Raw genomic sequence first — 142,857 nt, 5'->3', positions numbered from 1 at the left:
ACTAATTTTCAGAAAGGCCCAGGATAATCTTTTTGTTTTGGATCCCACATCTGTAGAATACACATCCATTCAGATTCCGATGAAAAAACAGATGCATCCAAGAGTTAAACAGAAGATAATGGTGGAAAATAGATACTGATAAGAGGTCAAAATGATTTTAAGCACTTTAGAAACATTTGGCAAACCAATTAACATAGTCATTTTTACCTCTTAATCCCCTACCTGTATGTTGCCCCTCCCCTTTCCCTCTCTCCACTGGTAACCACTAGCTTGTTCTCTATATCTGTTGAGTCTCTTTTTTTGGTTGTCATCTTCAGTAGTTTTTTTTTTTTTAATTTTTTGATCCACATATAAGTGATATACAGTATTCGCCTTTCTCTGTCTGACTTACTTTACTAAACATAATACTCTACAAGTCCATTCATTTCACTGCAATGGCAAAATTTCATTCTTTTTTATGGCTGAGTAGTATTCCATGCATGTGTATATATCACATCTTCCTTACCACTCACCAGTCGATGGACACTTAAGTTGTTTCTATGTCTTGGCTATTGTAAATAATGATACTATGAACATTGGGGTGCATGTATCTTTTTGAATTAACATTTTTGGTTTTTTTTTTATATATGCCCAAGAGTGGAATTGCTGGATTATGTGGTAGTTCTATTTTTTGTTTTTGACAAACCTCCACACTGTTTTCCACAGTGGCTGCACCAATTTACATTCTCATCAACAACGTACAAGAGTTCTCTTTTCCCCACATCCTCAACAACATTTGTTCTTTCTGGTCTTTTTCACCATAGCCATTCTGGAAGGTGTGAGGTGATTTCTCACTGTAGTTTTGATCTGCATTTTTCTTATGATTAGTGATGTTGAGCATCTTTTCATGTGCATATTGACCATCTGGATGTCTTCTTTGGAAAAATGTCTATACAGGTCTCCTGCCCATTTTAATAGGGTTGTTTTGTTTTGTTTTGTTTTGTTTTTGATGTTGAGTTGTATGAGCTGTTTATATATTTTGGATATTTAACACCTTATTGGTTATATTATTTGCAAATATTTTCTCCCATTCAGTAGGTTGTCTTTTCATTTTGTTTTCATTTCCTTTGCTGTGCAAAAGCTTTTAAGTTTAATGAGGTCCCATTTGCTTATTTTCGCTTTTGTTTCCTTTGCCTTAAAAGACAAATCCAAGCAAATATTGGTACAATTTATGTCAAAGAGTGTTCTGTCTACGTTTTCTTCTAGGAGTTTTATGGTTTTTGGTTAAGAACAGAAACTGTGAGCTGTGAATTTGGCATATATGGCCTTTATTATTTTGAGATATGTTCCCTCTGTACCCAGTTCCTGGAGAGTTTTTATTTTAAATCATAAATGCATGTTGAATTTTGTCAAAAGCTTTTTCTGAATCTATTGAGATGATCATATGATTTTAATCCTTCAGTTTGTTAATGTGGTATATCACATTGATTGATTTGCAGATACTGAAAAATCTTTGCATCCCTGGGATAAATTCCACTTGATCAAGGTGTATGATCATTTAGATGTATTGTTGGAGTTGGTTTGCCAAGATTTTGTTGAGGACCTTTGCATCTATATTCATCAATGATATTAGCCTGTAATTTTCTTTTTTTGTGTGATATCTTTGTCTGGTTTTGGTATCAGGGTGATGTTGGCCTCATAGAATGAGTTTGGAAGTGTTCCTTCCTCTACAATTTTTGAGATTAGTTTCAGAAGCATGGGTGTTAACTATTGTCATATCTTCTTGGATTGATCCCTTGATCACTATGTATTGTCCTTCTTTGCTTCTTGTATTAGTCTTTACTTTAAAGCATGTTTCGTCACATATAAACATTTCTACTCCAGCTTTATTTTGATTTCCATTTGCATAGAATACCTTTTCCCATCCCCTCACTTTCAGTCTGTATGCGTCTCTAGCTCTGAAGTGGGTCTCTTGTAGATAGCATATACATAGGTCTTACTTTTTGTATCCATTCAGCCAGTCCATGTCTTTTGGTTGGAGCATTTAATCCATTTACATTTAAGGTAATTATTGATATGTATGCTTTTATTGCCACTTTGTTAATCGTTTTGAGTTTGTTTTTGTAGATCTTTGCTCCCCCTTTCTTCTTTTGCTACCTTGTTGTTTGATGATTATCTTAGTGTTATGTTTGAATTCTTATTTCTTTTCTGTGTGTGTATCTATTATAGATCGTTGGTTTGCATTTACCATGAAGTTTTGGTATAGAAGTGTCTCTCTCTCTATATGGTTATTTTAAGTTGCTGATCTCTTAATTTTAAAGCAGATTAAATACCCTGCATTCATACTGTCTTCCCCTAACGATGACTGGTTTTGATATCATATTTTACGTCTAATAGTTTTGTGCATCCTTTAACTGCTTATTGTGGATACAGAGGATTTTACTATTTCCTTTTTTACCTTCTCTGTTAGTTTCCTACCTTTATTGTATGTTTGCCTTTACTGGTGAGCTTTTCCGTTTAGTAATTTTCTTGTTTCTAGTTGTGGTGTTTTCTTTTCCACCTAGAGAAATTTTTTTAGTATTTGTTATAAAGCTGGTTTGGTGGTGCTGAATTCTTCCAGCTTTTGCTTGTCTGTAAAGTTTTTGACTTCTCTGTCAAATCTGAACTAGAGCCTTGATGGATAGAGTATTCTTAGTGGTAGATTTTTCTCTTTCATCACTTTAAATATATTGTGCCACTCCCTTCTGGCCTGAAGGGTTTCAGCTGAAAAATCAGCTGATAACCTTATGGGAGTTCCCTTGTGTGTTATTTGTTGCTTTTCTCTTGTTGCTTTTAATGTTTTCTCCTTATCTTTAATTTTTGTCAATTTGATTACTAGATGCCTCACAGTGCTTCTCTTTGGGTTAATCCTGTATGGGAGTCCATGTGCTTTTTGGACTTGGGTGACTGTTTCCTTTCTCATGTTGGGAAAGTTTTCAGCTATTATCTGTCCAAATACTTTGTCAGCCCATTCTCTTTCTCTTCTCCCTCTGGGACTCCCATAACGTGAATGCTGGTGCACTTGGTATTGTCCCAGAGGTTTCTTAAACTGTCCTCATTTCTCTTCATTCCTTTTTCCCTTTGCTGTTCTGCGACAGTGATTTCCACTACTCTATCTTCAGACTCACTGATCTGATCTTCTGCCTCATTTATTTTACTACTGATTCCTTCTAGTGTATTTTTCATTTCTGTTATTGTAGTCTTCAACTCTGTTGAGTAATTCTTTATGTTTTCTAATTCATTGTTAAAAACTTCTAATTTCTTGCTCTGTGCATCCATTCTTCTCCCAAGTTCTTGGATCATCTTCACCATCATTACCCTGAACACTTCCTCGGGTAGCTTGCCTATCCCCACATCACTTGTTCTGGGCTGTATCTTGCTCTTTCATCTGGAACATATCCCTCTGCCGCCTCATTTTGTCTAAATTTCTATTTGTATTTTTATTATGTGGTGGGTTAGTTATGTTTCTTGACCTTGGAGAAGTGGCCCTCTGTAGGGAATGTCCTATGTGTCTCAACAGTGCACTCCCCTCTCATCACCCAAGTGCCAGGAACTGGCTGGTCCCAGAGTAGAAGTCTGGCCTGCATTTGCGGATTCAGTTCTGCAGGCTGTGGAGTCATATCTTATACCTGCCCCCTGGTGGGGGAGGCTGGTCTGGAGGCTTGTGCCGTCTTCCTGGTGGGAGGGGTCAGTGCCTTCCTACTGATGGGCGGGATTGGGTCCTGGTGGCTTCTGGTGGCCAGGGTTGTGTCTAGGTTCATGTCTAGAGGAAGCTGTGGGCCCAGGATGTCCTTAGGTGGCCTGTCTGCTGATGGGAGGGGCTGTGTCTCCACCCAGTTAGTTGTTTGTCCTGAGGTGTCCCAGCGCTTATGCCTAAAGTCTGTTAGGTTGGACCAGGTCTTGGTGCTAATGACCCAAGCAAGGTGTCAGTCTCCAGAGTTTACATAGATGGGTACTCCAGGCTATGTCCTGTCACCAGCTTTTATGTCCCCAGGGTGAGCCACAGCTGTCCCCCACCTCCCCAGAAGATTCTCCAAGATCAGCAGGCAGGCCTGTTCCAGGCTCCGATGAAATCACTGCTTTGACCCTTGGTCTCTGTGTGCATGAGATGTTGTGTGTGCTCTTTAAGAGCAAGGCCTCTGCTTCCCCACATCCTGTGGAGCTCCTGCAATGAAGCCCCTCTGACCTTGTAAACCAACTGCTCAGGGGCTCCTCCTCCGAATGCCGGACTCCCTGGCTGGTGCACCTGACATGTGGCTCAGAACTCTCACCTCATGGGAAAACCTCCACCATATAATTATTCTCCATAAGCCCGCAAGTGGGGATATGGGATCCGATTATATTGTGAGTGTGCCCCTCCTACTGTCTCGCTGTTTTTCCCTCTTTATGTCTCCAGTGGTAGAAGATCTTTTTTGGTAGGTTCCTGCCTTTTTTATCCATGGTTGTTCAGCAGTCAGTTGTGGCTTTGTTCTGTTTGTGAGGGGTCACAAGCTCAAGGTCCTGCTGCTCTGCCATGTCCTCCACTGCTTCTGACAGGAGAAATCAGCGGTCATTTGAATCACTGTTGCCCTCTTTGTATTATGATGCTTTTCTCTGTGTGCTTTCAAGATTTTCTCTCTTTTTAAAAAAATTTTATTTTTTTGCATTATAGTCAGTTTACAATGTTGTGTCAATTTCCAGTGTGGAGCACAATTTTTCAGTCATACATGAACATACATATATTCATTGTCACATTCTTTTTCACCATGAGCTACCACAAGATCTTGTATACATTTCCCTGTGCTACACAGTATAATCTTGTTTATCTATTCTGCATATGCCTGTCAGTATCTACAAATTTTGAGCTCCCAGTCTGTCCCTCCCCCCCCCCCGGAAACCACAAGTTTGTATTCTATGTCTATGAGTCTGTTTCTGTTTTATATTTAAGTTCATTTGTCTTCTTCTTCTTTCCTTTCTTTTTAAGACTCCACATATGAATGATCTCATATGTTCTTTTTCTTTCTCTTTCTGGCTTACTTCACTTAGAATGACATTCTCCTGGGACATCCATGTTGCTGCAAATGGCATTATGTTGTCGTTTTTAATGGCTGAATAGTATTCCATTGTATAAATATACCACAACTTCTTTATCCAGTCATCTGTCAATGGACATTTAGGCTGTTTCCATGTCTTGGCCATTATAAATAGTGCTGCTATGAACACTAGGGAGCAGGTGTCTCTTTGAAGTAGGGTTCCTTTTGGATATATGCCCAGGAGCGGGATTAGTGGGTCATATCTCTTTATCACTGACTTTCAGCAGTTTGACTCTGATGTGCCTAGGCATGGTTTTTTGTTTTGTTTTGTTTTTAAAAATTTAACCTGCTTGAGTTTTACTAAAATTCTTAGGTGTATAAATTTATGCCTTTCACCAAATCTGGGGATTTTTTGGCCATTATTTCTTCAAATATTCTTTTCTACCCTGTTTTGTTTCTCCTGTTCTAGTAGGACTCCAATTGCACGTATGTTAGGCCTTTTGATATTATTCTTCTGGCTCTATCATTTTTCTCTTTATTCTTCATTTGGGATATTTTATATTGATCTCTCTTTAGACTCACTATTTCCTCTATTTTCTCCATTCTGCTGATAAGCCCTTTCAAATAATTCTTTTTAAATTTTAGATATTGCATTCTTCAGTTATAGAATTTCCATTGATTCTTTTTTTTAAAAGTAGTTTTTATTTATCTACTGAGGCTTACTATATTTTCATCATTGAGCATAGTAAAACTTGCTGCTTTAGAATCATTTTCTGAGAATTTCAACATCTGCTTTAAGATTGGTTTTTGTTGATTATCTTTTCTCTTGAGAATGGGTCATGTTTTCCTGTTTCTTCATATGTCAAGAGATTTTGGGTTGTGCCCCAGTTATTGTGGTTGCTATGCTGTGACTGGATTTATTGTACTCCCAAAGAGTTAACATTTTTTGCTTTAGCAAATAATTAAATTGGTTGGACTCTAACTGCAAAGTCTACTTTTTGGGGTGACATCTCAAATCTCAGTTCCATTATCTTATCCTTGGTTGGGGTGCTTAAAAATCTGTCCAAAATACAAACTGTTGACTAGCATCAGGCAGAAATTTGGGCAGAATTTGCACATGAAAGTTCAAACTTCCAGCCTCTGTTTCTCTCCTTTCTAGGATTCCTCCTCACTTTCCAGCAGCTATGGTTGCCACAAACTCTGTTCCCTCTTTCTTCAGATCAGAAAGACTGTTTTTTTTTTTTTAACCAGTTTCATCTAGCTCTCAGGATATTGATTGCAGCTTGCTTTCAGGCTAAGTCATAAAAACATGAGACTCACCTCATGTGATTCCCTTCTTTCAAGTGTCACTTGCCCTCTAGAATCTGCCTGCTTTTGTATATTCTCCAGGGCCTTCAGGTAGGTTTTTGGGTTTTGCTTTTTTGTTTTTGTTGTTCACAATTGATCATTGTTATCTTCAGTAATGTCACTACAGTAAGTGCTTATTCATCCTACCAGAAGTGGAACTCAGCCCCGAAATTGAATTCTTAACCATTGAGATTTATTGACTGTCAATTCGTTAAGTGCTATTCTGGCCTCATCCAACATTCTATAAGGGTCATTGCTCTGAGAAATATCTCGAATGGTGAGTTTTCAAACACATTACAAGGCTTATGATATCTTTTGGAGAGGAGACATTTTTGTCAATGCTTTTCAAATTGCAATGCCTAGTTCACCTATAGATAAGAGCTTTTTTTTTTTTCCTCCTGAAGAGAAAGCAATGACCATGTAAGCAAACAGGAGATACTAACTCATCATGGCTGAACTATCCCCTGAGAGTGTCTCATCATGCCTTAAGAGACTAGGGGAAATGGCCAAGTGGACAGGCTATCTGCTAATGCTTGGATCTGACTTGACTAGATATAGAGCAAACTTATTCTGATTTGGGAAAGCTATGAACGTGATTTTCCAGGTCATTAGGACATGGAATGACTTCTGTTCACTTTTATTTACCATCAAGAAGGCATGAGATCCTAGGATGTGATAAGAAATGAGCAAACAAATGTCATTGTACTAAGTCATTTAGTCATGCTGAGGGCGATGGGAGGGGAGGGGAGGGGAGTTTTCAGGATCAAGTAGGGAGAGGTTAGAAGCATTGGGAACTACTGGGCCCTGCTTAGTCACCTCCTCTCCCTTCCTTGGAAAAACAAATAAGGTGGGTTGCATGTTTCGGAGTTCACTTTTATTTACCATCAAGAGGGCATGAGATCTTAGGATGTGATTAGAAATGAGCAAACAGTGTAATTGTACTAAGTCATTCAGTCATGCAAAGGGGATGGGATGGGAGGGGAGAGGAGTTGCCAGGACCATGTAGGTTAGACGCATCAGGAACTCCTGGGCCTTGTGTAGTCACCTCCTCTCCCTTCCTTGGGAAAACAAATGGGGTGGGGTTGCATGTTTGGGACCAGCTGGGAAGGACCTGGTTCTCAGAGAGCAGTGCCATCATTTGTTATAGTTTTGGTTCTCTGTGATTCCTTTTTCTCCTCTATAAAATCATGGATTAGATGTCCTTAAAGGACCCTTCTGTTTCCATGAATCACCTGGGAAAGTCCTCTCCTCTTTATGGGCCCTCACCAGAGTGGGAATTATGGAACAGAAGTCAAGACAGGAGAGGTTGGGAATAGGAAGTTTGGACACTGGAGGGTGAGGTGCCAGGGCCAAAGGCATCCTCATCTTTCTGTTACCAAGTCCAAACTTGTTCTGCTCACTGCATGACAGGCCAATAAGGGGTAAGGAATAACGACTATTTGGAAATCCAGCAGACCAAGAAGATGGAAGACTAATGTCCTGGAGAACCACCTTCTCCAAGTCAGAATTCAGGCTCCTTTTATACTAAAAAGGCGGGGGGGGGGGTTGGTTAGTTGTTACAAACTTCTTGATGTTAGAATCCTTTGTTCTTGCAGCTGTCTCCATAGGTCAGGTCATGGTGTCCCTGCAAACCTCCAACAAGACAAATGTTATTTTCTATTCTGCACTTTTTATCTTTATATGAATGGGAAAGTATTATAATCTTAAAGATCAGGGCTTTGAGAATAGGCTCTCCCGTATATTTCAGGCTATAGGCAACATCCTTTTATAAACGGTGCAGAACCAGCAAGACTAAACACCGGAAACAGAGCATGGGGCATATGGTTAGAGCTAAAGGGACAGATCTAATATGGGGTCAGATTTGTTCTACTTTATTGCATTTCCATTAACTCTTCCTCTGGAGTCACCTAGAGCTGAGGGTGAGAGTGGGCAGGACCCAGAACCCCACAATGAGGGTGAGAAAGCTCAGGTCTCTCTGCTGTGGGCACTACCCTCACCTCCCAGGAGAGCTTTGATGGGCATGGGTGACAAAGTCCTCCTTCCTCTGGTAATCAAATCTGAAAAACCACCAGCTGGGCTTCCTTTTGCAACCAAGCAGGACCCTACTGTCATCAGTGACCATCTGATATCTGCAATGTTGTTTGTAACTGCTTAACTGTTTGATGGTTTAGAGGGTTTTTTTCTCATGCTCTTGCTGTCCAGGGTTAGGCTGAAGAGGAGGGAGGCTTGGGTGGTCTGTCCAACCCTCTGGTGGTGCTGCTTGAGGGGATCATGCTCAGAGCTCTGCTTTTGCTTCCAGTTCCCTTTTCTTGACCCAGACACCTCAGAAACGGCAGTTGGGTGTTTTGTGCATCTTGTTGCTCAGAACTCACCCCAACTCATCTGCAGTTGTTTTTAGCCCCTTGTGGTTCCCTTGTATCCTGTTGCTTGAGCTGCAGGCCTCAGCCTGCAGCAGGAGGTCCCAGGCCTCAGTCTGCTTAAAAAGCTAAAAGCATTTACTAACCTGACTTTAAATTGCATAAATTTTTCTCTAGAACTTTTTTCCATGGAAACCCTTCCTATGCACCCTTTGTTCTAGGAACAAGAATATTAAGAGAGTCCCAAAGCTGGAGGTAAACATCACACCTAGCAGAAACAAGGGGACCATTGCATCTGCAAAAATAAGAACAACTTAGCAATAATTTGTTACCCTGTATGCGATTTCTATGGAAACTACCTCCACCCCTTGAACTCTTGAACTTTTACTGTAAAAGCCCCTGCTTTCTCTCCTCAACAGGCTCCACAGTGTTAGAAACATTAGCCCATTGTGACCTCCTTTGTCTTGCAAAGAAATAAAGCTGTTTTTTCTGCTTCATCCAAAACTCTGTTTTCGAGTCTCAATTCAGTAAGCAGGTATGGAGGCTGCATTTCAGCAACACTTTTACTGGGCTAAGCTCTGCTTCAGCTGCCAATAGTGACCTTGGGAGGAGACACACGTGGTCCTCCTCACTACCTCATCTCTCCTGGGGTTGGGACTTCAGGTGTATTAAAACGGTCGGAGAAGGGGAGATGTGAGGGTGTTAAAGTAGAGGGGTAAAACTGAAAGGAAAGGTAAGTGGATGTGTAACCAAATGTCACAAGTTCTAAGTGGCAGATTTCACTCCTCTCAGAGGCCCCCTTTCCCTCACATCTCCCCCTCCTCACACTTGGGCAGGTCCTCTGCTTGCAGTCTTCTGTCATTAACTGTCAAGGTTTTACTCACCAGCACCCTCCATCAAACTTAAAAAAGCTGGAGGAGGATGCTTTGGAGTTGATTCACTCTTTTAAAATTTTCACCTATCTCATTCCCCCACAACCTACTTCCCCTCCTTCTAAACAGTGATCAACACTTTCCCCCTCTGAGAGGCTCTCCCGGATCAGAGCAGGGAACTCCAAGTTCTCTGAAAGTGTTTGGTCTCAGCTGGCCACTGCTACTGTCCACAGCCCAAGACCTCCCTGCTCTGGGATGTGAGGGGGCCCTGCCTGATTCCTGGATGGCATGAGGGTCCCCTCTTTCTCCCAGGCAGTTTGGGAGGGTGAAGCACCACGATCGAGGGTGAGGGACTTGCACGTTTGTCAAGAGGACCTCCAATGACAAAGCTGTAACTACCACTAAGTGAAATGTCTGACCACCTTTTGTTTTCATCTTTAAATTTGAGTTTTCCCTCCCCAGTCATCTGGGTGTGGCATGCCCACTGTTGAAATTTTGAAAAGTAGAAAAAATGATAAAGAGATTGAAGAAAATCATTCATAAACTTACAACCCACTGGGAATATTCTGGTGCGTTCTCTTCCAGGTCTCTCTTTTTACATCCATTTTTTCTTTATATAGTTGAGATCAAATAGTATATATATATATATTTTTTCTTTGCTACACTGCTTTAAAAACTTAAGCCTATACCACTAGAATGTTCCTATGACATGAAAATTCTGGAAGCATCATTTTACATGGCTGCATAACATCCTGTCAAAAGTATATGCTTAAAATGCCTATTTTACTTAACAAATGGAACTGTTTTTTGGATATTTGCAGTGTTTCCACTTCTAAGTTACTATAAATAAATCTGAAATGAACATGTTGTTGCACAACTCCTTTGGGACAGACTCCTAGGAGCGAGATGACCAGAAGGACTGGTTTCCCTTAATCCCAGGCTGAGCCTTTCCCAGCCTCCAATCCTTCTGCCCCAGCACAACCTTCAGGGCCATTCTTGAGTCATTTACTATATTGTACCTCATTACTTTCCCAGAGTTCATGCCAGGTCACACTTCTGCCAGTACTTGACTCCAGATTGTTTGGCGAGGCCATCTGCAAGCTGGAAAAACCCTTATGTGTCTTTGATCATAAGGAAACTTGCATATCCTGAACCACCCATCATGGCCCATCCCCACATGAAGACAATACTATCAAAAGAGACTCAACAGCTCTTTAGTAAGTGCCAATTTTGTTCTGAGTGTTTCGTATTCATAATCAAATTCTCACAACAACCCTGAGAGATAACAACATGCCCATTTTACAGGTAAAGACTCAGGGGCTCAGAGGAGATAAGGAATGTGCCCAGTCATTTCAGGTAGTGAGAGGCAGAGAGAGGTGTGGAACTCGGCCATCTGGCCCCTAACACCCATGCTCTTTCCACGCACTACAGGGCATCAAAGAAAAGGGGAGAGATCTTGCACTTGAATGCTGAGGCCGGGCTTTCTAAGGGTTTGGGAGTCGGGGTGAGCATGGGGTGATCCTCCTGGCTGGTGCCCGCAGGGCCTCCCAAGCCCGAGCATCCTTCCCGAGCGCGGTGTGGAGTTCTCGGGAGCGTTACAGTCTGCAGCACGGCTGGCGCGTCTGCCCGGATCTCTGCAGTCTACATCAGGCTGAATGACAGCAGCTAATATTACTAGTTATATTATAAACAAATGGCAGAACGATGTTGTTCTCTTTAATCAAAAATTATTTATCGTGTGTCTGCCCTTTACCTCGTCCTTTGCCAGACATTGTGGACCAGTCAGATGCAATCCGCAGTGTGTGTAGGAAGAAAAGGGCACCTAAGTGGTCAGCAGAGGCTTCAGAGAGGTGGGGCTTGAGGAAGACTTCGGAGGAGCAGGTAGCCATTAGCAGGGTGGACGGAAGGACCGTGATCTTCCCAGGTTGGGACGGGACGGGGAGAGGAGTGTGATGAATCCCCGTATGACCAAGGTGGGGTGTGGGGGATCTTACACAGGTAGGAGGTGGGTGCTGGCCTGTGAAATCTCCTCTCTTTCATCAGATACAGTCCTGCCTTTATATTTCAGGTGACCTTGGGAGGGCCAAAGGATATGACACCTGAGACCTAGGACAAAGGTGGTGGCTTTTCTGCCTCCCTCAGAGCTATTGGGGAAATGGCACATGCCCTGACTGGGTACATGAGGTCCAAACTGGGAAGCTGGGAGCTGTCTGGGGTCTGGTGGGCAGCTACATAATAGGAGGGTGACATTCATCTTCCAGGGTGGTCTTTTTTATTAAGAAGGCTTGTTTAGATACCATTAACGGCTTATTCAAATCCCAGTTAGGCAGGGCTGAAGGGAATCTCAGTTTCAGTGGGTTCGTAATTATTAATCAGAACAGGGCTGGAAGATGGAGGATTCTGAGAGGCTCAGAGAGATACTTATATGAACACTAATGTTTTATTTATCCTAACAGACTTTTTCTCCCTGAAAAGCACACCCTAACTTCAAATGAAGGGAAGTGTCAAGTCGCGTTTAGAGTTAGAAGGTGGGAAGTACTAATGAGCACTTGCTGCTGGGGGAGCGGGTGGCGGTAGGTGTCTTCTCGCATCTGGTGTGAAACTGATGGTCTTTTTCTAGTTCATGTAGGAGGTTGCAGGCAGAGACACACCAAGGAGGATGCGGAATGCCCAGGCTCTCTCCTCCCAAGCCTCCCCAAAGATGCTGTTTTAATTTCTCTCTTTCTGGTCTGCACCTTGGCGTTTCTTTGCAGTTACCAAATTCTTCCTTTCAAGTGCCAACACCTGGGACACTCCTCAATGGAGAGAGGGGAAGTATGACGGGAGAGTGGGGCAGGGAGCCAGGAGGGATGGGGGACAAGAAGGGTTCCGAGGTGTGGGGCATCTTGGAAGAGGGAGTCTGGGACGGTGTCTGCAGGCAGGCACGTGGGTTGGCAGGTCCTTGAAGAGCACTGCGTGTTGGGAAGGGGCACAGACGAGGAGCTGTGAGGGCATTAGACACCAACTGCGCCTGATGTGCAGTCAGCGATTATAATACAAAAAAGCCTTACGTGCCAACGATGAGGAGGAGGCTGTTTCAGCCCTAGTGAGGGTGCCCCAGCTTTCTGTTGCTGCCTAACAATCTGCTCCGAAACGTAGTGGAACAAATCCACAACCATTTTATTACATCTAATGATTCTGTGGGTCAGCAATGAAGGTGGGGCCCTGCCGGATGGTTCTGCTCCCTGTGGAGTCAGCGAAGGTCGCTTGATGGTACTTTGCTGCCATTTTAAGAGGAAGAAGAAGACAGCCAGCCAAGGAACGTGTATTGAGCACAGACTCTGGCATGAGAATGATGTCATCTCTTCCCACCCACATTGTCTCGCGAGAATCACTTAGCATCTCTAAGTACCGTTGTCACATCTGCAGATGGGAAAACCTCCCCATGGTTATTATAGGTTCAAATGAGAGCACATGCGAGCGCTCGATAAAATCTGAGCTGTGTTGTCGTTGTTTCTTTGGAAAGGCATCTTGCTCCACGTGTGGGGGCACAAAGGTGTAAGCAGACACTGTGCTACTTCTCAAGCAGCTTAGTGAGACAAGCCCTGAACCACAGGTGGATAACGTGGCAACGCATGGCAGCTGTGCCAAGTGCCAAGTGCCAGTTGCAATCCTGGAGGGCTCCGTGGAAGTGAGCATGTTTGAAATAAATGCGTTAGAGGAATGAGGACATTCCAGGCTGCAGGGGAGACAGATGTGATGAGAGGGGAAGGCTGAAGGGATGGAGAGGGGGTCCGGAGTAAAGTTCTTGTGGGGCAGCAGGGTTAGCTGAGCTTGGAAGGTGAGTGGGACAGACTGGAATTTCTGGGACTCCATCCTCAGCTCTTTATCTTGTTTGCCAGTTGTTTTTCAGAGTCTTCTGAAGTATTCTAAGCAGGAGCTGGTTGGAGTCCAAAGCGGCAACTGTAAGCCAGACATTTCAGGTTTTATCTCAGAAATTTGTGTGATTTTTGTGTTCTACTTAACATTTTCTCTGCTTTCATTTTTATTTATTTTTTTTGAAGGGGAGGTAGTTTTTAAAAAATTAATTAGTTAATTAAATAATTTTTAATGGAGGTACTTGGGATTGAACCCAGGACCTCATGCATGCTAAACTTACACTCTACCACGGAGCTATTACCCTCCCTCATTCTCTGTTTTTATTTTCAATATAAAAATGATCTTTTTAATACAAAATTTGTTATTACATGTCGGATCCTATTCAAAGCACTTTACGTATATTAAGTCATGGTCCCTGGGACATTATATCTAGAAACTTATCAGCCATCACTTTGGTGTAATAATAAAGTTGATGTTAATTGAGTGCCTACTTTGAACAGGCACTGTTCTAAGCACACAATTACAATATTAACTCATCTAAGCCTAACACCCTAAAAACGATCTTTTAAATGACTTCATATTTCCTAAGAGGGAAGGCGTGTTCCCCTCCATCGTCCCCTCGTCCTGGTCCGTCATCTAACGGTGCTGCAGGACCACGTGGGTTTGAGGGGGCACGGACCAGTGAAAGCAGGGCTCATATGGTGGGCTGGGAGGTCAGGTGGCAGCTGCTGGAGGAGAGCCCTGGGGACCTGCGGTGAAGGGCTCGCTGCAGGTGATGAGAACACTACTGGTCAACCTTCAAAGAGCAAGTTCAATTCCAGGTGCTGTCACTCACTGGCTGCATGACCCGGTGAACATGGAACCTTTCTCAGCCTCAGGGTCCTTCCTTGCAGGTACCATGAAACTATTAACAGTGCCCACCGCCGAGGGTTGGTGGGATTTGATTAAAGGGGATAAAGTACATAAAGTGTCTCACAGTTCCTGCCTCTCACGGAGATTTCAGGAGTGTGAATCTTCCCGCTCCTCCTCTTCTCCTGCCGTCGCTCCGCACTTCCCTGCCTTGGCTTCCAGCATAACGTGGCAGCAGCATTTCCCTGTCCTGCTAATAGTCATTTAGCCTAAGTCCCAGTTTCCACATCTGCAGAATGGGGTTGTTATGAGGTTCAAATGAGATCATATCTGAGCACTCAATGAAATCTGTCACTTAAATTATCCCAAGTGTATCTCATCTGTAAGATAATCACTCATCTCTCATCCAGCTTTGCTTACTGTCCCCCCCCTTTTTTTTTAACTATTTACAGATGAGCAAGCATTTTTCAGCCTAGTCTCTCTTTCCTCACCCTCATTCTCTCCTGAATCCAGGATGCTCCAGCTATTGCTCCCGCCATGCTAAGCTCTTCCTCCCAAGGCCGGCAGGGACTTCCTTGTGGCAGAATCTCATAGACAACCTCTTGGAAACAGAAGCCCGTGTCAGCGCTCTCTTCTTTAAATCTGTTTTCCTTTGGATTCTGTGGGGTCCTACTTTTCCTGCCACCTCTTCGGCTACTCTCCCTCAGCCTCTCTCGTGCCCTTGTTCTTCTCTTGCAGGTTAGAGGCTAATTTTCTCAGGGGTCCGTGTGCATCTCTCACTCCTCATACTCTCTTGGGATCATTTTATTGAAGCGTGGTTTGAATTACCACCTGTAGTCCGAATCCCTTTCCTGAGTCCCAGACCACTCTGGCCAGCCACCTCCTGGGAGCCTCGACTTGGATTTTGCTGCACCAGCCCTCGCACCTGGCTTCCTTTCTGTGTTTCACTTCTCAGTAAATGTCACCACCGCCTCACTTGTCCAGGATGGTCATCCCCGACTCCTCCTTTTGCCTTATTCCCCACGTGAAATGGATCACTAAGTCCTAATTCCATCTCCCAGAGTGCTGTAACATCTCTTACCTTTATCCACCCCAGGGCCCTTCTCTTGGGTCAGACCTCCACCGTCTCACCTGGCTTACCGCGCAGGCTTCCTAACTCGTCTCCCTAGTTGAAGCGCTGTTTTATTCCAGGCCATTCCCTGCAGACAACTGGAGTTGTCTCCTCACCACTTTCTACGAGGTTCCGGGTGAACTGACCTGCTTCCATTTCGTGCGCTGCATTGGCTGGTTACCTTCTTTCCGAGCCTTAGTGCGTGTTGGTTCTCGTGACAAGCGTTTTCCAACTCCTCCAGCTCTTTTATGACTAACCCCTGCTAAGCCTTCATGACTCAGCTTTGCTGTTGTCTCCTTTGATAAGCCTTCCCTGCACCTGCACTCTTAATCCTGGGAGTATCTTTATGTTCTAGGTCTGTCAAACTTGGGACCTCATTGTACTTTGATTATTTTGATGGCAGTGAGATAAGAGAAAGCAGGACCTGAGGAGGCAGAGACTTGAAGAAGGCTTTTGTTTTCTTTCCCTTCACTGTCACCTGAAGTTTCACTACAACTCAGAGTATTAGGTGTGCTGCTTCCAAGCCTTTGTAGGTAGGATCCTTCTATGAACAGAGCTGTCATGGGTTAAGAGCGACATAGTCTGCTTGGTGATGGGGAAGGTGCAGGGAGTGCTTCTCCGTATCTGTAGCCAGTCCCCTGAGGGTGATTATTCTTGCAAAAAGGGGCCTATTTGGGCCGATGCCTGGGTCTGATCTGGGCCTATGGGTGGAGCCATGCCGCCTTTAGCACATTACAGGCTCTCAGTAAATATTTGTTGAGTGAAGTCAGTGAAACAAGCGGGAGTCCCAGCTGGTTTTGAGTTAATGGTCCAAGGTGACATTCTGTCTCCCTATAGCAGCAAGTCTCAGAGCTGGGGTCCGGGAGGCACCTGTTCCTTGGCAGGGAAGTGGAAAGATTTTTTCTGGGGGTCAGTCCTGGGAAAGGCAGCTGGAAGGGGCAGGAAGGCAAATGTAATTTGCAAAGCTGATGATCAGTATCATTACTGTATAAAGGCTGACAGTTGGCCCCCAGTTTTTAATTCTCAGCAGCACATGCACGTCCTCAGCGCGCGCTGCTGAGAGGGAGGACTGCGTTTTCTTGCAGCTCTTTTGAAGCTGTGTGTGGCTGTGTGACTAAATTCTGGTGAATGGAATATAAGCAGAATTGTGCTTAAGGAAGCTTTTCTTAAGAGACAACTGACACCTGTCTTTTGTCCCCTTGTTCTGTCTGCTTACCTGCTTCTTGGATCACAGGTGTTATGGCTGGATTGGAACAGGTTCTCAACCTTGACACGACTCACCTCGAGGGCTTGGATAATTCTTTAGGGAATGCTGCTCTAGGACATTTAGCAGCAACCCTGGTCTCCACTCTCTACACGCCCCTGATACCTCTCCCCTCTCCCCCACCACCTAGGTGCTGACAACCAAGAATGTCTGCAGACATTGCCTATTGTCCTCTGGGAGAAAATGCCCTCGAATGAGAACCACTCATCTGGAACAGTCACCTGAGACCAGGAGGGTCCCTTGGGAATGACAAAAGGGGCTTGGATCCTTGAGCAGTCGGTGGGGCTCAGCCAAGGAAATTCACCTCTAGGCTTTTCCACTTAGGAGAGAGAAATCTCCCTCTAGTTTAAGCCTGTGTTGTTTTGAGTCTGCATTCCTTGAAGTCATGCTTAATTCTAATTCATTCACTTATCTATTTCCCTTTGAAATGCAAACTTGAAAAGAAAGCTCAAGAAAATTTATCTGACTGGCAAAGATATACAAACAGAATGAAAATGTGTTGTAAAGGGCCATGGTCAACAAAGTTCAGCTCAGATGTTCAGGGCTGGTCGGTTAGCTGGGACTCTAAAGTGAAAGAGGCAGACTTTCTACAGCAGCTTAAGGAGAAAAGGTAAGGAAGACACACAAGAATCAGGGAATTTATAGGGACCTCAGGGACAGGAACCTTCCAGAGCACACACTCTTTCTCTGTCTCTCTACCTGTTCCTCGCTGTCTCCTACTCCAGAGGGCCTTTCTCCACACAATGGGGAACATGGCCACTGACAGTCCTGAACTCACATCCCAGCATCTGCATCACCAAGAAAGAAAGAGGTTCTTTCCCACCAGCTTCAGCCAGAAGAACTGAGATCGGCAGCTGCCGTCATGTGACCGTCCTGACTCAGTCATTGTGGTAAAGTGCAGTGTTTGCTGTTCTGGTCTGGCTCATGGGCCTCCCTCTGTGGTCAGGGGTTCAAGATCATGAGCAGAGAGGTCAGGGGTCGGGGGTGGGCACAGACTGGACACAGAACAGTCGCTTTGTGGCTCAGCTCACACACCCTCTTATTCCTATATACACAGTTTCAAAAATGCCTCTGATTAAGATAAAGCCACATTGCTCGTACCTCCTTCCCATGGGAGACATCCAGAAGTCTCCTGAATCCCCCTCCCCCTTGGGGATGGGTGTATTCCTCTGGACTTTGCAAAGGGGTAAATCTGCCACCCACAACATAGCAAATACGTAGCCATCATGGAGAGGAACAGGAGAAAAATAACAAACTTCCACTTGAAAAAGGGAAAAGGGAGCAGGAGATGACAGCCCTTGGCTCAAGGGACGGCATGGGTGGTCAGGGACCGTGAGTAAGTGGGCAGACATGTTTGTGGACTGACCGCCTGGCCCTGGTTGAGTCCTCGGTCAGCCAGTGTGGCCTCCCTGTGCTCTGCTTGCTGGGGCCTCCATCCAGGGCTCACCTGAAGGACACTGGGAAGGTTTTGCTGTGGGGCTAGCCTGCCCTGAGGCCCACTCCCTCCTGGCACGGGCTCTGGGGCCTGGGTTTGCCTTAAGGTTGGTCATCGTAAGCTGCTTTCTGTCCAGCCTTCAGTGTCTCTGGCTATCAAATTCTCACTGGTTACATTTGAGGGAGCTTCATTGACTGGTAAGTCATGAGGTTTGAATCTGGACCCCAGCCTTGCATTTCTGCATCTTAGCTCATTCCCCCAGGCCTCAGCTTAACAGCTTTGTCTGGCCTTTGCCTTGACTCCTCTGAGTAATTCAGAGCCTTTCTCCAGACCACTGTCAGACTCAGCTCCACTTTCCTTCTGTCCTGCAGTGTCTGCTTAGATTTCAGGTTCCTGCAGGGCAGAATCTGATTGGCTCAGCTTGGGTCAGGTGACTACCCCCTGGGCCAATCCCTGTGGCCGGGGGGTTGGAATATGTGATTGACCAGCTCTGAGTCATTTGACTCCCCTTGCGCCTGCGAGCAGGGCAGTAAGGCTGGCAGCCCCAGGAGAACCCCATGGGTGGGGAGGGAGCAGATTCCTTAAGGAAAGGAAGGCGCCATTACCAGAAGCAAGTGGGCAGTGTGTTGGGGAGTTATAGACAACAAATGTCCACTGGGGGGGCAAGCTGGGATCTCAAGACTATGAGAAGAGGAGGTAACCACAATATAAATGGCTTAGACGAGGAAAGCTGTTCGTAACTACTGCCCTGCTGGCATAGGCACGCTCCTCATTGAGCTCCCTGGTCCTCCTCTACTGGCTTTTCTCTTCACAGCGATGTGCTCAGTGGGGGATGTGTTTTAATCATGCATTGTCCTTGCTTTCTTTTCACATACCCCCCCCCCTTTCCTTTCCTTTGAGTGATCACTGCTCCAGTCCTGAATGACCACCTTCCTTGGATTTGCGCATCAAAACTAATCTTTCTACAATCTCTTTCCTATAGGATTTGCTCTTGCCAACTCTTAGGTGGGAAGAGACCAGATAAACCAGGGGTTTTAATATCTGAGATCTTAATGAGTTGCTGCTGTCGCAGCATAATGCTCTTTTACTGAGGCTTCAAGGGAGAAATTTCAGGCTCCAAGGAGGCAGGGGCAGGGGGTGCTGCTCTGAAGGCATCTTAGGGTCTTGGTACCTCTCAGATCATGGACGTGTTGGCCTGATCTGGTCCAGGTGTGACTGTCCTGATGCTGATGCCAGGTGCATGCACCTCCCTCACGCACCCAACACTGAGTCCTGGGTTCTTAGACCCCACCTCATGGCCTGGAAAGGAATAATGTTTTGCACTAAACTATAACCAATAATAGGCATACAAAGTCTGTCTGCATTGGGTCGTTTGACCAATTGTACTCCAGGGTGACATGCAAAAATGTTATCGACTGGTCTGGTAAAGGGACTAATGGATGCTAAGGAAGGGGGTCCTCAGGCTACAAAGTGCCTGTGATGAGCAGTAGTGGGCGGGGCTGCAGGTCACAGGTCCATGAGGAAAGGGAGGTCAGAGGTCGGACAAATGGCGCAGGTGTGGATGTTGAAGGAGGTTTCCAGGAGAAGGAGAGAAGCACAAACTAGCCTTCTTCACAAGAGCAGAGGGGTGGAGGCAGGGCCCGGGGACTCACAATGGCAGCCTTCTTCTTTCTGGCTTTTTTTTGTCTGTGTAAAATCTGGTTAGCTATTGCTGGGTCATTCTTACAGGTGAAAAGGCGTGATCACACAGCAGGTGGGTAAGATGAACTCTGTGCCATTGTCTTGGCTAAGGGTGAGTGTGAGAGGGGAATGATGGCTGATACAGGCTGACTCGATGGATGTAAGCTTTGTGCACTTAAAGAAAGTGGAGTCTCCGCTATAGGCACCCCCTTCTGCCCCCGACCACCTGCCGTCTAACTGTCTACACTGTTAATCTCTGGGCCCATCAAAACATGGCCCCTCAGTAAGCGCATCATTTCTTTGGACCCAAGCAATTTTTTCTGGCAAAAGTGGTAGTCAGGGGATCCAGCAAGAGCCCAAATGAGCTTCCAAGGCCAAGTCGAGGGGAGCCAGGGAGGGAATGTGTCAAAATAAGGGCAGAGTCACACCTCCTCCAGGAAGCCATCCTTAGTTATTCTAGGGTCCATGGAATAAATCATTTTTTGGGGGTGACTTTACATATGGCAGCTTTGATGTATCCTATGTCTTTTAAAGTTAAATTTTAAGAGCTGTGAAAGCAAACTATTATCGGACTTCAATTCACTTCTCTAAGAGTCTATCATAATTTACTACATTTGTTCAGATTCCTTCAGGATCTGCATTGCTGATTGTTTTAGCAAATGGAACCCTGTAACCATGAAGCTACAAGTCTTCTGATGGGGTTTGTCAATCCAGATTCAAGAAGGAGATTTAATTCTGATGATTAAAGATTTTTGGAAGGAAGTTGTGAACTAAAGAGGAAGGCTGAGAACATTCACGTGCATAACACCTTGCTCTATACTAAACAACCTCAAGAACATTCTTGCCAGGTTGTGTGTGTGAAGCCCCCTTGGAAATTCCTGATCTCCCATGGACTTTAACCTCTATCTCAACATATTTCATGCTATCAGGTGTCATGCGTAACAAGGAAATTGGCTTGTGTAACTCCGAAAGGTATGGAGTGTCAGGAGTCTTTAGCAGAAGAACCTCAAAAACCTTCTCTGTTTTCTACAACATACCAAAGGGGGTAGGTCACTCCTGTAAATTTATTATCTTGAAACTGCAGGTGGGGGAGGCTTCATTTTGACAAAGGGCACTCCAGTGGGGCCAGTCCATTGTGGCTTCCTTTGGTTTCCTGTTTGGGCTGCTTTTGAAACTGGTTGGTGTAAATTTCCATCCTTATCATGTTTTCTTTCACATATGCTAACCATGGGTGAAAGGAGGTGGGAGCGAAGTGCTTCCGGGGCAGATCAAGCACTGGCCTTCACCCTCAGGGGCTGACACTCTGAACAGTAGCTTGTCCTGGAACATTGACCCTGAGGCAGGTCCTGGGCCAGGGTCAGTCCTGAGTGGGGTACCCAGGGCCTGTCTGGAAATGCATAGAAGCTGGCTCTCAAAATATTCTTCTCCGAGTGTTAGGGGCATGCCCTGAACATCTGTAACCACCCTCAGTAATGCATTCTAATCCCCAGTGAGGAGAACAGCAGATAGTTGAGAGGATACCTAAGGGGGTGGATCCACAAATCTGAAATTGGACAGCGTTTGCTCAGCTCCACATCTGGTGCTGTTATGAAGCATAAGAAAGGAATAAGGATTCCAGCGCATGGAAATAGAAGCAAGAATACTCATGCACATGGCTAGCAATACACACGATCACTGTAAAAGGCCTCTATGACTGTTCAACAAAATCAACACGAAATGGAGCAGTGACTGTAATTTATTCATATTCCTACATAGAAATCTGTCATACAGACAATAGTAAAGAATGCAAGTGCTCCCTAAGAAAACCAATAAAATACTCGCTAATATTGTTAGGGTAATACTTAGTAATAAAAATAGCTTGAGCAAATTTATGCCATTTAAATTAGACAACGTCCAAGAATTTAAAATGTTCCTGTTTACAAGTCCGTACGAGCACAGAGGAACAGGGTGTGCAGTCAAGACGCTGCAGCTTTGTTCTGAAGATGGACTTGGAGACAGTCCAGAGGGTCTGGTTCGCTCAGCTGCGGTCCAGGCTCTTTACTCCTGGTTATCTTTGGTTATCTTGCTTTTTTGACCACCCCCCTCCCCACGACTCTCATTTCACAAATTCCCTGACAAGGGAGATTTCAGTTCAAACACTGAAAACTTAGTTTTTCTGCAGGAAGATGCATGACTCCATGACAGTTGTCGAGTCATGGTTTCAAAAGGCTTTGGTCACAAAGTTTTAAAACTGGAACAAGGTTTGTTTTCTTGAGAAAATGAAGGAGTGAACTGTTCCCTAAAATATTTGTAGGTTTACTGCCCTTCTTCTGTTTGCTCACTCAGCAAACTGCATGTTTGGCACTGCCAACCCGAAGAGGAAAAAAACCTTTAGGATTTCAGGTTCGCTTTTCCAATCCTCCAAAATTCCTGAGCTTCCTATCACCACTTTTAGCTTTTGGGTTATAGACTCTTTATAGGACTGATAACTCACACAAACGAAACAAAGCAGGGGCCTCTTTTACCTATATTTCTTTTTGGTAGCTCAAATACCATGGTTTCTGAGCAAGAACACTGTCAGTGTGCAGAAAATCACAATTATTTTTTTAACGTAAGAATTCAACAACTTTGAAACACCCGGAAGCAATCTGACATTAGCTTTCAGTCTTTATAATGTGTAAGGCATCTTTAAATGAATTAAAAATGCCTTTCAGAGGCTCCTGGATGTTTATGGTTTGATTCTGTGCACTCGTGGCATTGACAAAACCAATTTAGGGATTAAAGTAAAAATAGCTACGAGAAATATTTTAGAAAAATGTAACTTTTCTTTAATATCTAGGAACTGATGAAGCCAGGAACTTCTCTTCTTTTACCTCTTTGAAAACAAATCCATTCTCCTAAGAAAAAAGATAATACTAAACTCTACCTAGAAAATCCTTTGCAGAATCCAAGAAAAGGGACACTACAGAGTAATTTTGGTGGACAGGATCCCTTCTTCCTCCTGCGGCTCTGCCAGCCTGAACCAAACCAACCATCTCCTGTGAGAGATGGGACCCGCACGTGGGGCAGCACGGAGGCCCTTCTGCTGAGGGGCTGGGGGGAGGGCTCAGTGACGGGCCGCACCCCTGCCACGTGGACCACAGCTGTGATGTGCACCTTGCATTGATCTTAAAGAAGCCCAGTGGCTTATCTGAGAATTCTGGGTTGACTTCGATCTTGTGACTCTGAATTCCATTCACTTAAGGTTTAGTTGGCTTATAGAGATTAATTTTTAATACTGTTAACATCGTCTAGCCAACCAAACACCAAGAATACCAATAAATATCAATAATTAGCTTTGGTCTCATTTCCTCTTTCTGTTGGATCATTCTGACTTAATAGATATAGTACAATCTTAGTGCCAGCGCCCTATTAGGGTCTAAAATTCCATAGCCAGAGCACATCACCTTGATGTGTCTGTCACTTGTTTGGGGACGTCCCGGAGTCTGAAAGAAAAATACAAAATGAGCATAAGAACAGATCACCAATGGGTTAGTGTGAAATTTGTTCCTAGTAAAAACAACAGTTTTGAAACCCTGGAAGTGAACTGGGGCAGTTCGCCAGAAATGACTTGTGACCGTGGCTGTGGATGGGAGTTGCACTCACAAAGGGCTTTCAACCATCCTCTCCTTGGCTTGTAGGTAGAAGATGCGGTTTTTTTCAGGATAAGTGACTTTACTGAGCGGCATCCTGTAGATGTTAGGGTTTTTCGTGGTCACCAGGAGAAACAGTAGGGTGGCCAAACAGAAGGACCAGGTACCAGATGGCAATCCGACCTGGAGGAGAAAAGACAAGCCACACGCTCCTTTGAGATCTGTTGGAAAGCTCGGGGATGACTCCCTGCGGGGCACTGCTCTGGGCTCTGCTGATCCCCATGGAGACTGAGTCTAAGATCGCAGGGCATTCAGTAGCTGAAATGCCAGCATCCATTCCTTAGGGTCGTCAGTCATCTCTCCATCTTGTATATCTTGCCCTCCCCTTGTATGTGCAGACTTCCCACACTAGACGTGCAAAGATGACAGTTGGCTCCCAGAGATGACACTTAACAAACCTCCAACAGCTCCTGACCACTCCTCACGTGCACAAAGCCACCTTTGGTTAGTTAGTTCAGCCCACAGTGACGTCCCCTCTCCACTTCCACCCAGACTGGGTCTCGGACTCTGCTTGCTTTAATTCTCTTCTTTCTATCACTCAAAAGACTCTAAGCTCCTTGAGTGCACTCCATGTTCCTCTGCGTCCATGGCAACGTGTACAATTCTGAGTGTACACCATGTACTTGGTTAGGTTCGGCCCTATATGTGGACCTGCCTGGGGTGTGATGGTGCCCAAACCTGACTGCACATCAGAATCATCTGGAAGAGTTTAAAAAACACAGACACCCAGGTGTCACACAAGATCTATTCTATCAGAAATGCCAAGGCACAGGGCTTAAGGATCTCCCTCGATGACTGTTTTGCAACCTGCCCAATTCTGGCCCACAGACCAAGGTCTGTGAACCTCTGTTGGGATGTGAAGGGCCCCATAAGCTCTAATGCCTGGAACAGGGCTTTGACATTCTACCATAAAGATATTGTGTCTCCAAAAGGACCCTTCCAGGTAACGTCTCTGAGCTGCTAATGACGCACAGGCAGCCATGACCACATCTACCCAGATGGAGTTATCAGGAATCAGCCCTCCATCACCTGCAGTGGTGGGTGAGCAAGAGCACCGAGACCCCAGAATCGTCAGGGGATCCTGGGCTCCTCAGGGGAGGGGAAGGAGAAGGTCAAAGGGCAGGACGGTGCTGAAAAGGAAGGAGAGAATAGAAGGAGGCACTTAATGGGCAATGATTTTGCCTGTGAAATAATTCAGCCAGGATGTGGGTCTGAAAAAGTCTTACTGATGCCTGACTAGGGATTGGAAAAAAGGCAAGGGGTATGAAAAACAGTTGGCTTCATGAAAAAAAAAAACTGGGTCTTTAACCAATTGTCCTTTTGCCCTTCCTTTTCTGATCTCCCAATGTCTACATAGTCCTGGTTTTCTGTTTAAGTAAAGGATATTCTAAAGTCAACTTCTTGACACTCAGAGTTAAAGTATGAACTTGACACTATGCTATACATTCTCCATTTGATTTCTTTAAATCAAACAATCTGATATTTTTAGTAAGCCAGATGAGTGTAGCTTAGACTAAAGTTTACCACGGTGCTGGAGGGGAAGTGAGGACAGGTGGGTCCAGGAGATGGACAGCAGTGGCTACCAGCCATGGACCCTGCCCTGGGATGCCACCTAGGTGGACGTTAGGAGGGCTTCCCTGTCACTGAAAACTGATCAATAATGCCGAAGAGAAAGTGAGATTAACGCAAACTCACCACAGCCATCAGGTTTGACATGCTGGCTCCAAGGTAGGCAGTGAACAGAGCTAAAAAAAAAAAAAAAGTTTGGTAGGTGTACCTTTCATTACCAGAAAGACTGCCTTGGGGTATAAATCCTCTGAATGTCAACTTGTGTGTTTCGCCAGCTAGCCCAGGATCCTGGTTACAAGGATGGGCTTAGTGTCAGCTGCTCCGGGTTCACATCCGGACTCCACCCTTAGGAGCTTGGTGTCTCCACTGTAAGTCATCACCTCCTCGCCTATCTCTCTATCAGGGGTTAGTGTGAGCGTGAAAGAAGATAGTGTCTGGGCTTGGCGCACACAAAGCACTCAATAAAGGCTGCTTTCCTGTAGTTACTGTTTTGTTGCTGTTATTGCTAATCCTTAAGAAAAAGACCTTCTGTGGTAAATAAACTTCCACTTATTTAACCCAAGAATAATTGAATTAAAATGAAATTCAGGAATGTTCTTTGAGATAGCACACAATCTCACTGCATCTGAGATTCTCATCTCAATGGTTAGAATTCACAGCTACACAAAAATCATGGTATAAAAAAATTGGGTAGACACTGGAATTTGACACAACATTGTAAAATGATTATAAATCAATAAAAAAATGTTTTAAAAAAACTAGGTAGTAACCCAGAAATCAGCAGAAACTGAACACAGACTTGGGATTCCTCCCCATTAAAACATTTTTCCAAATACCATGAAAGTTGGCATACAGGTCAATGAGTTAATACTCTGTGTTTTTATGAACGTTGAGCATGGATTTTAGGGTAGGTAATTTGAGTATACGTATGACTTTCAATGTAAAACAATAAAAACAAAGATCACAACTAGCTAACCACCAATTCCTCAGTTTTGGTTGAAGGAGGGGCCCAAGGAGGCTCAGGGAAGCCCTTAGTTTCCACAGAGGCAGCCTGAAGAATGACCCTAACATAGTGGCCGTGTGGCATGTTGGGCCACCAGCACTCACTGTTAGACACTCCTGGTGATCTGATCTTCATGTCCAGCCAGACATCACGTCAGTCACCTTGTGGGATGGGACGGGAGTGGTGGGAGGGTCTCTGCCGCCCTCATTTACTTTACTACAGGGTTCCATTCTTTCATCGTGATTTCATCTTTTTTTTAATCATTTTTTGTTCAACAGTATACTTAATTCTTTCACATCTGAATTGTCTCACGCTAATGGGAAAGCTGTAAACTCATCTCTGTCACAATGGGGTGGAGGGACTGCTCTGAACAGAAGGGCTGGGTTGGAACAGTTTCTTTGCTTGATTTTGATAATCTTGTTCTTCCTCCCCACCCCATTTCATTCATTCATTCATTCATTCACTCATTCAAGAACTATTCACTGGCCTTTGACTAAGTACAGGGGACACTCTGTCCCTGCTCCCTAGAGGAACAGCTCTTCTGTGACACCTCCCCTGAGCACAGGAGACCTTACGGCCATTTCCCTCCTGGAAGTGCAATGGCTTAATACCTCTTAATACCCGAACACACTTCTGGTGCTCGGATCTCATACTGTTATGCTATTTCAAGTCCATGTTGCTTTTTTCTCTAAAGTAAGAGTGTCAGACTATCTTATTGTTGCTGCCTGTCCATTAAGACTCGCTGAGTCGGGCTGAGAAAGCCTTACATGAAAGGCGAAGTTCTGGACACCACGATTTGGAGGTGACGACCCTGACAGAGTTCTGAGTAGCTGAGGGAGAGAAAAGGCTCTTGAGTATGGAAGGGAGGACTGAATCCCAGTTCTTCATAGACAGTGTCCCGCCCCACAGACCACCATGGGCAAGTCCTGCGTGATAACCCAACCCTTAAAAAAAGACCCAAAATGTGGTTCTGGTTTGCACTGAGAAAATTACAAAACCGAGGAGTTTCCTGACCATGGAGTTTCTGGTTTAGGGACACAGGGAAGACAGCACTGCCAGGCTCCATCAGAGTCCCAAGTCCTTTTCCTGATAAAGCCATAGGAATTGATAAAAGAGGAGCTCTGTAATCAAAGTCTGTGACTTCTTCACCTTGGCTGACAAGACACAACATTGTAAACTGACTGTACTTCAATAAAAAAGAAAAGAAAGGATTAATATAGCAGTTCTTAAAATGTGGACCCCAGGCACAGGATTAGCACCACTTGGCACCTTGTTAAAAGTGCAAACTCCCCTCACCCCGTCCAACCCCCCAGCACCTCTAACCATGAGTCAGGGACCAGAATGGGAACCCAGCAATTTGGGTTTTAACAAGGCTTCCCGCTGATTCTGATGCCTGCTCAAGTTTGAGAACAGCCACAGTGATGTGCTTCTTAAAGGGCCACATTGAGACCTTCTGATTCACCAGAGAACTGACTGTACATTTAGCTTATTTCCTTTTAGTTTCTTGGATCAAGAACAGGACAAGCCGAGTTTCTGCCCCTCAACAGACACATATTATAAACTGGTTAATATAACTCAACAGCCTCTCCTGTCTTCAAAATGACTGGTGAGGTAGGCAGAGCGCCGTGAGTCCTCCCAGAGAGGGGCTGGCGGTTGCCCTGGTCACACACCAGCAAGGGGCGCAGCCTAGAGCTCCGGCTCTGATTCCTCCCACAGTTCTTCCTTACTGTGGCCTTTGGTGTTGATCCCACGGTCACGAGCAACCACCCCCCGGATACACGGGATACTCACCGCAGGCAAGAGCCAGGAGGAACGCTTGCCAGGTGAGCACCAGAAACATTCCTCCAATCGCAATGCAGGCTAGAGAGCTGTTGAAACCCCACAGTCCAGCGTAGATGTCCTCAAACGGAGCAGAAAGACTGAGTCCTGTTGGGCAAGGCAGGAGGGATCAGAGCTTTGAACTAAAGGCAGGATGCTCTGGAAGGAGTCCGGGGGTCGGGGAGGCATCTGAGAACTCCCGCTGGTCCCTTGGAAGCAGACCTTCAGGAAAGGTCTGGGGTATAGGAGATGCCAGAGACAGGGGTGGAGCGAAAAAGGTGCTCAGAGTCTGGTAACCAGTCTAATGCTCACCTGCTGCTAACCCCAGAAACGACCCGATCGCAGCGTGTAGGCACATGATGGGGGAGGAGAGGAGGATGGCACCCAGGAAAATGCCCCCTGTCCACGGATTATCACAGCCGTATATCTGACCAACACCCACAGGCACGGACTTCAGTAACTGCAGAAATGATTTAGAAAATGCGGTCAGTAAAACAACTGGACCGAAACCCACAGGACACCACAAACACCACACGATGTACTTTTAGGTTCAGCATCCTTCAAGATCAGTGTTCCTAATTTTTAAAATCTCTCTCTGTAGAAAAATCTCAGTCCTTCTTCTGCTTTATCCCCAGAGACACACCAGCCCTTCCCCGCTGTGTGCTGAGCGTGCCTCCGTTGCATTGACGCCTGGCTGTGGTCCCCGATAAGCTCAGGTGTGGTGTCACTGCTCCCCACTGTGAGGACCGGTCATGCCTCCCAGTGAGGAGGGCAGGGGCCATAGCTGATACTTCAATGGCTTTCAACAGCCCATCAGTTTGAGGCCAATGCATAGCTGCATCCCTCTGGTCAATAGAAGTATTGTTACTCCCATGCAACTTGGTTGTTAGTGTGAAGACCAGAGACCCAAAGTCGGTTTTTTATCCATAGTTCACAAACACAAAGGTGTTTTATAACTTGATAGTGGGAAAGCCAGTCTCCTGCACATTAAAAAAGGTAAGGCTGCTTTTCTTCTGAGGTCAAGTGACTTAAAAAAAAAATCAAGAAACTGTAAACAGGTCTATTCAATAAACACCGACTGGAAGGGGTAGAATTTGATTTGGGTTAACGAGGTTTTTAAAAATAGTGCTTGCTCTTTGTAATTTGTAAAGAGATAAGATGCATACATCCTGTGATAGTGGTCCTCAAACTCAGGCCCACACCACTATTTTTAGGGGAGCCTAATACAGGTTGGTAGGCCCCACCCCCAATGATTATGACGTAGGGAGTCTGAGATGGCGCTCGTTTTGGTACTTAAAAAACAATGATTTTGACCCCTACCCAAGCTCGAGAACCCTGATTTATCGTGCATGTTCTATGAGATCTACCACAGGAAGAAGAGTTGGGAGATTCTGCCGTGGGATCTAACAGTCAGCAGCCGCTCTTTCAATTGGAGGAGGCAGGTCTTGGAGGACCGAACCCCAGGTCGGAGGCCCCTGCCCCAAGGGCTGGCCCCCATCACACCCACCTAAACAAAAGCCAAGTTTGAAATAGAGTGTCTGAATTCCAATGGAGTGATACTCTGGTGGTGACAGTGCAGATTTTAGGAAAAGAGGGGGAAAAGTTAGCTTTGACCAAATAGTCATTAAAAAAAAAAATCCCTTAGAACCGAAATCTTGGGATTAGAATAAATAAGCATTTAGATAGCAGGAGACAGCGGCAAGGCCACCCCAGAACTGAGTCTCTGTAAGGCTCTGATGCCCATGAACAATCAGCCAAGGGGTGTCTTCCAGGGGCGATGTGAGAAGGCAGTGTCTCTTACCTGCAGGGCGCTGAGGTCAGACCAGGTGACATTGGGAACCGAGGTTGCAGGTGTGATCAACTGGCTTGGGAAAAATGGATTGTAATGTCCCGTGGCAGAAAGGTACATTGACAATACCATGTTGAAGGGCAGAGTAAAGACTGGGAGGTCCCATTTGCAGAACACGGAGCTCAGTGCACTTGAGAAAATTGGACTAAAAAGAACAATAGAACAGAATGGAAGAAAACATTAATGTGATAAGCCAGGCTGACAAACTGAATTTCTGTTCTATGGAGGGGCTTTGTTTCATCACCAAATAGTGTTGTATTGGCAAACTTCACCGAAAAAACAGATTAAACGAAACAACCCCAAACACATCCAGATTAAAGCCTGTCGTGGAATAATTCTTACGTAAAGTCAAAAATCAACCCTTAGCTTATTTGGCTTTTGAAAAATTATACTCTGGGGTTGCTCACAGTGAGTTATAAATCTAGGGTTTAAAAATATTTTTTTGAAGTATTTAAGACATACAAAAAAAATATTGTCTACACATTTAAAGCCCCCTGTGTAACCTACCTGATCATACGCCCCTCCCTCCCCACCAGACGCAACCTCTGTCTTGAATGTATGCCAGCTCCGCAAGTCTCAGTATATTTAGTTTTTAAAAAGGAAAACAATGGTCCCAGGGAGGATGCAGGTGGTGTGGGCTGGAAAAGGTCTTAAACTTGGGGCAGGGGGCAGGTATTTTTTAAATAAAAAAAATTTTACTACACCTTTTAATCACATATTTATCCATCCATTGTCCCTCTCATCCATCTACCAATCTATAGTATTCAAATCTGAAGAGATTTGAGTTGCATATTCTCTGTTGATTTTAGGTCAGTTTTATTCTTCCTTTACATAGTAGCAGTTAGTTCTCAGGAATGATTTATAATGTTGTGAAAACATTTGGCTTTCAGATGCAAATGTATCTATTTGTCTTTTCTACCTCTAGTTCCAAAAGGTGAGTCGTGGATATTCAGAAAACAACAATTTCCTAAACAATCACAACCAAATGGTGATAACCACCAAATGGGTGGTGGACGGAGGGCAGAGTTTCAAGTCCTTGAGCAGCTGACTTGTGTGACCTCGGGCAAGGGGGAGCCCCACAGGTTCCTCATCTGTAAACTGGGAGGTTGAATTAGATGCTCTCCAGGCCCTTTTTTGCCCACATGTTGCCCTAAATCAAAGAGCCATCACTTTAAGGTCAGAACTCCCGATTTCCTGAATTGAGGGCAGGAGGCGTGGGGACCGCGTACGAGCCATGTCTCCTGATCGGAAGTTTCCCCTGAGCACGTTGGCTGCGCTGGCAGGTTCTCCTCCACACACCTGTGGGTGCAGCCAGGGTGGGCGCACTGTCCATAGTGGGCTGCACTTCTCCTTTGTGTGGATACTACTATTTCATATTCTAAACATGTTACATTAAAAAGGAAATGTCTGCTTCCAAAAAAAAAAATGGATTTAAGACAGGGTCAGTGTAGAGACTAGTTTGAAGGCTTTCGAGGTAAAAAAAAAAAAGGAATTGAATTTAAATAATTCTTTTGAAGGCGAGAGGGGCAGTGGTGGTTAAAGGGAGTTCATATAGGCACAGTGGTTCTCAAAGTGTGGTCCCTGGGCCAGCTGTGTCAGCATCACCTGGAAACTTGTGAGAAATGCAGATTCTCAGGCCCAGCCCCAGATGGACTGAGTCAGGAAGCCTGGAGAAGAGAGCAGACTGTGTTTTAACAGGCCCTGCAGGGGATCCCAACAGTGTGTGTGGTTGAGGACCACTGATGGAGGGAGTGCTTCTCCACTTTGAACTTTGGGAACCCCGAGGAGCCTTCAGAACTCCCGATGCACTGGCGACACTCCAGATTACGTCAGAGTTGGAGGGGGGCAGAGAGGTGTGTGTGGAAGGCCACATGCATCAGTGTGTTTTAATGCTTCCTATTTCCAACAGACATAACCCAAATCTAAATTAAAAAATTATTTTTCTAATAATCGTGTTATCTACATAACATGAAATTGACCATCTACCGTCTTAAAGCATTCAGTCTAGTGGAATTAAGTTCATTGGCATTGTTGTGCAACCATCATCACCACCTTGCAAACGAACATCTTCATCTTGCAAAACTGAAACCTCGTACCCACTAAATAATAACTCCCCCTTCCCTCTTCTCCCCGCTATATTTTTTTTTTTAGTCACTTGGAAAACCAGGTGCAACTTACCAAGTCATGGACATAAGAGACACAGGCAGTAAGAGCCACCAGAAGTAGTTCCCCTTGTCTGAAAAGACAGCCATGAGGATGCCCACCAGGGTGGCATTGTAACCCTGGAGGCCAGCCGCGATGGCGGACCTGCGGGCGAGATGCACAGTTCAGACACTGCTGGGCGGATGGGCGCAGAAATGAAATTGTAACTTTCAGATAACATTCATGTTTGAAAGTGAGATTATGTCTAGGAATTTATTTCAAAGTCTATAGAAGCCAAATACTAATAAAAGCCTGAAAAAAATAAAATATGCACAGATAAAATGCAGATGTACATATAAAACAAGCCCTGTGGAGGCGGCGTAGCTAACGTCAGAACTCCAGCATCAGGAGAGGAAAGGGAAACCACCAAGTTAACCTATTCAGCTTCCTTTTAGCCTCTCCTTCCAAAACTTATTATTTTTTTTCAAATCATTAAGAGCTTCTGGTGGGGGAGGGTATAGCTCAGTGGTAGAGCACATGCTTAGCATGCACGAGGTCCTGGGTTCGATCCCCACTACCTCTGTTAAATATTAAAAATCAGTCAATCTAATTACCTCCCCTCAAAAAACAAAGAAAAAGGTAAAAAAAAAAATCAGTAAGGGCTTCTGACTTGCATAGAGATTTTACATGAAACTGTTTCCTAAGTCCGATTTTCTTGCTGAGAGGTGTAAGATTCTTGAAATGTAAATTTCCTTCCACGGTGTCTTTGGCCTTGTAAACATGAATCTTCCAACTTAGCATATATTTTCATCTTCCTGTGCTTCCATTTTGTTGCCTCCAGGTATGCATTTCCAAGTTATTGCAAAGAAACACAGTTACTTTCATTTGGCAAAGTACTCCATTTAATTGTATGTGTATTTAGCACCTAATTCTTTCGTGGGTCCTTTTTGCATCTCAGCATTTAACCTTACATCTAAATGTTGTCCTCTGGGTAAGCTTCTAATCCTGGCTAAAATGGTTCCCACTTCGTACTTGGGAACTAGAGGTCCCCAGTAAGAAATGAATGATTTCCACAGAATAAACCCCAGGGTTGACAAGCCAGGTCCTCCAGGGCTCTGAGAGTTGGCAACACTTGGCACCTTGAAGGTACCCAGGGTTCAATGATGAAGTCTGTGAGGGTCACGGGGTGTGCAGATGGTGAAGTGGGTGGGTGCAGTCGAATGCAGGGCTTGGAGGGGAGGCAGTGCAGCCGAGCTGCTGGGAGGCACTGGATGGTGTGAGAGTGTCTTCCTGTTTCTTTGTAACCCAAGCAGGAGGCCCCAGGGCAACAGCAAGATGATGTCACTTACATTTACCTGAGCAACACCATCAGGGGTGGAACTCCATGTTCTAAAGCCTTTTGTCTCCCTTAAATAATCCTTCGGGATGTGTGGGAGGTGATGCGATTTGTATTGGTTGCACTCAGGAAGTAAGAACACGCTCCAGAAAGTGAAGCCACACATAATGACAGTGGGGAGATGTGCAAAGACTTGCCCTCTCAACACCTGACTTTCAGATTTAAGGCTTGAGTTTGGCCAATAAAAAGTTAGCAGTGGTGCCTCCACGTCGCGGAATGCCGCAGCGATGACGACGGGAAGACGTGTATTCATTTAAAGCAGAGGACTGCCTTTTTTAGTGAGCCATTTAGGGCCAAGGAAAGTAAAGAGATCTGAACTCTAACCCACGTAACTATGGCTTGTCTTTTAAATAATACCCGATAAGGAAAATGGGTCAACTTCTACTGGGGCAAAACAGTGAAGAAGATGTGCTATGATACAATCCTGGACTTCTCCAAGCTGGGCAGACTGTTTCTCGATGTGCATTAGAAAAGGATGTGATCTGAGATGCAGTATCACCTTCTACAGAGAACAATTCAGGCTCCTTAGACCTGATGGGGAAGTGGAGCGTTTTCTGACTCTCCCCCCAAGAATCTCCGTAGGCAATTGACAGTGAGAGTTACAGGAGCTTAGCTGTGTAATGACCATCCACTGGGGATTATGCATGGACCCTGGGCGTCTAGAAGACTGGCAGGCTCCCTGAAGGAACTTGTTAGTTGGGAGAATCCCCTGCTGGGAGTCAGCTCATCACTTCTTTATTGGCAAATCAATTTATAAAGAACATTCTATTTTTAACCTAATCCACAGTGTAGAAACATTCCATTAACATTTCTGAAGTCAGAATTTGCTTACTTAAAATTTGTGGCAGTTTATCTCAACTTTTGCATTGTCTGTGAAGAATGAATTTGCTAAACTAAGCATGGAAATACGATATAATGGAATTAGTGAGATTTTTAAGCCACTAAAACTTTTCCTGAGCTCATGTGCATTTTTGCCCAAACAAACAAAATGCTGATGGTAAATAATGGATCAATCATTAAAGAAGAACCCTTTGGAAACTCCCCTGGGAATTACTTATAGCTTAGTTCTGGTCGCCATGGAAACCTGGCATCATTCTTGCTGGCCGCTTATTCAGGTACCACGAGTCCGACGCTATAAATGATTTCCTGACCTCTGACTAAAGGCAAATATAAAGCATTCTGTGGAATAAAGGTTGATTCTCCTAGGCAGGGTGGGGCTTTATCTCTGCTGCCTGAAGTCGCTGGTTGGCTCCTGTGTTCTCAGAAGCGAGACACGCAGGCTTGGATGGACGTGCCTACCTGTCCTGACTGAGTAAGAGGGCCGCCAGGGTGGAGACCACCGCTCCCACACAGCCATTGAGAGCCCACCAGGGGTTCTGGACCAGGAGTCCCACCAGAATCAGGATTCCGCTGATGGGGTTGCTGACAAACACCACTTGGGATATGCCCCGAAGAACCCAGTTGACGAACTGGAGCATCTTCGGTTTGTCTGGAAGAGATGAAGTGGGCAGAGCTACGGAAATGGCGAGGCAAACGGCGCTCCTTCCCAAGTCCAAGGCGCACCCTGAGCAAAATCCCCTCTGATGAAGGTGACGCTAATTTCTGATGTTCCTTGAAGCTTTTTCTCTGAACTGTTTCCCCTCTAATGTCACCCAGATCCCCGAAAGCATCCAGTTTCTTTGTGCCCAATCCATACTGCCCCTGTTAGAACCTAAGTCCCAGAAAGCATTGAATGCACTTATTTTTTATGGTAACTTAAAATAATCATTGAATGATTCATTCTTTTTTTTTCTTTTCCATTATGGCTTATTACAAATATTGAATATAGTTCCCTGTGCTATACAGCAGGACCTTGTTGTTTATCTATTTTATATACAGGAGTTTGTTATCTGCTAATCCCAAAGTCCTAATTTATACCTCTCTCCCCTTTCCCCTTTGATAACCGTAAGTTTATTTTCTATGTCTGCAAGTCTATTTCTGTTTTCTAAATAAGTTTATTTGTATCATATTTTAGATTCCACATATAAGTGATATCATATGGCATTTGTCTTCCTCTGTCTGACTTACTAAACTTAGTATAATAACCTCTAGGTCCATCTGTGTTGCTACCAATGCATTCTTTCATTCTTTTTTATGGCTGAGTAGTTGAATGCACTTACTTACCATGCTTAGAGATTCAGACCCCTAAGCCAGAAGAATGAATTGCCAGAAGCAAAATTTCAGTTTTTAAGTATGGAAGTTACAAGGCGGAACCAGGGGCCTTCCTCTGATATGAACAAGGCCCTGGCACTGACCACTGTCTCCATTAAAAATTTTTTTTTGAATAAGTTTGCAATTAGAAGATAAGAAGTTAAAAAATGGGGAGGAAAGAGACAGGTAGAAGGTAGGGGAATATAACTAAAGACATGAGTAGAACCAGCAAACCATTTCCCCCAGGGCCACTTCTCCAAGGGATGGAAGCATAAGTACCTTTAAGCCAGTTGGCCAGTTCTTTCATATCGCCAGTGACGTAGCCAAGCGCCTTGGGGAGGCATCTTCTCGCCTGACGCGGTGAACTCTGATTTCCTCCCTGGTCCACTTTCACCATCGTGGGGCTGTCCTCCATGGCTAGCTCTTCCTCTGATTCCTCGAGGAAAGAACAGAGCTCTTCAGACTGGCCAGTGTTGGACCTGGTCACAGCAGCCACAGAGGATGAGTTTAATTAAAGGCACTTCATCTGGACCATGACATCCCATGGGACTAAGAAAGCACCATTTTCCTCTTGAAATATTGTCACAGAGATTATTACCAAAACCCAAACCCCATATTACTTCATTATCACTGTCTTTAACACCATCATAAGAAGATTCTGGTCTTTAATTTCCTAAGGGTCAGTTTCTAGTTCAACAAGTCTGTGCTGAGCTCCTACAGACTGCACTCAAAGAGCTCAGGCTAGTGGGAAAGACTGGAAAACAGTTAATTTCAACATAAAGAGTCAGATTATGATATAGAAATAGCCAAGATCAAGTACACAAGCTTCTGGCTGTTGGTTGAAGAAGCCAGTCGTCAGGTTACAAAACGGCGCTCATTGACACAGACCATTCAGCTACTTTCCAAGACAAGCAGCCATTTTAAATTCAATTTTCATTTTACGAAAAAAGGGTTTTGCTTTTAAAAGTTTGAAAGGGAAGAAATACTTAGAAAACAGTTTGTGTGTGTTGACACAGCTTCAGAAAACCCCCTCGTACACACTCTCCAAGTCGAAGATTGCATCAGGCAACTGCCTCAGGCAGTCTTTATTTTTGGAATTCGCTATTTAACTGTTTAAGAACTGGCAAAATAATATTCCACAAAGGCGTAGAAAATGGGAAAGCTGGAAGTGGACCAAGCTGTTCAAAGAGTTGTAATCTAAGAATTGTAGGCTATAAGGATGTATGGGGCGTAATTACAGTAAGCATGCCTCGCGGAAATACTGACACAGTAGACGTGTGACTTGTGTTTACTATGAGATTCTTCTCATAATATGTGTGTGATGGGAAAGCGCCAGCATCACCAGAACATGGTACCCTGGAGACAAAAATGAAGGTTTCATGGTTCCGATGGTAAATATAAAAGAATACCAATGAAGTCATCCCAGAGAAAGGCAGAGGGAGAGAGACAATGGTAAAAGCACCTTGAGTGTGCAAGAAAAGCAAAGTGCACAGCCAGGCTGGTGAGAAAAAGGGGAACACCAAAACCACCAGACTCTGGAAAGCACAAGTGTGGAATATTAAAGCCACCGGCACAGAAGCCAAGACCAAGGAAACACCCAAAACCCACACAGTTAAACCAGCTCGTCCTCTCCCTGCGGTCCGGCTGTGAATTCGGGGTTCTCAGGGCTGTTTTGGGGCCCATAGTTGTTTCATTTACCATAGCCAACAAATAGCTATTGGCAGATAATAAAGTTGTAGCTTTTTTCATTTTAATTTTTTGCAATCCTGACTCTAGTTTTGGCTTCTATGAATCCCAGTATGGAAATCAATGCAACTCATTTTTTTTTTTAATTGCATGACAGTTACAGCTCAGTTGTGTTATTTCATTGTCCAACTAACCATTCTGCTTTTAAACAGTGGCCAACCTTTCCATAAAGCAGCAGTTGTTTATACAATGCATTCTAGACCAAGGTCATTTTTGTCCTGGCAAAACAACGTTAGACATTGACGTCTGTGAGATATCCAGTGAAACTACATTAAGAAAACCTCAAAGTGCAAACTGCTGAGGGCCAGGAACCAAAACTAAGTCTTTATGGAGCTCAGCTGGTCCCAAAGTTAAACCTGGAAAATAGTTCAAATTATGAAAATTTGGATTTAATTTCATGATCTGAGTGATGGCTAACATTTATTTTCATTTCTCTCTCTCTTTAAATGTCATGACTGAAAATCTTGCTTGGTACGCCCTCTCCTCTGCTCCAGTACCCAGTCTCAAAGCCATGCATCTTATGAGTGGAATCAGGCTCCAGCCCAGTCTGGAGTTTCTATGACTGAGTAGATCTGGTCCTACAGAGGCAGCACTGAAATGAAAACATTAAAGTGGTGTTTCCCATCCAGGACAGAAAAAATTAGGTCTATGAGTTATTCTGGGCTGAACAAATTCACACTCTCAAAATTTCCAGCATTTATTTATTTATTTATTTTAGGGGGTTTTAAATACATCATCACCTCAGAGATTTTTGGAGATACAGATATGAAATCTGATATTATAACTGGCCAGGCATGATTGAAAACCTGAATGACCAGAGTTCCCTGCCAGGCCACCCAAAGTTAAATAAAGATGGAACTATTTATCTGAATCCATAGCCCAACATAGAGAAGGCTTGTGGCGCTTTGTCTCTCCAGCATCCACATTTCGGGGCGGGCTGTCCGAGAGAGAGGGGTCTTCTCACGAGCAGACAGTGAGTGCTGTGGCTGAAGCCCTGGGAACCACTTCTGAAATCCTGAACACCCTGGAGCCCTGACTACTGGTTCCAGAACTCAGGCACGAGAACTGGTTATGAGAAACCAGTAGCCTAAAGGTTGTGGTTTACCCTAGAATTTAATCAGGCCAGACTATTTGCATTTCTTTAGGGAAACTGAAGAAGCCACACATCCTAATTGGGAAGGCAGTGCAAGGTGGTAAAGCGGGGAATTTCAACAGATGCTCCAACTTCTCAAATCTAAGTAGGTCATTAAATTTCAACTACAAACACAGGACAAGAAAATAAAAGGGAGAAACTCTATAAAATAGGGGCAGGATAAGTTAAAAACCCCAAACTACTTTGTCCTAGACTTTCCATGGTTGTCAAAAGTCCACAGTGCAATGGTCCAGCATCCAAACCAAGATGAGCCCTGTGTGACTTTCTCGACCAAGATCCCTGTGCCCTGGGCTCAGCCCAAGCCGCACCGCTCAGCAGAGCACGAGGACCCCACTTCCCAGGCTCCGTTCAGAAAAGACACAGCAGAGTCACAGAGACAGAAGCCACACAAAGGTAGCATACCTGTTCTGGCGGCTCACGGGCCGGAAGCAAGCTTAGCCAGGGAAAGCCTCTGTGCGCTGCCTCACCAGCTTTTTTTCCAAAAAGGCCCCTCCAAAGAGGACCACGAGGGGCGTCACCAGCGGCGCCAATCAAAGGCCGTCCATTCATCCTTCCTTTCTCTCCATATGTGACAAAGGGCAAAAATACGTGAATCAGCGGGATTCGTGCCCTGGCTCTGACGAGCACGAGAAATGCAAGGTGGTGTGCGGGCAGGAGCTCTCCCAGGGGGTTCCTGGGAGAGGAGAGCTCCCACGGAGAAGGCAGACTTCTCCAGCAGCAAGAGCTCCATCAGCAACGAGAGCCAATGAGCTGACTGCAGACACTGAATGTTTGTTTTACTTTGTTTAAAAGAAAAAAGAAAAAAAGGCAAACCATCTCGCACACATTTTGTTCTGCTGCATTTCTCCACTAACAAGAGGCTGACAGATCCGAAGCCCGTTCCAGAGGGAGGGGTGGACTTCGGGCAAACTATCAAGGCTCCGACTTGGGGACCACGGCCAATGCCACAATTTCCCTCGGCCTTGATCTTTACAAATATGAGAAGCAGAAGCCTGGCGTGGGTTCTATTTTCTGTATCAGATACTAGCCACACTTTCTTTTTCACGCAAAAGTCTAGTCTAAGAGACTGGTAACTGGCTTTTTTTTCTGGTATCTGAAAAAGAATTGTTAAAAATTGGACATCACCTTGTTAATAGTAAACAATTCTTAGTTGAATTAAACTTTTTATCTCTTTTTTCTTTCAAATTTCCATTGCATCCGAGGATAGCATTCTTCCTTCAGAAGTCACAGAAAAGTTGTTTGTATAGTATTCTTCTTTCTTCCCCTTTCATTTTTAATTTCTTCTACAGGTCTGGTGTCAAATCGGAAAACTTACACTTTACTAGAGTGATTCAGAAAAATCCACAATTGTGGAGGATATTACTGGCATGTCTTAGAAAAACAATGATGTGCATGTATGTTCATCCAGGGTTAAATAAGCTGGCTAATTAGGAACCAAGCTGGTGGGATATACTGCATATATTTTTGTTTGATAAAGAGCAACATTAAGAAACCCAATTGTAGGGTTCTCATCTTATACATAGTTAAAAAAAAAAAAGGATGAAAGAAAAAAGAGAGAAAGAGACAGGTAGGATTGTCACATTCCACATCACATTTTCCCACCACCAAAATCACATGCCCCTTGGAGAAGGACATTTTTGAGCTCAACATCAATACTTTCTTAGAGCCAAGAAGACAGAAAAATCTGAGAGCTAGGTGGGGGTACTAGAGAGCACATAGTTCAAGCCTTCACTTTACAGAGGAGAAAACTGAGGTTCAGGGCAGAGACTATCCACACGAACTCAGCAGGGTCAGTCTTAGGGAACAGGTCAGCCCTGGTGGCTCTTTGTGGTCCAGGCTGGAGCCACGCACGCAGATGGATACCTCCCAAGAGTCTGTTCAAGTCAACACACCGTGAAGAAGCAGCTTCTGGATGCTGGGCTGCACTGGGTGTTAGGGCTCAGTGACACAGAGGACACGGCCTGTCTTCGTGGCCTCCCTGACCAAACCCGGGGTTGGGGGGCAGCATTGAACAGCAACAAAGGGCTCTGGTACCACCAGTTTCACCCCATGCCTTTGCCGGAAGCAATGACTCTTCTGACATGCCTCAGAGTAAGCCTGTGTGTACTGAAGTTAACATTCCAAAGATACTCTGCAAGCTGCATCTGGTGAGCTTAAAGCAGGAGTCAGAAAGCACCCAGATCACTAGTGAAATGAAGCAGTATTTATCATGCTGAAATATCAAGGTTTCAGTTCAGCTAGCATTCCTCATCTCAATATAGGAAATACAACTCATTTTATTTATCAGAATATACTGGAAATTGATACCATTAGAGTCTTTAATTCTCTATGCCTCTCAAGTATCAACTTTTAATACAAAGTTTTGGATACAGATATAGAAGAAAGCATTGAAACATTCATGCTCTATTGTAATAGATTGCAGCATTGGCATTTACCTGGTACTTACAATAATCCTTATTTTCTGCAGGTTTTGATTCTAAGTAGTGGGGTGGGAGGTGCTCAGCTTTTTTTCTAGAGCTGTAATCAGAAACAAAGAAAATGCTGTCAGGTAACCTGTCTCCTGGTTAAAACACTTCTCTCCTTGGAACACACTCCTCCTAGAAGCCTTTAGCTCTGAATTCCACATAGAAAGCGTAGCCGCAGAGACGCTGCTGCGTTCTTGCCGGCAGTGTGACTGACTAGTCCCCCCTCCTGCAAGACAGCTCATGCAGAAAGATCTGTAAAACCAGAGTTGGAAAGGGCCATTCTCAGTACCAATTTTTTTTTTGAGGCATATTGATACATCTCCAACTTCACTTAATTATTTCAAGAACACAGCCTGAAACTCCTATACAGTGTTGGCGAGCTCAGAGTCATGTAGCACATCAAATGGACTCGTTGCCAAAAACCCTCTTCCACAGGGCGCTCCGGTGCTGATCCACCCCGCTTCAGAAACCATGAACAAAGACTCTGCTTTCAAGCCTCCAGAAAGCAGCCGTGGCTTTGGTAAATGGCTTTCTAGTCTCCCAGAACTCTGACTTTGATGCCATCCGAAACACAGTTCTCCATTCAAAAATGACAAGGGGAAAAAGAGCAAAAATTAGATCTAAGAAGACAAAGCCCCGATGATGAACAGTTGGAAATGGACAGAAATGGACTGGAAATGGACAGGAAGGAGGCGAGTACTCACACTGCAGCCGGCTTCCCGGGCAGACGGCGCTGGCTGATAAAGCCCCGCCGGCCTCTATTAAAAGGGAGGTGCTTAGGAGGAGGGTGCTGGGGGAGGCACCGGCACTTTATATTCGGAACCCACCCTGCCTATCTGTGCACCCGGTTTTCTCCTCCCACTTCAGGCCCAGGGCCAAGGCACTGCTGAGGAACTGGTTCCCTGTCCTGCACCTGATGTCTGTCTGTCTGTCTGTCTCTGATCTTCATTCCCTGCTGACAGGTTTGCCATCGTTTCTGCGGGTTCCAAGGTCTTTGTCCAGCTTCAGTCCTACTCAAGTTCCTCTATGTCTTCCCCATGCTGTTTCCTCTACCTCCCACCCCCACCCTGAGATATTTGGGGTGAAAGTTTATAACTGCAAAGGATCAACAGAGTGTCACTTAAACTAAAAAGCTAGGGACAGGCTGCTACACGGTAGACTCTGGAGTTGGGTGTCTCCCAGGGCGGAATGTTATCTCAGACTCCATGTGGCTTCTGCACCCGTGCAGGAAACCAGCAAGGTCCTGCGGGGCCTGCTGCGAGCGTGGGTGGCACAGGGGTGAGCAGGTCATTTTCTGGAAACCAACCTGCCCTTTTCCCCAGAGAGGAGAAAGCAGAGATAGAAATGTTTCTCTGGAACGCCTTCCTTTCCAGGTGAGAATCCCAGGACAAACTCTGCCGCCTTTTAAAAGCCGGGAGGCCAACATTCCACAGCAGAGGAGCCTAAAATGCAGGTGGGAAATCCCTTTCTTCCCCATTCTTCTTACATTTCAGTTTTATGGCTTGTTCTGCGACGGCAGAAATCCAGCTCACTCCGGCGCACTTCTATGAGCAGAGTTTGTTTAAAAACGAAAAGCCTACAGAGAGCCTCCCGCCTGCCTGGATGAGCTGATAGCCCTTGTCAGCGAGGCGGCCGGCGACTCTCGGGCTCCACCTCCTGGACACCCGCCAAAGCACAGGGTCCCTTGTCCTGGGAACCCCCTCCCTCCAGGTGGCCCCTGCGGCTCAGGGTGTGTGTGTCTGGGGCCTGGGTGGGAGACCAGAGGTCCAGGTTCACGACCAGAGTTTTGAGGTTCAGGCAAATCTCCCTCTAACATTTTCTTCCTGCAGATATAAGGAGAAAATAAACTTGGGTTACCCTGAAGGAGAAAAATGAACCACAAAAGGATAGTCAGAGGGCCTGGTTTGGGAATGAAAAGAATCACACTAGTGTTTCCATGAGTTCTTTATGCAAATAGGCTACAATCTCTCGTAGTAATGATAAACAATAAATATTAATAATAACAATGATAATGATAAAAATTGCACAAATGGTTGGGCATTCACTTGATGTGCTGGGCATTGTGCTAAGCACTTTATATGCTTTAGCCTTTTGACCATCACCCCCCCAAAAAATCACTAAAGCAGTATGAGGGGAATGCCTCATTTTGCAGAGGGGGAAACCAAGGCTCTCAGAATTTAAATAACTTGTCCTAAGTCTGACATCAAAGTTTGTACTTTGAGGTCCTCTAGCACCATCCAGTACTTCCAACCTCTAACCACTGTTTGCCTTTCATTAATTCATTAATTAACTCCAGGGGCTCAACCATCGACGTGTATTTATAGACCTCGTCCTGAGGCCACCTCCACACAGCACCCGTGCAGCCTCCTGCCTCAGTGGCCTGTCGGAGCTGGTCAGTGGTGGAGGGTGTGCACTGAGTTTTAGGTCTTCTTGGCAGAACCACCTCCTCCCCGCCCTTCCTGCCCGCCCTCTCCCTGGGCCTTGTACAGGGACACCTTAAGTGCTGGTCACAAAACGCAGCCGTGCTATAGGTGGGCGCAGGGTAGTGCAAAACAGTGAGATTCCAAGTCAGGCAGACCCGAGCTTGAATCGTGGCTTTGACCCTGACGAGCTGTGTGAGCCAAGGTTTGCCACCCTCTCTGGGCCTCACTGCAAAGTGCAGGGAGGTTTACTTTCTTCGTGCGGTTGTGCTGAAGCTTGGCGACGATGCATGTGAATCTCTGCACATGACACGTGGCGGTGCCACCATTCTGATGTCTGCCCTGCTCAGTCAGGGTTGGTTTGTTCTTGAGGATTCTCGAAAGGGTCCCCTCTCCCAGCCTGAACCAGGGACAAAGCTTCTTCTTGGCTCCCACACGAGGAGGGGTGTAGTTATGAGTGTGGAAGAGCCTTGAAGCAGGTGGGTGGGAGCAAGTCTCATCCTGCAAGACCCCAAGATACCAGGGTCTGCCCTTGCCCAGTGGCTGTGGCTTTGGAGAGAACCCTGAGTCGGACATCAGAGGGGCGATGGGGTACCCAGTAACAAGTGCACACATGGGCTCTCAGTGGTTTTTCACAGCCCTAATCACACAATTCAATGACTTTTTCTCAGCCCCGCCTGCTATCGGTTGCCGAGTGTTTAAGCACTGACCCTGGGTTCCTTCCCACCTCCCCTGCATCTCCCACAGGCCTCTCCTCTCCTGCTTCTCTGAACCCATCTGCCACCCTCTGTCTGGCTCAATCCCAGCTCAACACACATGGCATTTTCCCTCCACAGAGTTTCTGCCCAGGGAAAGTCCTCTCTCCTCTCTCCCCACCCACGTGGAGCAAACATCCACACCCAGGCTCCCTCCCTCCTCCCGTCCATGCCGTGCCCCTGGTTGCTGAAAGCAGCTGTGTCCATGCTTCTCATCAGACAAGTGGCCAGCCCCTGGCCCTGCAACAGTTCTGCTATTGTCTTTTATTAAAAATATATTTTAGGCTGAATAGTCCCACCTGGGCTGGAAGATACAAATAGTTCCTTTTCTTCATCACAGATCTCTTTCTTTCCAGAAAGGTTTTGAGGAAGTTCATAAAATATATGTGAGAAGAAATAAGATCTAGAAGAAGAAATGGGGAAGAAGAAAGGAAAAAAAAAAACAAAACTATGGCTCATGGCACGATTTAAATCTTTTTCCTGCCATATCTTGCATGCGTCGATATTTTAAAATATGTATTATTTGACTCAGAAATTATTGCAACACTGTTTCATGTTGGTTGCTGCTTGATATTCCATGTCTCCATGGGCAATGTCACTTTGCAAATAATTTGCAGTGTAAGCGTCCCTGGGGAGCATCCACGCGCGGGAATTCTACCCGGACAGGAGCCCACAGGGGGCTCTCCTGCGTCCTGAGCAGGGCTTTCTAAACAGAAGAGCGAGCACTAAAGAAAAAACATTCTCATTCTTCTCTTTCTATCCTCCCGCCCCCCACAAAGAGAGAGGCAAAGACCGCACATCACATTGGGTACAGAATGTCCCACTGCAATGTGTCCTGAGCCCACAACATTTGGTAAACAGTCCAACAAAACGGCTCCAGTCAACAGCCAAAACTCTCACTGACCCAGAATGCCCCTTGGGGTAGCCTTTGTGGTAGGCATTCCCTAGATGTGGGGCCAAGAGGCAAGCAGGCTCAGAGTGCACACATCTCTCAAACCTCCACCGCCTGCCCTGGCCTCCGTGGGGGTAGGTGATGGCAGGAGGCACTGAGATGCCTATGTTCTTAGCTCTGAGATGCAGCTGTGCAATTATTCAGCTCCACTGAGTGGCTGGTTGCTTCTGCACACAGAAGAAGGGTGAGAAAACCTCCGTCCCTATCTATGACTTTGATCAGATTCCGTCTTTCCTTACATTGCCTTCTTTCCAGCTCTTAAATGAAACTCGGGTCAGTGTCAGGCCCATCATACAGGTCTCTGGTATCCCCAGCCAGTACCTAAGGATGTGCACTGCACAAATGCACTGTGTCTAAAAGGGGTACCATGATCATCCTAGACATTTATTTATTGCAACAAAACTCCTATAGAAGGCGCCAAAAAGTCTTGGTGAAAGCTGTGCTGGGGTGTCTTTGCATGAACGGGAAGGGGCCATACTGGTTAGCAATGGTCCCGCTAGTTTATTCAGGATTAAAAAAAAAATTTTCCCAGCGAGAGACCAAAAAAGCAGGAGAATCCTTCTGATCTCTCTAGACTAGGTTGAAGAAGGGATTGAAGTGTTCGGGACAATGAGAGTTGAGGACTGGCATTGCCCCGTCCCCCTGACCCTCTCTTGAGAATAATTTACAACTCTTTAGGTTGTCTCCTCCATGTTAAAGATATTGTGATAATGGCCCTACGCTTAGGAAGTCAAGCTTTATTTTATAATTGGGCCAGGAAGACAAGGTGGGATGGCCTGGCACCTCCATGGTGAACGAGGTTCCCTGAGCCAGTGGGCTGGCCAAGGGTTATAGGTGCCTGGCAAAGTCGCCAGCCACTGGAGGTTGAGTGGGATGGGCTGAAGCCCACTCCCAGCCAGGCATCCAGGGTTACTCACTAGGGAGCATTGTGGAGACAGCTGGGAAGTAGCCAAGAAGCTGGAGGGCTGGTGCAGGTATGTTAAGGGAGGCTGCTCTCTGGAGCTGAGGAGGTGGCAGCTGGCTGCGCAGTGTTGCCAGCTCCGCCTGATTTAAAGGACCCTTCATGGTTACCAGAACTGCTCACTATTTCCACCCCTTTCCTTATACACCAGTTGGTTGCCAGGATTTAGAGAGGGACTCAGTGTCTCTTGACCCTCACCCTTTCTCCCATTCTTCTTGCCTCTTTTTCCTTCCTATTGGCACCTGCCAAGGCTGGGGTGGGGCCAGAGGCAGAGGGGCCTTGAGGGCCAACCATTCAACTGCCTGTCTGGTCAGAGGGCTTCAAGCTGGACTGTAGTGTACCCTCGACCTCTTGCGTTGGCAAATTGAACTATTATGATTCAACTGACCACAGATTTATATCAGGGCCTTAGCAATCCTATAGTAGTGTTGTCTTAGCAAATGCAGTTGTGCAGGGATATTACGAAGGATGTGAAGGAGAATTCCCATGCACCTCTGGTACTGCATCCTGTTGGTAAGGAATAAACTCGATTGCACATTTTATTCAAAATCAAAGTTAAACCCAGTGGAAGAGGACATGTATTTTTTGATGCGACATCTCTTGTTAGAACTGAATCAACTAAGCATTATAGTACCATTATCCCCTGTAGATAGCTATCTGAAAATAAAGAAATTATTTATTTTGTATTTATTTTGCTAATGGAGGGACTGGGGATTGAACCCAGGACCTTGTGCGTGCTAAGCGCGCGCTCTACCCCTGAGCTAATTCCCTCCCCCAAGAAATTAATTTATTATTTAAGGTTAAGATACAAAAATAGTGATAGAACTAGAAGGGTTCACCATTAATCAAAAAACCTTTGTTTTTTAATGAAACATAGCAATTCTCAACACTGCTGTTATCCTTAGCTGGAGAAATGCCCACACGGATTTGCTTCCAAATCGAAGACGCCGGGTTAGAGGTCAGCTTCTTGGAACTGCTGGTGCCTTCTGCCCATTGAGGGTCACCTCTGGGTCTCAGAGAAATATTCATGTGGGAAGAAGCAGGTCACAGACAGGGAAGGACAGATTTTCCATCGCCTTATCTATCAACTTCCCTATCTACAGTCCTTTTCCTTCTCAGCCAAGGTTGCTGTTTATTTTCTTTCAACACCTGGATCAAGGGACATATTTGAACAGAGGGCTAATATTTAATTAAGTCATGGTGGTGGCTGGGATGGTGCTGATGTGCGTGAAGTCACAGAATGTATGAGTAGGGTTCATGAGATCAAGGGTTATGAGTAGGCTGATTAAACTCTCTGACCCCGCAAAGCACTGGCCAGCTGTACCCAGGAGTCAGCTAAGGTCACAGTGGGCCAGCGGAGAGTGGATGGATGAGGAAAAGTCCTTCCTCCTTACAGAAGAATGCCTAGGACACAGCTCAGGGGATGCCATCTTTGAAGACAAGGATCTGTGGGCCCCTGATTAAACCCACATGTGACATTGGTGACGAATTAACACTGTTGAGACAAATGCTGGAGAGGCTGTGGAGGAAAGGGAACCCTCCTACACTGCTGGTGGGAATGCAGTTTGGTGCAGCCACTGTGGAAAACAGTATGGTGATTCCTCAAAAGACTAGGAATAGACTTACCATATGACCCAGGAATCCCACTCCTGGGCTTGTATCCAGAAGGAAATCTACTTCGGGATGACACCTGCACTCCAATGTTCATAGCAGCACTATTTACAATAGACAAGTCATGGAAACAGCCTAAATGTCCATCAACAGATGACTGGATAAAGAAGATGTGGTATATTTATACAATGGAATTCTATTCAGCTATAAAAACTGACAACGTAACACCATTTGCAGCAACATGGATGTTCCTGGAGAATGTCATTCTAAGTGAAGTAAGCCAGAAAGAGAAAGAAAAATACCATATGAGATTGCTTATATGAGGAATCTAAAAAAAAACCCATAAATACAAAACAGAAACAGACTCATAGACATAGACTACAAACTTGTGGTTGCCAGAGGGCAAGGAGGGTGGGAAGGGACAGACTTGGATTTCAAAATGTAGAATAGATAAACAAGATTATACTGTATAGCACAGGGAAATATATACAGGATCTTGTGGTGGCTCAAAGCAAAAGAGAATATGACAATGAATATATGTATGTTCATGTATAACTGAAAAATTGTGCTCTACACTGGAATTTGACACATCATTGTAAAATGACTATAACTCAATAAAAAATGTTAAAAAAAATTAACACTGTTGAGTGAGGGGGGAAATCCAGTAAGACATTTAAAGAAACATACTGATGAGTGATGAGTGAAACAGTATCTCCATGTAGACTTAACGCCCAACATCATTCAGATTTTTGGCTCCTCTTGGCTCACATTTTTGCAGAATCTGGGGTTTACAGACTCTCAGGAAGAGTCGACTGCCCTGTAAGTCTGACAACCAATTTCTCAATAGCTTCTTATTCCCCATAACTTACAAGGAGAAACTAGCTTTAAATTGATATCCATTAAAGCCTAGATGGGACAAACAAAGTCATCCGAAGGCAGCTGTGGGGGCAGGTGGAGAACCCAGAGCTTTGTTCATCGTGGAAGTAGAGATTTCTGTTTGTGGACCTGGTGGGACCTCAGCCTCTCGTCTTGATTATGGAAGAGTTGATGCACCGACGTCCCTAGAAAAGCCTCAGGCCTTTTTTGCTTCAAACAGATTGCTCCATTTATTTTCCCACTTGGTGTTTTTCATCTTATTGTGAAAAAAAAATCCCAATCTTAAAAGTAAAATCCCGAAACACGTTTTCCTAAGGGCGGCCATGCCCTCTTGTGCTGGTAGCTTCATCCTAGGTCATCGTCCCCTTCCTCAGTCCCAGCGTGGCTTCCATTTCTCCACTCCGCTTGGCTTCTAGACTTCCTCGTCCATTGTACCCACACTGTCTTTCTTCTTTCTTGACTTTTTTTTTGGTGAAGTATGGTCAGTTCGCAATATTGTGTCAATTTCTGGTGAACAGCACAGTGCCATTCGTATACGTCACATCGTCTTTCCTGTTCTATCCATCCATTCACTCATCTATCCATTGTCTAACGTATGCTAGGTTCAGGAGGGCTCATAGATGAATAAAATGTTCCAGTTTCAAGGATTTCCATTTGGTGAGCTTTTCTATCTTTCTGAATCTTCTCCAATGTCTCTGATGTTAGTTGAAATTCTCTGCTCTTCTCTGTGTATTTTCCTTTGACAAGCGCCTCCATCTTACTTCCTCTCCCACCCTACTTCATCCTACTATATAATTTTTTGTTTAGCTGGTTTACTGGAAAGAGTCCCAGAGTAGGAATTGAGACGTACTGCTTCTGACAAAATAGGCACTTCACTCATCAGCTTCTCCCAATTGCCTCACTTATTAGAAGAGTTGGACTAACTCAGTGATTCTCAGTCTTGTCCACACGCTGGAATTACTTGGGGGCTTAAAAAAAAATGTTGATAGTAGGTCCTTGCCCTAGAGAATCTGATGTAATTGGTTTGGGGTCTTGGAGCTTTAAAAGTCCTCTTGATGGTTCTAACATGCAGGCAAGGTTGGGAACCATTGGACTAAATCTTACCCTATTTCCTTATCTTTCAAAACAAGGAAGTGTGTTACGGGAGGATCAGATGGGTTTTGGAGTTTGATATGCCAGGTTCAAGTTCCAGCCAGCTATAACGCCCTGGGGAAAATCAGTTCACCTTTCCAAGCGTTAATCCCATTAGGAAATTAATGGAAATTACTAAGGCCTACCTTGCCAAATATAAAGATTAAACAAGATCGTGGCGCACGCTAGGCATTCAAGCAAAGGTAACTTTTATTATTCTTTCCCCCTAAAATGGTTCCTACCTCTCACTTCCTTATTTCTGTCAATGGTGCCATTATTATCCCAGTTCTTAGGCTCAACGATACTTGTTGAATGAGTAATAGATGGTATATCTGACTATCCTCTCTCATGAGGAAGAGGGCAAGTTTGACTTTCATTCACTCATGTTAAGTTTCTCAAGTCTTCAAAGTTTGATTCCTTGGGAACTGGCTTAGAACAAGGAATCTCGGTCCCACCCACCCAGAATTTCAGAATCAGAATCTGCATCTGAACCAGATTCCCCAGGAGCCTTTCGTGCACTTTAATGTTTGGGGAGCACTGCTCTCAAACATTCCTGTTTTTGAGACTTAGTGAAAAGGGATGGACTCAAGCTCCTGGAGTGGTGACAGCTTACAGATTCCAATGTCTGGGTTGGAGACGCCATGGTGAGCCCAAGTGAGTCCTGACTGCCTCCCAGCTGGCGGCATGGAGCACACTGTCACATGCTGGGCCACACCAGTCCAAGGAAAAGTCTTTTCATCCCGTTCGACTCCATCAAGCCACTCCGGCAGGTCCCACCGTCTGCCTGGGGCTAACTGCCTCACAGTGAATCACATCACATTGTGGGCCCACGCCAGTCGCCATAACAGATTATCCCAGGTCACGAGAGGGGGATGCTTGCACGTAAGGGGCAGACCTCCTCCTGCTCCTATGGTCCAGCCAGAGGCCTGTGCATCCTGCTTACTCACAGGACTGATACCCACTGCACTGCAGGAGCAGCCTCTGCCCCCAGGGTCTTGGGGATCTTTCTAAGCATCTTACTTGGTGGCCTCCGTCCTTGGCTCTCCATCTTGGGTTCCTTGGTCTTTTTACACTTAGGGCCCCTGCAATGATTTTCCCTCATCCCACTCTAATAGACAACTTCTTTGGCCAAAAGGCAAAAAACCCTGCGTGGGACTGTATTTTTGACAGCCTCCATTACAACAGTAGGCACGTTAAAGACACTTTTCACACCACACCTGCCAGCCCTCCTCCCCCGGGGCAGAGATGAATAAATGTCCCCCAGTAAGAGTGACTGTCTGTGGTAGGTGACACTTAGGGCTGCGGCTGCCACCACTGGCACGCATCTCCCGGAGTGCGTCTCTTTTCTCTCCCAGTGTGGATCGTTGCTTGTAATTACACGGTGTGTGAGTGTTTGTGTCATTGATTTTGCCCGCTGGACCGCACGGTTTCTGAGGGCAGAGTCAGGGCTGGTCTTGTTCCTGCTGTGACTCCTGTTTTGGGCTCAGGGACTGGCTCACAGAGACCCCCTAAAGCTGTTGTTGAGTATAAGGATGAAGGAATGGGTGGGTGACTCTGTGGGTCCTCAAAGGGCTAAGGCGAGTTCTTGTACTGAGATGGGTGTGTGTGTGTGTGTGTGTCTGGTGCGGCAAGGGGATGGGGTAGATTTTCCCCAGAGTCCTCAGAGCAGGGCACAGCGTTAGCCTGGGGCACAGAGCTCAAGGGGCAGTGCCCCCCGCCATCCGGACACACGCAGACGGCCCTTGCTCACATGCTCCTGCTGCAGCTCAGTCAGCCTGAGGCGCCAGGCGCCCAGCCCTCCAGCTTGCAGGTCCACATCTGTGATTAGTGACTTTCCCCAGGTGTGTGGGCTGGCCAGGTCTCGGGGCACCTGAGTCATCGTGAAGGTGGCCAAGCAGAATGGAGGCTGCGTCTTCAGGGCTTCACTGGTGGAGATCAATGTGGATGGTACAGGACAGCCCCAACCCCAGCTGCTGAATTCTAGCTCAGTGCAAACGCAGGAAGCCCGGGCTCTGCAGAGGCTGGGTGTGAGGTAGGGCTGGCTCTTCCTCCTTTTACATCTCAGGACATAGGCTGTCAGCTCACGGTGCCTTGGCCGGGTCCCTGCCCTCCTGCTGTCCTGGGACTCGGCGTCTCCTCTCAGGCTGTAAGCTGTGCTCTAGTGCATCCCCCCTGCCTCACCACTCCACTTAGCCACCATCTGTTCACCCTGATTTCCCATCCTCCTGTGCGTCAAGGTAGGTCCTCAGGGCTCTATGAAGTGCAACATAACACCTGCATCCTGCTGCAGCAACAAGACATGAGGGAACATTAGCTTCAGGGTCAAGGCTGTGTATGATCACGGGCCATGCTGTGGGCAGAATAGTACTTTTTCCTCAGCCCAGAAGGGATCTGTCAAATCATTGGCCTACAAGGGAGCCCATCGTGGCAGTTTTCCAGGGAGGGACAGAATGCCTGTCAAGTTCAATGGAGAACTGTCAGATTTTGAAGCTCTTAAATGGTGTGAGATGATGATGTTCAATGAAGTGCTGACCTGTGAGCAGGCACAACGTGGGGCTGCGAGAGTCTGGGTAATAGCAGTGGTGTCTGGAGCAGGCAGAGGGGTATATACTGAAGATGTGGGCCTCGTAAGGCCTTTGACATTGGAGTAGCATTTAGTGAAGGCAGCAAAAGAGGGAACAGCCTTTCAGGAAGAAACTTGAGTGTCAGCCGAGAGAAGCGTGGCATGTTGGTGGGCTGCGAACAGACTCACGATTGACTGGAGGGAGTGTGCTCTGAGTCACAGCCCACGAACCAGCCCAACGTGGGTCCACAGGGAAAGCAATGGTCCTTCATGTTTGTGTAAGGCACCCACACTGAAAGCACCCTGACATTGGCTTCCTTGTGATGCAATATACTAACCAGGCGTTGGGTCCCCACCAAAGGACACAGCATCAAAATACAGGTAAGAAAAATAGTACATTATAAAAGAAAAGATGGGACCATGAACCTCCATGACCATATAAAGAGAAAAATTTTGCTCTAAGCCCTAAGTCTGGGCAATATTAATTAGAATGTACGGGGCTCCCTTGTGTAAAGTGTACATTCAAGTAATAACTATATAAACTGTCAGCAAGCATTAAACACGGTTTTATTTGCCTTCTTAAAATCTGAGAGGTGCAAGCAAGATTTGCCTGCTTTATATTTCCCAGGCATGTATTTCTGTGCTTCTCTGTAACGATAGGGGGTTTCAAAAATTTTCTACTGGTCAAAAACCTCCTTAAATGCTTGAGATCTGTAGCTAGTAAAAATGTTTCTCTCCCTGAGAAGGAGTTTGAGAAATTGCAAATTGGCTCTGCTTTTATTTGTCACCTTCTTGTCTCCCCATCCAGTTAGCATCCAAAGCTCTGCCTGCTTTTAGATCAAATAAGGGTTATCAGCATAGAAGAAGTGATAGCTGTTACTTTAAGAAAGTCAGAAAAACACCTGCCAAGTTACTAGGAATTTTTTCTTAAGTTCTTTATAATTTGGAGGTTCTTTGGAAACCAGGGTGTTGGAACAGTCTCTCCGAGGCTCTGCCAGTGGGAACTCTCCAGCTTGGAGATTTCCTGTGGAACCACTAACAAAGAAGGCAGGTTTCTTGCCAAACAAGCTGATGTTTGCGAGGGATGTAGGCGTTGGAAAATGACATGCGGGCATCATGAAGGCAGCAGTGAGGCCTGAAGGAAAGATGGGGTCTGCTTGATCATTGACTAGCTTTGCAGAATGTCAACAACCAGACAAAGAAACAGATGCCACTCGAAAGTGATCGGACATCAGGGGCGACTGAAGTTCTGTGGACAGAACAGTGTGAAGATGAGAGCAGCGCTGAGGGAGATTACCTGGGAGTGGATCCCCGGGAGGTGCAGCTCAAGTTCATGGTGACTGCAGAAGGGCAGTGCAAAGGGGGAAAGGCTGCAAATGTGAGGCCATTTGGCAGAAAAAAAACGAGATAGGCATGGGGCAAAAATGGGTGAATCAAAAACGGCACCAAATGTCAGTGAGGGAGCGGAGCAACCGGAACTCGCACATGCTGCCAGGGGAGATGCAGCCCAGCTGCCTTAGAAAACGTCCTGGCAGCGTCTGTGAGGGCTGATATCTACATACCGGAAGCCCAGCAAGTCCTTCCCAGGACATGCGCACAAGAAATGCATATATATATGATCCCACCGAAAGACAAGCATCACAAAGTTCAATATAGCACGACTCATAACAACTGAAAATGGGAAACAGGCCAACTGCCCACCAGCAGTAGTGGATCAATAACGATTTGTTTGCACCATGGGGCAGACTGGCGGCCAAGAGGGCAGAGCAGACGGAGCCGGCGCTCACCTCCTCTCACAGGCACACCGAGGTCACAACTGGCCGCAGAACACCCGTTGATAAGAAAGACTGGAAATGACCAGAAAAGATCCCCTACAGCTAAACACGCAAAGGCGAAACCACAGTGAGACCAGGAGGAGGGATGAAGTCGAGACATAATCAGGTCCCACACCCCCCAGGGCAGCAACTCACAAACTGGGGAACAATTACACTGAAAAGGCTCTCCCACGGGAGTGAGAGTTCTGAGCCCCACGTCAGGCTCCCCAGCTCGGGGGTCTGGCACCAGGGAGAGGGGGCCCCCAGAATATTGGGCTTTGAAGACCAGTGGGGTTTGATTACAGGAGCGCCGCGGGACTGGGGGAAACAAACACTTTACATTTAAGAAATTCTCGTGCTCACCAGGGCCAAGGGCAAAAACGGTAATTTCGTAGAAGCCTGAGCAAGACCTACCTGTTAGTCTTGGGGGTCTCCTGAGGAGGCAAGGGGCAGCTGTGGCTCGTCCTGGGGACACAGGCATGGTGGCAGACTTTGGGGGTGTTCATCTGAATGAACTCGTCTTCTGGGAGGCTGAAATCTTGCTTGGACGTTAGCACAGAGACTTGGCCCCGCCCAACAGCCTTCTGTGCTGGGATGCCCCAGGCCAAACAGCTACATGAGGGCATATCCCCAGCCATCAGCAGACAGACTGTATAAAGAATGCGTGATGCCATAGTTGCCTCTAGCCATGCTCCTAGACAGGGCCCTGCCCACCAGAGGGTCAAGACCACCCACCAGTGGGCAGGCACCAGCCCCTCCAACCAGGAAGCCTGCACAAGCCTCTAGACCAGCCTCCTCCACCAGAGGGCAGACATCAGAAACTAGAAAACTCAATCTCACAAACACAGGCCAGAATCTACCCTGGGACCAGCTGGCCGCAGGCCCCTGGGTGATGAGCTGAGAGTGCACTCCTGGGATGCATAAGGTGTCTCCTACAGAGGGCCACTCCTCCAAGGTCAAGAAACATAACTCGGCTGACACAAACATAAAAATACAAATAGAAATTTAAACAAAATGAGGTGGCAGAGGAATACCTTCCAGACAAAGGAACAAGATAAAACCCCAGAAGAAGATCTACGTGTTACAGAGATTGGCAGCCTACCCGGAAAGAGTTCAGGGTTGTATTTGTAAGGATGATCAAAGATTCGGGGAGGAGAATGGGTAAACAGAGCGAGGAGATAGAATGTGTTAGCAAAGAGAGAGAGAGAAAAAAAAAAGAACAACCAAAGATGACAAATACAATAACTGAAATGAAAACTGCACTAAATGAGGCAGAAGAATAAATCAGTGAGCTGGAAGACAGAGTAGTGGAGATCACTGCCACAGAACAGAAAAAAGAAAAAAAGAATGAAAAGAAATGAAGACAGTGTAAGAGACCTCTGGGACAATATAAAACTCACTAAGATTCACATTATGGGAGTCCAAGAAGGACTAGGAAGAGAGACAGGGCCCAAGAAAATATTTGGTGAGATAATAGCTGAAAACTATCCTAACCTGGGGAAGGAAACAGTCACCCAAGTCCAGGAAGCACAGAGTCCCACACAGGATCAACCCAAAGAGGAGCATGCTGAGGCACACAGGAATCAAACTGACAAAAATTAAAGATAAGGAGGAAATGTTAAAATCAGCAAGGGAAAAGCAACAAATAACATACAAAGGAGCTCCCATAAGGTTATCAGCTGATTTTTCAGCTGACTCTGCAGGCCAGAAGGGAGTGGCACGGTATACTTAAAGTGATGAAAGGGAAAAATCTACAACCAAGAGTACTCTCTCCAGCAAGGCGCTCATTCAGATCTGATGGAGAAATCAAAACTTTTACAGACAAACAGAAGCTGAAAGAATTCAGCACCACCAAACCAGCTTTACAACAGGTGCTAAAGGAACTTCTGTAGGTAGAAAAGAATAGGCTGCAACTAGAAACAAGAAAATTACAAAAGGGAAAACTCACTGGCAAAGGTAAACACACAGTAAAGGGAGGAAATTATTCTTGCACAAACTAGTGCGAAGTTATGGTAAAAGACATTAGCAGTGAAATCATCTATACCCCAAATGAGCTGTTAAAAGATACACAAAACAAGTGTAAAATGTGATATCAGAACCAGTAATCACGAGAGGAGGGGAGTACGAATGCAGGTACTTAAAATGCGTTTGAAAATAACAGATCGGCAACTTGAAGCAATCATGCATATATACAGAATGTTGTATCAAAACCTTATGGCAACCGCAAACCAAAAACCCGTAATAGACACACACACACAAAAGAAAACGGGATCCAAACATAACACTAAAGAGAGTCATCAGATCACAAGAGAACAAAAGAAGAAAAGGAAGACCTTCTATTCGCACAGCAAGGGAATGAACGACATACATCTCCGTGCAGAGCTATTAATGCATCACAACGTGGAGCAAAAGAAGCTCGACAGAGAGAAGTCAAGGTGTCAGTCACCACTGGAGGCACCTCTGGGATGCTGATATGCTGTGTCCTGACCTGGCCGCTGGCTACCTGGGTGTGTTCGTTTGTGAAAAGCCATCAAGCTGTATGTATCCTTATGACATGTGCACTTTAATGTCTGTTCCACTTCAGTGAAGGTTTCTGAGATGACAGTGTAAAGCAAAGGCAAATGAGAGCCCACGTTGTGACACTGGGTTTGAGATGTCTGGACAGGCAGGTGGAAATGCCCAGGATGCAGCTGGAGATGGAAGACTCCGGTCTGGGCAAGAATCCAGGCCTGGAGACCTTGCATTTGGGGACTGTTTACTCAGAAGGGACAGGGAAGGTGAGGGCATGGGTCTGTCTGACGGGACAGCAGGGGAGCAGTTGGAACCAGCATTAGGTCCCATTAGAGGGCAGGAGGATGAGGAGTGAGCCAAGAGGTTTATCAGAAGCTTATTCAGCATTTTTCTCCACTGCAACCCTCTGCTTTGCTCTGCAAGCCATGATTTCTATCTTTTGGGACGTATATTTTGATAGAGTGGAGGGCAAATTTTCCTTCCTCCCCTCATGAGGCATCATCTTCTCTTTAAAAGCTGCAGGAGCAGAGGGCTGGTGAGGTGAACTGTCCAGGTTGCTGAGTGAGCACCAGCCCAGCCGTCCACCTCCAAGGCACGCGATGCCTGTGACATGGCCACTCCCAGCAGCAGGGGGCATCCAGGCACCTGGCAGGCCTCACGGAAGGGCCCTGAAGGTCGGCCCGAGGCAGCAGCAGGCAGTGCACCGCCTGGCTCTCCTCCTTGGAATACGAGGGCCTCTTGAGTTATCTTGAGGAGGAGCGTGCTGGAATCCGCGCGCACACAGAGTGGTGACATGGGCTTGTTGTCCCACCGCCTCGTGTGGGCTGTGGGGCTGGTGCTTTTCCTATAAGCAGGTTAGGTCAGAAGGGCAGATGCCATCGCAAACACCTGTGTGATGCTGGGGGCCAGGCGACATGTCAATAACAGAGCCAGTACATTTCCTCTAATGGAAAATACCAGGTGGTAGGGACGGCCTGACACACCTGCATGGAACACCAAGGCATCTGCTGAAATGCAGGAGAAATGCACGTAGCAAGATATCACACTTACACGCCCGCCAAAACCCCCACCAGGAGCTCTTAACCATCACACAGGAATGGCAGGATGGCCAGAGTAGCTGGTCAGGGCGAGTGGAAGAAGCCCTCCATCAAAGCTCCTCTCCTCTGTAGTGGGGTGCGACCCAGCCCTCCATCCTTAGCTCATTGCTCTCAGTGGGATGTTAGAAGGCTGTGTCAGTTCCCCCGAGCAGAGCTGCCCCAGACAAACGGTCCTCATTTCTACCCTGGTCCTTTTGTTGTGCTGTTCCTTCTAGGGAAATGTTCTTGGGAGTCAGACGGATTGAAATCCCAGCTCTGGATGGAAGATGGTGGCGGTGGTGAGCAGGGTGGCGGGTGCCTTGGGCGCAGTCCTGCAGGGCACGGCCGGCAGGTACGAGCAACTCAGGGGTGAGTGGAACCGTAAAAGCCCCAATCTTAGCAAGTGCGGGGAAGAGCTGGGCCATCTCAAGCTGGTTCTGTGGGAGCTCAACTTCCTGCCAACCACAGGGACCAAACTGACCAAACAGCAGCTCATTCTGGCCCGTGACATACTGGACATGGGGGCCCACTGGAGCGTCCAACACAAAGACACCCCATCCCTCGAGTGGTACATGGCCCAGCTCAAATGCTACCACTTCAATTATAAGGAGCAGCTCCCCGAGTCGCCTACATGCACCAGCTCTCGGGCTTAAACCTCCACTTCCTGCTGTCCCAGAACCGAGTGGCTGAGTTCCACACAGAGTTGGGGCACCTGCCCGCCAAGGACATCCAGACCAACGTATACATTCAGCATCCGGTGTCCCTGGCGCAATACCTGATGGAGGGCAGCTACAACAGGGTGCTCCTGGCCAGAGGCAACATCCCTGCCGAGAGCTATACCTCCTTCATCGACATCCTGCTTGGCCCTCTCAGGGACGAGATCGCTAGGAGCATGGAGAAGGCCTATGAAAAAACCCTCTTCACTGAGGCCACCCGGATCCTCACTTCGACACACTCAAGAAGACGACGGACTATGCCAAGAAGCGAGGGGGGTCCTGGGCATCAACAGCCACTGCAGCTTTGCCAGCCAGCAGCAAAAGCTGGAAGATACCACCACCCCCTCCTCGGAGCCGGCCAGGCAGGTGGTTGAGCACGCCCGGCAGCTGGAGGAGGCCGTCTGAGCCCCCCAGGCCCTGGGGTGGCGCAGGGCTTGCATTACTTAAAGCAGACACAGTACAGGGTTTCCTCCAATCAAGGTGGGTTGACTTGGAAAAAAAAAAAGAAATCCTGGTTCTGGGGCATCTGAGCATGATAATATGAAGATGTGGGGCAAGTCCTGCGTGCTCTCCTCAGCTTCCTCTTCCTTAAGATGGGGATGGCCTGCTCAGTGGTATCGCTGGGAGAGTATCAGGCAGCCCCTGGCAGAGAGACAACACGGAGTGCATGTCCTCCGTCGTACTTCCATTCACCTCCGCCTGGAATGTCCTCACAGTCAACGTGACCTTGTTTTCCAAACACCGCTAGTGTGTTTCACTAATTAGATCGCGTGTCTACCTCCCCTGACTCTGGCCCTGCTCCGAGGCTCGGGAGCCCACGGTGGGCCCAGGTTAGCTGAGGGCTCGGATATTTCTCTGGAAAGGAACACCGTGTCTCCAGAACCTCTAAGTGACTTCCTCGGGGACGTGTGTCTCCTGTAATTTCTCAAATGCCTTTGAGAAGCTAGTGGCTGCCTGCATGTTTGAACTTGATAGCTCATTTAAAAAAAGTATCATGGATTTGCAGGTACAAACTACTATATAAAAATAGATAAACAACAAGGTCTTACTGTAGAGCACAGGGAGTTATATTTAATATCTTATAATAGTCCATAATGAAAAAAATATGAAAAGGAATATATATGTGTATAACTGAATCACAATGCAGTACACCAGAAATTAACACAATGTTGTAAACTTCAATAAAAAAAATAAGGCTAAAAAATTAAAATCACAAGGAAAAACAAACAAAAATAAAATCATACGTTTAGAGATGCTTCTGGATGCTGGAGATCTTGTTTCTTGACCTGGTGCTGATTACATGAGTGTGTTCATTTACTGGAAATTCACTGATGAAGTGTTCACTTGTGCTTTCTTCACTCTTCTGGAAATATATTCAAGAAAGTTTTTCTTAACATTCAATTTTTTTAAATTGAAGTATAGTCAGTTTACACTGTTGTGTCAATTTCTGGTGCACAGCATAATGTTTCAGTCATACACGCATGTACATATATTCGTTTTCATATTCTGTTTCCTTATAGGTTACTGCAAGATCCTAAATATATATATATATATAGTTCCTTGTAATGTACAGCAGAAACTTGTTGTTTATATGTCTATATGTAGTTCGTATCTGCAAATCCCGAATTCCCAATTTATCCTTCCACGCACTCCCCACCCTTTCCCCTCCTGGTAACCATAAGTTGGTTTTCTATGTCTGTGAGACTGTTTCTGTTTTGCAAATAAGTTCACGTGTCATTTTTTTTCTTAGATTCCACATGTAAGTGATATCATATGGTATTTTTCTTTCTTTTTCTGGCTTACTTCACTTAGTATGATGATCTCCAGGTCCACTCATGTTGCTGCAAATGACATTACTTTATTCTTTTTCATGGCTGAGTAGTATCCTTATATGCATATGCAACAACTTCTTTATCCAGTCCTCTGTTGACATTGTTTCCATATCTTGGCTATTGTAAGTAGTGTTGTTATGAATATTGGGGTACCTGTATCTTTTCTAGTTAGAGTTTCCTCCAGATATATGCCCAGGAGTGGGATTGTTGGATCATATGGTAAGTCTATTTTAATTTTTAAAGGAATCTTCACACTGTTTTCCATAATGGCTGGAAATATGTTAAAGGTGGATTTGTCACAGGTATCTGAGATCTGCCACTTGACCTCACTGTAGGCGTTCAAGACTGTGATGAAGTGACTGCTGGCTCAGCATGAGGGCACTGAGTCTGAAGCCTTGGATCTGTCTAAAGGGATCTCTGGAGAGGTCAATTTTAAGGTTACCCCTGGTGGGCAAGGGGACCCCATCAGCCTGTTACAAGCCAGATCAAAACTGTTAAGACTTGAGGCATGCACAAAACACAATGAGAGTTTGAGGAAGCAAACTTAACTTTGCCTTGAGAGTCGGAGAACTCCTCACAAAGAAGTTAGTGACATTTGAACTGGGCATTGAAGACTAAATAGGGGTGTTTCTGGTGGAAAGAAGAAGATGACAAGAATAGTACAAATAAAGACAATAAAATTAAGGTGCGTTGGGTCTGAGGCTCATAAAGTATCCCAATGTGGAAGAGCTTAGTGAATGTGAGTGTGTGAGTGTGTGATTGTGTGAGAGAGTGTGTGTGTGTGTGTGTGATTGGTGAGACGCAAAGTTAAAGAAGTAAGCAGCAGCTGGATCATGAAGCACTTTGTCAAGTTCAGGAGTTTGGGATTTATCCTTCCGCCAGGTGGACTCCCTGAAGGATGCTAAGCAGGAAGGCCCGCCCCCACCCCCACCCCTTCTCTCCATCACCAGCTTCAGCATCACCTCTACCTCCTCCATCACCATCAGCGCTGTCACCTGTACCATAACCAGCACCTCCACTACTAGAGGACCTAGTGCAGTGATCGCCTGCACAGAATGGACTGTCATGTCGCTAATTAAAGCACAATTAATCAGGGAACATCACTTAAATGACACCTAGTTTTTACTACCTAGCATGGGCTGGGGAAGAAAGCTGAGTGAGTGTGGAGCTTGGAGCTGAGCTCCTTGTGGGATGGAGGCTCCGTTTGCTAACCTGCGCTCTTCTGTTTGCCATTGGTATCATGAACTGTCCTTTGCATGAAATTAAATGTGCAGACCAAAACTGATCGAGGAGATAGAAAGGGTTCTGAGTATAGGGATGAAAGACAGCCAAGATGGAACTTAGATTTGTTTATAATTTGTTAATAATAAAATTAAAAAATGTTTTTGCAGTTCAAGGTTTCTGGTTTCCTAGCAGTGCAAATCACTGCCTATGGTAGAATTATAATGGCCAGGAGCTGATCAAGGAGTATTTACCTTTATTATCTCATTTAACTGTTAAGACTTACAATAGCAGGTTCATATTTTTCCTTTTTTAGGATGGGAAACTTGAACTCAGGGCATTAGAAAAATCCCCTAGGGCCTCAAAACTGGTAAAAGGGGAGGTATTGCTCAGTGGTAGAGCGTGTGCTTAGCATGGACGGGATTCTTGGTTCAATCCCCAGTACCTCCATTAACAAAAAATATATATTAAAAAAAACTAATAAGAGCTTTTTTTTAAGCAGATGTGTACTAAACTAAAGTGCACTAAATCATGTGATCTGATGTCCTTTTAAGAATCAGTGAGGTGGGGGACAAGCCTGAGATTGGGAGACAGGATTCTGAGTGAAGAGGCTGAGATGGAGGAGAGCAAGACTTGCATGGTTTTTGGAGAGGTTCTGGCGCCCTCTGGTGACAGTCTGAAGTGCTCAGTGTGCTGGAGTTCAACGATTGTATATGTACACAGGGTATGTGCATGTGTACATGCAAAAGGGCGCAAAGTGGGCAGTGGAGATGGGGAAGGAAAGAAAGAAGGTACAGGAAGAGCCATTTTGGTCCTATGTACTTGTCAGCCTCTGCCTTTCATCTTGCTACAGACAGCTTGGCTCTCTCTCTTAAGCCAAGGATGAACAGTGGTTCTCAAACTTTGGTGTGCACAGGACTCAACGGAGAGTCCGGGACTGCAACATCTGGGCTTCAGCTCGACAATTTCTGATTATTAGCTCTGAAGGGGTCCCTGCAATCTGCGTGTTAAACCACATCCAGGTGATGCTGATGCAGGTGGCTCTTGAACCACATTTCCAAAATCCACACTGTTATTTAGCTTTAAGAAAATACTTCAGTAGAAAACCAAAAATGCACATCCTCAGCCAGTTACCAAAAGGATCCAGAGGAATTCACAGGTTACTGTCTTATTTCTACTCTGACCTGGTTAAAAATAAAAGATACAGCTCTACAAAATACACAAACCACAACCATGCTGGCAGCTTAATTCTCAAAGAAAAAAGTCAAAACATTGTAAGAGCATTCAAGTTAATAAATCTCTTAAAAGAATGGATCCAAAACTTGAGTTTCTTGGAAGTGTGTTTCTAGAGATTTTAATGTGTGGCCGCAAAAATAAAGCCTTTTCTGATAAAGGAAGGGTAAGAGATTCATTAAAGCACGCCAGCACTGAAGTCTTTGAGAAGCCTACAGTAAGGAGAGATGTTTAACTTTATCTTCATGGACCTAGAACATGTTGGATCATGTGACTTTTTTTTCCTTTGTTTCAATTACATGTTTATTAAAGTTCACAATAGACCAGCTTGGGAAATACTACCCTAGAGTAATAGGAATGTAAATTAAGGATTTTGGGGGTTCTGAAAAAACTACTTAAAGTGGGAAAGGGTAGTCTTCAGTAAATGGTGCTGGGACAACCAGATATTCACATGTGAAAGACTGAAACCCTACCTCACACCGTATACTATAATTGACTCAAAATGGGCCAGCAACCTAAATATAAAAGCTATCACTGTGAAGCTCTTAGAAGAAGTTTTCATGGCTTTGGCTTAGGCAATGATTTCTTAGATAAGACACCCGAAGCACAAGCAACAAAAGAGAAAAAATAGATAAATTGGACTTCATCAAAATTAAAAATTTGGGGGTTTCAAAGGACACCGTCAAGAAAGTGAAAAGACAACTCTTAAAGTGGTAGAAAACATTTGCAAGTCATGTATCTCATAAGGGGCTTGTATTCAAAATATGCAAAGAACTCTTACAACTCAATAATAAAAAGGCAACCTAATTTTAAGAATGGGCCAAAGATATGAATAGATATATCTCCAAAGAAGGTAATGCCAACGGCCAATAAGGACATGAAAAGATGCTCAACGTCATTAATCATCAAGACGATGCAAATCAAAACCAGAGTGGGACACCACCTGACACTCAGTAGGACAGCTACAGTCAAAGACAGATAATTTAACTGTTGACAAGCCAGTGGGGAAAAATTGGAACTTTCATACATTCTTGCTGGTGAACATGTAAAATGGGGCAGCCATTTTGGAAACCAGTCTGACAGCCCCTCAGAAGGTTAAACAAATAGTTACCCTCATCCATAGTGATTCCACTCCTCTGTATATAGCAACGTGAAATTACATCACACAAAAACTTGCACATGAATGGTGCTAGCAACATTACTCACAACAGCCTGAAAGTGGAGACAATTCAAATATTCATTATCTAGTGAACAGATAAACAAAAAGTGGTAGAACTACACACTGGAGGATTACTCAGCCATAAAAGGAAGGAAGGACTGACCCCTGCCACAGCATGACGAGCCTGGAAAACATGATGCTAAGTACAAGAAGCCAGTCACAAGGGATTGTACATAAAGTCTACGGTTCCAGATACGCGAAATGTCCAGAATTGGCAAATCCACAGAGACGGAGAGCAGATTAGTGCTGACCTAAAGCTGGAGGGGATGGGGGACAGTGGGGAGTGACTGCCGGTGAGTACGGAGTTTCTTTCTGGGGTGATGAAAATGTTCTATAATTGATGGGGGTGATGTTTGCACAATTCTGTCAATATTGTATATTTTAAATGGTAAGTTGGATGGTATGTGAATTATATCTCAATAAAGGTGTTATAATAAATCCTGTAAGTTCTTTTCACCATGGAGGCAGTGCAAAGTGCTTGAAGATTATGTATGAAAAAGAATCTATGTTTTAAAATTGTTTCTCGTCTATCTTGCCCACCTTTAATAAGAGCTGCTGTCTCCCTGAGCTGAAATGATAATAAGGACACAAAATTAAAAAAAATTATTATTTTGGGGGGAGGATTAGGTTTGTTTATTTATTTATTTATTTATTTATTTATTTATTTATTTATTTATTTATTTATTTTAATGGAGGTACTGGGGATTGAACCCAGGACCTTGTGCATGCTAAGCACACGCTCTACCCTCCCTCCAGGACATAAAGTTTTAAAAAATATGTCCCTGGAGAAAAAAGAGTGGACAAACATTCTACTTGGACTCAATCTACTAATGTGCCCAATAACTTTTAAGGCAGCTTAGCTGAGAGCATTAACAGTATCTTATTTGAGCATTAACAGTATCTTATTTGACTGTTCCCAGAACTTTTAAACACATGTGATCCTCACAGCAGCCTCCGAGGAAGGCGGGGCCAGGATGATCATCTCCATTTTGCTGGTGAGAAAACAGGTTCAAGGACAGGAAATCTCTTGCTCAGGGTCACGACTGGAGAGAAATGGAACTTGGATGGAGGTCTTTGAACGCCACGTCTGGTGCTCCGTTTCCACCACTGCAGTTTCTGCAGGTGCATGACTCTCCCTCCCCGCGGGGTCCGTGCTGCCCTGGGTGCAGTGGCTCTGAGCCTCCTTTGTTTAACTCCCTTGGCCAGAGTCCCTAGTCCAGACTGATTACTCTTATCATGTCTCTGGTCTATCTTGTCCGTCTTTAATGAAGTAACTTTCTCAAATTATCACTGTCCTCAAGTTCCATCCTTGCTCAAGTGTCTCCAAGGGCAACCATGGGAGTTTGGGTGTGAATTCTATGAGATATACGAGCCGGGTATCTGTGAATATGTCTCTTAACATATTAGATTCCTGGGCATTTGATCTGGAAAGATGATCAACCCTGTAGGATTCATAAGCTTTATCCGAGATTTTACTCAAAGTGCCCGTCTTATGACCACATCTATCTCACCTCATCTATAATCCTGACATCGCATCAGATCTGAGGTGCTTTGCTTGGCTGGCCAGGCCTTCAGAAACCTCTTCCCCTTCCAAAAGCTGTTCAGAGCACACACAAGGGCCTGCATCACACAGTTTGGCACCAGCTTATTTTCCAGTGAGTTTCCTGGTCTTAGTCATCTCTCACCTTCTGAATCGCTGCCAGACTGTGGTCTGTTGGATCATAGAGTAAAGGTCAGAAAAACCTGGAGCTCTAGCTTAATAATCAGATCTCCTGAATCAAAATCCCCTGAGGTGGGACTGGTAGAAATAGCCTCCATTTTTTCAGAAGCACTGCTCCCTACATTCTGCCCCGACCCCTGACAATATATACCGTAGCTGGGACCCATTGGACTAAATTCTAAGCTTCTTGAAGCCAGGAGGGGTTGCGGTGTCTTTTCTCCTGCCATGTCACTTGGCGCCTAACAGGAGCTTGTATGACTGAAAAGAAGGTTCTGGGCTGAGTTACTAGTTCTCAAACTCCACCTGCACCAGAATCACCTGGAGGGCTTGCTGAATAGGAGATTGCTGGTCCCCAGCCCCAGCAGCTCTGGCCCGGGGCCTGGGAATTCGTGTTTCCAACAAGTTCCTGGGTGATGCGGATGTGATGCTGGGGACCACACCCTCTCTCCATAAAGGTCTGGCCTGGAGACCAGCAGCATCAGCACCACTTGGGAACCTGTAAATTGCAGCATCTCAGGCCCAGCCCCGGACCTACTGACACAGAACAGGCATTTTAACAAGATTCTCAGGAGATCTGAGTGCACGTTAAATGGGGGAAGTGACACAGCTTATTTCGTTTGATCTTCCCAGCAGTCCTATGATGTGGTTCCCATTGTTACTCCCATTTCACAGATGAGAACAGAAGGCGGCCAGCAGAGATCTCTTGATGCAAAGTCACGGGGCCGATGCAGCCAGCAGCAGGGCTCGGCTGGAATGGGCTCCCTAGTCACCCCGCCCTCGCCCTTAGCACTCAGCACTGCTGCCCTCTCTCCGTGAAAGCCCCTCTTGCACCGCATTTCATCCGTCAGACAACGTCCTAGGAGTCCAAACACTGACTGACTGAAGCAGCCAGGGTCCCCTGTACCCAGCGATGTGCTTGGGTCCAGGAGAATTGTGTCTTTGTGACTATGAGGTCCCTGGCCTCGGGATTTGCCACCTCCTTGGGGAAGTAAGACCCACCCAGGTGAAATAAACGATACCAGACAATATAAAATTAAGTGTTAAATTATGTGCTCAACATCACATTTTATGTTACAACTACAATTCCTTAAAGAATATAGAAGCTACTGAGAAATTCATATACATTGAAGTTCATTAGGGGAGGAATGCACAAACCATTTATATTTTCCTTAAATTATACCAAACTGTATTTTGACCCTTTCCGCCCAGTGTCAGCAGTAGCCATGGCCCCCGCCATGGCCTCTGAGTCAACAGGGTGACTGTGTGACGGAGGTCACGGGGCCACCTGCAGGCCTGCTGCTCTTGGCAGGAGGCGGCCACCTGTTCAGGCCCAGGCCGGACCTTACAGGCCCCAGGATTTGCAGTCACCCAACGACCTGCGTGCTGCCACCACATGTGGCCTCTCGTGCCACTGTGTCCTGGGCCTCTGTATGAACCCTGCTCTCCCCGCACCGGCCCCGCACTGGGCCCCGCCCTGGGCCCCCTGTCCTCACCCACTCCGTCCCTCAGGCGCCCTGGAGGACCGGCCTTCTCAAGCCACTGGGGACGCTTCTGTAAATGCAAATTCCTGGGCCCCCCTCATCTTGAATCTCTGAAGATGGGGACCCAGAATCTGCATGTTGAACCCACACCGCCTCACTTAGTGCGCACCTTCTGAAATTAATGGCGGAAGTCAGTGAGTATTTATCAGTTAACTCTGCCAGGGTCTGGAGATGGGGGTAGTGAGAGATGCCCGGCCTGGCCCGCACAGAGCTTCCGGGGGGAGGGGAAGGCGGTTTGCCACACAAGTTGCGGGGTGGTTCACGGTGCAGGGAGCCAGTCCTGGCGGTGCTTTCGTCTCACAGATGTGGCGTTTGGGTGAAATCCTGCCACACATCTACTCAGCAGACTGGGGGGACGTGAAGGGTAGGGAGGGGGCCAGCTGCTCTTTCCCGTTTCTACAGTGGCGGGTTTTGCTGGTTGACTATGAGTGGGTCTCCTGGGTCTCGTCTTTGCTGCAGCTGGGAGACCCGTGCACATTTTGGTCACTGGGCGTCTCCCTGGTTTTCTCGGTCCCTGTGCCGTGGAGCCCAGGTGTCCAGGGCCTTCAGAGTGACAGATGCCACCTCGCTCTGTGTTCCCCTCTTCCCTAAGTTCTCTCCCTTTTCCCTGTGAGGTCCCTTTGTGGAGCGTCACGTTGCTGTCTCATGCTGTCATGGGTGAGGCAGGAATTTGGAAAGCAAGAAGGGGAACTCTGACGCTGTTGCCACGGGGGGGAGCTCCAGTCTCCCGCAGGAGCTCAGCGCAGAACTGGCTAAGCAATTCACAGGGTCTGGTGCAAAATGTACATGTGGGTCCACTTATTGGAAAATTATTCAGAATTTTGAGATGGTGACAGAAGAGCATTAAACTAAGTTGGAGGCCCACGTGACTGCATGGGTCCCATGCCCAGGAGGCTGGCCTCGGCCCAGGAAACAGGATAGATTTTACATCATTTTAACTTGCAAATAACTTAGCTGTCAGAGGATGGGGTGGTCTATGGAGGAGAGGAAAAGAGGTAGAATTGAGGGAAGAAGAAAACAGAGGAGGAAATGCCCTGTTTTCCTGGACACAGCTTAGACGATTTGCTTCAGTATATGTGCGTCTGTCACCTTCTGACTGCACCTCAGGAAGATGGTGGGGCTCTGGGATGAATGGATCCCCTTCCATATCCACAATGTGCTCATAGTCTGTGACTGTTGAGAGCCAGGGTCTCAGGAAAATGGGAAGCTTGTGGCCCAGGAACGGTGATGGGCAATCTGTCCCCAGCTGCAGGCGCCCTGCCCTGCCCTCCAGATCCTCACCACAGTCTTGCCCTCTGCTCTCTGTCTGCTCCATGGCAGAGTAGCCACAAACTAGGCACCAGTGTCTCTTGGGGAGTTGGAAACACAAAAACAACCATCAGAGGAACAGAGCAGGTCTTTAATGGGGCCAGGAGCACAGCTAAAATGTGTCCAGGTCCAGAGGTGCAGATTGGACCCCAGAGATGGGACAACTACCTCCTGACAAAATAACGCTGCCTTGGTTCCCCCCACCTGGTAACTGTTTAGAGAGTCTTCTCCCTGCAGTCTCCCTCACACCTGTCTTCAACCGCCCAGCGCTGTTGGCACTGAGATCCTGCCACACCTGCTACAGCAGGGACCTAACCTTGGATGTTTGTCAGCCTCCCCTGGGAGCTTTGAAAACTGCTCCTGCCTGGGCCCACCCTCAAGGTTCTGATGGCGCTGGTCTGGGCTGTGGGCTGGCCACCAGGATTTTTAACTGCTCTGCTGCCATGGTAACTAGACTTACCATAGCTGTCGTTTTGAAATGTATAGACACATCAAATCACTATGTGATGTATCAGGAACTAACAGTGTTGTAGGTCAATTACACTTCAAAAACAACCAACCAACAAACACTTGTAGGAAAAGAGATCAGATATTTGGTTGGCGGAGGCAGGGGTGGGGAGGATGGTGGACGAAGGCAGTCAAAAGGTCTAAGCCCCCAGGTGTAAGATAAATCAGTACTAGGACTGTAATGTGCAACATGGTAAATGTCCTCAACACTGCTCTGCATTACACATGAAGGCCATTAAGAGAGCAAATCCTGAGTTCTCATCACAAGGAAAAAAAATTTTTTCTGTTTCTTTAATGTGTCTATATGAGATGATAGATATCAGCTAAACTGATTGTGATAATCATTTCATGATGCGTGCAAGTCAAACCGTTATGCTGCACCCTTGTGCTCACACAGTGCTGTCAATTGTATATGATTAAACTGGAAGAAAAAAAATGCTCTGCTGCCTGATTGGACCCCCTTTTACCCCCATGACACTCCTCATCGCGTCTGCTCAGGCCACACTCCAGATGACAGTCACTCTCCGACATGCTGGTAGGACCTCCTGATTCTGAAGGACCCATCAAGCAGCAAGATGTGGGCAAAGGACTGGGAACCACCCCCTGCCCCACCCCGTCCCATTTCCGGCCCTGCCGTGGAGGGTGGAGCCTCAGCTCAGCACCGAAACCCACGTGTTGTTTGCGCCCCTCCAGTTTAGAGCCACGTGGCCACCTGCCCTTGCTCTCTGCGTTTCTCACTGTTTGGCTTTTCTCCATCTTCTTTATCTCTTATCGCAGATGTCTACTGGGGTCAGGGCTTCCCGCCTGTAGGTCTTGATGGAGTTTCTTGTCCCGCCCACCTGCCGGTCCACCTGCCTGTCCACCTACAACAGCAGCGGCCACTGTCACTGCCTCCCCACCACCCCCACTCTGTCCCCACCCCTGTGCCGCCTTCCACCCCGTCCCGTACCTGCTCAGACAGCACACCGGCAGCTTCTCATTTCTAGCCACACTTCTGAGCGGGACCAGCGCTGCCTGTGTCCGCAGAGCCAGGGACATGGGCTCCGGGCTGAGAGCAGCGTGGGCGGCGGTGCGGCTGACCGTCCCACTGCTTCACTCCTCCTTTCCAGGGCCAAGGCCGCCCGTTCATCAGGCTTCCGGGGCCAATGCAAAACCTTGCTTTTCTGCACAGCCTCCTGGGCCGATGTTTCCTGCTAGTGGTTTCCTTTTTTTTTTTAAATCTAGTCTCCCTTGCGGCATAGGACTGAGACCCAACAACACCGAAAAAGAGGCAAACTTCACTTTCAAGGGTTCTCTGTGCCTCCTGTCTCCTGCCTCCAGGCACTCAGGGCTTCTCACTGCACCCAAGTCAGGCCCGCTGTCCCCTTTTCAAAATCCACCTTGGGACTGAGGGTGGCGGGGGCCTAAAGTCTGCAGGAGTGACTCTGGTGGGAGACAGAAAATCAGGGCCCAGGAAACAGACACCATAGTTGTTGTCAACCTGGGCTGCACCTTGGAACCACACCAGGAGCTTTAAGAAATAAAGGCGCATTCCCAGGCCCACTGCTGACTTCATTGGTCTGGGAGGGGCCTGGGCATCAGAATCAGGTGATTCTAACATAGCCAGGATTAAAGGTTACTAAGCAATGGTCCCTAATTCTGGACCTTGATCCAGCAACATCTGTATTATCCAAGTTTGTTAGAAATGCAGATTCTTGGCTCCAACCCAGTCTACTAAATCAAAATCTTGGGAGTTAAGATCCAGGGATCTGGGTTTTAATAAGCACTACAGATGTTTCTTACATGCACATGAGTTTGCAAACCAGTGTATTACAACATGCAAACAGGAGAGAAGGGAGCATCCTGTTTTTTGTTCTTAAATGAAGTATAGTTGACTTACCGTATTGTGTTAGTTTCTGTTGTACAGCATAGTGATTTAGTTATACATACAAATGTATATTCTTTTTTCATATCTTTTTCACTATAGGTTATTATAAAATATGGAATATAGTTGCCTGTGCTCTACAGTAGGACCTTATTGGTTATCTATCTCTTTTATATAGAGAGTTAGTATCTGCAAACCCTAATTTATCCCTCCTTCATTTCCCCTCTGGTAAGTTTAAGTTTGTTTTCTATGTCTATGAATCTGTTTCTGTTTTGTAAATTTAAGTATTTAAGTTCACTTGTGGTATATGTGTGTGTGTATATGTATATATGTGTATATGTACACACACACACGCGTGCACACAGAGGAATACTACTCAGCCATGAAAAAGAATGAAATAATGCCATTTGCAACAACATGGATGGACCTAGAGATTATATTAAGTAAGTCAGACAGAAAGACACATGTCATATGATATCACTTATATGAATCTAAAAGATAGCATTCTGTTTCTAAGTCTATACCAGTGGCTGTCAAAGTGTGATCCCTGGACCAAGAGTATCAATATCACCTGGGAACTTGTTAGAAATGCAAATTTTCAGGCCCTGCCCTAGACCTACCAAATCAGAAACTCTGGGGATGGGACCCAGCAGTGAATCTGCTAAGCAAGCTTCCTCGGTGATTCTGATGCACACTTGAGTTTGAGAGCCGCTAGTCCCTCGTCCACCTGCCTCATCTGAGACCATCATCTGATTTGGGTCCAAACTGCAGATGCTCTGTAAGAAAGGGATGGCAACCAAGGACACGAGTTACTACCCATAGAATGATGACAGGCTTAGGGTTGGATGATGTGTCTGTTCTGAAGAGTTTGTCCCCTAATCACTGTTCAGGGAATATGCATTGGGAGGAGGCTGCAGGCAGGATGTTTTGGAGGCTAGATTCTGTCAGCAGACTTCTCTGAGCAGCTGCGTGTCAGTTATGTGCATCTGGTTACATATGTGAAGCAGATCTCAGGTCCTGCAGTACGAGTGAAGGGCTCTCTCTGTAGGACGACAGACTGGGGACAAGGGAGTGCTTCAGTTGATCAATTATTTCTCGAGGCTACTGTGTGCCCATCAGTGGGCTAGTTCTATGAAGGAAAGAGCAAAAACAATATATATGTAGATGTACATACACATGTGAGTATATACATATGTGTGTATATATGTATGTGTGTATGTACATATGAATGAACAAAGCTTGTGATGAACGGCCCTCCTGGGAACTGTTTATACACTGGAGGGGAGTTTCTGGGCCACACGAGGTGTAAACACTCACCATGACTAAATTCTGAGGACCTGCCCTCCAGATGGCGGCAGTGGTCAACTTCCCACCAGCGTCGGGTGAGAAGTCCAAGCTTGCCTTACAAGTACTTGGAAAGAATGCATGTTCTCTATTTGAGAATACATATTTAGGGGGGGTGTTGAGTGGGAGGGTTTAGAATCCTACACGTATATTAGAGCTCACTTATTCTCTTGTTCATACCTGTGAAATCTCTGCCCAGTTTTTCATTCTCATGATAGATCAGTGTCTGAGGTTTCGGCAGAATCTTAGCTACAATTATTAGTTTCTTCCTGCTGGGTGTATTTTGAGGCTGATTGTTTAGCACATAAGTGTTGATGATTGTTGTGTGTGTTTGTCCTGCTGTTCCTTTCACGTCTTTCTTTGTCCTTTCCCCTTTTTGCCTTCAATTTCACTTTTCAAGGCACTATGGTTGATAGCCTCGCTTTCTTTAGGTCCTGATTTGTTCAGCATATCTTATGTCATCCTTTCACATTCAAAGATTTATATCCTTCTGTTTTAGATGTGTTTATTGTAAACAGAAAATTGTTAAGTCTTTAAAAAAAGAAGTACCACCTGAGTGTCTCTGTCTTCCAGTGGTAAATTTAACATTTAACATTGTTTTGGTCAATTACTGTCATATTACGACTAATTTCTATCTTCTGTCTATTGTTTCTGCTTGCTATCTTTTTTGGAGGGGGCACTTCCTGTAATATTTTTCTCCTTTTCTGCTTTCCATTGGAAAGAGAGTTTTCTTCTGGTTCAAAGATTGTAATTCTAATTTTGTTCTCATGGTGGCTGCCCTTTTCAGGCATGTGGATTCCTCCCTGTGGACTTCGTAAACTTACCAATTTTGGTACAAGCTGAGCACTCTAGTAGGCTCTCCTGCCTCTTCTCCCACCCCCACCCCTGCCATCATTTGATATTCCAGCTCTCAGTGTATTTCTTCAATTTTTTCCTATTGGTCCTAATAAACAGTAAACATATTTGACTGCCCTGCACTTCTTGTGTTCTTTGCAGCGTTTCCTGGATTCATTTTTCCCCTTATTTAGATGCTGCCACTCAGAGTGCTTTCAGTGTAGGTTTCTGTGGGTAAACCTTCTGCCTGAGAACACTTCAGTTGTTCTCTCACATGCCTTGTGTGTGAGGAGTGGCATCGCAGGGTTGAACATTTTGGCCCTCATCTCGGAGTCTCCGGTTAGGAAGCCTACGTTTGTTCTCTGCTTTTCCCACCACAGTGACTTGTCTGTGGTGTGCCGATAAGCTGGCCGTCTGGGAAAACAAAGCTCCAACTTGTGGTCTGCTGATTTCTGTGGTGTAAATTCTCCCAGCGTGGCCGATTAGATTTCAGGCTCTCCAGGTGATGTCACTAAATGTGGCAGTGGAGGGATGCGCTCAGTGTCAGGAGCTGCCTGGAGCTGGCTCCCCACAGCCACTAATTGAGGGGCTGGAGTGGACTCCCTGCTGTGGTGGGTGTTGCACATTTTCATAAATCAAATGCTCCTATCCCATCTATCTCCACCTTGCTTGGAATCCTGGGCCGACTCAACACGCTTTATAAGTGAGGATACTGAAATACTTAACACCTAAGGGATTTGTTAGTGGCCAGTAATCAGAATGTCAGGCATGGGGAGGGTTTCCTCCTCTTCATAAAACCAGATTAAAATGCTTTGGTGGAAAATGCATGAAAAGTGGTATTTTTAATAGTTCTATGTCATCACTGAGAGGTTCTGGGGCAGCTGAGTGAGCTGCAAGCATGAACAGCCTTCTGGTGAAATTCCTGGATGCTTGATCCTCAGAGAGCCGTAACTCCCTGGTCATTAAAACACAGCCTGAGACCTTCTTGGCCTCAAGGTGTGATCACAAACTCAGAGGTAGCCTCTGGAGTGTGACTTGTCCCCATTCCCTCTGTGGGGCGTTTGTTTCCAGGGAGGGGTGTTCCATTTTCCTGGAGAGGTCATGATTGGCTGCATGTAATCTGGAAGAGAAATAGGCAGCCCGGGGTTCTGAGGCTGGTGGAAGATGGCTGGGATCTCAGGGCTGACAGAGAAAAGAAAAATGTAGGTGCCAGCTATTGCTAAATGATGGATTTATACTGAGGCACTGTAAGGGGTTCATCCCTGTCCCCTGGGGGAGGGGTGGGAAGGCTGAGCCACGCGGCTCCCCACAAAGGGGTCCTGTGTTTTAGGAGTTCGCTGTTTTTTTTTGTTTTGTTTTTTGTTTTCACTGAAGTACTGTCAGTTACAATGTGTCAATCTCTGGTGTACAGCACAGTGTCCCAGTCTTGCATATACATACATATATTCTGGAGCTCACTGTTGTAACCAGAGCAACTAAAGAATAAGAGTTGCTGGCCATTCAAGAGGGGCTAGATTAGCCATTTTTGGGTCCAGGACTAAAAGACCATTCCCGAAAAAGTGAGATGGGTTTTAACAACCTGGACGTCAACTCAAACAGAAAACAAGGACCAAGGTAATTTCTGTATAATTCCCTTTGTAAGCCAATCAGACCCTCTTCGGATACCTTTTACCCCAATCTCATCTCTTTTCAAACACAGGCTTGACCGTGGAAAACCCCTCAAGTGGACACTGTGTGGACAAACGTAGGTGAGCCCCATTTTAAGAAAACCCTGACACCGACTTGCAAGCTTAGCTGTTTAATGAGAGTAGGCTTATGAATATTACAAGAGAAACACGTTTAAAATATGATTTGAATGTTGAAAAAGATCAGTTTTCATCTGATGACACTTCCAGAAATACCTGTCATGTAAAGGAAGGCACGTTGGCATTTCCCGTGAATTTAAGTTTCCAACCCCAAGTCTGGAGAACATCTTCTCATGACTCAAGGCTGAATCTCCATTGAACACTGAAGTTGTCTGACCTCTTTTCTAGGTAGTCCTTCCATTTTTAGCTCAAGGTAGTTATTTGTTAGTTATGCTAATATCATCAGTTTACAGGAGAAAGAAGAATCAACACATCTGAGGTGGAGGGGACTGTGAGGTCCCTCCCTGTTTTGAAACCACTAAGTAGTTGAGGCTGAGAGGGGGGATGGATTCAGCTAAGTGGTAGGAGTTCATTAGGGGCAGAGCCGGGGGGCAGACGGCCCTTTTGTCTTCTAGGCTCATTTCCTGACACCGTATTAAATGACTGAGTTGGCTGATCATGTCACCAATCTCCGTCCCCTTCTGGTGAGTTCTCTTTAGGGATGTGGCTTACTTTGCAAAAGAGGGAAAACTCCCTTCGAAGGGAGCTGGTATGCAGTGAGCTATGGGTATAAACTCTGAACGAATCCTATCTTTGCTAAGTGTTGTGCACCTTGGAACAGAGAGGTTCCTGAGTGGCGACGGCACGCAGATTCCCCCGTTTTGGGGAATAACTTGCCGGCAGGCTTGCTTGGGGCAGAATCACAGGACAGACAGGAGAGTCTCAGCGGCCTTCAGCCCGGGGGCCTGGACAGCCTGCCGAGGGCTGAACTTACGGTGACATGTTTCGGAAAGGGCAGCTTAGGAGATATCGTAGGCCTGGTACTTCGTGATGGTCGAGGCTCTTCTGTTTTTCTCCTGGGACAGGTAGTAGATGCGGTTGGCCTCTGGGTAGGTGACTTTGCTGAGCGGGAGCCTGTAGATGGCGGGGTTGTTAGTCGTCAGGAGCAGGAAGGTGAGGGCGGAGAGGCAGAAGGGCCAGGTGCAGGGAGGTAATCCGAACTGCGGGAGAGGGGGTCACAAGAGAAGCCGTGGTTACATCGGATGCCTGTGCCTGTCCCACTGGCCCTCAGCGATCACCTACAGCCCCGGGTGGAGGAGGGGAAGCCTTGCGGGCGCTGAGCGGAATAACACTTAACACATGAGCAGTATGGATCAAATCGTGCTGGTGGTGTCTGCCTGCACGGTAACAGGTGAACACAGATTCTTCAAAACGCAGCCACTGGAATCTTATTATAATCTGCCTTTATGTGGAGACATACTCTGTCTTGGTTGTCTAGCCGGGCTATTCCTCCCACTCTAGGAATCAGAGACATTCCCCACCTGCTCCCTTAGCCCCTGGTGAAGGAACGGCTTCAGCAGCCATGGTTTACTTCAAGACCTTTTGCTCTCTAGCCATGTCTGACTGGACTCAAGACAGGCACCTGACTCAAATACAGCTTCCCGGAGGCAGGCGGCCTGGGGATAGAATCCCTCTCTTGAGAATTTGAATGAAGAGGCACAGGGACTAGCCCAGAGGCTCTTGATCTAAAATTGGAGAGCCAGGCAGTGCCGGGTGGATATCTGGGGGCCTTTGTGCAGCGGAAGAAACCCATCACAGAGAGACATGGAAACAGAGCAGACGTCTAGAGAGAGCAGGATGTCACATCTCCGTCCCCGGGGGCTGAAATAGAGCAGCTATCTCTTCTCTCAAGGGCTTGCCCATCCCCAACACCCTTCCTCAAGATGCTCACCAGTTTCTTATTCCTTAAGATGCCCACAGGCTTTTTAATATCCCTCCCCACTCTTCCTTTGAGCTAGCCTGAATGGTTAGCAAAGAGCCTGCAGATTAAACTATGAAGCATGGCCCCTTCTCCTCCAAACATCCTTTTATTATAAGCAGCCAGAATCTCAGTTAATACCACTGGCGTAACCACGGTGGTCGTGCTGTGTTTTCAAAGAAGGCCCTGTTGAATGGGACTTAAGTAGGAACGGTGACAGCCTGGTACCGGAACTGTCACCTTAAGGAACACCCATGACTGATGAATCCCACTCAGTGAGTCTTCCTAAAGCCCTGCTTAGGCTGCGCAGCGTGCTTTGGGAAGCATCCCTTTCAAGTCCTACAGTGGCAAGGATGTGTGGGCTGGGGGTTCCACAGAACCTAGATCCGAATCTCAGCTCTGGTCACTTTGTTGTAGCCATTACATCTTTCTGAAATCTATTTCCTTGTTAGTAAAACAGGGATAAGGACATCTACTCAGAGAGTTGGTGCCTAGTGTGTACTAAGCGCTCAGCACACAGTCCTCGGTCTGTGGTCATCACCATCAGACGGCAGCGCTGCTGAAGGCACGGGGCTGCACGTGCGGGTACCAATTAGAAAGCAAAACCGTGCGGCTCCCAGGTGACCTCTTCTGTGGAGGCTTGAACGGTCCCGTAAACGTGATTCAACATTTTTATGTCCCATTCCTCAAGGAGACTGAAGATTCCTTCAGAGTGAATTAAGAGCCTGCAATTTTTTTTTTTTTAATCCCCGAGAGGTCAGCTCAGTGTCTTAAACATTGTAGGGACCCAGAAAGTAAACTTGATTTTGTTTTGAGAAATGTCTGGACTGGGTGGTATAACCTGTAACTTCTTGGCACACAGAGGGGAGGGACAGTCACCCTGTAAATAGCTCTGGTCCGGAGTCAAAGCCTCCTGTTTTCATCTTTCTGGTGCCTTGTCCAAGGAAAGCACATGACACGTATTTATGGGATGGACAAGTGGGTGAAAGGGTGGATGCAGGAAGAGATGGGAAAGCCTGGAGCACAGGGGCCTCAGAGACACAGACTCCTCCATCAGTGTGTCTGATGATGTGCTGTTCGGCCCCAGCTCTAATCTATGGGGAGGCGCTCACTCCCTTAGGGCTTCGTTCATCCCACGTTTCTTGAACACCTACTATGTGCTGAGTGCTGTAATAGGTACTAGGGATCAAGACAAGGAGCACATTGGCTAAAGGTGGAAGAGGAGTGATGGGGACTGGACTTGTTACAATGCTTCTTGTCAAGCGTTGTAGCAGACGTGCCCACAAAATTGACGCAGCCCAGAGGAGGGACTTAGTCCATAAGGGGACACAGGATGGCATCAGGGAAGGCCAATTCTATTGCTTAAAAAAATCCCTTCCTGTGCTATGTCCAAACCAGCCAATTTCACTGAGGGTGAGGGAGGGATTTAAACAGGTGTTAGTGGAATGTCCATCTCCACCCTCACCTGCAGGACCATCGGGACTTTTCCTGGTCGCCTATGTGAGCTGTGCCTTGAATCCTTATGGAGGGGGAGGTACTGCCTACAGTCTGAGCCCTGAGTGCTCGGTGCTGGGGCTGGGGCTGGGGCCCCTCCCGTGTATGTGGGGGGGCCGGGGCCGGCAGTGCGGCTCCCCCTGACCTCATGCACCACCTCCATGGGGCATAGACAAAGCAGGGCTCTCGGACAAAGCTGCGCACGCCCACGGCCATCAGCCCCAGCTCCTCTGGGGCCTGGCTCCCTGTCACCCCTGACGCCTCCCCACGTGACCCCTCTCCATGGCTGTGGCTTTGGGAAGAACAAAGATATACACTGGCCCACAAGATAGTTGGGCAGACAACCTGGAAACATAGTGAAGATATGAATAGTGAAGATTTAAAACTAGTTGTAGAGGAGTTTGGTTATCGTAAATCTACAAGCAAGGAGTCTGACTGACAAGCTAATGCCCCTCAAACTGGCCTTCTGCCAGGGCCCCACCGGCCCACGGATGACAAGACTGACCAGTGCTGACGTTCACACTTTTGAGGCCCGGCTCCTTCCGTCTCGTGGGTGCTGAGGCCGGAAGTGCGATTTGAGACAAGAGGGATGAATCGGGAAGGGCTTCCTGGGGGAGGGGTTTGGGGGAGCCGTGAGTGAGTGGCACGTGCCCAGCCCGGCGGACTCACCACGGATAGCACGTTAGCCAGCGCGGCGCCCAGGTAGGCTGCAGACAGTGCTGGAAGAGAACAGAGAGGGTCAGGTGCCTGACGGTGCCTCCGGCTTAGTCTGTATAGTCTCCCCCGTACCTTTTATGCCCCAAATGTTCTCTCTCAGATTGGAAAAAAAATTGAGTTGTGTTTCCATTGCTTGGCAGGTTTGAGAAGTGTTAAATTCCACACACATGCTGGCCCAACTGAGACACCAGACGAACCTTGTTAAAAAGGGCCAGGATTTAGCTGTTACGGTTCTCCTGGGTCCCACCACCTTGCATTCTAGCAAAGGGACGTTTAGCAGCATAAAGCATAAATGAACATTTGACTGTGCAGCCAAGGCTTAAGTGAATCCCAGAACTCCCTGCTGGAATATTTCATCGTAAGTTATTAACATAATGTGGGTTTCCAGGGAGGAGCAGCATTCTGTAAGCCTGGGGAAGACCAGATAGACCCGCTGCCTGGTCTTCTAGGCTCTGGGTGTGGAGGGCCCCCCCCACGCTGGCCCCTGGAAAGCGCCAAGCGCTGGTGACAGGTGCGGTTCTGTGAAAACGGGCCGGAGCAATGGACTTTGCTTCCCAGCCCTCGACTTCTCAACAAAAAGCATCCCCATTATCTCTAGGATGTTAACACCAGCCAACCTGTATCAGACAGTTATTGAGTGCTCGCTGGTAGTGATCCTGGCCACGTTCTGCAGCATTTTTCCGAGAACGATTTGAAGTATTACCCTACAGGCAGTGTTTGGGCGCTTGAGATTGACATGATATAAGTCACCCAGTTCCACACAGAAAGATTAATCTGCGTAAGAGCTGCTCTGTCAGTAAGCTCCAATCACTGGCCAGGAAGGTAGCATTCACAGGGGACAGCCCACGGGCAACAGCCAGACCACCTTCATCTAAAATGTCTGTCTTCATGTGGCTGAACACTTTTTGCGTCTGGTGAAAATCCTCTTTAATATACGAATCACTAAATTTTAAATAAAAACTCTTTTATCCAGCAATCAAATCCTCCCATCTGTCCTCGGAGGGGCAGCGGAGGTTTCGCGGGGTGGTTCTTCCGCGAGGACAGACACGGGCATCATTGAGGCGGAAAGGGAGCCCCGCCGGTGGTACCCACCGCAGGCGACGGCGAGGACGTGGGTCTGCCAGGTGATGACGTAGAACATGCCCCCTATGGCGATGCAGGCCAGCGTGCTGTTGAAGCCACACAGGCCGAAGTAGATGGAGTCGAAGGGCGTCGCCAGAGTGAGAGCTGGGGGAGAAGACAGGCTGAGTGCAGTGCGGGGCTGCCGGCCCCGAGCCCACCCCAGTCCCCAAAGCCCAGACCAGTTGCAAAGCCCAAAGTATTTACAGAAAAGGACGTCTGACTTTATTCAGGGAAACAACAACTACAGGAAACAAATGGCCTTAGAGTCACATGAATATCGGTGGTTGAGCACTGACGGGTAAGATACCCTTTTGAGTAACGATCTAATATCTGATCTTGCAGGTCCAGAGAGGTCCCTTTCCTGCCCAAACTGGAGGACTTCCCCCTCTTACAGAGACTATCTGCTTCTTATCATGATTAGAGATAAGACTTAATGTATAAACCTGCCTGGAAGGAACCCCTCCCCGGCTTTAAATTTATACTGAAGTGTAAATGACTAACACCAAAGCCTTTCCAGAGGGTAGCTTTTGCTCAGGGATGCAGGGGGGCTCTGGCATCCAAAATGGAACGACATGGTTCCTGGAAGGAGGAAAAGTTTACAGGAATAAGCAGGTGGGGCACTGAAGACACGTCACCATTTGTTTGGAGCTGGCCCCAGACACAACACCCTGATAGCCCATTATTAAAGGGTCCATTAATAAAGCCTGTTAATTAATAGTGACACTAACCTGCTAACATGCCCATGGTGGATCCGATCGCAGCGTGCAAGCAAATAAGAGGTGACGATACGAACAAAGCTATGAGGAAGATGCCTCCAGTCCAGGGGTTGTCGCAGCCGTACACTTGGCCGACCCCAACAGGGATGGCTCTCAAAAGCTGTAGGTCCAAGAAGAACACGAGTGATTATGGGGGCAAAAGAGAGAACTTGATCCGTGGCTGCGAAAGATCTGGGGCCAAACCCTCCAGCCGCACTGACGTTTTGCAACAGGTTTCCAAGTTATTTTCAAATAGGTTACCTCTAAAAGGATCACACACTTTATTGTTTTAGTCTTGAGTTCTGAGAACAGTAAGGGGTTAAAATGCTGTTTCTTTTACTTAGAAACATGGGGGTAAGTCACTCACTCCCAGCGAAGAGAAACTGAACACTTCAAATGAGGGTGTTGGTCATTAGAAAAGTAATAGGTGTGTGATTGCCATTAGGGTTGAAAAACTCTCCTGCAACCATTTTTTTTCAAGCTAAAAACGTGACTGGGAGGCCAGCTACTAGATGGAAAATGGTCCTTTGTATTTCCAAGAACAACATGTCTGGACTGTGGTCATGCTGGCCCAGGCGTCTGGGTGAGCAGTCGGACCAGCGTCCGCGGACGAGCCCCTGGACAGGTGCTATCATAGCACCTGCAGGCTTGACTGATAAACCCGCCACGTGGTGGCTGACAGGTGCCCCTGATGCGTCAGCCCTCAGTGGTCTCGGGGTGGCGGCTTGTCTGCGAATGAAAAAGGGGAGGGTAGGTCCCACGCCATGGGGTCACTTGCACACGTGCTCTGGGGTTTGGGGAAAGGATCCTGGGCATGCAGGCTTCCCAAGCGACTGGGATTAGGTCCCGTGTTTCGGGAGGTTGGTCCATGAGGCCTGTGAGCTAGGAAAAGGCTCTGGGAGGGGCTCTGGGTTGTGCTGGATGCACTGGGTTCGTCCCACCCTTTGTGTGTATTTCATGATGAGGTAGTTCCTCCCTCAGCCCACATCCTCTGAGGACTCGGCCTCCTGGGGTGGCAGGGGAGGAGACCCTGTCGCTCGAGGGCCCTCACACCACAGGAGAGTATGCAGGGACAGGAGGATGCTGCAGGACCACAGGGTGGTCCAGTGGGCTAACCCTCTGGGCTCAGGCTCCCGTTATCCCAGGACGGAGAACAGGACGGGGGCTCCGGCATCACCACGTGGGGGAGGGCAGGACAGGGAGAGGCTTTGTGCAGAGGCAGTGGCGCTGGGCTGTCTGCTCCCCAGCTAGACAGACGCACCCTCCAGGGGGCTCCCCAGTGGCCACAAGAGCAGAGGAACTTGTTGGGCCTTTAGACTCTCTCCTACATTTGACACTTGTTTCCCCAAAACTCAAGGCTCTAATTATAATTGTCAATAAGACAAAACATATTCATCATTATCATAATCCATTCAATTGGCCAGAAAGTTACTTAAAGAATAACCACCAAAAACTGAATTTGTCTTTCCTGGAAATCTGGGGGTTCTGAAGCACTTGTACAGTGTTCTCTGATTTTTGTTTTCATTTCTACAAAATTCCTAGTATCTTTTCAATTGAAAGCGTGGTATGGAGATTGCAAAATATCTGAAATTTGCTTCTTCTATATTCATAGAGAGGTCATCTCCGTATATATATATATATATATATATATATATATATATATATATATACTTGCCAATTAGAGCAATTTTGACTTCAAAAGATATTGATTGGGTTACTATCAAGAAAGGGAAATCTGAGGGTCTGAACTGCTAACATGGTTCCTTCTGCCACCTCTGGATCCTGAAGGTCCTCACACACACACACAAGCACACACACATGGATAGACAAGGATGGGGCTGAGGCGAATATGTCTCTTCCTAAACAACGTGTCTTGGGCAAATACAGGGCCCTTTCCACCACGCCACGCTGTTGTCTGCTTGACCTGCTCAGAGAAACTCGGCACCATTACTTCCGAGACAAAGTGCCTTCTACAAGCCCAGGTGTTAGGTAAGAAGGCTGAAGGGCACGTGCTCCGTGCTGATTTAACGCGTTAGTGTAGTTTCTTACTTCTCTTGGTAGATGTCCAGACTATACAGGATACTTACAAAAAGTAAGAGCTCTGTTACATAGATATTTCTTAACAGAGGGACACCTGTGCTGTCAAGGGCGGGCAAGCCCCAGAGAGCTGACACAGTCTGCTCTGGAGCTGGAGCAGAGACTCCTGCAGCCGGCAGGTGGCAGTGTGATGCGCGCGTCCTCAGTGATTCAAGGACATTGAGTGAAAAACAATATACAGCATAGGTTTGACTGAAACTGGAATAAAGCATCAAAAAGACTTAAATAAAAAAAAAAAAAGAATCAAAGAACCCCAATCTGGAAGCCAGAAAGCTGGAGCTCTGGTCTTGACTTTGACCCTCACTAATCAGGGCGACCTCAGGCAGGCTCTTCTCCTGGCCTTAGCTTCTTTGTGCACAGGGTGGGGCCAGAAATGGCCCTTTTAGCTCTCGGAAACAGGAAAGAAGCAGCTGGTGGCTGGAGAGGGAGTGTCTGCAGAGTGCCTCAGCCCGCATAGCTGGTGACAGGTAACACTCGTGGATGTTTCTGATGTGCACAGCACATAAATGCTGCTTTGGCATCGAGTTTGGACAGATGGTACTTTTCTGCCGTCCACGATACCTACCAAGGGCACCTGGACCTCTGACCAGGTGATGTTGGGCACGGAGGAGATGGGCTGCAGCAGCGTCGTGGGGAAGAAGAGGTTGTAGTGGCCTGTGGCCGCCAGGTACAGGGTCACGGCGATGTTGAAGGGCAGCGTGAAGACTGGGAGGTCCCACTTGCTGAAGATGGTGCCCAGGGCACTGGAGAGGATGGGGCTGATGGAGAAGCACGGGAGATACTGTTTGAGAAGTGCCCCCAGCCCTGATGCTAGGCTGAGCAGACTGGGGGGCTCCTGGAGCCTTCCCAGGGAAAAGCCACCTGCTGGCATCCTCTCCCAGCCTGACTGCCCTGAGCAGCCATTCCCTGGGTCTCCTCCCTTTGCCCCACACGGCACCTGGCTGGTGTCCAGACTCAACCTCAGAAGGAGGGCTTTCTGGGGGCAGTCCTGAGGCAGGGAGCCACAGAACTTCCCTGAAGGGTCGTGGAGCGCACCTCCTCGGGCAAGAGGAGAGGAGACAGGTCGGGGGAGTGACTGATGGGGAGGGAATCACATTCATTCATTCAACAAACGTTTGTTGAGACTCGAAGCGCTCTCCTGGCCGGGTGCCCTGCGACCCGCAGGTGAGGGGTAGCTGGGGTCTGGCACACCGAGGCCTCTCTTCGGGGCTGGGCCTTCAGCTGACACTGGGAGGTTGTCTAGGTCTGGTCAGGGGGCCCCAGGACAGGGAAACACAATGCGGGGGGTGGGGCAGGGTGGGGGCGGCAGGGAAGCAGGAAGAATGAGATTTCCTGAAATGGACAGGCCCCTGTGCTGTGGCTGTCAGCCTCTGCGGGGCTCCCTCCTTGCCCTGGGCTCTGGCACAGGGCAGAGAGTGAAGGGCGGCAGGCAGTGAGACACAGGTCACCTAGCATGTGCCATCGCTGAATAGTGTGAGCCATTCTTTCCAGCTGCTGTTTCTGCCGTGCAAACTACGGAGATGCCGCTTTAAAATTGGCATGATCATGGTCATGGAGTTGGGGGCAAAATGTTGGCAGCCCTTGCACTGCTCTGACAGCCTCAGAAGCACACTTACCAAGTCATGGACATAAGGATGACGGGGAGCAGAAGCCACCAGTAATAGTCGCCTTTGTCCGAGAACACGGCCATCAGCAGCCCCACCAGGACCCCGTTGTAGCCGTGAAGTCCGGCTGCGATGGCGGATCTGGGGGGGTTGGGGGGGAGGCTGGTGAGGGGAGGGCTCCCCGCGGCCTAACGGAGGGGGCACTTCCTCCCTGGTTTTCCTTCTGAGTCAGATTTCTCTCGGCTGGGACCTGACTACACACCTTCCAGCCTAGCCCCGCCCGGGCAAAGGGAGGGGAGACAGTGACCCCTCACATTCTCTGAGACTAGTTGTTAAACATAAGCAGGGAATGGTTGTTTTGAGTCATGAATGACCTTATTTCGAGGGGTTTCTGAGCAGGGAGCCAAGCAGCGAGGGGATGGGTGGTTGGCAAGTGGTCCCTTCAGGGAGGACCTCTGGCCTGGCACCCAGACCCTGGGTTTCCTGGGGCTCACCTGTCCTGACTCAGGATGAGGGCTGCCAGGGTGGACATCACGGTGCCCAGGCAGCCCGCGATGGCCCACCAAGGGTTCTGGATGAAGAGGCCGAGGACGATGAGGACGCCGCTGAGGGGGTTGTTCACGAACATCACCTGGGACGTGCCCCGGAGGACCCAGTCGAGGAACTGGAACACTGGGGATTTGTCTGAAACGGACCCGGGCCGGGCGTCAGTTAAGGCTCCGGTGTGTGAGCTCCCAGAGGCCCCAGCGGGGTGATGGGGGGCCAGGGAAGCCGGGCATCCAACTTGGCTTCAGCCCCCTGCTGTCATCTGCCGCAGAGGAGGGTATCCAAGAACCCGGGAGGACCCATTGCGAGCTGGTTGTGGTCTTTAGGTTGTCTGCGACGCAGTGGGGACCCGGCGCTGCCTGTGCCCCTGTGCGGGTGGTGTTAATTTTCAAGAAGACAGAGGCAGAAAGAAAACTCTCTGTGCACAGTGGGCGTCAAACCCATGGCCTGAGCTTGGAGGTTGCTAACAGGAGTCTATTGGAAGAGCAGACGCAGCGCTCTATGAGCCATTTTCTAGGGTGGGCATTTATCTAGAATGCTGACTCTAGAATCCCAGACCTAAAATGCAACACTCTGAGGGGCTGTTTGAGAGAGCACAACTGTCATGCTCAGAAACAGAGCTCGAACACCTACATGTATCAGCATTTACATCCCAAGAGACTTATGTCTGTCATGAGAGAGAAACTCCTATCTTATCCGCAAGACCATAGAACCAGGACTCGGTCAAGTCTGCAGAGAACAGTGCAGGGTGTTTCCTGGGGGACGACCGGAGGGGATCTTTTTAGGGGTAGGGGCAGGGGCTGCTCTCACCCTTTACCTTTAAGTCCCTCTCCGCACTCCTTCATCTCTCCCGTTATGTACCCGAGGGCTTTGCGGATCCTCTTCCCACTGGCAGCCAGGGAACTCTGAATCCAGGAAGTCTTGGAGATGCTTGTTTCCACCTTTATCTCTGAGCTCTCCTCCATGGTGTCCATATCCTGTCCAGGGGCAAGAGATGGGCAAGGAGGTCCCACACTCTGAGCTGCTCACATTAAAGAATGAGGTTGTGCTGACTCAGGACAAGTCAGGATTTTCATTTGGTATTGAGTGACGTTACTATTTAACCATCTCTGTTCCTATAGATGAAAGTAATTTTGTTTGCCATGTCACCTCATTTAACACGGGCAACAACCTTGTACAGGGGGCCGTCAGTATCACCCGTGGATTCCACCAACTGTGGGGTTAACAATATTCAGAAAAGAAATTTCCAGCAGGTTCCAAAAAGCAAAACTTGAATTTGCCGCACACTGGCAAGTTTTTACGTAGCATTTACATTGTATTTACAACTATTTACACAGCATTTACATTGTATTAGGTACTGTAAGTGATCCAGAGATGACAATGTATACCAGAGGATGTGCAAAGGTTATATGCAAATACTGCACCATTTTATGTAACGGACTTGAGCATCCAAAGATTTTGGTACCCATGGGGGTCCTGGAACCAATTCCCCATGACTGTAGTGTAACAACACAGTATCGTTATCTTCATTCTGTGGATTTGTTCTCAGGCATGGATGGAGAGGTCAAGGTCAAGGTCAAATGACAGAATTTAGACTTAACCATAGACCTTAAGATTCTTTAAAAAAAATTACTTCTACTATACCACTCTTTCTTTTTTTTATACCACACTCTTTCCAGGAGAAAATATACCCCCTAACCCAGCATGTCTAGTCTTTAAAATTTAACTGTCCATAACATTAAATACACAAAGATTCTGTTTTGAAAATTGGCAAAATGGGCACCAGCTTGTTTCCTAAGTACTTGAATGCTGGATTCAGAAGAAGATGGATACGAAATAATTCAAACAAAAGAAATACGAAACTTTTAAAAGTAAACTGAAAAACAGACATCTCTATCCCACATAATTATGCTTCTGGAAATACCAGCCCAAGAATTAAGTTTGTCTAAATCAGAGGATGTTTTTCCGGGACCTCCGCTCGCTCCTCCGGCGAGGGCTCTGTGATGTGGGCACTGCCTGTGATTCAAGCCACTCCTCACTCACCAGCAACTCAACTGTGGGTTTCCGGTATTGAGATAGAGACGAGTCTTTGGTGTGTCTCTCCTGGTGTTCGCCTTTCCCAAACACTGGAGTTGGAAGGAAAGAACATCATTTTGTTAGGACCTCTGCCCTGGCACCTTAGAAGCAAACTTCCCACGGTGCTGGAGTTGGAATTCAGTACTTCCCACCCCACCTGAGGATGCCCCAGCCCTCGCGCCTGCAGCAGGAAGGCTCCCACCTCTGCTCCCGTACACATCCATTTGGGCTTACTCTTTGGGGGAAAAAAATGCACATCCTCATGTAAACAGGATATTTTATAGGAATTTAGGAAGTTCAGAGATTTGACTGATTTTTAGTTAAGAGGCTCTGATTTTGCTCAACCCCTGTGTTTTTTAGATGAGGAAACACTGAGCTGCCGTGAGCCCTGCACCCAGGGTTCTTTCTCCCACATGACACGGACAGTTGGTAGGTGTTATTGCTCGTAAAGCATGAAACTGCCTGAAACGTGCAATGTCTGTGTTTGAATTCCACTAGGACTCTTCGCAGCTGGATGACAGCTGCTTCAGTCTTTTTAAGATGTATGTTTCGGCATTTTAGATATTTAAGACAAGTGATATCCATGTTACCTGAAAAAAATTTTAGTATGTCCTTGTACTATAAGGTGATTCTTATTAAGCAGTGACTCTGAACATATTTTTCACTATTACGAGAATTTATTTTTAAAGATGACCAATTTCAGCAGGGTTTTACGCGTCATGAAAGCAAGCCCTCGGAAGTGTCGGTGTTGATGCTCTGGTTCCCTCTCGTGGTCAAGTGAGAGAATGGCAGGCTGGGCTCTGAACGCTCACTGTCTTCAGACAATTGGCCTTTCCGTCTGCTTTCATGAGATTTCAGCGCCCCTAAACACCAGAAGAGATGCATCGAAGGCGCTGTGCTCCCACTGTGGAAGGAGCAGGGACTGCAAGTGCCAGCGTGGTTGGTAGGTGACAGTATGCAGGGGAAACAAATTAAGGAAGCTTTGAAATAAAGAGCAGGAAGCAAAGAGGATTCCCCTGGACTCGGAGGCCAGTGTGTGTGATACCCCGACAGACCCGCTGCTTCTGCCTCAAGTGCCTGCTCCTAAAGCGGCCCTTGACATATCTCAGTGCCCTCTCCACGTGGCTCTCCCCGCCGCCCTGTGACGAAGGTGCCGCCAACGTCCCCATTTTAGAGGTGAGCAGATCGAGGACCCCGAGCCAGGGGGAGGAAGCGCACACCTTTGCTCCTCCTCCGAATGGAAGACCACTCGATGTGGAACACGTTCCTGGGCTTGGGGAGCACGGCCTCCGAGCCCTCATCGGCCTTTGGGCTCGTCGTGGGTGGCTGCCCCCCAGCGTCGCCTAGCCAGGGGCAAAACGAGACAGGTCAGTGTCCCACCCTGGTCCACCCCACCCCGAGAGGCAAGCAAGGAGCGAGGGGAAACCGCGCGCAGAGCGGAAGGGGCAGCGCGGTCCGAGCGGCAGTAGCGAGGGCCTCAGTCTGCGGAGAGCGCCCCTCCTCCCCTCCCTCCTCCCCTCCCTCCTCCCCTCCCTCCTCCCCTCCCTCCTCCCCTCCCTCCTCCCCTCCCTCCTCCCCTCCCTCCTCCCCTCCCTCCTCCCCTCCCTCCTCCCCTCCCTCCTCCCCTCCCTCCTCCCCTCCCTCCTCCCCTCCCTCCTCCCCTCCCTCCTCCCCTCCCTCCTCCCCTCCCTCCTCCCCTCCCTCCTCCCCTCCCTCCTCCCCTCCCTCCCGAGAAACCTCGGCTTCCTTTCCGCACAGAAGCCACACCACAGACACCCATCAGCGTTCAGAGGCCGACGGGCCAGTCTGTCTTATTTCCCCAGCAACGCACTGCTCTAAGGCCCCCTTCACCCGCCTCGGATTGGACCGGACCGGACTGGACCGGATGGCGGAATCGAGCCCACCGCCCGTCCAGTTCTTCAGCGGTGCCCTGGCTTCTCTCTGCGGCAGGGAGTGTGTGTGTGTGTCTGGGGGGCAGGGTGGGGGATTCCTCAAGGCTACCTGCACATTAGAATCACCTGGGTGCTTAGAGGAATGCCTGACCCTTACCCTAGGCCAGTTTTTAACATTAGAATGTCTAAAGCCCATGGTATTTAAAAGACGGCCCTGACGTGCAGTTTGGGCTGAGAGCCTCTCATGTGGGTTGTTGCTACTCAAAGTCTGGTCCCCGGACCGGCAGCATCAGCCTCATCTTAGACCCTGTTAGAAATGCAGAATCTCAGGTTCCACCCAGACCGGTGGAATCAGAGTCTGTAATTGAACAGAGGTCCCCCAGGTGATTTCTGTGCACGTTGGTTTGAAAAGTACCACTCTGTGGGGAGGTAAGAGGACCAGAGCTGTGATCTGCTACAAGAAACCCTCTGCTGTACTTGTCTTTCATTTCTGCCCACGCAGAGAGTAGAGAGCTTACTATTGGGGCAGGTTCTCGAAGCAGGGTCTGAGTATCGACAGATCTCGTCAGATCACCTGACGTCTTGTTAGGACAACCCCTGCCATGCCCTACGGCCACCCCATGCTGATGAATCAGAGTATTCGCTGTTGCCCGAGGTAGGTAGTTTTGACGCTTTCTGCTTAGGGCTCCCACATAATCTTAGAGTTAGACGATCGAGTGCTACTGGACAGAGTGGAGAACTTTCACACTGCTGTTACTTTTGCACACTTTGTAAGTTAACTCACTTGGGCAGTGTTATCTCCAAAGGATGGAAAATTGAGGCTCAGGTGATTTTTGAAATACCCTACGAACAGGAGCTGTGTGACTCTCGGCCCTCAGTCCTTCTCTCTGCATCTTTGCTGTTCAGAGTCTGGTTTCTGGACTAGCTTCACCGACGTCAAAGGGAGCCTGTTAGAAATGCAGGCTCTCAGGTCTCATCCCAGACCGACCAAATTGGAATAAGTTGTTTTTTTTTTAATTAAGATCCCCGGCTGACTTGAGTGCACATTAAAGTCTGAAAGAACTGGCCTAGATCACACTGCTCATGTAGAAATGACTTTAGCAAAGCTGAGAATATAGCAGGACCAACAACCAGGCAGTATGTGGGATGTGTCTGAGCAGAAAATGGTTTCTGCTTGTACTCTCAGGTTGAAAGATAGAATATGGGACCATGTCCCTTCTCTCAAGACTTGAGAGGGGAAAGAAGTTTCTGTTTCAGCATCCTGACCATGGGTTGGCATGGAACCGTAATTCCAGAGGCTGGAGAAACCCCCTTGACCCTGAATTTCAGAGACACGTGGAATGCCAGCTTGCCCTCGGACCCCTGCAGGTAGGTTCTGCGCAGGAGGATGAGGACCGAGGGGCTATCATTGCATCATCTGACAAAGCAAGGCATGGTCCCCAAGTGCCAGTCTGCAGTGCGCATCTGCCAGAGGAAGGGCACCTCATTGCTTCTTGGTCCTCAAGTACCAAGTGTCAGCCACCCCAGCCACCCTCTGCACAGAGCAATAGTTTGACCTTAGTTAGCATCATAGACTCAGAATGGCATGGATCTTCAAGATCAGTGTGCCTCGCGTGTCCAGAGAAACCAGCACCCCCTCTTCCCCACCCCACCCCAAGTCACGTAGGTTATTAGTCACTGCACACTCAGGGGTTGCACCCGGGTCTCCTGACTCCCAGTTTGCTGCTCCCCAGATGGCTGCAGGGGGACTGGCTCCCTGTTCCTGCTCTGGCCCCTCACCCTCAGCGCTTAGATTCTGCTGCCTGCTCAGAGCCCAGGAAAGGAGGAGGGCAGATTACTGTGTGTTCCTAGAGTTGATGTCCAAGCCACAAAAACAATAGCGAAAAATATCTTCCTTTTTCTTGAAAACATTTTTTGTACGATTATTTGGGATAAGTTGGAGAGGTGGCCCCAAATGTGGTCTGACATAATGTTGCTTCTGGGTCTCCCATGGGTAGTACCGGAGTGTAGGGGGCTGCAGACCACCCAAGGAGGGCAGCAGCCCCTCCAGATGTGCCAGCCAAGAGTTGAGACTGACAGGTGGGAAGAGATGCCACGAGAAAGATTGGAGAGAAAGTGACACATTTCCTGAGGCTAAGGTGACAGCAATTTACTATGACTTTGGGGACAGATTTTAGGACTTTCCTAGTGGATAAAGGCAATTTCAAGAATAGCATGAACACATCTATCAAATGTTCTAGAAATAAATGTTCCATTCGTGCGGTGGGGAAAAAGGAAACACGAATAACACTGGCTGGGAACCAGCATCGCTCACTCCTGCCCGCATTTTGCAAGTCATGTAATTTCACTGACAGTGTCCCCCACTGCAAGCCCGCTGCTCGGAAGGAAATATACAGACTCCATAGGGCTGACCTTGCAAACCTGACCCTATAGGGTGAGACAGATATTTCAGAAGGAACCTGCTATTTCTTTCTCATATTGTTACGAAGATGAGAATAATGTTTGCAAAATGCAGGGGAGAACAATTTTGCAGTGATCACATCAGGTACCTCGTTAGGGAGTCCACGTCCCTGGGACAGCTGGTGTTCTGGGCAGAGCGGGTCCTCATGTCAGGGCAGGCCCGGCATTGTGCCCCTAACGCACCCACTCCTGCCTCGTGCTCTTGTCTGTCACCTTCACAGGATGGTGGGATCCTTGACCGCCTGGGTTGTAGCGATTTGCCTTGGCAGCCCCAGCACCTAGATGAGCCTAGTGCATTGCAGGCACTCAGAAGTCTTTGCTGAATATGCTAATGGGGGATTATTACACTGCACGTTTGAACTTCTGTATGATATCACGGACAATCATTGGATACTTCAGGGTATGAACTGTTTTTAAAAATATTATATCTCATGGTAGATGTTAAATGCTTGATAAATATTGAAATAAAAGGGAGAGCCATACATAGGTTCATAATGGTAATAGCTGAGCTGTGTAGGGTTTTGGAAGTTGCAGGACAAGAACTGATTATTTACAGTATATATACCAGTGATATCATATATATGTGTGTGTGTGTGTGTGTGTGTATATCTCCAGTATGTATCCAAGGATGTACACTTGGATAAAAGAAAGGATGTTTATAGATGGTGATGAAATAATTAGCCATCTGTGACCAACCGCTTAGAAACCCAGAAATCCTTCAAGAGGAACTGGAAGAACCAGTTAATGAGAGAGAAGGAAACAGAATCAAAGACGGAGATCTTGCTTGGTGTGATTTCTTTCGGTTACCAAGAGATTACACCGGGCGGTCACAAAGCCCAGAGCCGCTTGGAGCCAGGGGCAGTTGGGGGATGGGCATTCTATAGCCCAAGGGTAAGTTTTTTTTTTAAACAGTAACTCACTTTTGAGGGTTCTTTCCAACTTTTTTTCCTCCCTAACATCACGGCCCATGTGAAAAGCAGTCCTGCGTGGCCCAGGGCAGCAAACAGGTGATGCTGTTTAGGGCTTGGGCTGGGGACTTGGGCCGCACGGGGCCCCACCTGTCTGCTTTGAGGGTCAAGGGATCCGCTGTCTCGGCTCAGCCACCTGTGGGCTGTGGCACGTGGGCGGGAAGCCCCGTCCTGGATAACCTGCAGGGAAACCTCAGCGGCTGAGTAACTCCTCGGCATGCCCACCTGGCGGATGCCCTGTGGCTCTCACCTCTGACAAGTCTTTTAAGTGCCCCAGTGCATGTAGCTTCCCACCAGGGCCGTTCAGGACCATTTCTGGGGCACGGTCCCTGCCCTGGAGGATTGCCACTAACCCCGTGTTTTAACAGGCTGGAGTCCAGCAATGCGTTCCTCCCACTGACTCAGAGAAAGAAAGAGCAGGTGTGAGCCATTAACGATTTGTTCAGAAACTCTTTCTTTCTGGAGAGTAGCGTCCCGTGGTACCCACGCCTCTGCTGACTGCTGATGCGCAGAAGATGCCAACCGTTCAAATATCAGGGGTAGGAAAGATTTTACAGGAGAGACCACCTGTCAAATACAATTTTCAAGCTTATTCCAATTTCTATGAGGGGGAAAAGAACAAACCAAAACCCTATATAGCATCTTTCAGAAGAAAAAAAAAAGATCTGGTTTATCTTACTGAAAATCGACCTGTACTCAAACAAGTCTGTACCTGCACACTTTCTCCAAGCTGTCTTTCTCAGGGTTTGGACAGACTACTGTCTCCCGGAGGTCAAGAAATCCTGTCCATCTCTCACTAGCAACGTCCAACATAAAGATGTTCTGGAACCTACCATCTATCATCTCTCCCCAGATTCGTGGGTTTCTTATTCCTCCACCTACTGTCGTGGACACACCCCCAATCACAAGGCCATTTCCTAGCTACTAAGCCGGAATGACTTTTGCAAAGTGAAACTCGTTTATAATTTGACTTTTTTCTGCAAACAGTTTTACAGGATAACACTTGGGTCACAGTTCGGACATATGTTTTCCCGTGTGGAAGCTGAGCTTTGCACTCTGATCTGTAATTTTCAAGGCTACTCTGTGTGTGTGTGTGTGTGTGTGTGTGTACACGAGATACCTGTGGGTGGTAAATGGGGTATTTTTTTTTGTGAAGTTGTGTTTAGTTGACAATTTCAAAGATCGTTCTATAAACTATCAGAGGCATTGAATGTTAGAACTGGGAAAGGCATTTGAGGTTATCCAGTCCAGCCGTCTCATCCAGGGCCCCCCTGGGGTACCCCTTCTGCACAGATGGGAAACAAAGGCTTAGAGTAATGGAGGAACTTACTGGAGACCTCACGGCTATTGGCCTGCAGAGTACATTGTCTCTTCTGTCTCTTGGCTTCTAGTTTAAGATTTATTTCCCCAAACCTTGCTTCCTCCTAGGGATTTATTTTTGTCTATTAATTCAACTCTGCTTTTGAATGGAATGGTCCAATTAGGTTCTCTAGAGCCCATTTCTCTTTAAACTATGGCACCTTCCCCTTTGGGGGATTCAAGATAAACCCCGAAGTCTTCCTGAGCCTTCCTGATTTATCTGGACTGGAAGGTGGGTTGTGAGAGAAATGGATAAGAATGGAGACCAGGTCCGTGGGAACACTTGGCGATAAATTATTTGGAAGGCTCAACTTCTTAATTAGCCAGTGTGTTAGTTTTTAAGAAGGTGGGATATGCGTCATTGTAATTCTGAGATAAGGGAGACTTCGCCCTCATAGGAAATGCTTTAGACTCTTTCACGTCTTCCCCACGCAGCTCATTTGTTGGCTGATAGACTGGCCTAGTTTTGCCTTGTTTAGTTTTTGGTGTCTTTGGCTCATTCCATGAAGACGTTAATAAGCGTAAATGAGTTGGTGCCTCATTCAACCTCATGATATCTTATGATAACCTCATGAATGAGGTTAAAGAGGGTGCAGAGGTCAGAGCACCCCGTCTGTAACTGTGGGAACACCTGACTGATCTTCCTCCAGAATGAGTTTCAGTCTCCTTCCCCTGTTAACACCAGCCCACACGTCAGAATTGCATGTCTACGCTGTCCGCCCCCTGACCTTGGTCTCTCCTCTTTCAGCCCATTCTGTGCTTCATCCACCTCATCCCATCACTCTCTCGCTCAGCAATCGATGTGGCTCCCAACCGCCAAGAGCATAATGATGCTCCAGCTCCTCTACCAGGCTTCCCAGATGTTCTACAACACGGCTGATTTCATCGTCCAGCCCATCCCTTCCCTCCCAACACGCACCCTGGCTGGTCCTCTGCCCTCACACTGGTCCTCTACGCCTTTCTTGCCGAATTTCTATCCACTCTTCAAAGTCTGGTTTGTGTTCTGCTTCCTCCGTGAAGCCCTCCTGGGCTATTTGGCCATATGGATCATTCCATTCTTTGCAGAAGGCACTCTAGACTCCATCTTTTGGAGTTAGGGCCATGGAAGAGTTTTAGACTAATAGTCATAATGCGCATGCAAAGTACTCAGTAAATGCTTTCCAATCCGCTGAATGATCAGTCCTTGATAACCAAGTGACCTTTGGGTCTTGGCGTCAGTAGGAAGAACCTGAAGCCCAGAGAGAAGGAGGTCACCCAGCTAGTTTGCTATAGGGCTGGGTTTTGACCTCCTGGTTTTGATTCTTTACTCCCGAAAGGTAGGTGTTTTACAAACAATTGGAGCCTTTGCAAATTCTATCAATGGACTTGTGACGTTTTTATTCAAAAAATTACAAATTACTCCATATCCTAAAAGGAGGAGTAATGACAAAAAAAGAGCCCACCTGTGCACCACTGCATTTGTAACATCCAATGAAAGGCCAGGGGAGCTCTGGGTCTTTGCACACCAGCTTCTTCTCTTGTGGCAACATTTCCATCCTCCCTTTCCCCACGTCCTCCTCCCCGCCGCCCCTCCTTCGCATCATCCATGGCAAACACAGCTAACTGATCACAGCGCTCCTTCCCAGTGCATTTCAGCACAGCCCCAGAATCCTCCTTAACACAGAGCTCCAGACGATCAACGCCAGTCAGCCAGAGCTGGCACCTGAGACTAAACTGGCCTTTCCCCTCCAACATTAAAAGAGGATGTAGGTGCTACAGGAGTTTGAGAGGAGGGGTACACAAAAGCCAGGCTGTCGATAGCAGCAGAGGGCTGGCCATGGGCATTTCCAAGCCTCACAGGACAGCCTAACTTCAGACGCATCATATCCTTTGGTGCCAGTTTTGGAGGAAATCACATACCTTACAGGACTGCCCACCCTCTGATGAGATAACTTCAGTATCTCGGCATGTGGGTCCTTAGGGCATGGCTATCTGTCTTCCAGAAACATCCACTCTCTGTAGCCACACAGAACATGCCTAAAGTAATCCAAATGGCTGTGTAAGAGGGCCACCGAGGAGCCAGGCTGCTAAGCTGGGAGGTCAGGATGGTCTAATTCTATTGGCATGTCTGTGGAAGGGGTTCAGGACCTGGGAGAGAGGCCGAGGTGCCTGGGCCAGGCACCTCCACCCTGGAAGCAAGCAGGTAAGGGCTCCTGGGAAGAAGGTTTTCAAATCTACCTCATTAGCACCCCACAGGTCAGCTCAACACGGGGCTGCCCTGGGAACCACAGTGATGTCAGAACCGTGGGTTACAGTGTAGTAGGAAGGACGGTGAATAATTTTGCTCACCCAGTGGGCAGTAAGTAGTCAGGGGGTTTGAGGGCTGATGCGTTAACCTAGATCCATCACCAGGTGAGCAGGAAGGGCTCAGGGTTGTGAGTGAGGACACCTGGGCTTTTGTCCAGGCTCAGTTATCACCTGGACGGGTCCCTGGACAAGCTGGGATCTCCTCATCTAAGAAGTAAGGGGTTTGAACTATAACTGTTTAAGAGCTCTTCCAGCCTGAAGCTTCTGGGATCTGAACTCTCTCTAGAGTTCTTAATAAGGTCTCCTACCCCAGGACTGCCTTTTGGCAACTCACCAGAAAAAGGGAACAAAAAAAGACTGGCCTTTCTCTTTTCTCTTCCTTGAAGAAGCCAGCTGGTCCTGTGGCCAGGGGAACCTACCTGCTTCATCTCTCCCCCAGGACCTCTTACCTGAGCTCCTTCGGCTTTCCTGCACAGGGCTGGAGGACTCTAGGCCACTGGGATTTGGGGACGAAGCTTCTTTCCAATTGGGCGGCGTCTCTGCTCCTCAGCTCAGGTGCTGGACTTCTCCCTAAACCCGAACCCCTTCACTTCCCTCAGCCCTCCAGCTCACCCTCTTGCTGGCTTTCTGTAAACTTCCCCTGCATCTCCTAACCCTCTGCCTGGCGCCCGGCTTCCAGTTGGGGAAAGGTACCATGGAGGAAGAGGGTGAGGCGGATGAATGCGAGTCCTGCAGATCACTCACTCTCTGGCCTTCCTAGACCTCCTGGGGAAGACTTGCTTTGGCTACCATGGTTTCGCCGGCCTGGTTTGATCAGGCAGATGTCCTTTAATGGGGCAGAGCCTGGACTGCCTGGTAGCAGCTTCCCTGTCCTTTTTCAGGCATCACCTCCCAGTTCCTCTTCTCCTTAGAACTCTTGCTCCGGTATTTGCCTTTAAAGCCCTTAACTGAGTGTTGTCTCAGAGGTCCAATTGGCCCTGTAACCTCAATAAACTCCCTTAAGTCCTCACACAGGCAGGCACAGGCTGGGGACAGTATTGCCATCAGCCTCTTGGTGGATGTGTCTGCACGGCCCAACCCTAGGTGCTGTCTTTCTGGTTTGGTAGAAATTTTCAGATCTTTCCTCTTTCTGCCTTTGGCTGCCTGGGGCCTGGGGGCCCTCTCAGAGCAAGAAAGACATAACCTAACCCCAGGTCCAGAAAGGACTCCAAGCTCTATATATTAGAGAATCTGCCCTCCCAAGTCCCGTGAGGCCAGGTGGTCTGGTGGGCTGGAGTCTGGGAGGAGGCGCAATCCAAACATGCTTTGTTTGGCTCTGTGAGTGTGATGGGTCAAGTATCAACCCTGTACCCCCACCCCTTGCCCTTCTGTAGCCCCTGCTCAGTGACAGGGTGTGAGATGGCTGCAGGTTCAGAAACAGAACCTCACCCTGAGGAAATTAGCTACACTTGAGCAGACAAACTCCCCACTGACGTCAAAGGCCCCCTTCCCACCATTCCAGGTGTTTCAGAATTGCCAAAGAGGGGTCCTGATCACGGAGGGCCTTCCGAAGAAGGAAAGCAAACAGAGTGGGGGAGGGGAAGGACCTGGCAGGCCCCACATTCCAGGGAGGGGCGGGGGACTGACTACACGGCAGCTCCCCGCACCCAGGGTGGGCACTGCCTTTGGTGTTGCAATGTCAGGGCCCATGGCTGTCTGCTGACACTCCCCTTGTCCCCCAGCTGTCTGGTCCTCTTGGCTCAGCTCTGGATGCCCATCTCTGGCCCTCTTGCTCTGGCCTCTCTGAAGGCTCTTGCACTTCCTGGGCTGGGTTCACTCCAGCCCCTCAACATCTGCCACCCTGGAAGGAGCAGGGTGGTGCTACCCACGTACAACATGTAGCCAATCTGAAAAGACAGGAAGTGATTACCTGGGAGGAGCCATTCAAGGAAGTTCACACACGTTCCATTAGCTAAATGGAGCCGTGGTGCTGAGAAGTGTGGTGCCTGTCACACAAAGCTTAGGGTGGGGGCAGTCGAGTGCTCCTGGAAAGCAGAAGATGGAGGTGGAATCTTATCCCCAATGGGTCTTACCGAAGGCCACAGTTCAGGTACTGGGGGATCGGATCCCCAAGAGATCTCTTTATGCCAACAGAGTATCTCCTTGAGGCCTTGGTCATTCAGAATTGACTTCAGGACTAGCTCGTCTTCATAGCGCTCGTGACTTCAACTCTGCGTGTCCAGCTTTGTAGCGGGAGGAGCCTGTATGGGCCTCTAGGAGCCAAACTTGAGGAGGTCAGATTCCTCCAGGGAAAAAGGCTAAAGTCCCTGTGGAATAAGTGAAAGCGGAGCTGGGAGTTCCCTGGGGATTTACCTCCTTTACTTCACTCTGTTCCAGAAGGTTCTGCAGCTGTAGGATGGGCGGGCAGCCCCTAGTTAGCAGCTCACAGGAAGTAAGGACTTTTCTAGCAATGCCCCTGCCTCCTTCCCTGGGGCCTTGGGATTCTAGTTCCACTCGGGACAGAAGTGCTCCCTGTGGATTCTTCTGTCTTCTCTGAAAGGCAAGAAGCAGAAAAATCTCACATAAAAAGTGAATGCCTCTAAAGTTGCCAGATGAGACTGGTTTATTGAGTGGAAATCATATCCACACTGAAAATGCCAGCCCCCAACAGGCTTTAGATTCCAGTTGTCCCCAGGCCCTCATAACCTTTATGACCCAAGGAAGCAAAGCACAGACTCATACAGGAAGCACAAGCAAACTGAGGAACACAGGTTTGATGTAGCCACAGACATAGGCCAGGAAGGTTAAGTTTCTTGCTGGGCAGATTTTAGAGGGTGGCCCAGAAGAAAAGTCCCTGGAGAGGGAAGAATGATGAAGAGAAGAGGGTCAATGACAAGGTGCAACTGAGGGATGCTGGCTCCTCAGTTGCATCCACACAAGCAACCATGTTGAACATTTTGATTGACCGACCGAATGACTAACTGGTCAAGCTCTAGGAAAAGCTACAAAGGCAGCAATGGTATATTTTTGGTACCTTTGATCTCCACGTTCTTACTTTTTTGCCGCCTTCATGATACCTCCTCTTATTCCTCTGTAGAAACTCAGGGCCATAGAATCATAGAAATTTGATGTTGGAGGAGAGTGGTGGCAGTGGTCATCTGGTCTACTCCCACCCAAAACCAGCATCTCCAACAGGCCTCCAGCCCCTGCTCCTGAACTCAGGGTCTCACAGGGCAACCATTTCTCAGGCAACTTCCATTGCCAAAAAGCACCCCTCTCCACTGATTGAACATGTGCTTGCTTATCAGTCCCACCTAGTGGTCCTTATCCTCTGCTCTGAAGTAACGTCAAGTAAATTGACTTCTTCTACATGTATTACCTTGTACTGCAGACAGTCATAGCCCCAGGCATTCACTCAGCCTGGCCCCGTCTCAGCATGCTCTCCCTTGCCAAAGAGACTCTAAAAATGTGCTAGCCATTTTTTCCTTTGTATTTTCCCTTTCTTTTTCATCCAACATTTTCTTAGAAATGACTCCTTCAACCTAAGATGCAAATGACTGATCATACTTACTGTGTTACCTTCCCAGGATTATTTACATTTTAACAGGTTCAAAGCTTTAAATTGAAGGGATGGCTGGGGATGTTTGGGCGGCAGGTAATGGCAAGACAGAGGACGAGAGGAGAAGAGGCACAGAGATTTCCATGAAACTCTTAAAATCACGCTTGATACTCTTCCTGAACAGAAAGCTAATCTGACAAGATAGTTTCAAAATCATGAAACTGGTGCTGTGAACTTAATGTGGCTCAGGTTGTCTGTGGTGACATCCATATCTTCACCTTAGGTGAGACTACTCACCTGGCCAGGTAAATCTCCATGAAGTGAATTCCTTGAAGGCAGGAACTGGTCTGATTCTTTCCTGGTTTGTTGTGAAGCAGAGGCCTGAGTAACATATTAATAGTTCCTCATACAATGTCTTCTGGATGAATGAGTGAATGAGGTCAGGCCACAAGGTCGGGTTGCTAGGGGCTTGGCTCATGAATGTTTTCAAGCATCCCTGGTCAGCCAGTGCAGGGGCCCATCACTTGTGGCATAAAAGGAATGGGGAAAAGTTTGGGGCCATGAGTTACCAGAAGCTGCATCTGATTTCTGGAGCAGGAAGAAACAGACAAACACAAAAGAATAATAAAAACACAAGTGGAGATTCAATTTCAGCTCCAGATCCCAAAGATTTTCTGAAACTAAGAACATAATCTGAGTTAAAAAAAGTTCAATTCATCTGTGGAATTGAAGGAAAGAAAGATTACTGTTGGAATCTGAATCATGGAATAAATATCTCAAAAGAGAGCAAAAAACCCACATAATAAAAATTGTGAAGGAAATAAGCAACTAGAGGCAGAGATCAGGGAGATCTAACATATAAATAACAGAGGTTCCAGTGAGAGAAAAAGGAAGAGAGGGAGGAAGATCAGTAATCAAACAAGTGTTGGAAGAATAGTTGCTGAGCTGAAGAAAGACTTGAGTTTGCAGATTGAAAGGCAGGATTGCTGAGGAAAGACACAAATTTGGGCTAAACTATATAACATTCCTGAACTCCAAAGATAAAAAGAAAAACTTCCAATCTCCTAGAAAGAAATAACAGGTTTTTCACAAAAGAGAAGAATTAGATTGACATCAGATTTCTCATTTGCAGCACTTGGAAGCCAGAAAATGACAGGATAACGCCTATGGACAACTGAGGGGAAAGACTGCAGCCCAGAAACCCACCCTCAGGCAAAATGCCATTTACTTCCTGGGTAAAAAATCTCTGTGGACACGCAGAATCAGAGAACATGTTAACCGTATTCCTTCACATATTATTAGAGCAAAACAAGAAAGAGTTCTGAACAAGTAATAAATAAATCAGGACAATGATCATAAAACAGGGGAAGGTGAATAGAGGAAACAGTGACAGAAGGTAACATGTGCAATGTGAATAATAAACTCCAAATGGACAATATTAGATTTACAGGGGATCTGTGATATAGGGGATAAGAAAGGATTCCTACAAAAACAAAAGGCATATTGCAAGAGAAAAAAAATTAAAAATGATAAATAATTTCAGCAAAATCTAGAGGTGGGAGACACTGGAGACATAAACATATGTTAAAGCTGGGGTGGGGGGACCCTGAGGAGAAGAGTGAAAGTATAAAGACTTTTAATAGTCAGGATAGGGAAGGAGCACTGGAGAAATGGGGCATCTTGTCAGGGGAAACGATTTGGCATCTTTGTTTTTATATAATAATAGAGAAATGCACTTTTGGCCATGAGGATTGGGGAAGGGTGGTAATCATCTGTGGAATGAATAAAAATAGTAGACCTTCCTAATGAACAAAAGGAAGAAAGAAAACAACAGCAACATGGCCAAACTTGCAAAATGAGGAATGTGAAAAAGCAAAAGTCGTGATGAAAAAATACATAGTAAAAAATAAGGTAAGATGGAAGAAAGAAAACAGTGTATTGATTGTTACACTAAATATAAAGAGGTTGAATTATCCCTTTAAATTACAAAAACACTGAGATTAGATTAAATATAAAACTTGCTATATACTATTTTTAAGAAATGTGGCTTAAAGAAAATAATAAAGTTAAAAGGAAGAAAGTTCAAAGGAAATGATAAAGGTCAGATGAGTTGAAATTTGGTTAAAGGCACTAATGAATATAAAAATGGGTAGTTTGTAGTAGTAAAAGATAAATTTAAGAAGAATCAATGACTGAGTCAATAGACACCAAACAACATAGCCACTAAAATATATGACACAAATGTTTCAGAAATGCAAAAAGAGTTTGATAAAGCTATCCAATTACAGTTGAATTTTAATAAACCTGCTTCAGAATTAAGATCCCATAGACAAAAATAAATAAGTGCATAGAAGAATTGAATGATGCAATTAATAAATTAATATGTATTTCCCTCAAGTAAAAATTTGCATTTTCTATGTCCAAAATCAATCAAATACTTGACTACAAAGAAAAATGCATAAAATGTAAAAATAGGGATTGGCAGTCCATATTCTTTGCTCATAATCCAATAAAACTACATATAGAAAGTTAAAAAATATCAAAATTCAAAGTGCTGGAAATTAAGAAATACATTCTTAAATAATCCTTGCATCAAAGAGAAATGAAAACTAAGATTACAAACTATTTATAACTGATAAAAGTAGAATACTTTATTCCAAAACCTATAGCACACAGCTAAAGCTGTACTCAGAGGGAAATTAATAGCCTTAAAAATGCCTTTGTTGTTAAATGAGAAAGATCTAAAATAAAGGAACTTTTTATCTGTTTAAAAACATTAGGATAAAGGAACATTTAACTAAATCACAAGAAAACAGGAAAAAGAAATAAAGGAGAAGAGGGGGTTTCCTGAGGCAATTTGCCCATAATTAATGAATAGGGTTTCTGGTTCTATCCCTCATCAGAATACCTGGAGTGGGGGCTCCCCTCCATTTTTGGGTAATTAAGCCCTGCCTGGAAGCCTGGCAGGGAACCGGAGCCTCCATCGTCTATACAGAGGGATTCACGCATCACAGGACGGTGCCACAATCTAGCCCGCACACTCCTCACCAACCCCGAGATTCCATGAGCCTCCCTGCTCTTTCTGCCTAGAAACCCCTGCACTGAAGGGTTTTCTTCTTCCACCCATGGTGGTACATCTGCTGGCAGATGGGAAACGGAGTGAGAGGCCAGAGAGGGTGAACCTTAGGGGTGGTTCCCAGACATGTATGTGGAAGGAGGGCCTGGTTTAAACTGCACCCCATAGTTCTCATCACTGGATCTGTCAGTTCCTCTGCAAGAGCCTCAGGGCAGATCTTCCTGATTCCAGCCTTACTAATCTCTCATTCTTGGGTACTCTCCATTTCCTAAGAATCTTCACATTTTCCCCCTGCACGTAAAATGCCTTGTGGCTTTATCAGGTATAAAGAACCTGGTGGTGTCCTTTGGACCCGCCTGCTACCCACCAGCTCCTAAATGTTATCAGATTGATCATCACGGACCAGCCAACTCTAGCTGCTTGTTTAATAAAGTCTTATTGGAATACAAGTATGCTCATTCATTTGCATGTTGTTGAAGGTTGTTTTGCACTATGATGACAGAGTTGAGTACTTGCAGAGGAGACTGTAGAGCTTCCAAAAATGTTTACTATTTGCTATATATACTTGCTATTGACATGTTGCAGACAACTGCTGACCCCTGACCTATATTTGAAGAGTGAATGTAAGCTAGTGATGATAATTGGGAAGCCAAATTATGAAATTCATGGATAGTTGTCTGTTCTTCTGTTCAGGGCTAAAGACTTGTTTTAAGTATCGTAGGTCTCATAAAGATTCCAACACTCACAAGCAAACAGGGAAACGAAACAGATTTTCCCAGCTTCTCACATACTGAGCTTAGGTACTTTCCTCAACTCAATTCCCTGCTCAAAGTCGCTAGTTTGATGTACACTGAAAAATGCTTGCCTTTCATAATGGAAGTCAGATGTATGATTCTAACTTAACGATTCCTTCCCGCTATAGAATAGCGTCCTGCCCATTACTCTGACCCCTGGATGTTCAAGACGCCCTGTTTAGACACTTTCAGTGCCCTAGCTGTCCCTGTTTTGACTTTAAAATGATCCGTGTGAAAGTCCCCTCTTTGATGTAAAGCTGTATGTGCCCATCAGCCATCAGCTCTGTGCACGGTGGTGCCCCGAGTTTTCACCCACTCAGGAACCACTCGGCAAGTTCCATTTTACAGAATCTATTATTTAGTTAAACGTGCCAAGAAGATCATCTCTCAAACACCTTTCCAAAACACTAAATACGAAGAATGTTTTTGTTTTGTCAATGACATTGAAAACACGTGCCTAACTTCTCCCTCCAGCAAGCTCACCACCGACTTCCTGGAATGATGCACAGTGGGTAGTTAAGGCGATTTGCGCAGAGAGAGAAAATCAGAGTCAGGGAAAGGGGGTTACAGGTGTGTCTGGTTCCACACAGGTGTAAAGAGAAGCAAAGCCAGTGAGCGCTGTAGCTGATTGGCCCAGAGCTGAGGCCACAGGGCGCAGACCCCGGCCCAGGCAGAGAGCGCTTCCGCCTGTGACTTGGCTAGTCACCGCTGGGGGACTTGTCCTCTTCACTGCTCTTCACTGTCAGGTAGTAGATGCGGTTGGCCTCCGGGTAGGTGACTTTGCTGAGCGGGAGCCTGTAGATGGCGGGGTTGTTGGTCGTCAGGAGCAGGAAGGTGAGGGAGGAGAGGCAGAAGGGCCAGGTGCCTGGTGGCACACCAAGCTGAAAACAAAAACACTGGGGTCTGAAAACGGTCCCAGGTTCCAGGGACACCGGGGGAGAAGGACGTGCTAGTGACGGCGCTGGTTTCTGGATTTCTAATGTCAGAGTGGTTGGTCTAGGAATGCAAGATGTTGGTACCTTTGGGCCCCATCAAAATCCTTTAATGATGGAGCTGAAAACCCCCAGGGATGTTCTCCCACATCTGGCCAAACACAGGTACCTCCACCTGTCCATCCATGTTCCCCACTTCGGGTTACATCACTCTCTCACACATGTGCACGTATACGCCTTAGAGACACATGTTTGCAACTGCCAGTCCTTCGCTGGACAAACGCTGGATAAACCTTGACAAAGGCATTGTGGGGACTAGTAGCCCCCAGAGCCCGCTCAGGATTCTCCCACAAGACTCCAAATGTGCTGAAGCCCTGGCTGGGGAGGGGCACTTTCGGGAAGTGTCCGAAGACTCCAGACTTACCACTGCCATTATGTTGGTGAGGGCTGCTCCCATGTAGGCACAGAACAGGGCTGTGGAGGAAAAGGGCCATGGAGGGTCAGCTTCCTGGGCCACCCTCACCCCCAAGAGCAGGGCCGCCCTGCCTCTGGCAGCCTCGGTGTTGGCACCGCCCCCGACAGCTGGCATATTTGCCTGACGTTATTCTTTATCTTTACAGGTAGGTGTGACCCATTTCCCACCAGACTGTGTGTTCTCTGTAGATAGAATTAAAGCTTAACTCTCCCCTTAGCCCCCCCCCACTGCCATGGTGGTCTTGCATAGAGTCGGGGGCGACCAGCAACTTTCACTTGCCCACACCGACCTTGGTGATGGTCTGGCACAGGCCGGATGGCTGGGTGATTATCTGTCTGGAGGGTGAGCGGTCAGACTATGTGAGCCCTGGGTAAGGTCTCTCCTGTCCAAGATTCTGAGCTGCTGTGATGCTGTTGGACCCTCACCAAGTCCTCTACCATGGCTGGGCCTTACTGGGTCCCTGAGCCAGGCATCTGGGCTCCCCCATAGGGTGAGAGCCCCGGGACGGTTAGGGGAGCCCATCCACACCCCTGGTGCCTCAGGGCAAGCTCCTTCTGCCCCCGCACCTTTGTTCCGTTTGTCTGTCCAGAACACCTTTCCCCGCCTTCTTGCCTGTCCAAATCCCATCCTGAAAGTGCGGAGAGAAGCCCCACCTCCAGCAGGGAAGGACCCTGCCGTGACAGGACCCCAGCCACCGGTCCTCCCGTCACCACTGCTTGCTACTGGCGACTGGGCGTCACACAGCCCGGGCAGTGGGGCAGGTCAAGGGGCAGCGGAGCGACTTGGCTGCCAGCTTTCCCCGGTACGCACCGCAGACGAGGGCCAGCAGGTGGGTCTGCCAGGTGAGGGCGTAGAACATGCCTCCGATGGCGATGCAGGAGAGGACGCAGTTGTAGCTGGAGAGGCCCAGGTAGACCGTTTCGAAGGGTGTGGCCACCGCCAGGGCTGTGGGACAAGGGGATGTCTTTCTGGCTTCCCGCGTCACAGCACAAAGGCCACCCCACAGCTAGCGCCAGGTCTCAGGTGGCCCCACTCCTGTCTCTCCCCCACACCCCCATCCCTACTCGTCAGAGGAGCCTCGACGAATGGCATCTGACCTTAGGAAACCAACAATGGGAGGCGGGCAGTGGTTTTCATTGCTTTTCAAAGGTTTCATTCAGAAGTGTGACGGTTTCCAGGGTGAGGGGAGGCCAAGGAGGTGGGACTCCAGGTCCTCCCGACTCCTCTGGTCAGAGCAGCTGCATTTTAGCAAGAACGATTTCAGTTTAAAAAGTTCTGCTTCAAATGTATGTCCACATGTAGAGATATGCGGACAGAGAAACCAGGCGGCAAAGGGTGTGAGCAATTGGTGAATCTGGGTAAAGAATTTATGGGTGACTCTTGTACTATTTTTATAACTTTTCAAACATTTGAAATTATTTGCAAGTACATTTTTTTTAAAGTCGTGCTTAATAAAAGTTCTTGAAAAACATTGGGGTAAGTCAGCAGGCCCCGACTCCCAGAGCACCCAGCGTGAATTTCTGACCCCACTATCTGCAAATACGTGTATAAATGTGTGGATACACACATACACATATGTAGAAATACTAAATCACATTTGTCAAATGGTGATCCAATTTTTGAGCACGTTTTCCCTTTAAGCCGACTCAAATTTTCAAAGTGCTGGGTGGTCTACCCCTGCTTGGTCTGCAACTGTCCCCCACCCTCACCGGGTGACCCTCCTCCCCTCCCTCAGCTCCCAGGGGCTCAGTTTGCAGGCCAACCCTTCGCGTCTCTCCACCCATCCTACTATAGCAATTGCTCCGTTTGGAGACTTCAGAAAGTTAAAAAAAAAAAAAAACACCCTAGCCCTCACAGTGTTAAAAAAAAAAAGCAGTGAAGGGAAGTCTAGAATGTTATTTGCGTGCTGGGGAGAAATGAACTCAGGAAAGTGATCCCTGCAAAGACGGGGTCCTACCTGCCAGGATCCCCACAATTGAGCCAATGGCTGCATGCAAGCAGATGAGTGGCGAGGAAATGAACAGAGCCACCAGGAACATGCCGCCTGTCCAGGGATTGTCGCAGCCGTACACCTGCCCGACCCCGATAGGGATGGCTTGCAGCAGCTGCAAAGTCAACAGACTCTAGGTCACTGGAGAGTGGACTGATAATGCAGGGACCAGGCCCTGGGGCTGGGACTGAGCCATTCCTGGGGGCCAGGGTGGGTAACGAGGTGAAACGGGAGGATGGCTGTGCCCTCCAGCGTGTAGGTGAACGTGGGAGGGCACGAGCTGGAACAAATAGCTCCTCACTCCACCACCTGGCAGGCATCTGAGCATCCCCCATGCAAAGCCGGTCAGGGTCCCCCAACACAGAGGCCGGGCACCGGGTTCTTTTAGGGTACACATGACTTTCGCTTGGAGGAGACCAGAGGGCACCTCTCTGGACTGCCATTGGGGATTTCAGGGTACCAGATTTCCTCTGAAAAATCTTCTGAAATCCTAGAAATAGTCCAGAAATTTTGACAATCTTCTAAACCATTTTTATGGACGATCTGACCACAGGTCACCAAGCTCATGAGCTAGCACCTCTGAGTTAGTCCCCTAGTCTGTCGGCTGCTGCACACCCAGTGTTACCCCGGGGATGGCGGGGCCTGGAGAGGAGGAGAAGCCACTTCCCCTGCTTGCAAGGAGCACTTAGCACTGCAGAAAGGTGGTACGAGTTACAACATGCGGAGAGCAGCACGGAGCCCCACGTCCCTGGGCCCGAGGGCGCTGGATTGGAGAGATCAATTTGGCAGTAATGTCAGCCTTTTTTCTGACCAAACTGAGTTGTCCTCACTTTGGCAGACACAAAGTGTGGGCACAAAGGAAAGGTGGAGGACTGGCAGGGTGGGGAGAGCGCTGGCCTGGGAGCTGAGAGCACTAGCTTTCCCGGGCTCTGCCCATGGTGTGACCACGGTCATGTTGCTTCCTCAGCCTGGGTTCTGGGGGCCTCCTCTGTGACATAAGAAGGCTGCCCTAGTGGACCATCTTCCAGCTTTAAAATTCTGCAAACTCCTTTCTCCATGGTCAGGTCACATGACCTCTTAGGGGACAGGGCTCCTTTACGATGGGCACAAAATTGGTGTTTAATACATATTTATTGATTAGCTCAATGGTTTCCAAACTTTTAGTACACTGGCATCACCTAAAGATCTTTTTAAAAACATGTTTATGCCTGGCCCCCTCCCCAGACCTTCTGTTTTAACTGCTATGATGGGTGGGGCAGGACCTCAGGGGCCTCAGGTGACTGTGATGGACAGCAGAGTTTGGGACCAATGGCTTAGTTACAGATAATCTACTGTAGGTGTTAGGAGTTAACTGAATTTCTCCCTTTGATGAACTTTTATACTTTTTCACAACTTGATTTAATTCTGGAGTCAGTCTGATTTCTTTAGAGAATAGTGTTTGAGGAGAACCAGAGAGCTTTTCAGTTATGTCCATTCTCGTCTCTGAATGGGTGGCCTTTTAATCACCAAGCACTGTTTGGGCCAGAGCCTTCAGACTTCTGCAGGGAATGACAGGGTGGGGACCCTGAAAACCCGCTTTGCACCAGTTCAGGGAACTCAGCTGCAGGATGGGGACAGGCTGGAAATCTACCCAGTGAATATTCCGTGACTCCGCATGCCTGGGGCGTGCAGGATGCTGCGGGGAACCTGACTCCCGCCTTCCCGTCTGGGAGCGGAACCCAGGTTTAAAGCCCAAGCAGGCAAGAATGAGAGGAATGAGAGAGCAAGCTGCCTTGGAGGGGAGCCTGGGGTCAGAATGAAGCTCCGCCAGGATCTAAAACTAGGCCCGGTGAACGAACGGTGGTCCCGGCTCCTCCACACTGCTCTCCAGGCCACAGCCAGCGCCGCGGTGCGCTCAGGTGTGTGGTGGAAATTTACTAGGCACTGACCTCCTACGTGCTCCGGCTCATCCTTGCGTAACAACAACAAGCTGGCTAAACAAAAAAGAAGTCAATCTCCCCCGCCCCCCGCCATTGTTTTAAAGAGAAAGAGGAAAATGGCTTTGATTCTTCCAAACTCAGATCTGGATGGTGCAGAAGAGGAGCCTGTGGTCAGAGTGGTGGTGGTGGAGGGGTGCTCAGAAGGTGAGCATGGGCCTCAGGGTACGTGGATGTGGCTCCCACCACTTTTTAACTGTTTTGAAGATGAACAAGAGGCACCTCCTCTGTGTGGCTCTCTCCACTCTGGTCCCCTCAGTGCAGGATGGTACAGTAGCGCCCCCTGCAGGGCGGGTGTGGGGCTCCGTAGGCCTCTCTGGAAGCGCCACAGGTCCCTGCAGCTGTCATTCGGACCGTGCCTCGCAGGCGGGGCTTGGGGACAGCGGGTTGTGCCCCTGAGGCATGAACCCAGTTGCCAGATGGCTGATTGTTGATGATTCAAAGTTAGTCTTGCCCCTGCTCTGATTCCCACAGTTTTCCATTTGAGAAGATGGGCTTTCCCCTAAGTGCAGGGCTCTGACTTTTCCATTTTCTTGGATTTAGGACCTAGCTCTGCCTCTGATCCCACTCCAGCCCCAACCCCAGCCCCAGATAAAACTCAAAAAGACAAAAACTTTAAAAAGTTTTGATATTGTGGGCAGCAGCGTTTGCCAGTAGGGGCAGGGGGGCCTTTCCTTGTCCAGGTGGTTCAGGCTCAGGGTGGGGCTCACCCTGGAGGACCCGAGCTACCACCCCACCTGGGAGCGGTGGCCCTGGAGCTGAGTGACCAGCACTGGGACAACACAGAGGTTCAAACACATCTAGATGAAGGACCAGGCTGGGTAGGGAGGGCGTGGAAGTCAGATCACATGGATAATATCTGAGGCATTAGCTACAGTTTGACCTTGTGCAACTAACCGTCTCTGTGCCTTAGTTTTGTCATCTGTAAAATGGGGTGATGACAGTAATTACAATATTGGGTTATGATGAGGGTTAAACGAGCTTGTAAGTTGAGGGCTTGAAACATTGAAACATAATAAACTTGCTTCAGTGTAAGCTGTTAGTTATCTCTACGTTCGTTATGGTCAAAATTTTACAGTTTTCTATATGTAGTCTTATGCTAGATTTTTATTATATCCCTTTATCTCTGACGTCTGTGGACACCTCTAGATGGGTAGAATGAAAGACTGTGTACACGTGTGATTATAGGATCTACAGCAGGGTTCCTCACCTTTGGCATTATTGACATTTGGGGCTGGTTGGTTCTTTGCTGTGGGGGGGGGCAGGGGAGCTGATCTGTACACTGTAAGACGCTTAGCAGCTTCCCTGGCATCTACCCACGAGATGCCAGTGGTACCCCGGCTCCCCAGTTTTGACAATTAAGACATTTCTGCAGACATTTGCTCTCCACAGGAGGGCAGAATCACCCCTGCTTAAGAACCATTGCTATGGAAAACACACAAAAATTTACCCCCATCTTCTACTGATATCTTGAAACCTTGATTTTAACCATTATTTCAGTGTCTTGCCCCTTTTACACAACTATCCATCTAATTTAATATTTCTCCCTCAGTCCCACCATTCTGTATCGTCAACTTAGTCCTCATCTGTACACTCGTTTCTTATCTGTTGCTCTGAGCAGAGTGCAAGCGTCACAAAGGCAGGAATGTTGTGTTATTCTCCGAGAGTTCCCAGTGTCGGATAAAGTGCCCGACACACATAAGGTGTCAAGTAAGAGTTTACTGAAAGAACATATGGAAGTGGCAGCGACCCCGTCCTGTCCTCTTCTCTGCTATGACCCATCGTCTGTGGAGATGCATCTAGAGATGCCGAGAGCCTGGGTCATGCACAGACTGGTGAGCGAGGAGTTCTACGCTGAGATCGGGGCCCCACACACCTGCCATTGGTGACTTACCAAGGGCATCTCAATCTCTGTCCAGGTGATGTTGGGCACTGAAGACACGGGCTCCACCAGTGTCATGGGGAAGAAGAGGTTGTAGTGGCCCGTGGCCGCCAGGTACAGGGTCACGGCGATGTTGAAGGGCAGCGTGAAGACCGGGAGGTCCCACTTGCTGAAGACGGAACTTAAGGCACTAGAAATGACGGGGCTGGAAGATGGAAGAGACAAAGGATTAATCGTTTGACGATCCTTAAGTCGATACCGTCTCTTCAGCTCTGGTCACTGTACCACTCCATGTCCCCTTTCTTCGGCACAGCCACTCCTGGCTCCCTTGAGACTAGTGGTCTGCTGATCTGGAACTGGAAATAAGGTGTTCAGTATAAGTCTCCATCTTTGGGAAGCAAAATTTAAAAGCACGGTAACTTGTTTTCAATAGAAAACCTTTATAAAAGAATTCACACATTTCCTTGTTTCTTAAACCAAGAAGACTGAACAGAATCTAATCTTTACAAACATGTCGCGTGCTGCCTTTGGATCATTATGCTGTACGTCACGATGTATCCTGGGCTGTGATGGCATTCAGAATGTATATTTTAGATAAGCTTCCAGGAGGAGGCTGCTCTGGCACATGGGAAACACGCGGGCTTGAACTCGGCTGAAGTATGTTGAGCTACTCTGGGAACAACCATGTGAAAATGAAACCTTCAGTTCATTGTATCCTCTGTCCTCTTGGTCTCTTCTTTGGAGAGAGCATGGATTTTGGAGAAAGATGGAGCTGGGACGAACACAAATTCTAACTCCTACCCTGACTTACAGGCTGAGTGAGCAACGTTAGGTAATTAACCTTCCTTAGCCTCAGTTTCCTTTGACGGCACCAGCCACCTGGCACCCAGTACCCTGTGTCTCCCACACGCAGTGAGCTGCCAGACCATACGTGAACTTACATGATCTGGTTGATTGGTTTACTTTTAATTAAGGACAATGAATCTCAAATGGGCGTTTAAGACTTCTTGAAAACCCTGCCACACATCCCAAGCAAATTAACTCTCCAGCTTGCTCAGACAACTATTTCACATTTTCTCTTTTGTCCTCAAATCTTCACTCTCTGCTTCCCTGTAATTTCAGCTAACCACCTTGCTTTACTTCATTAAGAAAATAGAAATGATGAGATGAGAAATGCTTCATCTGTTCAACCATAAGATTTATACTCTGCTTCATTCTTTGCCTTTTTCCTGGAATGGAAGTGTCCGCAATTCTTCAGACCAATTCTTTTCTTTGAACTTTGAAATCCAGTCCATCTCAAACACTTCATTCCTGCAGTTCTGTCCTTTCTCCTGCAGCTTCAGTCTCTCCTTTTCCTCTGGATCATTCTCACAAATATGCAACGTGCTCTAGTACCTTCTACCTTAAAAATCCTTCCCCATTAACCTGATTTCTGCTCCAACTTTGCTCCATTGCTTTGCCCCCTTTCATGGCCATACTCCTCAAAACGAGTCTGTCTTTGCTATCCCCCATCTTCCTACCCCTATTCTTTCCCAAACCCACCCCCATAAGGCGTGTGTTCTCCTAATGCCACAGAAACAGCTCTTGTCCAGTTCGCCAATGACATCCACCTTGCAAAGTGCACGGTCACTCTCTGCTCCTTTCATCCGACAGCTGGATCCTCAGACTGGATTGAAACCCTTTCTGTCAGGGCTGCTCCGACTCTGCACTTAGTTTAGCTGTTCTTTCTCAAGCCCCCTTCCATGGTCCTTCCCCTCTTCTGCCAGGTATTTGAATGTTGGAAGATCTCACAGCTCTGTCTTGGGTCTTCTCTTTCTCACTCTTCTCTTTCTGGGTGATAGCCTTTCGTTCTCCTGATGAAATATCTTCTGTATGCTTCCATCTTCCAAATTTTGACCATATCCCAAAGTTCCAGATTTGCACATTCACCTGCCTTCTCAACATCTCTAGTTGGAAACCTAAAGTTTAATACGTCCCAGCAGAACTGTTGACTTGCATCCATTCTCCCACCACCAACCAGTATTTCTTTCAGTCTCCATCAACCCAGGTGCTCAGGCAGATGAGAGGAGCGTCCCGAATCTTCTTTCCTTTCCTCTGCTCCTACTCCACCGCCTTCCAGGAAGTCCTGCTGCCTTTCCCTTCCTTAACATAGACCCCAAGCCCAATCACTTCTCATCACCTTCATGGACATCACCCTAGTCCAAACCAGTCCCATCCCTCTGTGGGTTTTGCATCAGACTCCTAACTAGGCTTCCAGCATCCATTCCTGCTCCAGCTAAAATCCATTCCCCACACTGCAAGCAGAGTGATTTGTTGAAATTTAAAACCCTTTAACTGCTTCCCATCACAGTTGTAATAAACAGGAAGAGGCTTCCTGGATCTACAAGGTGTGGGGACTTGACCTTCATCCACTTCTGTCCTCACCTCCTGCCCTGCCTCCTTCATTCACTGGGCTTCAGCCCCACTGGTCTTGTTTCTCAAACACATCCTACTCCTCCAGTGGGGTCTTTGCATGTGCTGCTGCTTCTGCCTGCAACAGACCTCACCCAGATCTAGGGGTGGCAGGTACCCTCTCACCCTTTAGGTGACAGTTCAAATGTCACCTCTGCAAAATGGCTTTTCCTGACCACCCACATCTGGAATCACTGTCTGTCTCATCTGCCCTGTTTTGCTTTCCTCGAAGCACTTCTCACATCTTTTTTTTTGTTTTTTGGTTTTTTTTTTGCAGTCTATTTCAAATGCTATTTATTTATTTATTTTTGTTGAAGTATATAGTCGGTTACAATGTGTCAGTTTCTGGTGTACAGCATAATGTTTCAGTCACACATATACACACACAGATTCATTTTTCATCTTCTTTTCATTAAAGGTTACTATCAGATATTGAATATAGTTCCCTGTGCTATACAGAAGAAACTTGTTTTTCTAATCTAGTTCACATATGGTAGTTAAATATTTGCAAATCTTGAACTCCCAATTTATCCCTTCCCACCCCCTTTCCCCTGCCCCCTGTAACCATACGTTTGTTTGCGATGTGTGTGTAGCATCTTGAAATGATCTTATTAAGGAACAAGTTGTGATTGTCTCTCTTTGCCAAGAAGAATGTGATCTCCAAGAGGATGGAGACCTTCTCTTGCTCCCAACTTTCCTCGGCATCTGGAACAGTCTCTGCCCGGAGCAGGTGCTCAGCAAATGTTTGTTTGCTGGATAATTCTGGCTCCGCTAGTATGTACCCTGTGGATTGGATTTCCAGGACCGCATGAGTGGATTAGTGGAGCCCCACAGTATAGTGCACAGAGTTCCTCCAGCGTAGGGCACAGTGGGCTTTTTTGCCTTTTAAATTGGGAGGTGAGGGTGGAGGTGGGCACTGTAGACCTGCCGCCCCGCTGTGCCTTGGCCGAGGGGCTGTGCTAGGGGGCTTCTCCACATTGTTATAAACCCAATGTACGCACATGAAGGCAAGTTCTCCTCCTCCTCCTCGGGCCTGGCACGTGGGGGCAGTAAGGAAATCCCCACAGAAATGCCTGCCATCACTTTTTGTCCTGGGAGATTAAGGAAGAGCCCCTAAGGAGAAACATACATTGCCCAGAATGCTTAATGCGGTAATTTATTTGCAAGCACTACTAAAATGTAATGGAACAGCACTTAAGGAAATTGAACTAACCGGTTTTAGTAACTCCAGACTTTGAAACCAAAGGGAGATGTTAGGAATCAGTGGGGGTGTAGGTTGTAGAGCTCGGGGGCTGGGGGCCAAGGGGGCACCTCGTAACGGGGGCGCGAGAGCAGACCCTTGGGCGCTACAGATCCGGGGCAGGTGCCAGCGAACCGAGGGTCCTGTGTGTAAAAGGCCGATTTGTCGCTAATACCCTTCATCTTGACTTCTTGATGATGGCGTGAAAATGAGGTGATGGCGCAGCAAGACGCTTCTGGTTCAAAGATCCTATGTTTTAAATACAGACATTTTGTTCCAAGAAAGCCCTCTGATTCTATCACAAGTGAGTTTCAGCTCTGGGGTCCTGGTTAGTCCACAAGAGAGGTGAGCCCCACGTCACCTGGAGTTGGGTGCGGACTCTGGGTTCAGCACCTGGGGCGAGTATGTAACCTCTGTGTGCCTCAGTCTTCCCCTCTGTAAACTGGGGACTGCCTTGCTTAGCACTGTGCCTGGCTTGTAGAAAATACTCAGTAAATGTCAGCCATGATCATGAAGCCTACCCTTCAGAGGAGATTATCCACAGAGATTAAAAAAAAATCAAACATGTGGTCTTTGCTCTTTAAAAGGTCCCTATTTTTCCAAATTCAAAATGACTCCCTTGTATTGCAGCTGAACGCATGGACTCCCAGGGTGTCTTGCGAGACAAGCCAGCCCGACTGCGAGGACATCGGGCCCCATGACAGCGCACGTTCCCTCCAGTCAGACACAGCACCTTGGGGCCCCGTAGGTCTGGGAGCAGAAAGGAGGAGGTGCCTCACCAGGACATGGCCGTGAGGGTCACAGGAAGCAGAAGCCACCAGTAATAGTCAGACTTGGCGGAGAACACGGCGGTCAGCATCCCCACCAGCATCCCGTTGTACCCGTGGAGGCCCGCGGCGACCGCAGCCCTGGGGGTGGAAACAGAGAATTCGGTGGTGCCTCCTGGGCCCGTCCCGCCTGGTACTCAGTAAATGCTGGGGGGTCACACAGCTGCCGGAATCTTTCTAGATCCCACAGTCACACACACACACACAAGCACACGCACACACGCATACGCTTCGATTACACTTGCTGATCCAGAATTAAATGATGCACTTCGTCTGTGTCTAAGCTCTCCTTTGCTTCTCAGGGGTGTGGTCTAGATTGTTAGACACATCGGGAAATCTACTAGAAGCCTGAGATGTGGCACTGGGAAGGTGTGTGTGTGTGTGTGTGTGTGAAAGAGACAGGGCTGGAGGAGGAAGGGAGGGAGGAAAGGAGGGGGAGAGGGTGTTCTGACTTTACTAAGTGACACTGTGACTGCCTGAGTTTGGGCACTGCTCCCCGCTGATGCCTGCCCCGGAGTGGACGCGCGGAGTCCACCGTGATGCCCACGTCCCTCCCCACGGCCCGGCAGGAGGGCTCAGAGGCTTCGTAGAGGCCCAGCTGGAGTCTGTTGCCTCCTTCCGCTTCATCAGGGCTGCCTGTGTGCACCTAAACTTCTCTCCCTGATCCGCACGAACACTGCCCGTGACCTTGCCCATTGCTCTGCTGGGGGAGGGGAGAGAGGGACGGGGTGGGGGATGGCACTGGGCAAATCACACTGCGAGACCCCGCGAGGGAATGAGCTTTGCGTGCTGTGGTCTGTCCCGCCCTCCACTGGAAGTTGCATGAGGCCCAGCTTGTCTGGCATCAGTGTTAGCAACAGTCAACAGTGTCCGGTGCACGCAAAGGGCCAGGTGAGCGGAGGCTGACCAGGTGTGTGTGCGTGTTACAGCCCAGCGGGCACTGACTGTTCTTGGAGGCAGGGGCCTCTGGAAGTGTGGTGCCCTGTGGCGGAGGAAGGAGCTCCAGGGAGAGGAGGCTCCTGCCCAGCAGAGGCTGCAGCTTAGGTCTGAACAGGGCGGCCTTCAGCTCTGCAGTGACCAGGAGATCAGCTCAGCTCGATGAGAGAGCAGGGAGAGGGTGGGACAGGCTCTCTAGACAGTTTCCAAAAAGAAAAAATGGACCCGGGGCACTTTGGGGGGGACATTTGTATGGGACACAGGACAGCTGGGTCTTCGGCTGCTCTAAGGCTGGGAAGATACGGGGCAGCTGGAAGCAGGCAGGGGGCTGAGGAGGAACGGGGGCAGCAGGGAAGACCTTGGTGTTCAGAATCTCCTCGGGACTAGAAAAATTACCTGAGAGATCTGTGTTTTGGGAAATCATTATTTTTAAATGTGTTTGCATTTTTTATATTTTCCCATTTCTGCACCATGTTGGAATTTAGTACTTGTGGGTTTTAATACCAGCTGCTTTAGGCAAACTGAGCAAAGACCATTGACTCATATTGGGGGAGGATCTCAGCCCCAGTGGTTGGGTGTGTAGGAAATGCAGGTATCAAATGAGGGGACCCAGGGGAGATCAAATTAGGGGGACATCTCAGGGCTGCCTTCACAGCTGCCCTTCCCCGTGGAGAGTCCCCTCCCAGAACTCTTCTTTACCAAAACTTTGATGGCTTCGGGTTTGACTGTCAAAGGAAATACGTTACTTTACATCCCTGCCCTGCCCATCAAAAATATACAGCTAGGTTCAGTCTCAACGCCCCAGAGACCTTCGTTAGGATCATGTTCCATCAGGACTCTGAGCATCAGTGTCGCTGAACTTGAAGCTGTGGTTGTAAATTACAGTCTCGGGCTAGTGGGGGTGGGGTAGTAGAGTTAAGGGTGGGGAGTGGAGGTGGGGGGAAGCAGTGGGGAGGGGGAGTGGGGGGGATGGCGGAGGTTATGATCAGGACATGAAGCTGCGTCAGTGGTTCGCTGGAGACAGTGGTGAAGCTGGGGCTTCTCGGGAGGCTGTGTGTGTAAGGACGCTGTGTGGGGCACCTACAGCTTTGAGCCTGTGATGTAGAACATGGTACTGACCTGTTGGCAATGAAGCTGTTGACAATTAATTCATGATCTAAAAATTGGTTGGTGACTCCAGATTTGGAAAACACTAAGAACATGGGCATTCCCAAACTTCTCTGATCATCAGAAGCACCCAGGAGAATCTTGTTAAAAACACCCTCACCCCCAGGTCCACTGAATCAGACTCTCTCTGGGAGGGAGGGCGAGTGGGGGGGTGGAGAAACGACATTTCTTAGCAATCATTCTAGGTGATGGCGGCCATCAGGGAAGCCTGGGCGCTACTGGAACCGCACATGGCGAAGTCTGAGGACATGGTCCAGGTCTGTAAGGAGCTGCCCATTGTTGTCACTGGGCCTTGTGGGCACCGGGGCAGAGCTGGCCCTCCCCCAGGCCTGCCCCCTGCCTCCTGTACTCCTGTGTGTTCCCCTCCCGCAGGCCACCTCCCGCGCTGCCCTCTCCTCCTCTCGCCTCCCCGTCTCCTGCATCCGTGTTACGAGCTCAAGGGCTGCCCGCCCTACCCTGCCCTCCCAGCGCTGGCTGAAATCTGCCTTCTGTGAGCTCTCCAGCCTACGTTGCCTTGGGCGATTCTGAGACATTTCTTGCCTGTTAGTCTGATGTCCCTCAACTAGACTGTAGGCTCCATGAAGGAAGACCAGCTTGACTGTTCTTCGGCACCTGCCTTCAGGGGAGTGTTTGCAGAACGCTCTACAGCCGAATGGACCCTGGCGCTGTTTGCTGTGAGCACAGGAGCAGTTTAATGCAGTAAAGAACCCCAGCGACATGCCCACAGTTGATACTCAGGAGACTGTGATTGGTTGATCCTGGGATAAGGTTGGCTGATCACCCAAGTCAACACTTCTCCACCTTGTCTGCCCCAAGACCCCCAGACCCCCAGAGAGAGGAACCTACCTGTCCTGGCTCAAGATGAGGGCACTTACAGTTGACATCACTGTCCCCAGGCCCCCGGAGATCGCCCACCAGGGATTCTGGATCAGGAGCCCCATGAAGATGACGAGCCCGCTGAGAGGGTTGTTGGCGAACATCACCTGAGCGCTGCCCCGCAGAACCCAGTCTGTGAACTGCAGGGCCAGGGGCTTATCTGAAACAGACAGGCAGAGTCATCAGCAGGGGCCAGCCTGTGCTTCCCTGCTGGACCACTGGTTGGCGTGGCAACCAAGGAAGACACGGATGCGCCAGCCAGGACGGTTCCCCTCATTCAGCCTGGCGCCCAGCCCAAGTCTCTGAGCGGCCTGGCAATCGGTCCACAGTGGGTGTTAGTTTTGCCATGTAGACTGAGGCATCACGCTGAGACCAATTTAACACTGTTCCAGCCATCGGCTGGGCTGGCGAGGAAGCCCCAGGAACATTCCAAGGGAAATGCACTGGTCCAAGGGCAGGGGTGGGGAGGGGTGGACAGTGTTTTTGTGTAGTGCTGCATGACTCAGTGGAGGGCTGGTATCTGAGCAGCAACAGAAAGTAGTCTGAAGGAAAAAAAGCCGGGAAAGAAACGATTTTAGCCCAGCTGTGAAATCAGCGTTGGGTTACGCACTGACATACGTTCTGTCTTATTCATTCTCTGGCTTGGTTTCCAGGACAACCTCCACAGGTGGGGGCCTGGTGTGGGCAGGGAGGGCAGGGGTATTTGTTGCCACCTTTGGTTTTGGAAAACCAACAGAAGAATGATGTTGAAAGGAGAGAACTTGGAACCCTGGGCAGGGTGGTGCCAATATTTTCTTGGCGCGTAAAAAAACGGCTGTGGAAAGAGGGAAGGAATGGCCATTTGGCTTGTTTGAAAAGTGGCTCATATGATGGCTAATGTGGCTGTCCTATATCTGCTCCACATAGGAGTAAAGAATTTGTAAAGAAGTAAAATCAGTGAAATGCATTTGACCCCGAAACCATGGGAATTCAGGCAGGAGGATACATGACGCCCACCCGGAGCCAACTCAGGGCTGGAGCTCCTCAAATGTGGGGGCCTTTCCCATGAGTGAGTGAGGGAGCAGCTTCTGCGGTCCCAGCCGGAGGGAGGGCTGTCTCCCTCCCTGGCCCGGCCTGGCTGCCTCTTCCCTGGGCATCTGCCTACCTTTCAGCCAGTTCCGGAACTCCTTCATCTCGCCTGTGAGGTAGCCCACAGCCTGAAAGATGTTGATGCCCCGCCGGCCTGCGGAGCTCCGAGGGGCTGCCTCACTCTCTCTCCTTCTTCCCTTTTCATTGGGTTTCTCAATCTTCACAATGTGGCTTTCTTCGTTGGATGACCGGAGATCCTTTCAGGAGAAGCCATGACAAAATATCAAATCGTTTTGCTTCTTGAGAGCAGGGGCATTTGGGGGTGGGGAAGACGGTCAAATTTTTTGATAAAGAAGGATCTTAAGATAAATGTCCACAGTCTAACGCTGTCGAGGGCGCCCCCACGCCCTGCTCTTCCCAGGACTACCACACATTCTTCACAGCAGGGATCTTAGCCTTTTTGCCGCTGATTCCTTTGGCACTTCGGCAAGCCTGTGGACTTCTTTCCAGAATGTTTGTAAATGATTTGTAAATGTAAATAGGATTGCCATGAAAACCAATTATATTGAAAAGCAGTGATCACAATATTAAAAAAAAAACCTGATATCAATACAGGGGCAGCAGATCCAATACAAATTATAATTTCGAAGTAGTGATGAGTGAATCTGTGGGAGCTGCTCACCCCAACTCAGGACTTTGTAGGGTCATTCCAGCTCCAGAAGTCACCAAAGGGGCATCTGAGGGCTTTACTCTGACTGTGTCACAGCCCATCCTGCTGCTTTTATGTCTGTACAAGTATTGACCCCAAGGACATACCCTTTACAATTTTAAGCCAGTTTCTTACATGCAAATCTCCATCTCAGAGCCAGCTTTCCAGAGGAACCCAATCTGTGACAATGACAAAAATCTCAGGTGCTACTAATACGGTTGTTGCTTATTGCCTATATTTATAATTAAATGCTAGTGAAAATAGTGAAATGCTAGTGAAAATAAAGATCAATTATTTTCTTCATCCTTCACCTTCCTCAGTTCTACCTATGGACCCCTTGGTCATGATTCCTCGCTCTGAAACTGTGCCGTCCTGTACAGTAGTCAGTGGGACATGTGGCTCTTGGCACTTAAAATGTGGCTAATCTGAATTGAGATGTGCTCTAAGTAGATCTGAAGACTTAGTGTTTAAAAAAAGAATGTGTAAAATATCTCCATGATTTTTTATATTGATTAAATACTAAAATAATATCACATATATTCATATATATATTAAGTTAAGCAAAATGTATTATTAAAATTAATTTCACCTGCTTCTTTTTACTTTTTAAAATGTGGTTAATAGAAATTTAAACTTACATGTGTGGCTCATATTCTATTTCTGGTGTACACTGATGGGCTATGGATTTCTCTAACCTCATCACTGCATCAAAACTTGAATATCTTGAGGATGTCAGTAGAAATGGTGAATGGAGGACCTCCTTAAATTCTCTCCTCCATAAAAGCAATGAGAACACTGGAAAAAAATGTGCCTGAGGTGGTGAATAACAGCTGAGGGAAATAAGAGGCTAATCAAAAAGCTTAAAAGGAAAACTGGAAGATTGAGTTTCAGAAGGGGCTTTGAAAGGCTTGTGCACAGTCTTGTGAATCTAGAATACTTCATGCAGGTGTCAGGTTGGCACAAACGCAGGACAGTCTGCATGCTCAAAAAATAACCAAGAATCTCCTAAGTTCTCACCTCTGGCTGAATTTGAATCTCTGTTCAAGCAGTAATTTGAGGCTAGGTAGAGTTGAAAATTGCCTGAGTAAGTGTTGAAGATGCTCCAACACACACACAGATCTCCTTGACCAATGCTGAGAATCCTATTGATTCCAGGCATCTAAAGAAATATCTGGTCAACCATTAGCTAACCACTAAGCTAGCTAAGCAGAGATTTCAGCAGCTACAAATTACAAAAGGATACAGACTTTCCAGAATTATTTCAGGAAAGCCATTAAACAAATAAGCCAGCAACAACAAATCCTGGGGGAGAGGAAAGAATCTGATTTCCAGAGTTGCCACATTATTTATGACACCCAGTTTTTAACAAAGAATTATGAGACATCACAGAAACAGAAAGGATGAATCAAGGGAAATAAAGAATTCAACAGAAACTGAGGAAGCCCAGACACTGGACTTACTAGACAAAGATTTAAAACCACCTTAAGTGTTATCAAGGAACAGAAGAAAACCACGTATAAAGAACTAAAAGAAAGTGTGGGAAGTATGAGAATGATCTCATCAAACAGAGAATATCAAGAGGAAATTATAAAAAAGAAACAACTAGAAATTCTGAGAAGTAGAATAATGGAAACAAAAAAATTTGCCAGACGGGCTCAGCAGCAGATTGGCGCGGTCAGAAGAAAGAATTGGGAAACTTGAAGGCAAGTCAGCTGAGATGACTCAGCCCGAGGAACAGAAAGAAATCAGAAAGGTGAAAAATGAACATAGCCTCAGAGACCTGTGGGACACCATCAAGTATACCACCATATGCATAATGGGAGTTCCAGAAGGGGAGGAGAGAGAAAGGCTGAAAACTTTCCAAATTTGATGAAAACCAGTAATAGACACATCCAAGAAGTTCAACAATCTTCCAATAGGAGAAAGCCAAAAACATCTACACCCAAATATTTAATAAAATATTCAAAGTCAAAGAGTAATTTTGTAGACTCTTGAAAGCAGCAAGAGAAGATCAAGTCATTATATACAAAAATCCTCAATAGAATTAACACCTTACTTCAGAAGCGATGGAGGCCAGAAGGCAGTGGAATGACATATTGAAAGTGCTGGAAGAAAGACTGTCAATCAAGAATTCTATATTCAGCAAAACTATTCTTTTAAAATGAAGGAGAAATTAAGACATTCACAGATAAATAAAAACTGAAAAAATTCATTGCTAACAGACCTGCCCTGTAAGTCTTTTAATATTTTAATATTTCTTGTAAGAAACATTAAAATGAATAATTCAGGCTGATATAAAAGGACACTAGAAAGGACATTAGTATCTCAAGTCCATATGAAGAAATAAAGAGCGCTGATAAAGGTAACTACATAGGTAAAAATAACAGACAGTATAAATGTATTTTTGGTAATTCTCTTTTTCTCCTTCTGATGTAAAAAAGAACTTTTCATAAAACAATTGTAAGTCTCTGTTGATGGGCATACAATGTATAAAGATGTGATTTGTATCACAAAAACAGCACAGAGGAGACACATAAGAGCCAGGCTTTTGGATACTATTGTAATTAAGTTGGTTTTAATCCAAACTAGATCGTTATAAGTTAAGATCTTAGTTGTAATGTCCAGGACAACTACTCAGAAAATAAATAAAGACATATAGAAAACACTGACAGAAGAATTAAAATGATACAGTAGGAAATATCTATTTAAGACAAAGGATGGCAGTAACAAAATAATAGAAAAACAGAAAAGATATGACATACAGAAAACAAATGGCAAAATGTTAGGCATAAATCCTACCTTATCAGTAACTACATTAAATGTAAATGGATTACACACCAGTTAAAGACAGGAATTAACAGAATGGATTTTTAAAAATTATACAACTATATCTTGTCTACAAGAGACACACTTTATATTCAAATGTATAGATTGTAAAGATGGAAAAAGATATATTATGCAGTTACCAAAAACAAAAAAAGGTGGAATGACTTTACTAAGGTCAGCATAATAGACCTTTTGCTAAGACAAAAATTATTACTAGCAAGTAAGGAAGACAATTATAATGATAAACGAATCACTCTACCAAGAAGATATGAGAATTATAAACACATGCCTAACAAAGAAGCCCCAAACTATATGAAGTAGAAGTTGGCAGAACTGAAAGGAGCAAGAGTCAATTCAGTAATAATGATTGGAGACTTCCATACTCCACTGAAAAAATGGATAGAATAACTAGATAGAAGATCAAGGAAATAGAAGACTACAAACTAACTAGACCTAATGGACGTCTATGGAAATCTTCACCCAACAAGAGCAGAATACACCTTCTTTTCTAGAGCACATGGAACCTTCTCTAATATAGACCATGTTAGGCCATAAAATGAGTAAAACATTTTTACAGATAAAAATATCAGTAAAGGGATAGAAAACATACATAGTAGGTTCTCTGATCATGATGGAGTAAAATTAGAAATCAGTAACAGAAGAATATTTGGAAAATGTGTGGAAATTAAATAGCACACTCCTAAATAATCAATGGACCAAAAAGGAAACCAGAAGAGAAATTAGAAAATATTTTGAAATGAATGAAGACAAAACCACAACACATCAAAACTTACAGGATGAAGCCATATCAGTGCATGGAGTGAAATTTATACATATAAATACCTATGTTAAAAAAAGAATAGAGTTCTCAAAAACCTAACCTTCCACTTTAAGAAACTAGAAAAATAGCAGTGAATTAAACCCAAAGCAAGTAGAAGAAAGGAGAAATAAAGATTATGGTGGAAATAGATTAAATAGAGAATAGAAAAACAATATAAAATTCAATGAAACTAAAAGTTGGTTCTTTGGAAAAAGCAAAATTGACAAATTTTAACTAGCTTGACAAAGAAAAAGAGAAGATGGAAATTACTACAATCAGAAATGAAAGATGGGACATTACCACCAACCTTAAATAGATAAAAAGGACTATAAGGAAGTGGATTATAAAGAAATGAATAATTGTATGCCAACAAGTTCGGTACTCTAGATGGGCTGAATAAATTCTTAGCAAGACACAAGCTACCAAAACAGACTCAAGAAGAAATAGAAAATTTGAGTTGACTCATAACAAAGGAAAGGAACTGAAATAGTAAAAAACAAAACCAAACAAAACCAAAATTTCCCACACAAAAAAAACCCAAGTCCAGATGTTTGCAAGGAGGGCCTCCTTTAGAGGACAATAGGGTAATTCAAGGGGGCAGGTCTAAGGGGGAAAATTTGTGGGACTGGTTGGAAAACTGATATGTGGGTGTGCATTCTCCACTTGTCCTTAAAATCCCGTCGCACCCTGAGCTCTGTTTTCTATCTAAGGCCAAGTAGGACCGATCGTGGGGGTGTGCGTGCATTGAGCGAGGGCAGCGTTTCTGGGGCCATGGCACTTCCTTGGCCACATTTATGTCACTCACACCTGCATTGGGAAGTGGGGAGGGACATTCCTCACCTTTTCTTCAGGCATTTCCAGGAGGGGCAGGGCCGCGTGTGTGTCCTGGGGGCTTGAGGGCCAGGTGGGGCTGGTCAGCTCTGACTCGTAGAGTTTGTATCTGCAGGACAGTGGCTCTGCCAGGAGAGGGCTGCTGTGAGTGTGAGCGTCAGACATCTCCTTGGGGCGGCTGCTCGTCCGTCATGCGACTGGTGGACGGAAAAGGAAAACGGCAGGTGAGTCAGGACGGGGCCCGAGGGGCTTGGCGGCGGGAGGCTGCGGAGAGCCCCAAGGGGGCCTGAGGTCTGTCCTGACACACACGGGACCTACTGTTCCAGTCACACGTGCTACCAGAGGGGCCTGGAGCCATTCCTCCACCCGCATGAGACCTGACCTTTCAAAACCCCCCCTTCTTCCAAGTCCAGAAGGAAGCCCACTTCTGCTCCGCACATTTCCTTGATCTCCCAGTTAGAATAGCTGTCTCTTTTTTTCTGATCACTAAAATATTTTTTCTCTTCCTTTCACATTGTCCATGGTACTCTCTTATTGTGTGATTGGTTGTACATAGAGTTTCCCTTGATAAACAAACATGCGTCTGGGTCTTCCAACTGAGTGGGGGTCTAAAAGAAGCTCATTTCCTTAATTGCCATGCATACTGTGTTGCTTACTGTTGACCCCCAGTGCCCCGCCTCCCATCTGCCCTCAGTGCCCTTTCCCGCCCCCTCTTCCCTTCCCCAAGAATAGCCGCATCTCTGGTACAGTCCATGGGAGGCCGTGTGCACTGGTGCCTCCACGGAGGGCTCCTTCTCCGTCCACCACAAGGCCAGGGCCTGTGCTGCGACTTGGTTCTGGGCCAACCTCTGCCCAGCGTGCTCGTTTTCCAGGTTTGGTCTGGCTGCTCCCTGATGGTTTAATTCTTCCCTCTTTCCTGTCTTAACCATCCATCTCTGGCCCCCGCCAGCTCACTCATGTCTCCCTTCACTTCACTGTTTCTTTGGGAGGTGGTTTTGGGGCTGCACATGGCCTTAGATGACCTAGAATTTTTCCCACTGCTCCTGCTGCCATGGCTTCATCGTCTATCTACATACCAATGACTCCCAAATCTAACATTTCCGGCCCAGTCTGAGCATTGGATTCACAGATTTAATTGTTTGTATTTGCGTGATGTCCCAGAAGCAGCCTCAACTTAATGCTCCTGAAACAACTCATAATGTTCCCTTCCCAAGTCCTGCCCTCCTCCCGCAAAGGTGCCCATCCCAGGAGAAGTCCTCTCCTTTCCAACCTGCTCCTGCTGAAAACTCTGGAGTCAAACTCAGTACTCCCTGCACCGGGGAATTCTGTGTCTAAAATACACCTTGATGTCCAACATCACACCTAGTTGCCATCACCTCTTCCCGCTTCTCCAATAACTCCCCAATAAGATACCCCCGCTTCTTCTCAGATTTCTCCTCCAGGCTGTGCTCCGTGGGCGCTCAGAGCTGGATTAGCACTCGGTGCCACTCAGGCCGGTTTCCTGTTTACATCCTTTCAGTGGCTACAGATGGAAAAGCACGCCTTTAACGCGGCGCTCAAGGCTCTGCGTCACCAAGTTCCTTTGTGCTTCAGCCCGCCCTCTTCTTCCCGCCCCTCGTCTCTGGGCTCCACACTGGCCTCCTAGCCATTTCCCCCTCAGGGCTTTTGCAAATGCTGGTCACTCCGCCGAGAAGTCCTCTCCCTCCCCTTTCCCTGGGTAACTCCCACTCATCCCTCAGTTATCACCTATCAGAGAAGCCCTCCCAGCTCTACCCCCGACCATGGGAACTGTCACATGTCCTCATGGGACCCAGCATTTTTCCTTATTGCATTTTTTTATACCCAGCAATAATAGATTTATTTGTATATTTGTATAGTATCCATCTTCCCACCAGAACTTAAGATGCATGAGGACAGTGACCGGATTTGTTCTGTTTATTGCTGTGTCCCCAGCTCCTTGCACAGTGCCTGCCGTATAGTAGGTGTTCAGTAAACAGACAGTTAAGTGAGGGAGAAGGAGGGAAGGAAGAAAAGGAGGAAGGAAGGCAGGCAGGCTATGGGTGACTGCCGCCGTGGAGAACGTTACAAACCACCTCGGGTCCCATGAGTCTTGAGTGTTTGAAGAAGGTTGGGACCTCCCATCAGCCCTGCACTCTCCAGGCGGGACTCTCGCCATGTCTGGCCCCTGTCCGCATTCCCAGGAAGACAGCATTTAAACCACAGCTGATTTTAGCATGGGTCTGCAAACATCATTCCGATCCAGCCAACACCTCTTTCTGGTGCTCCTGTGGTTCTGGAAGGGGGCTTTTCCTCTATTCTGACCCTGCAGATGGAGTTTCAGTGACCTCAGACTGTCCTGGAGGGGGCACGCCCGGAAAGGCTCCGGTCTCCCTAAACCTCCCTCAAGCCTGTCCCTTCCCAATGCACTCTCGCCCTCTGGTGGCCAAGAGGTGCTACAGCATCCCGGCCGGTTGGTAGGATTCCTTCCAAGTCATTCACATGCAAAATGAGGGGCAAGGAGATGTCCAGACACGGGACCTGCAGGACATGACACACCCGCATGAACTTGCAGTGTTCTGGGATGACCTTGGGTTCAATTCAGTGGCCGTAAATTCCGTTAAAAGTCCAGCTGAAAAATAACTTTCATCCTTCAACATATTTCATTGAATCTAAGATGTTCTCAACTGTAAGATGGATCATTGTTTTGTGCATCACCAGGAAAGAAGAAAAGGCTGCCAATTAAAATCGTCTGCACCTTGATTTAAAAAATGTTCAAACAGGAGAACGATATGTATCATAGAATTAAGGGAACATGATAAAAAGCATAATGATGAGGCAGGAGTAGGAATAATTTTCTAACTATAGGATGAAACATTTAAATTAAAAAAAATTAAAGTAGAGTGGATACATTATGAGCCCTTTACGAACAGGGCACGTCACCTGGTTGATTTCCGTGTTTGCATTCCTCGGCAGAAATCCGGACACGTAATAAACCCTCAATAGCTGTTTAAGGATTGGGGAAAGCATGAATGATTGCGCAAGGGAAGTATACCCCAGAGTCTCTCCAGAAAGGCACTTTCTTCTCTTCCTCTGAGTCCCTCCTGTCTGCAGAGAATATTCCCAATTACAGATGGAAAAATCAAGGCCCAGGGAAGCAAAACAAGAATCGTTTCTCACATGGATGTGACTGAGCTTTCTGAAGCAAGCTTGCTGCCTTGTGTCGGCTGCAGGAAGCAGAGAGCCCGGGAAACCAGCGACTTCAGGCAGAGTCCAGATTAGACCCACATTCCTACTCTGGGCTCCTTCTGTTACTCCAACTGCCTTGCAGGGCACAGCTGGGGGACGCAGGGGAGGGGTGGCCGCCCTCCAGCCCGGGTCCAGGCCGTCAGCCCAGTGTTCTATTTCACAAGCCCACATAACCTCGGCAGGAACAACGTGATTGCATCTCCTCTGGGGAACACAGCGTTCCTCGGCCATGGGAATGTTTATCCTGTTTAAGTGGGGGAATTTTGGCTTCGGGATGGGGTGAGACGTGCAGCAAAAATGGCCTTGTAAAGAGAAGGATGCTGTTTGGAAAGAGCACAGGCTGCGGAAGGGAAGATGCTCAGCTTCCCTCTCTCCCCCGCCAGGAGGCGCCGCGCGGGCCTCCGGGTCTCCCTCGTTCAAGGGCAGCGCAGGACTCTCCGGACAGCGGGGTTGCTGACGGGGTTCCTGGCGCAGAGTCGGGCTCAGGGATTTCAGTTTCCTCTCTTCCTGTGCTCCCAGGCTGGAGGGAAAGATGGCTAAAGCAACGCGATGAAGTGCAAGCTGGCTGGGCTGAAACAGAGCGCCTTGCCAAAGTTTCCATAAGGCGTCGGCCACTTGTTAAAGCTGGCCGGTGGAAGGGCTGCCCGAGCCACGTCCCGTCTGAAGGCGGCAGGCCTCAGAGCCCCTTCCCAGCGCAGCGCTGAGCCAGCCCATTAAACCTGCTTCCAAGAACACATAATTACCCGCTTGGCGTGAGAACGCTCTCCTTGGCTGCCTGCACCTTCCCCTCTCCCCCAGAAACTCGGACAGAAAGGGCTGTTTGGCTCAGCCTCGCTGCCTCCAAAAAGCCAGGTCCCAGTGGCTCCCCAAACAGAGGCGCCTCCATCCTCTTTGTAAGAAGCTCTCTGTTGAGTACCTACTGTGTGCACTGGCTACCTGGAGGGAACATCTGCCTGCAGAGAGCTCCTGTTTGGGCAGCAGGGAGAGAGAAGCTGCCAGCGTGCAGGGAAAGCAGGGCCGGGGATGGTGGGGCGGACGCAAGGGCTGCTGTCGGAGCGCAGGGCAGACCCCCAGGCTCCTGGCCTTGGGGAGACAGGCCCAAGCTCTCATGTCAGCCATGACTTGGCCGAACAGACAGACAGAGGAGAACACTCCAGGCCAAGGAAATGCCTGAGAAAATACACACCTGACTTGTGCCAGGAAATCCCAGCTGTGGACCCCGCTGGAGCAGGGCTCAGCTGGCAATCAGAGGCCGAGCTGGGTATCAGAAGACAGACCCCTAGGAGTTCTCAGTCCCTCTGTTTGGACCCCAGTTCTCCTCCCAACGTTAGAAAACATGGCTCCCGGTCTACTGCATGGATTTGGAGATTCTTTTTCTGTCTCTTTCTCCAAAAGACTGCTTCCAGCAGCAGTGCAAGAACACGACCCTGCCCGATGTGCCCTTCTTCGCACACTCCTGCAGTTATGAGAGGGAAGGGCCTGGGACTGAGGGCTTCACGAGTTGCTGGTGTCAATCAGTGCACATCCAGCTCCCCTCCCTGTGGCACGTTGGGTTTAAGTCTGCCGGTGACCTTGTCATGGGGGAGTGAATCTAAAGTGGCCTCATTTATGTCATTGTCCACCCAACTGAGTTTTTGAGATTGCAGCTTTCTGGGGAAGGAGAAGTGACCCATAGGTTTTCCAAAATATTTGTTGAATTGATTCATTTTGCCCAAGACATGGCCACTGATGCAATTATGGAAAAGGAGAGTGTCCATACATTTGTACAACCTTAGGACCAAAAGGGAGATCCTTTGTTTCTCTCAAACAATGAAGGAGCCCATTGTTTCAGTGCCCCTGACTGCTGGCTGGGCTCCCAGGACCCCAGGGGCAGGCTGTTCTCACCGCGAGTGGCTCTGATCACAGGAAGCCCTTGGATCCATGGAGCAGACATCCAGCCCCCGGGTTTTACCCACCGCTGGCTCCGGTTCCGTGCATCCGCACAGGACACACGTACCCCCAGGCCCGTGAGACCACTGCAGAGACTGAGTCTAAGCCTGCGTTTCTCTAGGGCAGACCCGTGGCCCTTCCTTCCATTTGACTTCAATTAAGGCCGAGATGTCGCTCTGAAAGGACCTTGCTGAGTCAGGCGGAGACCCTGGGCCCTGAGCAGGGTGACCAGCTGCCGAAAGGGGGAAATCAGCTGTGCAGGGCTAAGTGGACGCTGGCTGGGGATAGAATAGGCCCATGGGCTGGTGGGTCATCCCCAGGGAGGCCACGGAGTGGGTAGGTCAGGAGAGGCCTGGTTACTAGGCAGGTAGGGCCAAGAAGCCGAGACAGGGGCCTGGCCGGCCTCAGGGCCAAGGTGAGAGGTACCTTTGTCAGGGCTGGGTTGTGTAAGAGGTTGGAAGAGCACTGCCTCTCATTAGGGGTGGCTCAGAGCTTTCCGTGGCAGCTCCAGCCCAGAGAGTCTGATGTGGGCTCAGAGGAGCCTGACTCACTGGGGCCAGAGGCTCAGGCTCGGTGGGACGGGAGTCGGGAGGAGCACGACCTTCTCTGGGCCATCTGCAGACTGTCTGGGGTTGGATGGCCAGTGGCCAGCAGCCTGGGGCTGCATGTCTTGGGCTGCATGTCTCTGGCTTCCCTGCAGGACCAGGGCTGGGCCCTACAACTGGGATCTAATCAGGGCCCTCGGCGGAAAGGCTCGGGAGACTGTGGGGTGGGGGTGAGAGGCCAGACCTTTGATCTCCCCCTTAGATGGTAGCTGGTGTTTGGAGGGACAATCAGAGGCGCACCACACCCTTCTCAGCTGACACTTTTCAAGTGTCTGACCCGCCCGTGCCCCATGTACTGGGCCCCTGCCTCCCCATCCCAGCAGCAACGACCAGGCCGTCAAACTTCCCTTCGAGGGCCTCTGTCTGCATCAATCTGTTCCCTCCTTCTGGGCCATGCCCTCTGCTGTCCAGGCCGGCTCCCCAGTCCTGCTCCACCTTGCCACTGGTGATGGATAAATTATCCTAAAACACTACGTGGTCCTACTGTGTGTCTGAAGTGCCCCATGTCTGAGTGTCTCATTACCTCTGGGCGTGACATGCTGTGCCTGGGGGTGGCCAGGGTCCAGAGCAGTGGAGCACACTGTTCCAGGATGCTAACTGGATTCACTGGGAAATAGTTGCCTATTTAAGCAAACATGGCTTATAAAAGAGTGGAATACAAACCTTCTTATTTTTAAAACAAAAATTCCTGGACAGACATTGTGAGTCTGTTGGTGGCTGCCTCAGGCATGTCCCCAGGGCCACCTCAGGCTCGATTCTGCTTCATGGAGGTTGTTCTCCATTATCCGTCCTAACCCTGTCCATGGCCTGGCCCCGTCAGTGCCACAGTGCCTCCCCGGCCACCCAGAGGTGCTCTGGCCTCACCTTTGTCCCCTATGGCGGTTAGGCTCTGTTTCACTGTGCGGTGGTCACACACACACACACACACGCACACACATCTCATGCACACGCATACACAGCCGTACACACAATGAACGCTGTAAATTCTGCACTGCTTTAAACCTTTATGCACACAGTATCTCATACTTTACAAAGCACTGTCCTTTCAATAATTGCATTTGTTTTCGCAAATGATCCCACAATGTGGGGAGAGAGGTAGAGTGGTGTCTAATTCTCATTTCACAGGCTCAGAGAGGTGAGGGGAGCTGCCCGGAACCACACAGCAGGCTGACACAGGACCCCTGACCCTGTCTCCTAGCGCTCGGTCCTGAGCTTTTCCCGCAACAGCATCACCAGCCCCCTTGGACGGGCCCTGGACTCTCCCCTGAGGATGCCTCCCTCCACGCAGAGACCAGGGGCTGGCAGGTCCTGCATCCTCCCTGGGGCCAGGCTGTATGTAGTTTAGGTTTTTGGCCTTTGGATGCAGTAAAGGTACCAGTGCCTCCCTTCAGGAACTGGACCGCAGCGTGAGCTGGGACGTCGGGCGTGTAACCGGGGTGGTGTCCATCACTGCAGCAGGGCCAGAGTGCTGCACTCGGCCTTGCCAAGGGCTTCGTCTGGTGTGTCCTTAGGCCCTTGAGCTACCCCCTTTCTTTTAAAAAAAGCCTTGATCATTTTTTCCCTGCACAGATGTTTGTTTCCTGAAAGCGACACCGATTAGAGTGGGGAGTCAGCGCTGGCCCTGGGAGGGGGCCCCAAACTGGGATACATCCCACCAGGCGCTGTCCCTGGAGCCTCTTAATCAGATGAAACTTGGAGTCAGGTGAATATGGAAGGCCTTCTGCAGACTGGGTGGAGGGGTTTAGAAGGGGGTGAGGGTCGGGGAGGCAGGTGACGGGCTGGCGTTAACTCTCAGGGCGCTGCTCAGCACCAGGCGGAGGGGCAGCTGGGCTGGGCTCTCCTGGGGAGCCCACGCACCCCGTCTGTGTGGTGTTAGATGGCCCTTCTCAGCCTGCTGTGCAACAGGCTTTGGAGCTGTTTTTCCCATGTCACCCAGTCCTCAACTGGCCTCATGTAAGTCATTTTCTGTGCAAGATGAACCCCAGCCACCATTTCTGTCTGCCTTGGTGGGAACCAAGCAGGGACGAGGTATTTTCAGAGCACCTCCCCTGTCCCTTCAGCTGGTTGGGAATGCTCTTTCCTTGAAACCCTGAGAGCAGACATCTCCACCTTGACAGCTCACAGTCACTGTCTTCCTCTAGGGAGCATTAAAAAATACTAGCGCCTGGGCTCCCCCTCCAGAGATTCTAACTGAAGTGCTCTGGGGTACAGCCTGGGTTGGTTACACGCTCCCCAGGGATGCTGACCTGCTGCGGAGGCTAAGAATGCCAACCTAGATCTGGCCACACACAGTCCGTGCTCTCCTGCATCAGCTCCAGTTCTAACCACGGGAGCCCAGCCCTACCCCCAGGAGCAGACTCTGCATTTGACTCGGGGCCCCAGGGCCCTCTCTGCTCCTTCAGGCCCAGGCCGCACAGATGTAGGGGTCTCACTTGGCAGCAGAGGTGGGTAGTAGGTGTGAGGACTACAAGAGGGTGGGGGGAGCATGTTGGGAAGGGGCCTGGAAACAGCCTTCACCTATTTCAGAGCCTTTGCCTAGTGGTCAGAGCATTCAGTCAACAAGCAAACCCAGGCCCGATTTAGGAGGAGCGAAACCAAAGCAAAACCGAAACCGAATTTATGACTCTAATTAAATGCCGTTTACATCCTCTATCTCCAGATGGAAGGGGGTGGCAAGCACCCGAGTCTTTTCCAGCGTCTGCCTTGGCCTGAGGATGCTGCCTCCCCGCTTCCCACAAGACCAGCTCAGGGCTGTAGCGGCGGCCGGCTCCCAAGGAAGCTCGTTACCAGGGCTGCACAATTTCAGAAATAAAGCTGTACCACCTCTGGGAGTGGCGGCTCACCCGGTTGTTGGAATATCTCAGTCGAAGGCTCCCCTTTGCCTTGTGAGCCCATACAAGACCGTTCGGAGGAGATCCTGGGAGGCTGTGGATTTGCCCGGCCCTGGAGAGAACAGAGCCTGGACCCGTGCTGGGGTGAGTGGACGCTGGGGGGCTTTGATGGTGGCGCCCGCACACCACCTTGCCGTCAGCTTAGGTGAGGTGTGAACACAGCAGAGAGGGCGGCAGTGAGGACCGTGGGTGACCAAGTGACACGCTTGTGCCCTGTCGGAGGGGAGAGGACAGAGGGACCCCCACCCAGAGTGGGAAGGGACACTTTGCAGAGGTAGTGAGGAGAGAAATAGAGTTGGGATTGGCAGAAAGTAAGCAAAATGTGGAAGGACTGGGGAATTATGACACGAGGGAGAAAGAGAATGAGGAGAAAGGTGTTAGTGAGGAGGGGGAAGATGAGAAAGCGGGGTCGCAGATGGTGGTAAAGGAGGTGCTGAGTGGGGGCAAGACCAGGCTGAAGAGGAGACGGGGCGGGGGAGGCAGGCAGATCCTCCCGAGCCACGTGCCTCCGCTCTGAGGGGGCAACAGCCTTCCAGCTGCCACACCTCTTGGCTTGGCTTCCCTTCTTCCCTCTTCCACAAATCCTGTGATGGATGGAGGAGGAACTGGGGCCCCGTGTGTGGCTCCTGGCATGTCATCTGGACTTAGAAATAGGCATCCCCTGGGGCCAGCTATCTAAGAAGGAAAATCGGAGGGAACCCAGCGTGGAGATGGGAGCCCCACGATTCCAGCTTCATCCGGCCCTCGCTCCCCCATCGTGACTAACCAGATGGACAGAACGAGCTTTCTTCAGATGCTCAAAGGAGCCACTTGGGGTTCCATCGGTTCAGTGTCAAGGAATGCGTGCATTTGAAAGTGGCTGAAGGCACTGGCCAAGATGCTTGTCCTCTGACCCCCTGAGGCTTGACTGAGGTAACGCGAGAGCTAAGATGGCTCTATTTAAACAGCCAAAAATCCGAAGAGATGGAATTTGTCTGGACACCACTGGAAAGTCAGCTGAGCTTGTTGTGAAATCTCTGAAGATGTGTTTTCTCTTGAGTGTCTGAAAGGGTGGTGAGTGTCGATGGGCAGATGCCCCTGGGGCAGTCACAGTAGGTGGGACAAAGAGCCTTGGCTTGGGGTCCAGTCAAATTCCAGCTCTGCCACTCACTCACTGACGCCTCCTCACCTGTGAAGCAGGATGGAGGCACTAGCCCAGAAGGTGACGTGCAGAGGCACTGCCCGGCACGTGGCAGGGTGCAACAGGAGTCAGTTCCCCCCTCCATCCTCCTGCCTGTTCTGGGATTGTTCAAAGCTCTAAAGACTCCGACTCTCAGGGATTTAAAGAGAGGGGGATGGCCAATGTAAACACTTAGAAATGTTCATCTTCCTAAAATTTCCCTGTAGCAGATCTTGTGTTGAATATTGTTCATTCATTCAAATGTGTTGGTTAAGCGCCTACTGTGAGCCAGTCACTGGAGATTTAACAGTGAGCAAGAAAGAGCCCTTCTTGCCCTAATGGAAACCAGACGATAAAATCTAAGTGTCCAGGGATAGGACTGTCCAGTTCCCAAGCAGGGAGGGTAGGGCATGGGGTGGAAACGAGGGGCACCTTTTGGTTGTCTCGGGGACAGCAGGGCACCCGTAGGTTGTGTTGAGGGAGTAGCCTGCAATGTGCAGGACCAGCCCATCTGACAGGGGATTGTCCCACTCAGAACGCTCAGTGAGAAACCCTTGTAGGCAAAGGGTGAGAAGAAGTCATGAAAACCAGAAACTTGCCGTTGGTAGAAATATTTTTAATATCATCATTTCCTTAACAGCAACTTTTAAGAGCTCTTTGAGCTGCGTGTTAAGGGATCTTGTATCCTGTTTCTTTAGTTGTTCAGATTTTCCAGGCACATCCCTTTTCTCATAGGGCCTTTCCTTCCCCATAATGATGGCGCTGATGTTTTGGTCATGTTCCTAATTCCTTCATGCGCAAAGCTCATGCAACGGCCTGTCAGCTACAGAGTGGGGTTGAATCAGGATTCTGGGGGACCCGGGACACCCTGGGTCAGTGATTTGCCTCTCCAAGGGCTCTAGCTCTGGTTACGGGGGTCACAGATCTGGGAGAAGACAAGTGGCTCACTGGGGATCTGAACCCACTGTCCCTGGCTGCACTGTGTCTTCATTCCACCCCACCAGGACAAGAGTCAGGTGAAGCACCTCTAAGAACTGGTAAGATGTAAACATTCTTGGGAATATGCATTTAAACTGAAGTGGCAACATGGCCCACCCATTAGTCGTATTCTTTTTACTTCAGCCCCTCATTATCATGTTCATAAAATCATATTCATATACATATATTTATTGCGAAAACTTCAACTACTGCAGAGTACAGGAAGAGAACAAAAACTAGTTCCATCACTCGGATGCAGAAGCACTGAGGAACTATTCTGCCAGACATCTTCTTGCTCATATTCACAGGCAGCAAGAAACATGCACAGGCAAAAATAATTTTCTAGAAATAGCATCATGCCTTATGAGCTATTTTTAAAATTTTTTAAAATTTTATTTTATTGCATTATAGTCAGTTTACAATGTTGTGTCAATTCCAGTGTAGAGCACAATTTTTCAGTTATACACAATCATGCATATATTCATTGTCGCATACTTTTTCACCGTGAGCTACCACAAGATCTTGTATATATTTCCCTGTGCTATGCAGTATAATCTTGTTTATCTATTCTGCATATGCCTGTCAGTATCTACAAATTTTGAACTCCCAGTCTGTCCCCTCCCATCCCTTCCCCGCTGACAACCACAAGTTTGTATTCTACGTCTATGAGTCTGTTTCTGTTTTGTATTTATGCAAGCTATTTTTTAAAGTTAAAAGTATTGTATTTAATTTTATGTGTCTTTAACAGGAGAAAAATGAATTAAAGGGAAACTAAAGAAACTGCTAAACTTCAGGTAAATGTTTATTTATCACAGGGAACTTTTTAGTTTTTATAACTCTTTAAGGCTAAGAAAACAACAGAAAAAACTATTTGGAAAAAAAAAACCAAGAACTCAATAGCTTTTAAAAAAAATTCCGGGTTTCATATTTAGGTAGTATTGATGAATTCTTCATTAAGAAAAATGATGAAATTGGTTTTCTTACACTTCTACCAAGTTTTATTAATTTTATTACTATTATTATTTTTGCTTAGTCAAGTTTTATATCATTTTATTCTATTCTTCAACTAGTTCAAAGTTGTCATCTACCTCTATCTCTATTTTTCTATCAAGAGAAGAAAGAGCTAATACAGTAGGCATGACATCCCAGCCTCCAAGGTGGGCCTCAGCGCTCCTTGCCTCCTGGCAGTCCTAGAGTTGACCTATGTAACCAGTGGAAATAATGGTCTGCGACTTCTGAGGCTTGGCCAGAAAAGACAGCCTTGCACTCTTGGCTCAGTTACTCTGGGGGAAACTGCTTCTGTGTCATGATGACACTTAAGAAGCCTTAGGAGTTCCTCCTGGAGAGGGACTTAGACCTCTTGCCAACAGCCAGCATCACCAGCTATGTGAGTGAGCCATCTTGAGAGTGAATCCTCCAGCCCCGGGCAAGCCTTCAGATGACAGCAGCCCACTGACATCTTGACTGCTGTCTTATTAGAGACCGTAAGCCAGAATGACCCAGGTATGTTGCTTCCAGATTCCTGGATGAAGACATTCTTAGGATGCCAGATGTTTATCGTTGTTTTAAGCTGCTGAGTTTTGGGCAATTTTTTACACATCAGTAGATAACAAATACATTTGCCATTAATACCTCTTCAAGGATCTGATTAGCCAGTGTCTTAACAAGAACCTAGAAAAACTTTTTTTTTTTTAATGTAGGGAAAGGTCCTTGGGGAGAAGGAAAGAACCAATATTTATTGACCACCTCGGATGTGGTAGGTACCATTATCCTGTGTTATTTTATGTAATTTTTAGAACAACCCTGTAGAACAGGGTGGAGGATGCTTGCCTACCAACTTGGAGGCTGTCTGCTGCCAATATGTGATGACAGGGCATATAGAAAAGGTCTGCTGGCCTCACAGTTTTGCAGGAAAATTTTCCTTATGGATTGAGCCTCATGGGGCAGAAATAGCTCTTGGTGGGAGGAAGAACTCTGACTGAGGGATCACACAATCAACCCAATTGAGGAATGTGTTCATTCTTTAAGCACATACCTGAGAAGTAATAACCAACATTGCTTTCATGGAGTTTTAATGCAGAGACAACACTTAAATGCAGGAACAGAATCAGAAAGCAAAGTGATAAAGTGCTGAAATAGTTGAAGTGCTTCATCATTTAATTATTCATCTGTCCTCAGCAAGGGCTTCTCATTTGCAAGGTTGTGGCCTTGAAGAATGTGCAACACACGGTTGCTGTCCTCCAGGAACTGAGGGGTGGTTAGACAGATAAAAATGACGAGGGATGTATTATCTGGACAATTCCCATGTAGACTGGCTTGCCCAGTCCTCCTTCTAGGGCACCTTACTCTACCCAAGAGGCTAGAAATTTGAAAGTCAACATTTCCAGGATCTCTTGCAGCTAGGCCTTTAGAAGAAAATCAAGTTTGGTCGATTAGAAGCATTTTGGAAAATTTTAGGTGGAAATGAAGCAGAAGATGTTCTGTTCTTTCAACTGTTTTCTGGTGAAAGTAAGGTCACGGGCATATGACGTTTTTGGCCACTCAGCTGCCATCTCTGCGGAGTTTGAGAGGCAGTATCTACAATGACTTTGTGATTCTGGCTTCCCTGTTCCTGGAACACAGTGGTGGGTTCTTGAACCCGTTTCAGCGGTGGCCTCAGAAGTAGCAGCCCCTATGATGAATCAGTTTTGTAGTGTCCAAGAGTAATTTCTGGCCCAAACCAAACAGCCCCCAAATCCCTGTGTTGGATCCCTTTCTGCTTAAAATGCCTACAGGGATTTCTGCTTCCTGTCCTGAACCCTGACTGAGAGATGTCAGAAGGAAAAATCCCAGTGTTGGGAGATGGGGTCAGGGGTCAGGAGAGAAGGGATAATGAGAAAGGAATTTTTGGAGGAGGTAACTTTTTGTCATAAAGGAATCAGGATTTCAAACAGCCCAGAGGAGAGATGGCAGCTTCCTGGGGAGGGAGGGGCGAGTTAAAAAAGCCTTTTCTCCTTCTCCCCAGGTGGTACCTCCCTAGTACCTTCCACCCTGCAGCTGGCTGGGTTGTGGTTTTCATTAAGGCCTAGACTTGAGTGAATAGCTACTTGGACTTCTGTTTGCTGTCACGGGGAAGTGTGTTATTTCAATATGGGATTCAATACCCAGAGAGCAGATCCGCTCATGGATCCTGCGAAGATGAATACATCTGGGGAAGGAGGTGCTTTTCCTGTCCCGCTGCCTTCTGTCCTTACCCCGCTGGAAACACCGGCTGCTGTCCATAGGCTTGGCTCCCGATCACCTGTCTCCCTGGGGGAGGATAAAACGCAGGGTCCAGGTGTTCTCTGACACGGCAAAGCAGAGGGAAAATCACCGTATTGGGAGTGAGGAGACCTGGGATCTAAATTTAGCTCTGCTGCCTACCGGCTGTTTAACCTTGAGCAAGTTTGATTAATAACCAAATTGTTACCATCTTGTGAATCTGCCTGCTTCTCCTTATGCTCAAGGCTGCAGCCTGAACTCAGACCATGATCATGTCCAGTTACAACCCCTGGTATCTGTGCAAGCTCCACAATCCATTCTTCTAAGTGCATCCAGAATAATCTTGTAAGAAAGCAAATCAGGTCATATTACCTCTTCTTTAAGACTCTTGAATGCTTCCCAGTGCCCTTGGGTTGTCAAAACTCCTGGGCAGGACATTCAGTCTGATTTGGTCTCAGTGAGCCTCTCTGCCCTCCTCTCCAGAAGAGGCTGTGTTTTAAGATGAACGAGAGCCAATAGTTTCCAAAGTGGGGCATTCATCCTGAGGGGTGCATAAGACAGTCCACTGGGGTGTAGTCTATTAGAACTTTAATGTATGTTTTTATCTACATATTAAGATGAATTTAAGCTAAGGAGTCCTGGCTCAGATGATTTTTCAGGTCATCACATGTCATATGTAGATACTGGATACCATGAGTGGTCAGCCTGGCAAGGTCACCTATGCAGGCTCTGGAGTCAGATTTCATGCTTTTTATTTGTTATTAATATTATAATATTATTAACTTTATTCTTAACATCCTGGCAAAGAGTGAAACTCTTATGGTGCAAAAAGATTTACACAAAGTAGACAAGAGGATTAAAGATTCCTGCAAAGACCCCAATGTTCATAGCAGCACTATTTACAATAGCCAAGACATGGAGACGACTGAAATGTCTAGCTACAGATGACTGGATATACAATGGAATACTATTCAGCCATGAAAAAGAAGGAAATAATGCCATTTGCAGCAACATGGATGAACCTAGAAATTATCATACTGAGTGAAGTAAGTCAGACAGAGAAAGACAAATATCATATGATATCACTTATATGTGAAATCTAAAAGAAATGATACAAATTCTATTTACAAACCAAAAACAGACTCATGGACATAGAAAACAAACTATGAAACAAACTTTCAAAAGGGAAAGGGTGGGGAAGGATACATTAAAGGTTGGGGATTAACAGACACATATTACTGTATATAAAATAGATAAACAGCAAGGACCTACTGTATAGCACAGGGAACTATATTCAACTCCTTATAATGAGCTGTAATGCAAAAGAAACTGAAAAAAAAATGTGTGTATATGTATAACAGAATCGCTTTCCTGTACACCTGAAACTAAAATTGTAAATCAACTACAATTCAATAAAAAATAGAAAAAAAAGATTTCTGCAAAGAAACTTTAAATTACAAAGAAAGATTAACTAAGATAAGCCCAAATAAATCAGGAGGGAGTGGTGGGGCTGTTGCTTCCTCAGTTCTGATTATAAACTCATCACCAGCCACATTAGGAAGTAATGGTGATGATGACATTATTAGCCATGATGACAATTAGGGCAAAAAAATGTCAAAATTATGAAGTCGACTTTAAAAAGGATTTACATTCACTGTCATCAAAGATGATGCTCTGTTAACCACTATATATAAAAATAGATAAAAAAAATTTCTTCTGTATAGCACAGGGAACTATATTCAGTATCGTGTGATAACCTTTAATGAAAAAGAATATGAAAACAAATATATGTATGTATTTGCATGACTGGGGCATTGTGCTGTGCACCAGAAATTGACACACTGTAACTGATATACTTCAATAAATATGTAAATTATTTTAAAAAAAGGTGACCTTCACCTAAGTGTGCAACATGCCTTGATCTATTGACTAAGTACGTGAATATAAATTATAATTAAAAAACATATTGGGGTGCCTGCTCAAAAGTGTTTTTCTGGTAGAATTGCACAGTAAAGAAATTTGGAGACCACCGAGCTGGGCATAGACTTGGGTCTAGATGTTATGAGGACCTGCCCTGGATTCAACAAATGAACTCTGGCCTAACGCAAGACTGTGAACTTCTTAGTTATTGATGCTTTTAATGCCTTTATAAAGTGGAGCTGTTACTGTGCAGTATAATCTCAGTGGGTTTTAAAGGAGTAGACTTGAAACTTCGGAATATTTTACCTGCAAAATCATTTGATCTGGATATTGCCTGATACTTATGCAGAATTTAAAAAAAAAGGTAAATATTAGGTACCATACAAAATTATGTCCCTGATAGGATGGGTTATGGCAACCTGCACTCTTGTGATGGTGAATTGCCTCCTGACATCAGGACCAATTGGATCACACACCAGCCCATCATTCAGAACCCAGCAAGCAATGCCCTTTCTGCACCACAGTCATTCTGGAAGTGATGTGTTTACCCCAGCCATCAGAACACAGTCCATAAACTGTAGGGATTGACAAAGTGGCACTGTTCAGGCAACACAGGAAAATTGGAAAAGTGAATTGTAGGCGGTGAGTGACTAGCAATAAATAATCAGCGTATTCCCGTTGCAGGAATGCCTGTGACCAGGAGAAAAATCTGACCAGCGGAAAACTTGGATCGGACAAAAGTGGGCCATTTAATTCTGTATGAGTATTTTCGAGAGTGAGTATGTTCTGATTCCCTAGGCAGGATGGCTCCTCACAATACCTAGTTTTGTCCAAACCACGTCTGCTGACATTTGGACCCCGCCCAGTTACCTGGCATCGGAACTCTCAATAACCGTGGGGGCTGCATCTGTGGATACAGAGGGACGACTGCACTACATCATTTTATATAAGGGACTTGAGCATCCACTGATTTCAGTACCTACCAGGGTCCAAGAACCAATCCTCCTCAGATATGGAGGGACAGCTGTCTGTCATTAGTGATTCAGTCCTTTGAGCTAAACACAGACCCCCTCAGGTATCTTCTGTCAAAAAACAGGCAGCCTTGGAAAGAGCACAGCCAGTCAAAGATCCCTCGGTGCGACTTGACCTGTTAAACGGTTCCCCCGTGGGGAGAGCTCTGAGATAGGTTTAGGGCTCCAGGCATCCTGGCAGGGGATGCACAAAGAGGTGAGGAGCTGTCGAGCAGGGGGAGGAAAGCGAAGGCAGAGACAGAGAGCCCCAACGCCAGCTCTAATGGTTTCATGTGCAACAAAGAAAAAAACCTGAATTTAACCCTTTAGTTCAGGTCTAAGATCGACTGCGGCAAACACTGAGTTTATCATAATCCTCCGGACTTGGGTAGGAAACACGTTGTTCAGAATGAGCTCCATACAGAACAGCTTTCAAGGGGCCCTGATAAATACAGTCAGCTTTCAGTTTTCAGTGAAATTGCCATTGGCTTGTTGGTTGCAGAAGGATGATCTCGGTCACCATCAGATCACTCTCTTCTCAATTATGGATGAACAAGAGACAGCAAGGGGGATGACTAGAAAGAATAGAATACTGCTCTCTAGTGAACAAAACTGTTGTGATCAGGGGTTTCCTCTCGTACGTCTCCCAGGATCTTTCTCTCATTGTTGTTTTGCACACTTAATTGTGGTGTATTTACTCATTTATGTTTAGAGGAGGTACTGGGGATTGAACCCGGGACCCTGTACATGCTACTCACGCGCTCTACCACTTAAACTACCTGCTCCCACCCATTTTCTCCCTGTTATTGTGGATAGTTGAGCCTGAGATTGGGGCCATTCTGATGGCTTCTCTCTGATGGCTTCACCTCCCTGCTTGTTCAGCAGGCTGATTTGTCTGTTCAATCCCCGTGCCCCCAGCACACACAAAGCTGACTGATTTAGTAGATTCAGTGAAAAAAAAAAAAAAAACAAAGGAGCTTGACAAAAAATGTACTTTTTTGATAGAAGTTATTAGTCAGTTGCTAACTACATTGATAGGTTATTTTTATCTCGATTGTTTTTTTTTAAATTTTTGTTTTTAAAAATAACAAGTTTAGCTAACTAAAAAGACCAGGTGTCTAATCGACTTGGCTGGTTGTGCTGACAGATATTTGATATGACATCAATTGACTAAACTGACGGGAATTTGAAAGAGTTCAGTCAAAATGTTTGAATCCATCAGTGGGGAGTGTCAACCAGTTTTTGCTCCATAGAAAGCACTCAAGTGTCTGCATTTTACAACAAAGAAGTACAAGCTGTTTGCCCCCAAGAAGCAAAAAGCTGAGAGGATTCTTTGAAAGATGCTGAGTGATTTCTTTGTGTTTTTTCTGATCTCTTGTAAGGACCTGAGTTTCTCCAGGAAAGACTGATTTACGTGCCCCACGACAGATACATGTTCTAGGTCTCTGGGGAAGGCAGAAGCAGCGGAAGTGAATCTGAGGGTAGATGTCTTTGCTGTTTTTCGCCTTACACCAGAGACCTCACACCAGCTCTGTCCTTGAGTCTTCCGGAGCCAGACCGTGGAAAAGCCATGCCATAGGTGAAATGAGTTTTCAGTTTCCGTGATCCACGGTCCCTAGCCTGCCTCAAACTCCCTTTCCTACCATCCTCCTTCTTTCATCAGTGTCCAAAA

The 142,857-nt window shown here is 47.3% G+C and overlaps 2 protein-coding genes and 1 pseudogene across 4 annotated transcripts; 1 reads left to right on the top strand and 2 right to left on the bottom strand.

The window, feature by feature from the left end:
* Window positions 1-21,522: 21,522 nt before the first annotated feature.
* Window positions 21,523-69,849, bottom strand: SLC14A1 (solute carrier family 14 member 1 (Kidd blood group)). Of its 2 annotated transcripts, XM_072952283.1 has the most exons (13): window positions 69,722-69,849; window positions 59,436-59,554; window positions 47,520-47,770; window positions 40,776-40,857; window positions 35,721-35,877; window positions 34,551-34,740; window positions 31,892-32,020; window positions 29,666-29,858; window positions 28,177-28,324; window positions 27,838-27,972; window positions 25,170-25,219; window positions 23,428-23,597; window positions 21,523-23,267 (listed from the first exon to the last, which is right to left on the bottom strand). In XM_072952283.1, the coding sequence occupies exons 5-13, from the start codon at window positions 35,854-35,856 to the stop codon at window positions 23,225-23,227; spliced, it is 1,194 nt and encodes a 397-aa protein (XP_072808384.1). In that variant the 5' UTR covers window positions 35,857-35,877; window positions 40,776-40,857; window positions 47,520-47,770; window positions 59,436-59,554; window positions 69,722-69,849; the 3' UTR covers window positions 21,523-23,224. The 2 variants fall into 2 exon arrangements, with proteins under 2 accessions (XP_072808384.1, XP_072808385.1); XM_072952284.1 differs by lacking the exons at window positions 40,776-40,857; window positions 47,520-47,770; window positions 59,436-59,554; window positions 69,722-69,849 and adding an exon at window positions 38,743-38,889 and having other exon boundaries at window positions 21,523-23,597.
* LOC102534058 (26S proteasome non-ATPase regulatory subunit 8 pseudogene) lies at window positions 57,763-58,596 on the top strand (annotated as a pseudogene).
* Window positions 69,850-74,596: 4,747 nt separating the features above from the next.
* SLC14A2 (solute carrier family 14 member 2) lies at window positions 74,597-124,384 on the bottom strand. 2 transcript variants are annotated; one of them, XM_031692332.2, is made up of 19 exons: window positions 124,217-124,384; window positions 119,098-119,278; window positions 117,924-118,113; window positions 114,927-115,055; window positions 110,469-110,661; window positions 106,566-106,713; window positions 105,419-105,553; window positions 104,558-104,607; window positions 103,908-104,082; window positions 88,049-88,171; window positions 86,796-86,878; window positions 85,570-85,729; window positions 84,701-84,890; window positions 84,219-84,347; window positions 83,168-83,360; window positions 80,479-80,626; window positions 79,721-79,855; window positions 78,581-78,630; window positions 74,597-75,659 (listed from the first exon to the last, which is right to left on the bottom strand). In XM_031692332.2, exons 1-19 carry the CDS (start codon window positions 124,370-124,372, stop codon window positions 75,459-75,461), a joined length of 2,769 nt encoding a protein of 922 aa, XP_031548192.2. In that variant the 5' UTR covers window positions 124,373-124,384; the 3' UTR covers window positions 74,597-75,458. The 2 variants fall into 2 exon arrangements, with proteins under 2 accessions (XP_031548192.2, XP_072808383.1); XM_072952282.1 differs by lacking the exons at window positions 74,597-75,659; window positions 78,581-78,630; window positions 79,721-79,855; ... (7 more) ...; window positions 119,098-119,278; window positions 124,217-124,384 and adding an exon at window positions 118,950-119,051 and having other exon boundaries at window positions 102,814-104,082.
* Window positions 124,385-142,857: the final 18,473 nt, after the last annotated feature.

This window comes from Vicugna pacos, chromosome 30 (genome assembly GCF_048564905.1).
Source record: "Vicugna pacos chromosome 30, VicPac4, whole genome shotgun sequence".
Taxonomy (NCBI): domain Eukaryota; kingdom Metazoa; phylum Chordata; class Mammalia; order Artiodactyla; family Camelidae; genus Vicugna; species Vicugna pacos.
Note: the sequence above shows the minus strand (reverse complement) of the source record. Positions and strands in the feature narration are given on the sequence as shown.

Coding starts and splice junctions, on each gene's coding strand:
- SLC14A1 (XM_072952284.1), bottom strand. CDS start 38,889: ATGAATGGACGGCCTTTGATTGGCGCCGCTGGTGACGCCCCTCGTGGT. Junction 34,741..35,720: donor ACTGGCCAACTGGCTTAAAG/GTACTTATGCTT, acceptor CATCTCTTCCAG/ACAAACCGAAGATGCTCCAG. Junction 25,220..27,837: donor CCTCCTGGCTCTTGCCTGCG/GTGAGTATCCCG, acceptor TTTTTTTTTTAG/CTCTGTTCACTGCCTACCTT.
- SLC14A2 (XM_031692332.2), bottom strand. CDS start 124,372: ATGTCTGACGCTCACACTCACAGCAGCCCTCTCCTGGCAGAGCCACTG. Junction 84,891..85,569: donor GTGCGGAGAGGGACTTAAAG/GTAAAGGGTGAG, acceptor GGTCCGTTTCAG/ACAAATCCCCAGTGTTCCAG. Junction 80,627..83,167: donor CAGAGGTCCAGGTGCCCTTG/GTAGGTATCGTG, acceptor TTGGACCTACAG/CTTTTGAGAGCCATCCCTGT.